The 143,513-nt window shown below is 39.2% G+C and overlaps 11 protein-coding genes, 1 long non-coding RNA gene and 11 pseudogenes across 15 annotated transcripts in view; 13 read left to right on the top strand and 10 right to left on the bottom strand.

Moving 5' to 3' along the window:
* Positions 1-108: 108 nt before the first annotated feature.
* LOC149117021 (uncharacterized) lies at positions 109-2,915 on the bottom strand (annotated as a pseudogene). Its single transcript, XR_016204432.1, has 3 exons — positions 1,242-2,915; positions 785-1,104; positions 109-439 (listed from the first exon to the last, which is right to left on the bottom strand). The product of XR_016204432.1 is annotated as an uncharacterized LOC149117021 (transcript).
* A 66-nt stretch (positions 2,916-2,981) lies between these two features.
* Positions 2,982-4,783, bottom strand: LOC149117020 (uncharacterized). The gene is made up of 3 exons (XM_089282702.1): positions 4,661-4,783; positions 4,238-4,362; positions 2,982-3,783 (listed from the first exon to the last, which is right to left on the bottom strand). Exons 1-3 carry the CDS (start codon positions 4,712-4,714, stop codon positions 3,348-3,350), a joined length of 615 nt encoding a protein of 204 aa, XP_089138828.1. The 5' UTR covers positions 4,715-4,783; the 3' UTR covers positions 2,982-3,347.
* Positions 4,747-9,768, bottom strand: LOC149117019 (uncharacterized). Its single transcript, XM_089282703.1, has 4 exons — positions 7,274-9,768; positions 6,713-6,821; positions 5,169-6,379; positions 4,747-4,864 (listed from the first exon to the last, which is right to left on the bottom strand). The coding sequence occupies exons 1-4, from the start codon at positions 8,161-8,163 to the stop codon at positions 4,747-4,749; spliced, it is 2,328 nt and encodes a 775-aa protein (XP_089138829.1). The 5' UTR covers positions 8,164-9,768.
* An 11,695-nt stretch (positions 9,769-21,463) lies between these two features.
* LOC149117018 (uncharacterized) lies at positions 21,464-22,578 on the top strand. The gene is made up of 2 exons (XM_089280712.1): positions 21,464-22,418; positions 22,541-22,578. Exons 1-2 carry the CDS (start codon positions 21,464-21,466, stop codon positions 22,576-22,578), a joined length of 993 nt encoding a protein of 330 aa, XP_089136838.1.
* A 10,401-nt stretch (positions 22,579-32,979) lies between these two features.
* LOC149117017 (uncharacterized) lies at positions 32,980-35,570 on the top strand. Its single transcript, XM_089280698.1, has 5 exons — positions 32,980-33,175; positions 33,389-33,834; positions 34,219-34,356; positions 34,590-34,941; positions 35,318-35,570. The coding sequence occupies exons 1-5, from the start codon at positions 32,980-32,982 to the stop codon at positions 35,479-35,481; spliced, it is 1,296 nt and encodes a 431-aa protein (XP_089136824.1). The 3' UTR covers positions 35,482-35,570.
* Positions 35,571-36,869: 1,299 nt separating this feature from the next.
* On the top strand, positions 36,870-38,071 carry LOC149117016 (uncharacterized). The gene has a single exon (XM_089282701.1). The coding sequence runs from the start codon at positions 36,885-36,887 to the stop codon at positions 37,956-37,958; it is 1,074 nt and encodes a 357-aa protein (XP_089138827.1). The 5' UTR covers positions 36,870-36,884; the 3' UTR covers positions 37,959-38,071.
* A 6,025-nt stretch (positions 38,072-44,096) lies between these two features.
* Positions 44,097-45,192, top strand: LOC149117015 (uncharacterized; annotated as a pseudogene).
* A 287-nt stretch (positions 45,193-45,479) lies between these two features.
* On the top strand, positions 45,480-47,921 carry LOC149117014 (uncharacterized; the record flags this gene model as incomplete). Its single annotated transcript, XM_089280678.1, has 7 exons — positions 45,480-45,669; positions 45,788-45,951; positions 46,026-46,105; positions 46,261-46,471; positions 46,627-46,866; positions 47,015-47,089; positions 47,174-47,921. Coding segments are annotated over 7 exons (1,485 nt in total), but the record flags the coding sequence as incomplete, so codon positions are not given.
* A 1,566-nt stretch (positions 47,922-49,487) lies between these two features.
* LOC149117013 (uncharacterized) lies at positions 49,488-49,834 on the top strand. Its single transcript, XR_016205526.1, has 2 exons — positions 49,488-49,574; positions 49,744-49,834. It is a non-coding gene; the product is annotated as an uncharacterized LOC149117013 (long non-coding RNA).
* A 4,612-nt stretch (positions 49,835-54,446) lies between these two features.
* Positions 54,447-66,771, bottom strand: LOC110058644 (uncharacterized; annotated as a pseudogene).
* Positions 56,760-58,106, top strand: LOC149117012 (uncharacterized; annotated as a pseudogene).
* Positions 59,651-61,076, top strand: LOC149117011 (uncharacterized; annotated as a pseudogene).
* Positions 66,772-67,115: 344 nt separating the features above from the next.
* LOC149117010 (uncharacterized) lies at positions 67,116-70,940 on the bottom strand (annotated as a pseudogene).
* Positions 70,941-71,141: 201 nt separating this feature from the next.
* On the bottom strand, positions 71,142-77,898 carry LOC149117009 (uncharacterized). Its single transcript, XM_089282713.1, has one exon. The coding sequence runs from the start codon at positions 77,337-77,339 to the stop codon at positions 76,758-76,760; it is 582 nt and encodes a 193-aa protein (XP_089138839.1). The 5' UTR covers positions 77,340-77,898; the 3' UTR covers positions 71,142-76,757.
* A 143-nt stretch (positions 77,899-78,041) lies between these two features.
* LOC149117008 (uncharacterized) lies at positions 78,042-79,427 on the bottom strand (annotated as a pseudogene).
* Positions 79,428-86,345: 6,918 nt separating this feature from the next.
* LOC110059597 (uncharacterized) lies at positions 86,346-104,429 on the bottom strand (annotated as a pseudogene). The gene is made up of 2 exons (XR_016205528.1): positions 95,084-104,429; positions 86,346-94,890 (listed from the first exon to the last, which is right to left on the bottom strand). The product of XR_016205528.1 is annotated as an uncharacterized LOC110059597 (transcript).
* Positions 104,430-113,926: 9,497 nt separating this feature from the next.
* LOC149117007 (uncharacterized) lies at positions 113,927-116,118 on the top strand (annotated as a pseudogene). Its single transcript, XR_016205527.1, has 2 exons — positions 113,927-114,314; positions 114,545-116,118. The product of XR_016205527.1 is annotated as an uncharacterized LOC149117007 (transcript).
* Positions 116,119-125,377: 9,259 nt separating this feature from the next.
* LOC110059599 (uncharacterized) lies at positions 125,378-127,407 on the top strand (annotated as a pseudogene).
* A 1,913-nt stretch (positions 127,408-129,320) lies between these two features.
* On the top strand, positions 129,321-130,448 carry LOC149117006 (uncharacterized; annotated as a pseudogene).
* A 2,110-nt stretch (positions 130,449-132,558) lies between these two features.
* On the top strand, positions 132,559-136,810 carry LOC149117005 (uncharacterized). The gene is made up of 11 exons (XM_089282708.1): positions 132,559-133,223; positions 133,315-133,418; positions 133,656-133,765; positions 133,884-133,957; positions 134,045-134,154; positions 134,511-134,606; positions 134,741-134,833; positions 135,020-135,120; positions 135,393-135,545; positions 135,771-135,893; positions 136,560-136,810. Exons 1-11 carry the CDS (start codon positions 132,559-132,561, stop codon positions 136,704-136,706), a joined length of 1,776 nt encoding a protein of 591 aa, XP_089138834.1. The 3' UTR covers positions 136,707-136,810.
* Positions 134,031-138,290, bottom strand: LOC149117004 (uncharacterized). Its single transcript, XM_089280627.1, has 3 exons — positions 138,246-138,290; positions 138,034-138,145; positions 134,031-137,404 (listed from the first exon to the last, which is right to left on the bottom strand). Exons 1-3 carry the CDS (start codon positions 138,288-138,290, stop codon positions 136,962-136,964), a joined length of 600 nt encoding a protein of 199 aa, XP_089136753.1. The 3' UTR covers positions 134,031-136,961.
* Positions 138,291-138,338: 48 nt separating this feature from the next.
* LOC110059591 (uncharacterized) overlaps positions 138,339-143,513 on the bottom strand; it is a 10,232-nt gene continuing 5,057 nt past the window's right edge. Inside the window, exon 2 of the mRNA XM_089282709.1 lies at positions 138,339-143,513. This exon is cut by the window's right edge and continues 4,612 nt beyond it. The gene's annotated coding sequence lies outside the window, so the exon portion shown is untranslated.
* Positions 139,063-143,513, top strand: part of LOC110059589 (uncharacterized) — a 5,869-nt gene continuing 1,418 nt past the window's right edge. The window contains exons 1-7 of the mRNA XM_089282707.1: positions 139,063-139,515; positions 139,931-140,210; positions 140,502-140,768; positions 141,243-141,365; positions 141,896-142,389; positions 142,739-142,837; positions 143,261-143,513. The exon at positions 143,261-143,513 is cut by the window's right edge and continues 30 nt beyond it. Of these exons, the coding sequence (XP_089138833.1) occupies positions 139,063-139,515; positions 139,931-140,210; positions 140,502-140,768; positions 141,243-141,365; positions 141,896-142,389; positions 142,739-142,837; positions 143,261-143,513 (1,969 nt within the window). The remainder of the gene's footprint in view (positions 139,516-139,930; positions 140,211-140,501; positions 140,769-141,242; positions 141,366-141,895; positions 142,390-142,738; positions 142,838-143,260) is intronic.

Here is a 143,513-nt window from a genome sequence, read left to right as displayed (position 1 = left end):
TACAAACACGTATGAAACCAGCAATGAATTTCTGTAACCCATAGCCCAAACAGTGAAATATAATACAAGGGCAGGTATTTTTGTTTTAAGAAAATCCCACAAAGAATATTCAAGTAATTCAAAGATACGAATTTATTGAACACCAAAACGGGTACACTTTTCTATGTTTATGTTTCAACTTTTATGTCATTCAACTTTTATGTTCCACAGATATTCAAAACCATGCAATAAATTTGTAGTCGATTCAGTATTAAAATTATTTACTGCGACCAAAAATATATATAAAAAATGTGCACTGATAAACAACACCACTTCATTCTTTATATCACTACTTATTAAAACGAGAAACAGGAACAAAAACAAGTCATCCGTCCTTGCTCTCTTCTCTTTGTCCTTCATCTCTCTTCACTTCTTTGGCTTTTTTGTCTCACTGTGTTAACTGAAAATAAGAAACTTTTGATCACAACTAGAAAACATGTAAGGGTAGATGTTTTCAGTTTTCATTGATTGATAATCCAGCCTTTCACTAAATGGCTTTCTTATGATTGCTTTAACTGATTTTCATATGTTCTGTGATGAAAAAAACTACAAATAATAAATAAGCAAGGAAATACATTGAATGTGTACAGACAAGTCTCTTTGTTTTTCTCAGGATGAATCAGTCACAACTTACTGTAGTGTAGAAAGACTATTGGATAATAACAAAGAGGGGCAGGAGTAGTAATTGATGAAAGCAACCAACTCATATCATTACAAGAATTACTTATAAGTACTAATTGGAAACCTGCACTTCCATCGTCTCAAGGCCCTCAACATCTGGCAGATGAGACCTTACGATGCCTTCAACCCTATCTGCAAATTCCTTTGTCACTTTTAAAACCCACATACATGGGATTACAGCCCCTCCACCAGTCTGTTTGTTTTTTTCCACTTCTGGGTGGTGGGCGGTTTTTTACTGACTGTTGGTTTACCAGTGACATGACTGTAACAAAGAAACACAAGCTCATTAACCACGGAACAAGACTTGAAGATTTCCAGGGAAATATCAATTTTGATGTATGCCAATGTCAGTAAAAAATAGGTTTTCAAAAGAAAGATGACTGGCTAAAAATATTGAATAATGATGCAGAACTAAAGAAGAGATCACCTCTTGGCAAGATCATCAGCGACTGAGGATTTTCCCATCCATATACAACAAAAAACTGTTCTCAGCATACTAACCCGTGAACTGATTTGATTCATCTCTCCTTGAGTAGCTGGACGAAAGTTTTATTAAGAAAATATTGGACACGGCCGAGAGGCTTTCCCACTACTTCTCTCACTTTGTATTCCATTCGCCTTGATTTACTTTTCATGACCGTGTCCAATATTTCATCATCCAAAGCATGTGGCACTTTGCAGAGAAGTGCATAGGAATCTCTGGCCGTGTCTGCATCTTCCTGTTCCACTGTCACTGTGCAGCCAACAGGCAGCTTAATTCCAAACTTGTGGTACCTAAAATAGAATAGTCGTGGCTTACTATTGCAATTCTATTTTCAGAAAACATGAGTTTTAACCGAAAGATAACATCTGAAGTCTATGAAAGAGTGGTGCCTTACCCTTTAATCACACCATTCGTAATTTGTATCTCCACATCGCTGAATTCCTCGCCTTCTTCAAGGACACTGTGATCTAGTAGTACATGGAAACATGCAAAGATCTATGCATTCAGTAGCACTGAATATTAACAAACAGGGAATAATTGTTTCTTACCTCGTTTCGCCATATTGTACCAAAATACTAAATAATTTAGCACGAATGCTACTGTGGCAATCCAGCAAGATGGCAAGATGCAACCTGAGTTCCCGCAACATTTTCCCGGCAGCAAATTTGGCCTTCTCATTGGCTTACAAACTAAGCTGTTGTCACGTCTGGAATTGTGATTGGTTGAAATAACCGTATGTTTACATGCTGCGATAAGCGACATGCTGAAGTAGCCACATTTGAAAATGGATTCAGAGGTAAATTATGCTGCCAACAACAAGAGCAATGCTTCAGACCAAGCGCACAAATCCAAGTAAGGATAAAAAGCTATAACTCATATTGCTTAACTACAACATCTAATTAGAGCGTAGCCCAATTGTACCACAGGAAAACTCAATTCAACACTCATACCCCACGCGTCCTGCATCCAACACATCATTTCATTTCTGTCTATTTCACAGGCAAGACATAAATCAAGATAAAGGTCTAAAAAGGTCAAAAAAGAGAAAGGAGAACGTTACACTTAAACAAGACCCTCACCAACATTCTAAAGTTTTGTACCAGCGACGCAAAGGCTTATTTCAATCGGGGTTTAAGCTAAACAAAATGATTGGGGTAGAGGGTACTCATTGTAGTTCAAAACCAAAGAGAAAGGAGGTTTTTTGGAACAGGATCCTTACAAGAGGAATATTTGTCTGGCAAATTACACGGCAGTGGTAAAGAAGAAATGCAAGGTAGATGTGGAGAAAATTGCGCAAACAGTGCAGTAGTTTGTCCACTAGAACAGACACCTAGTCCAACTGCTGGCCAAAGTACAGGTAGACTTTCAGCCATAGTTGGTAGAGCCAGATCTAAAAGATTTCTCGACATGCCCACCACAGGTCCAGTAAAAAAAGTATTGTTGGATAAACCAATACCAGTTGTTCTGAGTCAGGATAAGGGCTGAGTACAGGAAAAATAATTTCCATAGCTACAAGCCCCCTCCCCCCTTCCCCTTACCACCACCCCCTAAAACCTTAAAATTCCAGGCAGAGTTAATGTCATGGGCACTGCTTAAAATTATTTCATCCCCATAGTCATCTGCATATAATGTTTTTGTTATTGTTTCCTGAAACCTTGAAATAAGAAACCATAAATGGAACTTACTGGACTTTTGGTTTGGCTTGAGACGGCAAAGTAGTGAGAGTGGTTTAGTTTTGCTGCCCCCCAGTTCAATCCCACACACATTAAACTCATCCTTTGCTATATCTGTTTTGTTATTTCGCATTGCAGTTAAAAATAGATTACACATGTTCTCTTGCACAATCGACTTTTCTTGTTGAATTCCAGAAAACGTATCAGAAAACCAGATAGTGGCAAATTGTTCACAAGTTTATATAATGATTTACATTAATTTACTTGAGTGTTCTTTCATTATTTACATAAATGTACATTGCTAAACAGTGACAAAATACCTTCAATTTTCAAAGATCTTTCAAATAAAGTGTACAATCTTAGAATTGATAACTTATATTCATGGCCCTCATTTAGAGAAGGAAAAATAGACTTTGTATTTGAAAGATCATTACTGTTCACTGTTAAATATAAATAAAGGACACGACCATTCAAATGTCATTCATCTGTTTTGTGTTTTCCTGATTCTGCACGTTGAGTAGTTCTTCTTGCTGCTCAATCTCTTCACAGAGAGCAATAATGATTTCTTTCTTGGTGGATGCCAACTTCTTTTGGATGTTACCTAACTGCTCCGTATAAAATCTGATTGCTGACTCATCTGAAAATTTGGATACAAGGTTTTCAATCCTTTTGACTAAATCAGCTTTCTTCATGTTCTTTAGTTGAGATGCTACCTCCCTCTCTCCTTTAGTTACATGTAAAGGAGTCAAGGGCAGGTCTTCTCTTTGCTTTCCATTAAAGAGCACTTCCTTGAATACCACTTCTCGGTTGGCAGAGGCTACTTCCGTGACATCCACAAGACTCGGGTCAAGAACCTTGCCATCAACAGATGCATGCGATTTCTCATCGAATGGTCTGCTCAAATACCTGTGGGTATATTGGGAGGGGAGTCAATGGAAGTTTATAGATTGACGACATAATAAGAAAGATGTAATGGATGACAGCAACTATTTTGAAACGAGCCCTTTTCTATAGCACTGCAGGAAACACAAGGCAAACTTACTGTACTACAAAAGTTCCACTTCACTCTTCAAAATACACAGAATCCAATTTTGCAAAACAGGTTATTTACCTGACTTACTTACCACGTTAGTTAATTTTTTTTGAGCTGATGAATTGCTTTTTAAATTTTCATTTTGTCTTGGAGATAAGGGTAGGGGTAACCATGTGAAACAAAGAAACAATATTTTCTTTTGGCAGCAAACCCCGCATAACTGATAGGCTTGATCAATAACTATTCCAATTACTGGCTATGTGTGATGCAGATTGTCTGTAATACATGTCGTTATTAATATCTACAATCCAGGAACAACAAGGTCACCTTTTGCGTCGCAGTGTTACTCGCCAAGCCACAATTTCTTTACTGAGATCCTCCCTCCTCCTGGATAACTGGGCCTCATCTTTGGGATCGTTCATGCCAAACCATGAGAATGTTGTACCACGCAGCTGAAGTATAAATCAATTGAAATAATGACCCTTAAGGAATAAAATTCTACAGAAATGTGTTTATTGACTGTGTTGTAATGTCATGCCCATTATGATTACAAACATTCACCTAGTCCTGCATCTCCATCATGAAAATCCACTTGACAGGGGATTATCTATAATGGACCGGGGCTACAACCACAACCACAAAAAAATTTTAAAATATGTCATTTTACCTGATAGAAATGTTTGACATATTCCTGCAACAAGCTGCTGTGAATTAATACAATTTTATCACCATTATATTTAGAAAAAATACCTTAGTAAGTTGGTCATGATTCCTAAATATTGCTAACCACTCTCTTGCAGTCATTGCTCTATTTTCCCAGCATTTTGAAGATTTGTTCACTTCCTCAAGTTGAGCATCAAGGCCTTCACCTTTAGATTGGTTTCCACTACTGCCACAGATTCGTGTTTCTCAATGAAATTCTTGAGGTCCACAGGGTACAGGGTACGATCACATCTACATGAGGGCAATAAGAAAGAAAATTTTGTAAAACAGTTATTTAATTATTGGATTGAGCACCCTGATGATTTGTAAATCACTATGTTGTTGAAATAATTGTTCTTTTGTTTTAAAAAAATTAAAGCAGTTATATTTATATGAACTTGATTTAAACGTACAGAAACCCAGACAGCAAACTCAGTAATGTTCTTTTCCGTGGGCGACATGAAGATTACAACTATTGAATGAAAATTTTTAGGCCAAAGAAAACTCATATCAACAGCTATCAACATAGCAAGAGACTATCTTGTATCACATTTACCTATCATGTAACTCAATCAGCTGGTATTTGGAAGTGAAGGGCTTGAAACTGAACAGAGGAGCAAATCCTGACTGACCAGTGTTAACATAGGCACTGTTGTTTCTTCTGATGCCAACATGGTACATTCTAATTAATCCAATGTAGCGCCAAGTTTGCTCAAACAAGTAGTGGTAGTTGTGGCATTTGACACCTGGTAACCACTCATATAGGTAATCATTCACTGACAGAGGCAACTTCTTTCCCATTCTGTCCCGTACATATGGCAACAGCAATTTGCACCAGTTTCCTTTCTCCATGACATTAAGCATGGTCATAGAATAATGGTGATTCTTGGCTCCCCTTGCATAGTTGAGGGCACTTTCAGATGTAAAACCAAGTTCTTTTGCCAAGCTGCTAATGAAGACATCCCAGTTGATATCAAAGAATACCCTCACCATGTTCATCTCCACATGGAGAGGCCCGATACACAAAACAACCCAGTCAAACTCTCTAACACAAGCAACACTTTCTTCACTATTGTGGCATGCATTCGAGTGCTCATTCCATTCTTTTCCATAGAAGGAAACATTTTCAGCACCAGAGCCCTCCTTCTGGCCGCACTCAATACAAATCAATGTGTCCTCTAAAATACTGACTGCAATAAGATAAGGAAGACCATCCATTGTAACTGTTAACCACTCCCAGGAATTAGGTCCATGAAATCCATACCGAGTTACACGTGCAGTCTGACCAACCCGGCGCAGCACTTCAGTAACTGTCTTATGTGAGTTAGGATTCACAAAAACAGGATCAGAAACAGAAATTCTCACAGCACCAGGTTGGTGGTTGGATGGGACGTGGCTCCATTCAATCAAACTCTCTTCATGCACTTTTTTTAGCTCAGGTTGCACATCGAAATCGCCAACACTCATGACAACCTCATTTTCTTTGAATCTATACAAATACTTTTTTACTGGCTCCAGAAGTGCCATACCTAGGACATCTTCACCAGTTAGCTTTCTCTCTGCTGCTTTTAGATCCACCCTGCATTCTTTGTTTACACACTTCCGTTTCTGTTTTGGCAAAACCGTTTTACAGTTTGGACACACCCGGCTATTTTCTCTGATGTTAATTTCCTCCACTCGCAAATCAACATCATCCTTGAATCTCCCCCCTTCGGTCATCTGCTCTGAGACAACATCCTTCAAACATTCCTGAATCATGAGTTTGTTCTGAAATAAAACAAATAGACAATCATAATCCAAATAAGTTTGGAAATGTTTTTGCGTTCCAAAGAAATCATTCAGATCTGAGTGGACTGGAAGCTTCTGAAAACAATTTTTGTTTTTATTTTTTCTGTGTGTTGTGATTGCCCACAGGGAAATGAACATTGCATAAATAATTCTTACTGTTTTTTTGTTTATCATAGTAAATGCACAGTACATGAAGCATGTTTTTTTGGACAATAACATGTGATCCACAAGAATCACACAACAACCAGTTTTAAAATGGCACTTAACGTTACATCTATGGTAGTGATATGTTCTGATGATAATAAATCATACCTCTCTTCTGAGAAGCTCCTGCATCTCATCTGAGAATTGGAGTCCCAGCTGAAGCTTGTCGTGTAACATCTTGTCATCTTTGGCTTTGTTCAGATTGTCCTGCCAGCACCTAAAATTAAATTGTTTTTGGAATAATATTTTTAATGAAAAAACCTTTTCAGTCAGCATTCAAAATTCAATATCTGCATGGAGATAAAAGGCCATACTTTAAAGGAGACAAAAGGCTTACAATCTGCACTGTCACAGCTAAGAGCTAAGAGCTTGTCCATGTTAAATAAAATAATAATTTTAAACTCATAATAACCACAACAACTGTTGTTGTTGTTGTTATTATGAGTTTGCTTTTTTCCTATGAGCATAGAGGTAAGGGAAAAGAAATGGACTGCATGAAAAATAAAAAAAAATGTAATGCTTATTTGCTTCTCTTATGGTCAAAGGTGCCATTTAACACTATCTACCAGAAAATAAAAGGAGCTTTTCTTTTGTAAGCTAGTGGACCATACCCTAGCCCACAGTCAGTGATATAATTTATTATGAATGAAAATTGTCATTACAATGAACCTGGGAGCCAGATCACTTCTAATTTGTAGCGAACCCAGGGAGTTGACTTCAGCCTGGCATACACTGGTCACTACGCTCACCCTTGACTTCTGACCCACTTTCACTTTCCATTTATGCTGGACAATCTGGTCATTGTCAATTGCCACCATGCAGTCCCCAGGAGGAAATTCTTTTTGGTCTGATGCAAGGTCTCTGGTCCACAACTTCAAAGTAGAGTAGGACCCACCAGGAAGGGCCTTTCCAAACATGTTAACTACCAGCTTTGAATTGCTGACAGCAAGAAGGCTAATGTTAGTCATAAAACTAGGTGGTCCAACAAATGTCATACCATGGATATGGTATAAGTGTTCCAGGGCTAAACAACGTTGAAAATAGTTCTTCTCTTTTGAAGCTAGTCCCTCTATGACTGATTTAATGATAGGGTTGCACCGTGAAAACCACTCTTCTGCATCAAAATTCTGCAACATTTCCAGCGCTTTGTACGTCTGGGCAAAGGGGTGGCAGTCCACCTGCAGCTTTCGTTTCTGCTCATGAATAATTCGCTGAACAATATTGGCCTGCATATCCTCGGGTACCTTAGCTATGCAGTCACCCAGCTCATCCTCCTGAAGAACATAAACTCCCTTGAGGCTGTTCTGCAGAAGTTCCAACAGCTGTGCCTTAGGAATAACAGAGCATAGCTCCTGAAAACTAGCACACTGGTCTGTGTAGGGTACCTTGGTGATACAGTCGCTAATTGTAACCATAGACATGCAGTAAACTCTAGGAGGCATTTGGTCATCCTCATGTTCTGAGGCCGAGTCTGTGTCACTGCCATGTAAATGTTTGCCTTCCTTTTCGCCAACTCTACTCTTCTTCTCTTTGAGGGCCTGCCTCGAGCCACTTGGCATTTACAGGTGGCGCAGTCACCACTGTGTGGAGACCACAATTTCGCTTCTTGTGAAGACTTGAACTTTCCCGCCAAATAGTCCTTGTTGCTGCATTTAACTCTGCATTTCATGCAAATAAATCTGGGGTGCACATTAGGTGAATCCACCAACACAGAGACATTCCAAATTTGTTTAACTTCGTCGGCGTACTTAGTGACGTCCTCTTTCCTCTCATTTCCCTTTGTTTTTTCTCCACAAATGCAGCAAAGTGCCTCAAGCATTCGAATATGCTCTTCCATGTACTTACGAGAGAAAAATTGAAAACAACTGTCATAAATATGAAGGAACGATGCATTATTCACGCCTTATAACAACAGCGGTTCAGGTACACTTGTAAGGCCTCAAATTCAAAAAGAGTTTACAAAATTTCGGCGTTGTTTACAACCGTGGAATTTGGCATGATGAAACTTTAACACCACTAGAACCAGTAAAAAATATACACAGCTCAATGAAAAATACGCAAATACTAGAAATAACGCATACTCTTTACTAACCTTAATATTTCACCACAAAATCGCGTCTACATTGTTGCTTAACACCAAAAATACTCAATGATTGGAGGGCAGTTCAGGTTCTCACTCTACCAAAATGGCCGTTTATTCTCCTTCTCAACGTTGGGTCACAAAAAGTCCCGGATAATGCTGGCTAGGCTCTATGCGAGACTGGAAACAACATAGCTTCTTCATCCCCATGAAAGGTCCGCCATTTTCCCTGATATCAATAGCTTCGTGACGTCACAGCTGTCCTAATATACTGGGATATTCCGGACTGGTTAGGGGGTAATTAGTTTGCCTTGTTTCCCAGGAATATTACTGGAAAACACTAATGAAGGATGTAGTGGATGAATGCTTTCTCTTGAAAAAGATGTGAGTGAGATCTGAGGATGTCCCTTACATGACTGCATTGTGGAAAAATGCTATAAGGGCAAAAAGAAGAGCCACTTCAAAGTATTACAAAGATAAATCTGCACACAACTGGGAGGTTAAACAAAGGTGGCCTACGAAATTAATATAAACCTTTCTATGTACGCAGATGACCATCAGATTTATGAAGCAGGAAAGGATCTCGCAAATGTAAAGTCATCACTTAGCAGGAATGCAGAAAGAGCATCTAAATGGTATTGAGACAACATGCTCAAAGGTAACTATAGTAAATACAAAACCATGGCAATGCAGAACAAAAGAGGGATAACAAATTCGACCACGAGTATTCAAGGCAACAGAATTGAGTCGACAGAGAAGCTTAACCTTTTAGGAGTGACGATAGATAGTAAGCTGAACTTAAGCCATCATATCAACGTGTGTAAAAAAGCAAGCCAAAAGGATCGGAGTCCTCATGAGACTGAAAAACCTGATACCAACAGAAGCAAAGCTGCAATCTTACCACACCTTACTTATTGCCACCTCACCTGGCACTTCTGCAAGGCTAGTGATAAGAGAAAGCTTGAGTGCATACAAGAGAGAGGACTCAGGGCAGTATTTAAGGATAAACATTCTAGCTACAAGAAACTAATGGCAAAAGTAGACATACCATCGTTGTACAACAGACGATTACAGTATATTGCTATCTTTATGTATAAGATTAAGAATAAATTACTACCAAAGAGACTTTGGAATCTTTTCCAATTAGACGGTAGTTCATATTACTTAAGGAAACGAGAATTTGTTCTACCACAATTCTCCTCAGCGACATATAGAAAACACTCACTTCGTTACCAGGGGCCCAAACTGTGGAATGATCTCACTCCTAGAAAAAGAAATCTACCCTCTTTGAAGCAATTTAAAAGCGTCATACGTAATGAGGATCTTACTGCTTTAACTGCTAATGTTAGTGACTGTCAAGGCTGCAACCTATGCCGAGAATGACTCTTCGTTTACATAAGTTTTACGATTAATATATGTAATTTTAATATTTTAATAGGGTTTAAGATATATAATTTTAATATATTTGTAGTCTTTTTAGCTAAGTTAACGGTTGTAATTAGGTTTCTATATAGTGTATAAGTGCCCACAAATATTTTGTAATTCAGAGTTGAATGAATGATTTTAATTAGGTTACTTGGTGGGTGTCCACGATTAGTAGAGGGGACTTCTCCCCTCGGCTACTGCCTTTTGACACAATAATAAAGTTATTCTTATTCTTCTTCTTCTTCTTCTTCTTCTTATTATTATTATTATTATAGGGAGAGTAGCATGAAAATAAAACAATAATTATTATAACTATCCATGTAATCTTTAATAATTCCGTCAACAAATAGTCTGATTTCTAATAAGTAAAAATTTGACTATTTCAATTCTTGTTATTTCAAATATTGCTATTTCAACAAACTTTTATGATATGGGTAATTTTGTATAAGACAGGAAATAGCTGTGGACCATTATTTTAATACAAAACATATTTCCATTGTTTACCTTATAACAGCTTTTTTTGAGACAACTTAATTTTTTGATTTTGTTTAAAAGGTGATATTTTGTGACCATAAATTTCCAAGATAGTGTTTCTTCTAATAAAAAACTGAATTTACTAATCAAGGAAAAAATAGAGATCCACTGTTTTCCTTGACACAATAATTTGAATGGCTTCGTGGCTTATGAGGTAGGAAATTTTGATTAGGTTGTTTAGTGTATAGCAGCCCTCCTGGAATTATTATATAGCAATATAAGTCATTTGGCATGTTTATTTAACTTTTATAATAAAAATTATTTATTTATTTATTATTTATTTATTTATAAAAATCAGTCAATTTCAGCAGCCACACTCCTCCCCCCTCTTATCAGGGCAATGACATGTACAGTGCACCTGCTCATCTTGCCAGTCTCAGGAATCTGGTATTAGTTGACCTGGAGCATTTGATGGCCTCTTGGTTTTTACATCACTGAATAAAACATGGTGACCAGCTTACTCTGGCAAATTCACAGAAATATTTATCGGAATACTGAGAAGTTCCACTTCTCTGCCTTATTTTGCTTAGACAGCTCATTGGTCTCTACCATTGAAAATTCTGTAAAAAAAAGTGCTCAGGGGTTTGCTCACAGGGAGAGGGGATCAACAGTTTGAAATTCACTGATTCATAATTACGACTTTCCAATAATTTAGCACAATTTCTTATAAGTTATGTGTGTAAAAATATAATAACTGTTGGGCTCTAGCTATCTAAATGTATCTTTGTCTTCTGTGCTGGCCACTTTGCAGCAGCTAGGTCTCCGATAGTTACCTTGTAAACCTTAAAACAACAAAAAGCCAATGAACATTTATACATTTTTCCTTACACTACTTTATATTGAATAACCAAGGAGACAAAGAACTTTGTGGGAGAGTGGAAGTCATTACACAAGAATGATTTTGGATAGCTGGTGTTTCGGGGAACTGTATAAAAACCGGAATACAGAAAGTATGTCATCTACCCCAAGGAGTCAGCTCCTACAAGTCGGCATCTCCAATTCATCTACTCATTTTCCTTCAGCCACATCCATACACATAAAATGATAACAACAATAGACTATTCATACATCCATAGCATAAGAGAACTGAGGCTTTCAAGGCAAACATTCAGGAAAGGTTTATCTCCATTTTCAAGCTGTCTTTTGACTCTTCAATTGAAAAACCTTTGATATGACAATAAGTAATATTTGCAAATAAATGAAACTCATTTTCATAGTAAAAATTTTGCACTTCACCTCGCTTTGGAAAAGAGACCACAGGCAATTCGGAAATGGCCTATTGATGAATCTTTATTCCAAAAAAACAACTAAACCAAGACATTGAACTTACCGTTGAATGGATTGGATCTGGTTTCTCCAGATTACCTGGTATGATTGCCCTCATCACCCTTTTCAGGGTGGCAGGGAATACATAGGTCAGCCTTCCACAGACCATTGACCCAAGAGTCATATTGCTTCCAAACTAAATGAAAATGAGAAAACTTACATTTCAGTTACAGATTTAGAAATTGAGAATTCTCTTCCCAGTGTGTCATATTTTCCATACACCCTCTATTACCCCACTGGCCCCTCTATACATGGGTCGTGAAATTATACAAATCCTGCACTCACTCACTGAAGGGACATTTGAACTTTGGGTAAAACTATTCATTCAGATGAAACCGCTTTTGGTGCATTATAATTATAGAGAGCTTCAAGATATTGAAAGTTCATAAATAATTCAATAAATCTATGTTTAGCCAAAAGACTGCCAGTTTTATTTCATGACAGCAGTAAAGACAGCTGTGAAAATAATAGGAATATGAACAAGATAAGAATCCTCTGCTTGCAGGGAAGGATAGTGCACATGTAGAGTATCATGATCATATTCAAGCACTGTTCAAATGTAGTAGACGAAACCATCAAAAAAACTAAGAAGAATTTTGCAAATAAGCAACTTACCCATAGAAATCTCCAAAGCGATTTATATAATCTGGCATGGCCTTTGTCAGGCGTTTCATTTGACTTCAGTTCATAATTTTGCAACATTTTTAAATCTATCACAAATACAAGAACACCCAATAAGATGACAGGAAAAAAAATGCACACAACACAAAATCATGTGGACTTACCCATTTTTTGGAAATTCAGCACAGAAGGCTTTGAATGAAGCCTCTCCGGATGCAGTTAGTATACTGCAACTCTCCGCTATCGCCGCCATCTTTGTTGGTTCTTATGCTGCAGGACTCTGAGGTGAAAACCGCTGCCTATAAATTTGCATGCTCAACTGCATGCCTAGTAACTGACCCAGATCCTTTCTCGGTCAATGGAAGTGACTTCCGCTAAAAAGGCGTAACTTTGACAACAGTAAGAACGTTTTTGGCACTAGAGATTGCAATAAAAATGTACTTTTTGAATATTAGATAACATCAACTATAAATGGGCCAAAAATCAATCGCATCTGAGAACATGAAAAATTGCCTGGGCAGGTACCTTAAGAATTATATAACAAAGGAAAAGAAAAGAGTGGAGGGCATGTATTGTATCCAACTGAACTTTTATTTTCCTTTCATTTAAGAATAGACTTGTCATATCAATTGTTTGATTAAATGTTTCTTATTTGAAGACAAATTCCATTGTTTCTTGTCGATGATGAATAAACGTAGGATAACTAAAATGTTTAGCAATAAAACTAACGATAAAAAATCATGACTTTTCAACCTTTATTAATCATTAATCTTTGCTGTAAAATCAAACTCTAAGAAATTACTCATCAAGAACCACAATATTGTGAAAACAATAACATGAACATTTAAGCTGCAAATGGAAGAAAATTTCATATTTACTACATAAGGTTCAGGTCATTTTTCAACCAAAATGTGTCATCATAACTTTTTTCCATATATATCGTACAATCATAACATCAAGAATAAACTTAAGAAACAATAACCTGCATTAGATTCTGAAATATGCTCAGATATTTGTCTGCTGGCATTATCTGTTCGAGAAGCACACAGTTTTCCGAGAGTGTACCTTGAGGAAAACTGTGGCTTTGAGGAAGAGATAATGTCAAGGACAAATATCCCAGCACATTTTCCGGCCAAATGGAGACTATTGTGTTTGTCATCCTTCAAATACTGGCAAAATAAAAACTTTTCCAAAAAAAGAGGTGGCATTTCAAATATGGTGTGTAGAGGAGAATCTTTTGGGGAGATCGCCCAAAAATTCCAAGTGGCAGAAGCAACAGCTGAAATATACACCATTGACATGATTCCTTACAGGCAAGGAGACAGTGCAATGTGCAATCGTCTCCTAAAGGAAATGGTAGTATCTGAAGGGCAATTTATCCGTGTGGTAGAATGTTTAACTAGTCCTGGGGTAACCCTTCAAGAGATCTTGGATGAAACCGATCTGCGATGTCATCAGATACATGCAGTGGTTGTTGCACTTTTGCACGAGTTTCATTTTTAGAAATTTAAAATGACACAATCTTGTTCAAGCCATACAGGAGAACCTAAGGGTGTGCAGCCCAGCTAATTTTTCATGCGCACAACTCGCCTAATTGCGCACTTGAGCAAATAACGGCACAATTTCTTATAAAAGGGCATTTTCACCTGCTGTCTTAATTACTTGTGAGCAAAGGAAGTCCACAATTCATCCTATAGATCTCAAAACTTAATAAAATGTTGAGGGTTTCACTAAAATATATTTGAATTACTTTGTAGATGCTAGCTTATTTTCAGACTCAATCTTGAGCCATTCTCATGAGCATATATAAACAATAGCCTCCATTTGGCACGAAAATATGCTAAGAAAATATGCTCATGGAAATTATCTACAGTATTGTGTAAAAGTAATGCAAATGAATTTTGACGAAATTCCTGCTTTTCAGGGCTTTTCGAAGAAATTTCGCTTGAAACGATATTTCCAGGAAATTTCCCCGCATTTTCGTGGCACCTATTGTTTTGATCCGCGCGGTTTTTTGAACGCTAATTCGCTTTGCACAATGATTAACCGCAAATTTTCAAGTAATAATTCGCTCCTCTCAAAAAGTCGCTGCGATTTTTCGAATGATAATGTGCTCTTCCCGAAAATTCGATCTATTGTTTATCAATAGGCCAAGAACGTTTCCAAAACACAATTCGCTAAGTGGAATATAGAAATGACCTTTCCAATCATTGCATACGAAAGAAACCATTAATCTGCCAAAATAGCATCACAGCTCGACGAAATGTTAGCTATGAAACTCACTGGTTATTTCAGAATGCTAAATTGTTGACTTGATCCAAAACCCCAAAACACCACAGTTCAGATAAATAAATGCAATTGTACTTAATCACTATGTTATACACTTGCCAAAACGCCATTTTCGCAGCATGTAGAACCACACGATTTTTCTCGGCCAGACCCCTGTCTCTGTGCCAGTTTGCTGCCATAGTGACTGCTTGTGTTTATATAACTTAGACCTGAAATCATTTGCTCATTTGCTTTACATTTAATATTTAAAGCACCTCAATCGTCAGTCATCATGCCTTAAGTTTCAAATTAAACGAGAACTCGAATCAAGCTCCTTCACAAGCAAGATCTTCACCCAGCTGGAATATTCAGGTCATCGAAGAACAAAGGTTTAATAGCAAGCAGTAGTAAGCCACACTAGTGTCTCTCGAATCATCAAGAAACTAAAAATTACTGGCTCCATGGTGAATCTAGCGCGCTTGAGAAGACCAACAAAGTTGTCTGTGGATGCAGAAGCATTTATAGATCAACAGATGCAAAAAATGATGAGACTATAAGCCAACAGATTCAGAAGATGCTAGCAAAATGTGGGATTGTCGTGAGTTCATCCACTGTATGAAGATCTCGCCAACAGCAAGCCTGGACTCTGCAGCAGACCGCTTGTCAGTTCATCCGAGATCTCGCAATATTAGAAGGTCACACATCAGTTCTCTAGTTTTTCTGTGATATATGTAATATTTTCGTTATGCCGCAATATTTGAATTTTCATATTAAATGTTAAAACTCGTAATAAATTTTGGAAACAGATCATTGGCGCAATCATCCATACCTGTTTATCCCTATAAGTTAGTCCCAATGATTTTTATTAAGGCGATGAAAACAGAGCGAAATAATTGTGAACTGTTTGAAGACTTAACGCAACACCCAGTGACCTCAGTTCAGGGTTGTTCGAAAAGTGGATAACATTATCCAGCCTTCAAACAACTTCGGCCAGGGCCCCGTTTCTCGAAGGGCTGAGAAGTTTTTGCACTCTGCTGGAAAGCCATAGCAAACTCTCAAACCCTATGATTACAGCACTGTTTTATTTGCATATTCTTAATATGCATAGAGGTTCTCTTCATACGAGAAGTTTTAGGCATATACACCTCTCACTCAGGTACATTAAGGACTGGCTCTTTGTAAAAAAATTAAATAAAATCAAAAAAATAATATATTAAATCAATTCCACCAGCTAAAAACATTCAATGTTGACCATTAAACAGAACGTGAAAAGAGGTTCTTTTGACAGGTGTCACTGTCGTGGTAACTTATGACGTCATCAGACACGAGGTGTTTAAAAAGCGACTAGATTGTAAGCCCTAGCAGCCCTACTAAACAAGCGAACATCTGCGGTTGTGGTTTTTCATATAAATGCACAATAGTGGCAATTAATTAAACAAACTGGAAATCATGTCCTTGAAGGTGCCTTCAGGAGTCAAAGCCTTCACCAAACGATAACACACTCGAAATGCAACTATCGAACTGTTTAAAGAAATATTACTGACAGAAGGCCATGATTTCCAGTTTGAAATGCAAGGTGCTACTTGTGAAGTTTATCATTACACATGAACTACGTAAAAAGGTGACTTTCACGGGGTCTGCAAGCCAGTGGTTTAGTGCAAACATCGGAAAGATCTTTAGCGCATTTTGTTTTCATAACGGCGTAACTTTTGAACAGCGGTGACCGACTTTATAAGGGTTGTCATAGCAACACAATGTCAACGATGGAGAAATAAAAAAGGTGGCCGAAGTAAACAATTTCTCTAAAGCGTTATTTTTCTATTTTTCAAAGAATATAATGCGTTAACAGTGACAATAACCTTTAACAATGTAAAAGAAAACAGGAGTCAAGAAGAGGTATTTCCAATGAATAAAAACGAAAAAAGAAGTGAAAGTAGTCATTTTATAAGACCGCATGTCTGTAATAAACAAGAATTTTAGAGCTGCATCTTGTTTTGCTTTACTCTTAACTGCCAGTGGATGTACCGTAAAGGCGGGCCTTTGTAATTATGATGAAATCCAACACTAGGATTGAAGGAATAACGTAGTAAATTTCTACAAAAGCACGCTCATTTTCAAAAAAAGGGCGCTCCAACCACACGAAGATGCCAAGTGCTAGCTGCAGTGAAAAGGTTGCTGCCACCTTTCTACGTCCGCATTCTTGTGGATTTGCAAGAGTTGCTGCTCTTCTATTAGGAAGACAAGTCTCTGCTGAGCTATTGAAAGAAGAAAAAGAGGGTGAGGCAAAATTTTGTGCGTGTAAAGTTGAGGAGCACTACAAACGATACACTGAACTCTTCAAAGATCAAGAAGACGCGTTTCCAATCGACTTCACCAAATTTCGTAACAAACTCCCCCAACTAAGGGATTTTTTCAAATCCTGGAACCCACGGCAGAAGGTGGAAAAAGAGAAATATGTGAACCATTTTTCACCTGAAAGTTGGAGTCAATTGCTGCCAGAAAGGAAGAAGGAACATCATCTTGCTGATTGCAAGGGATGTCAGAGACGAGATGCAGAATTCCAGGCCTTATTTCCAGTGAGATCCAAGCAGTTCAAGGGAAAAGCAAATGTAGAGAATATCTTTTCCAAAAGCAACAACATCAAAATCCCATCAGTTCCACTTAAGTGTCGGCAGCCATACCCACAGACCGAAATCAAGAAAATTGTAAAGGGTCTTTACGACAGGGTTAACTTGGCATTTGAAAAGATTTGCGAAGTTTCGTTTGCTACAGCCATGACAAAGGTTCCTGAAATTGAGCTTCAAAAGAAGAAATCCCCCAATGAACTGCGCAAGGCTCGTCGTGACAGATATAGGAAAGTAAAATCTCACATTGAAGATGCTTGGAAAACAGATTCTCTGGAAAGGTAAGTTTGGACTAAAACTGGCATCTGTTTACATAATATGCAATCTCCCCTACCCCAAGGCCCAAGCCTACCCAATAGCTCTGAGGTTATAGGGAAAGGGTACAGGGGAGGGGAGGGAGGAGGAAATAACATAAGTAGAAGGTTTAAAATTTGAGTGCCCAGCAGGGGCGATCGGCAAACAGAGTCTCCATTGATCTTGCGGGAAAAAAAATCAAGAACTTTTACTTACAGGAAATAAAACAATTTGCCCTGTCAAGAACATAGCTCTAGAGCTCTGAAATGTATTGCAGAAAATGTGTCAAGTTACTGACTAGGCTGTACACAAATTAAATGTATTGTAAATAGGCAAGAAACTCCACAAACAAAAACTAAATGAGATTCATAACTAATACACTCTTCACACAAAGTTTATATCATAAAGGGGTCCCACATAAACATCATTGAAGGTAGGAGATGAGGGGAAGTTCTCTGAAATTAGCATATGCATTAAGGTGCATACAGTCTCAGACTGTGCACAGACACGTAATTTATAACAATAAACCATACATGGTTCACATTTTCCTCTCTTATAGTCTGAAAAGGAAATTAGGCTTAAGTTTGGACTCTGAGCTGAACATTCCTAGCCTATTGATGTACATGTAATTCCAATGAGAACCTTCCCAACCTCCAGCAAAAAGTACTCAATAAATACTACTATAAATCCATCAAAAATATATTTTCTTGTCATTTGCACAGATGTTTGGGAGAACGACAGTCGTTTGCAGCAAGGCAACAGGAAAGGCTTGCATCATCCTTTGAATCTGTGAAGGCTGCAAGAAAAAGACGGAATTGTGAAATTGAGAAAAAAAGATCAGGGAAAAGGCAAAAGAAAACTCACTCTGGAAATTTTGACAGAACGGCATGGGACAAGGAAACACTAAAGAAAGAAATTGAAAGCAAAAAGGATGGCGAGAAAATCAATTGGTCAGAGGTTGCTCGCTGATACCATGTAACCAACAACAGGGGGGAAATTGCTAGGAATGGTGGGCAAATAGTCCAGGAATGGCTGGTGAATCAGGGAGTAAATATTCACCGTTTCAACCCTCAAGGATTGCCAAACAAGTTAAGGGCAAGAAGAAGAAAGAAGAGAGGACAAGGTGGTGAAATAAGCATTCCTGTCCCAGAGACAAATGATGAGCTCAAGGAAAAACTAAAAATGAAGATAACCTCTGGTGAATATACCTTGGGAGAGCTTATTGTGCCAAGGAAGGTAATCTCACTGCTTACTTGACCATTATTTGAGAAGCAAGAATGCTGAAATTGTTCAAATAAAAAACATAAGCTTTGCTAATTACTTGTTCATTATTTTCTATATTTTGCAGTATGAAAAACTGGTCCTTGATAAAGATGGCAATATCAAAAAGACAGAGTTTGTGGTTGAAGAAAGAAAACAACCATGGGAAGAAATTCGAAAGAAGACATTAACGCTCCATGAAAAATTCATGAGAGTTAAGCCAGATGAATTCTATGAGGAGATGCCCAGAGAACAAGTGGTCTCCAGATTAAAGGAGTTGAATGAGTATGATGAAAATGATGGTCTGACAAAAATGAGGAAAAAACTGAAAAAAATGGAACGGACACGTCACCTGCAAATATGGCATCACCATTCAACACTAGCTAATCATGGGCACATCCTTTTCATGGTGTCCTGCCTTTATGACCCAGCTGTGCATCTTACAAACCTGGAGTATAAATTGGAAACAGGGGAGGAGGTTGATGTTCAGACAGAAGTGGAGAAACCAGAAATTTACATTGTTGGGAGATGCCATAGCAGTGATACAGAACAACTTGCCTATGTAGAAAGCAGGTCGTGCTGCCTCCAGCACCTTCAAAGAAACCTCACAACTGAGAAAGAAGGATGCACGGTAGAAATAAACAACAAGATGAGATTCTTCCATGGTGACTCGCCAGCCCAGAACTTTAAAAGTGGTCAGCAGAAGGGAGGTCATTATTATTGCTCTGGATGTGGTGTTCATGCAAGCCGTGTATTTGAGCTGGACCACACTTTCAAATGCAAGTTTGTATCATTGAAGGATCACCAAGACTGTGTATTAAAGGGTCTCATCGGCAGGAACTCTGTCAATAAAAAATCAAAGCCACTAAGCAATTTAAAGAAACAACATCTGATTCGTGAGCTAGGGTCAAGAGAAATCTTTCAAGGAGACACAAAAAAGGAGTTGGAAGATAATCTTACTAATGAACTGCAAGGTGTTCAACGTGTACCAGCTTTACTGTTTGAAAACCCAACAGAAGATCTTATAGCTATAAACATTGAAGATTACGAAATTCTTGTGTGTGAGCCAATGCATGATGTTTCAAACCATATTGAGTGTCCTCACGGAACTGCCAAGTCACATAGCAAATGCTGAACACAAAAAGCTCATTGAAGAAACAATTGCATTAACTATTGGTGGCAAAGAAACCAAGCAAGCATTTGACTACCGATGTGCCATAATAAATGTTTCAAATCAAATCAAAGGAGTTGTTGATGGCAAAGTTCAGGCCTTAGTTGACACTCTTGTTGACATTCAAGAAGTTCTGTACAAAGGTGATGACCAGAGATGTCCAAGAAATGTTCTCCGCCTACACAACAGCACGTGGTATCATGCCATCTTATGTCGAGAAGTTCTTGGGTTCAAATTAAATGAGATAACAAGGAAATTCTATGGCACATACTTCCATGACTTGACAGCTCATGCTCCTCTACAGCTGAGGCTTGTCAGTGGGAAAACAGCAAATACAGAAGAGGAAGAATGCATGTTCAACACAGTCAAATCCATTACATCAGCAACTTCAAATGGGCACCCTGACCACATCGTCGGAAATTTGTTCATTCGCCTTCAGGCTGAAGAACAGCTTGGAAAGTCTAGAACAACAGTGGCAAAGCAGGAGTCACAGTTATCAAAGCTAGCAAAATCTCTTGGTCTTCGCACTAACACTATGATCCCTATACTAGTCATCAAGAAACATGCCAGGTCCTGGCAAGCCCATCTTCAAAGAATAGCTGATTTTCTTCTCCCAGGAAAAGGTATTTGGTGGTGTCAGAAAGAAGGGGGAATTGAGTTCTTTGATTCACAGTGTGCTTTAAAGGACAGGTCAGAAGGTCCTATTCTTCATTACTACCGTTCAAGCAATCACAAAATTGAAGAGTCTTACCTTCAGACGTGTTGGAATGAATGCCTTGAGAAGTTGTGCATTCCTAGTCATGTCATCTGGACTGAAGATAACCATGGTAAAGTTACAAAAGAGGCCACTGGTTTCTTGAATGATGAGGGCATTGGTAGCCATGAAGAAGTAGACATCCCAGTATTAACTGCAGCAGCCAACCTTCTTATTCCAGATGATCTGCAAGAGGAAGAGGATGAGTGTGACGTGACAAGCGTGACCACATCATGTGATCAGGCACTCTCGTGACGAGCAGAACCTCGTGCAACGGATATACTTTGGTAGTGTGCGAGTGCCAACTCGGCATTAAAAGTTTCTTATCACTATTTAGCCTGAGCTGTGATTTATTCCCTTTATAACTTGACATGGTGTCAGGAGTGGCTCTCACGCTTCGTTACTGGATGATGTGATGAACATTCGTCGCCACACTGGTGAGTAAACCGTCGACCGAAATTGGAAGCTTGTTCTGCGTGGCCGCCATCTTGGATTTGGCGAGATGACTGATTCTGCTGAAGGAGGCGCTGAAGGAACGTCAGCCGTAGCTCCATTGATATTGCCTCCAATGAACCTGCCGCCACCTAAACCGCTCGTCGTAGATGATAATCTGGCTAGTAATTGGAAGCAATGGAAAAAAGTATGGCAAAGGTACGAAATCGCGACTGGAATTTACAAGCAGGAGAATCTTGTTCGAGTGTCAACATTGCTTTCGGTTATCGGCGAAGAAGCTGTCAAAGCCTTTGATACGTTCGCTTGGGGCGAAGGCCAGAGTGAAAACAGTATTACAGACGTCTTAGCTAAATTTGACGAATATTGCGAACCTCGCACTCAAGTCATTTACGAACGCTACCGTTTTAATAATCGTAAACAGGAGCCAGGCGAAAGCATTAGTGCGTACGTGACCGAGCTGCGTGTGATTGCGAAGAACTGTGCTCACGACGAAATCACACCGGACGAGATTTTACGCGACCGCTTGGTCCTTGGAGTCCGAGATGAGAAAGTACGCGAACGCCTTCTACAAGTAAACGACCTGACCTTGTCTAAAGCCATCGACATTTGTAAAGCGGCAGAACAGACTAGTCAGCAATTAAAGCTGCTTGCCAGTGGAACAGAGGAGTCAGTTGGTGCAGTTAGAACACAACAAAGAAATGAGCCACCTCAGAACACACGAAGGCCACGTGACCCACCCATCCAGCAAACAGAATGTAGATTTTGTGGATATCAGCATGGAAATTGCCAGTGCCCTGCAAAAGGCCAAACTTGCCACAAGTGTGGACAAAAGAACCACTTTCAGTCAAGGTGCCGAGCAACCAACCCAAAGGTAAACACCGTAGAAGAAGTACCTGAAGAAGTTTTTCGTATAAGTAAAGTTGGAAGTAGATCACGTGCTTTGATTACTATGGAAGTCGGCATGCAAGGCAACCAAAGTCAGGTGACATTCCAACTAGACACAGGTGCAGAGTGCAATCTCATTTCATTGAAAGATTATCAGCGTGCCACCGGTGATGTGGATTTGGCACAAGTCAAGCGCTGCTCACACAAGTTTATTAAAACTTACACCAATGAACGATACAAGATACTGGGGTCAACAGAGCTCCCTACATGGCGCCATGAGAAAAGAAATGTGTTGCCATTCAACATTACAAAAGATGACCTTGGCCCACTGTTATCATACAGCACATGTATTGGACTGGGACTCATCACAATTAATGACTGTGATAGCCCATCAAACGTCAGTAGTCTCGAGGATACCCCCAGCGTTGGCATTGCCGTAACAGTAGGGATTGCCGACATTCTAGAGGAATACAAAGATGTCTTTGAAGGCTTGGGTGACCTCCCAGGCGAGCACCACATCGTCACTGATGACACAGTTCCACCTGTAGTACATCCTCCGCGTCGTGTACCAGTTGCTTTACGAAACCAGATCAAGGAGAAACTTGATGAGATGGTAACTAGTGGTATTCTTGCACCTGTAACTGAACCAACCGAGTGGGTTTCCAGTATGTTGGTCATTGTCAAGCCCAACAAGCTGCACATGTCTTGACCCGCGTGATTTAAATAAAGCCATCCGTCGAGAGCATTACCAAATGCCAACAGTGGAGGAGGTCGCGACCCGGCTTTCGCAAGCAAAGAAGTTCACGGTTGTCGATGCCAAGGACGGCTTTTGGCAGAAACGTCTTGACACTGAGTCTAGTTACAAGACCACCTTTAACACACCGTTTGGGCGCTACAGATGGAATAGGATGCCGTTTGGCATCTCATCAGCGCCAGAAGTCTGGCAACGTACAATGCACGAGTTTGTCGAAGACCTGGAAGGAGTGGAAGTGATTGCAGACGACTTCCTGATTGCCGGATTTGGCAATACAGAACATGAAGTAAACCAGAGTCTTGCAAGAAATGAGCGCGCCTTTCTCGAGAAATGCCGTTTGTGGAACTTGAAGTTGAATCGTGCAAAAGTGAAATGGCACCAATCAAGCGTGAAATTCATGGGTCATCTACTCACTTCTCAGGGGCTAATGCCTGACCCAGAGAAGATTCAGGCTATATTGCAGATGCCTGAACCTGAAGATGTCACTTCATTGAAGCGATTCCTGGGGATGGTGACCTATCTTGCTAAGTTCATGCCCCACTTGTCAGAGATGACAGAGCCACTTAGACGTTTGGAGGACAAGAATGTAGAGTTCCAGTGGTTAGAACAGCACTCCCTTGCCATGAAGACAATCAAGAAATTCCTGACAGAGGCACCTGTCCTCCGTTATTACGATATAAACAAGCCGGTCACTGTACAATGCGATGCAAGCCAGTCTGGCTTAGGAGCAGTACTGCTGCAAGATGGTCAGCCTGTCTGTTATGCCTCCCGTGCCCTCACTGACACTGAGTCTCGATATGCGCAGATCGAGAAAGAAATGCTTGCCATCACTTGGGCATGTGACAAGTTCGACCAATACCTCTATGGGCGAGACAAAATCACTGTCGAGACTGACCATGAGCCATTGAAGTCTGTGTTCAAGAAGGAAATTCACAAATCACCCAAGCGCCTGCAGCGAATGCGCCTGGCCCTACAAAAGTACAATCTAGAAGTTCAATACAAGAAAGGAACACTCATGCACATTGTAGATGCCTTGAGTCGTGCATATCTGGAGACCACTGATGGGGCTCAGACCGAGTTTTGTGAGATTCGTGCACTCGAGATGGTGAATCACGAAGAGTATATTCGAGTTGAACCTCCGAAGCGAGATGTCTTCCGACAGCGAGTCGCTGAAGATGCTGATATCCAGGAACTAATCCGAGTGATCAAGCAAGGCTGGCCCGAAAAGAAAAATTGCCCTCCTGCTGCTCAGCCATACTATGACGAGCGAGGCGAGCTGATAGAGTCACAAGGTCTGGTGTTCCGTGGAGAACAGCTTGTAGTGCCTGTTTCACTTCGAAAGGAAATGTTAAACCAGCTCCACAGCAGCCACATCGGCATTGGAGGATGTGTTCGCCGTGCCCGTGAAATATTGTATTGGCCACGAATGAGTGCTGAAATCAGAGACTTTGTGTCTCGTTGTACAATCTGCCAAACATACCGACCAGAACAGGCCCACGAAGGGCTTCAGCCACATGAGCTGCCTTCACGCCCTTGGCAGAAAATTGGTGCTGATCTGTTTGTTCTTGGACAGCAGACATTCCTAATCATGGTTGATTACTGGTCCAATTTCTTTGAAGTGGTTGAGATCCACAAGAAGACAGCACAAGCTGTTATTACTCAACTCAAGGTGCAATTTGCTCGCCATGGTATTCCAGAAGTACTGATTACAGATAATGGTTCAGAATTTGACAATCGGGAGTTCCAGAGTTTCTCCTCTGAGTGGAATTTTGATCACCGAACCTCTAGTCAAAGATATCCACAGTCAAATGGAAAAGTGGAAAATGCTGTGAAAACCTGCAAAGGACTTCTTATGAAAGCGAAGGACGACAAGAAAGACCCACTATTAGCAATCCTCGATTGGCGCAACACCCCAAGTGAGGGGTTCAGTACCTCGCCAGTTCAGAGGCTAATGGGTCGACGCACTCGTACTTTGCTACCAACAGCTGCAGTGCTCCTCAGGCCAAACAGTGACATTAAGACGACGACGAGTAACCTAGCAGCTAGGAAAAGATTGCAGTGCAAGCAGTACAACAGAGGCATCAAGAACCTTGCCCCCTTAAAGGCAGGTGATTCAATCCGCATGAAGTTGCCTGGGGAGAAGAAATGGAGCTTAGGCCACTGCACGCGCCCTCTTGCCCGACGGTCGTACGAAGTTGAGGTGGAAGGACGGCGCTTCCGTAGAAACCGCCACCAGCTGCGGTCTACTATGGAGCCGTCACCAGAACCATGCAGCCCCATCGATGAGCCTCATCAAGCTGAGAATGAAAGCAAGCCACCAGATTTACCAGAGTTCCTGCCAGGACAGATCCACACCCAGACCCCTGAGATTGAAGTGAATGATTCAATCCCCGCCACAGAATCTGTCCCGGTCAACGAAGATCCCATACCTGCTTTCCAGCCCAGACGCTCAGAGAGAGCCAGACGTGCCCCAGCATGGCTTGAAGATTATGACTTATCTTGAAACACTTGAAATAGCTTTAGTTTATTGTTGGACCCTATTGTTTTTGTTCTTGCTAATTTTGTAAGGGAAGGGGATGTGACGTGACAAGCGTGACCACATCATGTGATCAGGCACTCTCGTGACGAGCAGAACCTCGTGCAACGGATATACTTTGGTAGTGTGCGAGTGCCAACTCGGCATTAAAAGTTTCTTATCACTATTTAGCCTGAGCTGTGATTTATTCCCTTTATAACTTGACAATGAGACTGTTATCATGTTTAATCTTGTTCCAGATGATGAATCCATTCTATGTCCAAAGGGTAATGATAATCAGAATTGCTACAACTACAATGATCAGGAAGTGGAAGCTGATGTCTGTACAACACTGGAACCAGACATAGTAGATCAAGGATCACAACCCACCAATGAAGTTCAGAAAGACTCCCTCATGACAGGTAAACACTTTATTTGACACAAAATTAGACTTTCAGGTGACTTTAAAGTCACAAATAATATTACTTGTATATCAGAAAGCAAGAAGTAATTAGGAACACAGTACCCAAACCTGTTCTAAATGCCACCAAAGATAAAGTCACTAGCATGTATGTAGCAGGTTCTAAACCTCTACCTTTTACAATAAGGGAGATCAAAATGGACCTCTATAAATGTGATCACCATTCACTTCATATCACGTGTATCATTATAAAAAATATTACTGTTGAATAGAAGACATGTGCCAGTAGTTGTCCAGTGTTCAGCTACGGCCTCAAGACCTCAAATAAATTTCTAATTATAATGAGTTTAATTTAATCCAAGGTCCGCAGAAGAGAGTAGAAAACAACGAAACCCTAGCAACTCCATGTGCCAACCCATCTATAAGAAATCTCTCACAAGAGAGTGACAAGACTGTGACAATGAAGTCTTCAGAGAGAAGTGCAGTAAATTACATTGGAAATAATGGCCTTGATTATCTTCATTTATAATTAGCTGTTCATACTCGCAGTTGTACCATTTACATAGAAAGTATCTTGTACCAACAAAATATCACGACATGTACTGACCCATTAAGTTTTAGAGTGCAAATACATTTCAAAGCACCAAAATTAGTGCAAGCATGAAACCATGTTACCATCCTCTTCCAAAGAGAACAATGGAAATACTATTAAATACAAACTTTTTTATCATCAGTTTTTACAGCTGTGTATTTTGTTGACATAATATAACCAACCACTGAAATTATTTACTTCAGTGCAATTCAGTGAAGCAATGCCTGAAGTGAATTAGTGGCACAGGGAAACTTCCATTTTGCCATACACGTTTTTTCTTTCCTTTTCTCCACAAAACTCTCATGAATTTATTGTGCAATTTTCTTTCAAGGGAGGCAGCAATGACCGTCAACTTCAGACTACACTGGGAAAGAGTGTTGCAGTTGTCCTTGGAGTTACTCCAGATGTAGTTCTTTTTGACAAGATGAGAAGTGAATATGAGAAACATCCAAAAGACATACTGTTATGAAAGGTTTATGGATGAACTGGTAAAGATTCAGACTGGCATTCTGAAAAAGCTAAGGGAGTTAAATATAGCACACAGGGAATGGGATAAAGACTATTTTCTGAAAAATAACCATTTACCAACCTATGCTCATGTGAACCAAGATGAGGAGGGTAAGCAGCTAACAAGGAAAATTAAATATGCAAGAGTCCTTCTGAGGGAGTGGAAAATGGACTTCACTTCCTAACCCCTGACTATCTTAACCCTGGACTAATCTCAGCCATTTAAACTACAGTGTACATGTAAGGCCAAGCTTTATTTAGTATAATTTCATATATAATTTGATATGTAAGATATTTACAACACCCACATGTAAGGCAGAGTTCATTATTAGGATAAATAAATAAGCTTACAGGCTCCGGAGAGGAGATTTTAATGCTACAGCAATGTATACAAGGAGCTGTGTTTTTCCGAGAGGTGTGACTTAACTGTGAAACAGATATTAAACTGAGCTTACGAGATTTAATATTGTAATGCACGCAGCTAAGTTTCTTACCTTCCTGATCGATAAATCAGGACCATATTTGTCCAGCTTGCAATAAACAGAATTTACACTTCGCAACTCATGCTGTTGTTTGTGAATGAGTAAGTAATGTCCTTTGTACCAACCCTGTTTGTTGACGAACAACTGGAAAATTCGAAAGGAAACTAAGTATTTCGTGCATCGTTGCTAGGCAATTCCGGGCTTCGCATCTGGAAATTGCTCCATCCGCTAAGGATTTGAACCGTGGACTCAGGTTTTTTAGTGAACTGCAGGAATTGTGCACAGCGGTTGTACAAACACAAACACATATTTTCGTGCACCGATTTCACGGGAAAGGCTCACTTGCAACGATTTTGTCGTTTCCAGAGAGAATCATGCCACAGTTTACCCATGAAAATACAATTGAAGAAAAACGAAGGATGAGAAACAAACGCAACAAAAGGAAACTCTTACGGACTGCAAAGAAAAGGGAGGCCATGGGAATTCTTAGACAAAAGGAAAGAGCTGCGTACTCATGAGCGAAAGAAATGGCGTGCACTAATTACTTAAAGTGGAGACTAGTGGTTGATCAAAACAAAACCAGGACCTTGGACAGAACCAAAGTAAGCTTGTATTCAGACACGTCAAAAACGCATAACCAGCACAGTGTTAAACCGCCTGGTGGTGTTTATACCAATGCAAAACATTGTGGTAGCATGATCCTTAGCTATTTTGCATTCTGGTGTTCAGATAATTCAAATGTTCAGAGGTACAAGTCCTCTGCCTCAACTTCTAGTAGACAAAAAGGGAATGTGCGAGGGTGGGCCCATCACTTGAGGCTATACATGCACTTGTCTAATTTTTGTTTACTGTTTCACTTTTTAGGCAATGTCACTCTATGTTTTTAAAATCACCAAATACTGTCATCCACTCTGGTATACGTACATTGATGACACTTTCACCATGTTTGACAGCAAAGACACCGCTAATGAGTTCCTACGATATTTAAACAGTCATCACGAGAGCATCAAATTTACTATTGATTTTGAACAAGACAATGAAATTCGTTTTTAGACATCCTCATCAAACACTGCCCAAACAACACTTTTGCCACATCCATCTACTGGAAAAAGACATTCACTGGCCTTTATACTAAATGGGATTCCTTCTCTCCACGCAAGTACAAAATAAATCTCATTTGTACACTTACTTATTGCTGTTACCGAATTTGCTCCTCTGCTTTCCTGCTTAAATCTGCCCTTGATGACCTTCGCAAACTCCTGCTTCAAAATGGCCACCCACAAGGTATTATCACTTACAGCATTAATGACGTCCTAAACAGAAACAGAAACAAGCCAAGTAGCCCCGTCCCTACAGTTCTGAAGAAAGATATTATCATCTTATTACCTTACTTAGGTGTACAAAGTGACCAAATCTCTAAGCATCTGAAATCATGTGTATACAATTTCCATTCATTTGTCAATCTTAAGATAATTTTTCAAAGCACTCGCCGAATCAAATCTTTCTTTCAATACAAGGACCATCTAAATCGTTCACAAAAATCTAAGGTCATTTATAAAGTTGCTTGCTGGGACTGCAGTGACTTTTACATAGGCAAAACAAAACGACGGCTTTATGATAGGAAAACGGAACATTTCAGGGCTCTCACTAAGAATGACCCCACACCAGCCATTGCCGACCATATAAAAGCCACAGGTCACAACATCAAGTGGGATCATTTTGATATTCTAGCTTCTGGTAAAACAGATTATCATTGTAAAATTAAAGAAACTGCTTATCCAAGAACTTAAGCCAGCTCTTAATGTAAACGTCAGCAGTGAGAAGCTGATACTTTATTAATAAGCTTAGGCTTTTATCGTTTTACTGTTAAGAAACAGATGTTTCTTAATCTCGTTTCCAGACCCCTTATTTACATTTCATATATAGTTTTCAAAAATTGTAACAGTCTTTATTCCACTTTTGAAAATGTACGTTGCGTAGCATACGAAACGTCAAGTTATTCAAATGCATAAGTTTAATATGTTTATCACCACTACTTGTGTTTTATTCCTCGTTAAACTACGATGGCCCAAGAACAAAAGCCTTTATGATACTGGCATCCAATCGAGGGGGGTGGGGGAGGGGGGTGGGGGAGGGGGGTGGAGGCGAGTATAATACTCCCAAAAATGTCTTCCCTAGTTAGCATGAGAAACCAACGAGCCACTTGATTCTCTAAATTGAGATTAAACTACAATTTTTCTCTATTTTGTTTGTATATTTATTTATTTATTTGTTTGTTTTTTCTCCAACGTACACTGTAACTAGAATTATAGTGATAACATAATTTCAGCTATATTGCAAACTGGGGACCTAAAGTAATAATAATACAAATTTAATGTAGTTAGGCGCCCCAATGATACAATCTAGCATTTGCAATTTATGAGAGTATTTCACTTCATTTTCTAGGTTATTGACAGGAATGCCAAATCAGTACCTTCCTGTACCAAACATTCAAACGTTAATTTAATTGATCCCACTGAACTTTGTCCAGTCAATGGAAAGAACGTAATACTGGGAGAAGGATCATATGGTCAATGCCTTCTGAAACACTCGCCCGGCTAGAAATACAGGTGGTTGAAAAGCAGTCTCTCAACCATAATACCAGTGAGATGCTGAAGGAAGCTCAAATTATGCAGGCACTGACACAAAAATGTGACCCTCCATAGGAAAACACGTCTTATCGAACATTTCAATTTGGGCCAAACGGTGTTTCAAACGCCCTCAAACGGCGTTTGCAAGGCGTTTGCAAAGGGTTTGCAAAACATTTGCAAAGGGTTTGGAAAAAGTTTGAAACGCTTTTAAAAGGGTTTGTAAAGCATTTGAAAGGGTTTGGAAGGAGTTTGTAAAGCGTTTGAAAGCGTTTTAAAGGAGTTTGTAAAGCGTTTGAAAGGAGTTTGTAAACTTTTTGAAAGGAGTTTGTAAAGCGTTTGAAAAGAGTTTGCAAAGGGTTTGCAAAGCGTGTGCATGGGCTTTGCGAAGGGTTTGCAAAGAGTTTGAAATCGTTTGCCTAAGGGTTTGTATGCTAATAAAAGCCATCTTAGTTATAATTTTCATAAAACCTCAGTACGTTAAACCCTTCGGAGCGTTTTTATTCGGCTTCGGTGGTTTTGACAATCGGTCGTTTGCTTCTAATAGTGATCCCGTACGAAACTTCTGAGCGAGACACGGTCGAGATTCTGGCCCTAAAAATGTCTCGCTAATGAGCGAGACAGAACCTGACAATAGTCAGGCTGACAGGAGCGATAAAAATTGAACGATAAGGTCATTCATACATGCAACAATTCGTATGTTAATCAAACTTTCGGTGTGTTGATCTACTTAATTGTGACAATCATCTAGCTAAAGTTACAAGCTCACCTCAATGATCAAGCCTTAACTACTTCCATTTCTTGTGGTACTAAGATTACACTAGCTGCATATTAACACGAAATCCCTTCATTTTAAAATTATCTCTTCAAGAACATCGAAACCCTTTCGGCACAAACACACCGCCGTTACACATTCCATTCCAAATCACAGACACGGAAGAAGATTTTCTTCCTCCAGCAAAGAATGAGTTGATGTTTTCCCGACACAAACACAGCACGAAAAGAAGACACGATGAGATTTTCCCGCTTTCAAAGAATCGGTCGAGTTCTGCAACAGGCGCAGAACTTGATATGTTTATTCAGCGTGGACCAATCAATTGAACTCTCGTATTATCCCAAATGACTTCAAGGTCAGATTTCAAGTTGCGTTGTCACGAAGTGGCCAAACAGTTTTTACCCTTTTACTGTTCTTCACGTGTATCAACACCCAAATCAGTTTAGAATAGTAGAAACTACCTAGACGAAAATGCCAAGGAGTTCTTTGGGGTACATTACGGGAAATTTGAAGCATATTGTATGGTACGTAGGAGCAGACGCAGACTTGTGGTGCGGCATGACATACCTTGGAGTTTTTCGTCGCACGCAATGTGAACACTGCAAGGCCTCTAGCGAAATCTGAACACTGAACAAAAATGCAACCTGGGCGAGAATAACCGTGTTGAAATGAATCTTTTGATGCAAAAGAGCGATCCTGTTATATTTTAGTTTTCGCATTTAGCGCATACTTTTATGGTATGAGGTGTCACGCCGATCGGCAAGATTATGGCCGATAACCAGACCTGACAAAAGTCATGTCCGAATTTTACGTACTTGTAAAATGAATTTAGCCAGAATTACAACGATAACGCACCCTGAAAAATGTTTCGGTAGTGCGCTGTAAGCGAATAAATTCGGTTTGTACTCTATCACGCTAGTTAACGCCATATGATCGGCGATAAACACGCCAGACAAATGTCTCGACCAGTAGTACTGGAGAGACAAAATCCTCTTGTCTCGCTCAGTTTTTGCCACAAAAATAGCATTATGGTCCGAATCGGGCCATAATCTCGCTCAGTCAGGCCACAAATTTTGGTACGGGGACAACATGTTTGATCATAAAATAAAGCTGTCATTCTAAATAGCGTCTTTTGTTCTCTTTCACGAAAAAATAAACGCTAATGAAGCAACACGCGCGGCACATAAAACAGCAGTCAAAGCATTTTCAAAAAAATTCCACTAACATGAAACTAGTTTGACTTCTGTTGCCAAATTTCCTTTTTCCTTTAAAAAAAGAAGAGAAAGAAAACATGCGCGTGCGACTTGAAAAAAATACAAAGTGGAAAGATCACTCCATGTATGTCTTGTGTTTGCAAGTTGAATCACTCCCGCCTTGTTTTCTTTCACGAAAAAAAAACGCTAATGAAGTAACACGCCCGGCACATGAAACAGCAGGAAATCCATAACCAAAAAACATGCCGTTAATATAAAACTAGCAACATAAGACATTTTCTTAAGAGGTTGACTTGTTCCTTCTTTTTTCCTTAAATAAAACACACACGCACGCGCGCGCCTTAAAAATAGTGGTGAAAGGATTACTTGTGTTTAGAAGTTGAATCACTCCCGCCTTGTTTTCTTTCACACATTCTTTGTTTTCTTTTATGAAACACCCTAATGAAGTAACACGCATCGCACACGAATCACAAATTGTATATTAAACAATGGCCTTGTTTTCAATAGCTACGGGTGTTGTTTATGCAATCTTCTATCAAACTCTATTTGAGTGAATAACATAATTGTGAAGTAGCTTTGTTGTATGTTATAAAAATTCAATTTTTTGTTTTGGCTTCTATTATACTGGAAAGTAATTTAAAAGCAATCACACAACTTTTGAATGAAAACAATAACTGTTTGTCCGCAATGCTAAACGTTTAAGTGGGCTATCACTATAAATTAGACCAGTAACCTGCATGTGCACAGTTAGAATACGCTTGTACTCGAAACACGAATATTCGCGATCATCAACATGGGAAAAAACGACCAGATTCTGATACAGTGGGTGACAAAAGATAAGTGGAATGGAGTTAAGCAAAATGCCAAAAGAAAGGATATTAAGCCTGAAGAAGGAGCGTTGCGTTCTGGACAAGAAGTAAAGCTGAAGTGGAGCAGCCGCTGGTACAATGTTATTGTTTGCAAAGATTGGAGTCCCAAGAAGAGAAAAGGTATTTTTTTTATTGACACTAAGTTAATTTCTCTTCCTCAAGGTGAACTCCACTTACGGCAAAATCCGTTTTTGGTTTTCGTGTTTTTCTTAAAATCCAAATCTGAATTTCCCAATCGAAAACACCGTGAATCGATCTTGATGTTAATTCAAACTGCACGTAGATCATGGTTGGGTAGGATAACTCAGTAATTTCTTTCTTTTTTTTTCACAGCTAACTCTGATGTTGTTGTCAACAAAGAGAACGTGCCTGCAAGCAATGCGTCGCAGACTACTGGTGAAAGTGAACGGTACCAGCAGTTTCTAGACGAGCAAAACACGCAAGTGAATGGCTGGGGAGAGGAAAGGAGAAAGAGACTTGCCACTGAACAAACCACTGCACCTAACGTCCGACCGCTCCAAACAGCAGTATCACCTTCCGCTTCGCCGATTACCAACCCTGCACCACCTGCACCAAAAGAGGTACCGATTGCAGTTGTCCCTCCATCCCCGTTGAAGCCCAAAAGAGAACTTAACAGTGCACTACACGCAGCCAAAAAACTAAAAGAAGAGCTTGAGCAGGAGAGAGCCACCTTGAGAGAGGGATTTAAGCGGAAAGATGCGGAGTTAAAGCGCCGAGAGGAGCAGATCCAAGCAAACGTCAGCGATGATGTGCGGAAGGTAAGCGTATACAATTATTAGATACCGTTCTCGGACAAGTTTATGTTTCTCTTTCACGCTGTGTAGCGTAAAAACAGGAAAGACGAGTCAATTCTCTAAAGAAAAATATCTTTGTAGATATGACTTTTCCTTGTTTCGATGATAATCTTCACCTGTGAATTCGTTTATAAGTTCGGTTTGAATGTATACAAGCAGTGGCGTTAAAACGTGATACCATTTAAAATTTACGTGCAATTTTAAAACAAACAACAGTTGGTTCTTTGAGAATATGCAGTTCTTATTAGCTTAACTACGCTAGCAACGCTTATAGTTCTCAGAAACGAAAACCCTCTGGCATAAATGCGAAATGATTTGAGTTGCAACAAATATCGATTCTCTTGTTAGGTACTGGTTAGCATGCAGGACAGTTTGCTGACATTGACAGCCCAAGTAAACGCGCAATTCCAGTCCCTGACATCGAGTGTCGATGAAATCCAAAAGAGATTATCTTCCATGGAGGAAAGCATGGCACTTAGTTCCATGGTAAGTAAATTTAAAAAGTTCTATTAAATTATACTGTGGGTTGGGCTGTATTGCATAACGGAGAGTACTTTTTTTCCTTTTTGAATGTAATCAAGCGAGTTGAAGTAGGTCGAAGTAACGAAAATACCCCTGCATACAGAGTTTTTGCTTATCCTGCAAGCTGAATTATTCTGATGTTTTGATATAGTTGACTGCTTGGTTTTCAGTAAAAGTGCATTTTCTCTTTATTTTAGTTGTCTTTGACTGAAAGTGCTGAGAGTCTTCGCTCAGAGCTTCCGCCAGAACAATCTGTGTATTCTCCAACACTGGAACGTTCGTTGCAGACTTCCACACCTCAGCCGCAGCGACCAAATGTCGAGGAAAGAACGACTGAAGTCATGACACCGGACTTGCTGTTAAGTTACGGCGTGCCACATCACTTGATTGGCGAGACGATTGAGGCCATCCAGCAATGCAATAAACGACACCTTCTGGCGCTCAAGTTGGTACAGCATCTGTTCTCAAAAGAAGAGTTGTCTTCATCTAACTGTGGAGGGAACCATGGAAATGGTCAGCTTGACGGAAGACGCTTGGATCTCATAAAGCGTGAGTTTCATTTTTAATTACTTTAGGTCAGGGTTAACATAGACAAAAGCAGTCCCTTTTTGTCATTGCCCGTCAAGCATGTGTTAATCATGAATGTACGATTTTTTCTCCATTTTTCTGAAGCATTTATTTAAGAATTTGATAAAGAGATAACAAAATGAAAGGCAAGGTCACGTTTGTCGTATAACGTCAAGCTTAATCTCTCCTAATAATGAGAACGCGTGCCGTCTAAAAGAATTTACACAGCACGCGTACTTATTAATTTTAATTTTCGTCGAGTGTCACGCATCTCAAGGACGTTTTTCTTACATATATTAACATCGTAAAGCAATCGGTCAAATTAGTCCGGATTTTAATCTGTCTTCATTTCTTCTAGGGTTGGTATTCTTTGTGTATCCTGTTGAGGTCAGCGAAGTATCAAAGACATGGAGTGACATTAAAAACAAAATTAACAACAAATGTCGGTACCTCAAAAAACAAACTGTTACTCCTCTCAGCTCGGCAGATTCCATGGTTGAAAATGTAACCGTTTCTCAATAAAAACTCGTTCGTTAATCCATTGTCATATCAGCTCATAAGCAGATTCCATGGTTGAAAATGTAACTGTTTTTTAATAAAGACTCATTATTCGTTAATTCATTGTCTGGTTGATTTCTGTCTACACATCACCGCAAGCACAAGAATCAGTGGAACATCGTTAAACATACAGTCACATAGTCAAAACGTTTTGATCCTTATTCTCGTACTCGATTTTTTTCGTGTTTTCACGCGTGAATTCTTGTGCTTGCGCTTCATTTTACATGAAGAGTGTTATTCCGCCTTGCCGAATACTCGCTGCAGACCCGTGAGGAAACAGGAGGTCTTATGAAACCCCTTGTTATTGGTTACTTTCGATCCTAAATTTAATTACTTTCGATTCTCATCAGTCGAAGTGGCTATAAATTGGCAAGAAAAAGTGAAAACATGCTTTTTCTCCTGGACCTCTCTCCGCGGCGGATTTAAATCAGGTTAGAAGAATTTAGTGCTTGTTTTTATTTCATTGTATAACGGCTTTTTTAGAAGCCATGGACTCAGTGGGTTTAGACACCTGTATATTAGCAAATCAGGAGTCTATTCAAGCTGATCTGAATGCGGTAGTTGACGAGTACTTCCATTGGACAAGTTCAGCTGAAGTACAAGGTCAAGTTGACTACGATGCCGATTCTTATTCGTCAGATTCTGATAGCACTTGCTCAGAGCATGACACTTCTTCTGTAGGCCAAGATGATTGCTCACCGGGAGACAATTGCCTTGATCTCAGAGACAGTGACAGCGATGAGCTACAGACAATCAGAAACTTTCTGAGTAATGGATGCGGTTGTCAGTTTGGGCCGAAGATGCAACATTGCAGTTCAGAGTTCTCTTTCAGCGATGTTCTCGAAAGCCGTGCAAACTGTTTACAGTTGAGTAAGAAAAAATTAGATTTAATTGTTCTTTTTCATTTACATTGCCACTTGCGTAGGGACGAAGTTAAAGGTAGAAAGCGAAAGCGGACTGCTTGTAACTTTTATTTCATGGGCCGCCAAATCTGTAAAAAAACGTACTTATTTTTGCATGCAGTTGGTAGGGAGCGCTACTCAAATCTGTGTGAACATTATAGGGCCTTTGGTCTTACTTTACGTGTTCACGGAAACAAAGGTAGGCTGCCTAAAAAGACCTGCTCTTTTGAGGCTACTAAACAAGTTTCGACGTTCATCAGCAACTATGCTGAAGAACATGCGCTTGTTTTGCCCGGCCGTGTTCCTGGCTTCAAGCGTACTGATGTGTGACTTTTGCCTTCTCACATGTCAAAAGCTTCTGTTTAGCGTGTTTATTCAACTGCAATGGAGGCACAAAGTCAAACACCTACTGGGTACTCAAAGTTCATGGAACTTTGGAATCAGCTAACTCCACATGTAGTTATCATGCGGCCAATGAGTGATTTATGTTTTACTTGTCAACATAATAACACTCAAATTGTCCGATCAGCAAATCTTCCTGAGCACGCGAAATCAGCAGTCGTACGCGCTCAGGAAGAACATTTGTTTAGGTCAAGTAGTGAGCGAAGCTTCTACAGAACTACTGTAAAAGCCGTAGAGCCTACCGCACACCAGGTTCTGACTGCAAACAAAGGGATCGTTCCAAAGAACAACCCTCCTTGTTCTTTGAAGGGCAAGATGCATTATTCGTACGATTATGCACAAGTCCACTATCCAAGTAATCCCTTGCAGCCAGGACCCATTTATTTCAAAACACCACGGAAATGTGCTATTTTTGGTGTCTGCTGCGAAGCGATTCCTCGTCAAGTAAATTTCTTAGTTGACGAGTCAGTTCTCACAGGTAAGGGAGCCAACAGTACTATCAGCTTGGTTCATTACTATTTTGGGAAATTCGGGCTTGGCGAAACAGATGCCTACATTCACCCGGACAACTGTTCTGGTCAAAATAAAAACAATTATTTTCTTTGGTACTATGCCTGGAGAATAATTGTTGGTTTGCACTGGAACATTCTGTATTCATTTCTGGTTGCTGGTCACACCAAGTTCTCTCCAGACTGGTGTTTTGGCTTGGCTAAGCAGGCGGTCCGAAAAACTTTTATTTCGGACCTATTCGAGTTGGCCCGTACGATCGACAACTCGACTGTCACAGGCGTGAATGTCACACAACTCTGTGGACTTCATGACGGTTCAGTTATAGTTCCTACTTACGACTGGGTAAGTTTTCTTGATCCCTACTTCAAGAAATTGGCAGGAGTAAAGGGCTATCATCATTTTCGCTTCAGTAAAGACGCGCCAGGGCGGGTTTACTGTAAGCGTTATGCTGACTCTGAAGAAGTAGAGTTTGACTTACTAAAAGATCAAGCAAAACTTCCACCTTATACGCTTCCTCCTGTCATAAAACCATTAGGCCTGGATTTAGAAAGGGAGAATTATCTGTATAAGGAAATTAGACAATTTTGTAAACCAGATTCTGCGAATCTAGTCGCACCAAAACCTTGATGCGTCTTAGTGAAAGAATTGGAGCTTTTAATTGCAACTCTACATGAATGGCAACATGTAGTGTCAATCATACATTTCAGGTTGTTCGAATCAATGAACGTCGAAACTGAACATGCGGGATAGTTTACAATAGATAAGCTTAGTAAACTTTCCAGGTAAATTCCGCAGCCATACTTTTGACAATTTCAGCAAGGCACAAGCTTATTTCCGAATTTGTAAACATATTTATGTAGTACATTTTAAAAATAACACCCGGTTGTTTGATGTAGCGAATTCGTGACAAGGTTCATTCGCGAAATCTGTCAAGCGTAAACAATCACGACCGTCGAGCTATTACGCAAATTTCGGCTTGTCGGTTGTTTGTTTTCGCCGCGCAATGTTTGGATCGAAATTTCGACAAAATAATGCTCAAATAATATTTAAGATGTAAAATTTAAAATTCATCTTTTACCTTTCTCTTTGTGTCTGCGAGAAAACTACGGTGAACATTTGCTTGTATGACCGGCGAAAGGTTTTCATTCACGTCAAATCAGCTGATAAATCGTAAACACAGGCGACCAAAACACAAACCGACATCGCACGCTCGTGCATTTTACATACATTTCTGCACTTTCCCATCATACTGAATAACTATATGTAAATCTCTTTATCTTGCTACTTATGTTAAAAGAACAGTTAATTACTGACGGTAAGGTATTGAAAACTAATCATTGCTAAGCGCGTTTTATTCCTTGCGGACTAGTTCCGCCGGTGCTCAAGAGAAGCGTTTGCCAAGGGTTTGCGAAGCGTTTGCAAAGGGTTTGCGAAAAGTTAGCAAAGGGTTTGTGAGGCGTTTGAAAAGGGTTTGAGAAGCATTTGCAAAGGGTTTGAGAAGCGTTTGACACGCTTTGCAAACCATTTGACAGGCGTTTGCAAAGGGTTTGAAAAGCGTTTGAAATGCTTTCCAAGCGTTTGTAAGGAGCTTGCGAAGGGTTTGCAAAGCGTTTGAAAAGAGTTTGCGAAGCGTTTGAAACGCTGTCAAACCCCGTTTGTGAGGCGTTTCAAACACCCTAAAAACACTGTTTTCAATAAGACGTGTTTTCCTATGGAAGGTCACAAATATTCTTGCCATAATAGGTGTGCAACTTCAAAAGGAGCCCATCTCCTTAATTATCGAGTTCAAAGGGGAATGCGACACATCTGTAACAATAAGTAAACTGTCATCATCTGACTGTGACAATGAAACAATACAGAATGTAAAAACTTCACTGACAAATAATGATTGGTTAAGGTATTCCTGGAGGTAATTTGCATATTTCTCCCATATTTACATGCATCAAATCGGTCAAAACACTGTCCCAAAGTTAGTCACATTTTCACATCTAAAACGTTATTGTATGTATTTTCTTCAAAAAACAATATCATTCTGTAAGAATTGAATTTGGCCCTGAAATTTGATATTTGAATGGGCGTGGTCGAAATCCCCTCGGTTTTCTTCTTTCTATATACCGTAAAAACTCGTGTATAAGCCGCACCTTTTTGCTGAAATTTTGGGCTCAAAATGGCAGGTGCGGCTTTTATACGAGACCATTGCTTTCAGAGGGGGCTAATTGCCTAGTTAGGGGTCAGATATAGCACCTAAAAACGTAAGTAAATAAACATTCAACATTTTGAAACCTGTTGCTGTTGTTGATCATTGCTTTTGATAGAAGTAGTGGCTCCCAAAGGAGCGTTTGTCTCTTCAGGTTTTAAACCTGAATCTTCTTCGCGAGTAGTTCTTTCAAGCGATTCATTTGTACTTCCTTTGCGCAGCTAAACTCTAACTGGCATGGAATCTCCATTCCTCCACAAAGCTGCTTACAATGCCTTCTGCGACCGATCACTTCAATACTGATCTCTCCGCCATGTGCAAGAAAATACCACGCTATTCATGAGAACTCACGGGGCAAATGACCGACTGTTTCGGTGTTCTTCACAACTTGCACCGCGTGTTTATCCATAGGATTGTTAAACTCGCGTCAAGCAACAAGTTTTTCACCAATTGAAGGCTTCCATACATGTTTATAAACATGGTATCCACACACAGCTGATGTGAAATGGAACTTTTCCATGTTGTTTATTGTTCGTTCGATCATTCAATTTGATCAATCTACGTGACTCGGCCCAGGCTTCTTATCGGTTTTTAGCTAGCCAATCAAAGTGTATTTCTCGTGTCCAGACTCTTAAATGACTGCGTGGTTACTAAGCAATCATTTTGCATCGATCGGTCAGAGATTGTTTTGCTCGGATTTCCATTTGAATTTCATCGTTTTCCACTATCACCTTTAGCAATAAAGGCAACATCTTGTCTAAAGAGCCTCTCTTTAGGAGGATATCGCAAATTCCATTGAAGAATAGCTTGTAAAAGGTATTTCAAGAGTTATTTAGCTCGCAGCAAATACACAGCATCAGATTTGACCAAGGTTACAATGTACAAGTAATCACTTTCTTTTGCTCAGCGCTTTTTAAAGAGTTTTCTTTTTTTCAAAATCAAGCTCAAAAGTTGGGGGTGCGGCTTATATACGAGTGTGGCTTATACATGAGTTTTTACGGTAACTCAAAGAATATTCCTTCCACGTTAGAAAGGTTTGGCCAATTGATGCACAACATTGAAAACTAAAATTTTGTGGGAGTACGTCAAGGAAATGTAAAACAGAAAAAATATGTCTAGAAATGTGATTATGTGTACTTATGAAATTGGCGACACTACTACGAGTCTTGAATTCGAAGGCATTTGACGTACTCCCACAAAAAACTTCGTTCACATGCGTAGTTTATGTCTGCCAAGTTTTAAGTCCTTCCATTTAATCTACGAAAAGAAAATGAAATGAAAAATCCCCACATTTGAAGCACCGTCTGTTTTGACACACAAAATCAAGCTTAATTTGAAAAATATCAGTCCGAAAGCTCTCCTTCGATCGTTTTCAATGGCAGCCATCTTGTCAAGGCCTACAATAACAGTTTCCAGCGGTATATCGTCCAAAACGGCCCTGTTTTTTACCCCTCTTTCCTTTTACGGGGTGCTATTTTTCCCACGAAACCAATCATAAAAAGCGATTACAAACAATGACGCCTTTGCATAGCAACGGCACCCGCAACGGCATCCAACTATTAGTGTTGACAGATGAACGCGACTAGAGCTAAGCGAAATTGAAGCAAGCGAGAAATTGAACGTGCTAGAAAATCTCATAGACTAAAACCAAAAGAAAAGAGAACAAATTGGAGTGATGCCACCGAAAAAACGACCGAAACAAACGAACGAGAAGTCGGCAAAAGCTAACGAGGCTCAGGGTTCTGGTTCACATCGAGAATCGCACTCGATTTTGAAAAGTTGAGGGAAGCTGGCTGGACGATCAAACAAGAGGAGAGGGAGTCTTCTTCGGGAGTTAAGGTTTACTTTCGCTACTCAAACCCAGGTGGAAAGACATTGAAAAGTGCTAAGGACGTAGAGCGTCAACTGAAATCAGAAGGAATCTACGAAAGATTCACGACTGAAAAAGCTGACCGAGCGTCCCAAATCTGTCAAACTCAAGGATCTTCTTCATCAGACCCTGATTATGAAGCCCATGTGATTCACGAGGTAAAGGAGGAGAAATGGTGAGTTTTTGGTTGTGTGTGCAATGTGTTATCTTGATTATGAATATGCTTGTAAACTACTGATTTATGCGATTTTCATAAGTTCTGTGAACTTCTATTTATTCAACTGCTCATGTATGTGAGAACTGACATTAGCATTCTTTTGCCATATTGTGTTGTTTTCATCCCAGCCTATTTATTCACACTGACAAAGATACCCCTGATAGAAGCATTTGGTTTTTGATATTTTTAGTGGTAGGACTGATGTTCCAGAAGGTTTGTTCGTGGCCACAACTTCGAGCATTGTCTCTTTTGTTCAAGATTTCAACCAATTTTTTAAATGTTCATCAAACAACAGAAAATGTAAAGGTATGTTTTCTCTTTTTACGAGTTTATTCTTGTAATGATGTCTGATTAGCGAAGGCCGCAAGTAAACCCTTTGTTTTCGATACGGTCTACAAAGTGTATCTAACTTGTCTACAGTGTATAAATTTTATTTTATGACCCAACATGAAATTTAATTTCTCCTTACACTCTGAGTATTACTTTGCTGCGCATTGAGGCTAAAATTCAGAAAACTTGCACCTGACAGCTCTAGTTGTAGAAGACTAGGGAAATTTAAATTAATTTAGTTTTGGTTCTGTGTCAAACAAAACTTGTCTAAATATGATAAAACCCTATTTCTTACCTCTTCTAAGAAGTCAGTTTTCTGATGTTGAACATTTCCTAGGTAACTTTGACCTGCTGAGTTTTTCTAAATGTTTGCAGTAATTCTCAGTTTTATAGCATGTTTTTGTCCCCTAAAATCTCATGCACGTTTTAAACTTTGCAGAATTTTCTTTGCTTGTATTTATTAACCGATAAAAGCTTCACAAAATAGTAGCTAAAGAAACTTTTGAAACAACGCCACATCGGCGATTTTCAAACTTATTTCAACCCTAAAATCCTTTTGGTCCAACAATTCCTTCAAGGCATTATATTTAAAATGCATTTGTTACTAAACCAAAACATCTTTTGAAATCTCAATGGTATCATTGCAATCTAATTACATGATATTAAATGCACCAGCATTTTGAGCCAGAGAGGTTTAATTCTTTTAAAATATTTTGGTGGAAAGATGGGTCAAAACATGGTTATTTTTTGGCCTAAAACAGATCATGAACACATATACCGCAATAGCTCTTAGACGTTAAAGAACTTTGCTATAATATTTTACCCACTGCATTATCACCTTATTATGTAACCCTACAAATGAAAGGGTTTGTGTGATCCTACAAAGGCCTTTCTTATGAATAAGTTGTTGACAGCCTTGGGTCATCAGGGTTCAAGCTCCACAAGCTCATGGGATCACTCACTCATACCAACTCTTTGGCTTTTCAACATACTCTATTCTCTGTGATGTTCTCACTAGCCTTTTATGGTTTTTTCGAATCAGGGAGCTAGTGGCCAAGAGCACGACTTCTGGCAGTGCAGTAGTTCAATGCAGTAATTTGCGCTTTCTCACACAACAAGGTAGTATTCGCATGATTACAATAACGGTAACAAACTTCAAGCACAACACCACAATACCGACCGTCATCCATTTGATATCTCAATAGCATGAGAGGATCTCTTGCTTATGCCCAGTTCAAGCCATCACAGAATTTTGTAAGTTTAGGGGCACTCACGTGCACCCACTTTTCTGCCATAGTGACACAAGCCCAATCACGTTGATCAGTTTAATGCCACACCTCATAGCTGCTTGAGTTTTCGTGGTCTAGATACAAGCAGGTACAAAGGTCATAGCCATCAAACTGGGCTGCCAGTCATGTGGCCGACAAAGGTTTCTCTCATATGGAAGACAGATTATCGATCCTTTTATTAAATGTCGAACAAAATAATTGATTACATACGTTTGCTTTATCCTCTGGAGTTAATGCATGCATTCTGTCATATATGATACAACCGGGTGTGCTCTGTTTCTTTGTACATGATTTCACAAAAGACCAAAAGCGTTTCAGACTGGTGTTTAATGAAACTGTGAGGTCTTTGACATATGCAAAATAGGCTTGTTTCTATTGTTTTTCACCAAGTTGCTAAATTTTTTAATAGTTGGCTCATTTTGCTTGATCCCCAGAGAATTTCGCCTTCTTCCAGAGTCTTTGCTTCTTGTGCAAAAATTTCTTCAAGTCTGAGTTAAGTCAAGGCATATGGCGTCAACATTTAATCAACTTCTTCTGAATATTATGTTCTACAGCTTGGGAAACTAATGTCCTCCATGCTTACCACACATCATCCACAGAGCTCATTTAATAGATCGCATCCCATGGAATCTTAACAAGATCCTCCCTAAGACCTTTCCAATCTGCTGTGCGAAAGCTGTAAACAAACAATTGGTATATATAATGCAGTCACATGGGGCACGTCCTGTGCGAATTTGAGCCAAATCGATGAAAACCTTGCAATTTGTACGTGGTTAAAGTTTCATGGGGCAGAATGCATGGACATCATTAAATATTCATTATCAGCGAAGTGGCAAATTTGAATGCAAGAACGCTCGCAATAAGAGAAGAAAGGGCTAAAATTGGCTCAGTAGCGTTGATTAAACTTGCTTTTCTGGTTTCAAGAAGTATAAATCTACCAACCCACGCGCGGCTTTTTGAAGAATGCTATATCTACATTTAAAGGCTAAAACAAACAAAATTGAACAAGTGTAAGGACTGTTCTTTTGCACTTGAAAATACAGCAAAATTGGCCTTTTTTTGTATGGAGGCTGTTTTCAAAACGACATTTCTAAAAAGTTCTACTGATTTTCGCCAACCCACGAACGGCAAATGAAAAATTTATCTTTTTTCTACCAAAATATGTTTGAAGATTAAAAATCGGTCAACGGGAACCACTGTTCTTTCCGGTTTGAAAACTGCTAGTTGTAGTTGTGTTTGAAAATGGCGCGTCTCGAGCAAGTGGGCTATTGTTTCAAGCCTACGACCGAATAACAATGGTAACCAAGACTAAAACAAAACCCATTCAAAAAAGCCACTCGTGTGTAAAATGGTTCACAATTGCCGCGAATTTTAAAACTGAGGTTACTGTTCCGGCTGACTTATTCGAATAGCCGACCAGATCGCGCAATGAATATAAACATGGAAAACGTCAGTGATCAGGAGCTCTTTTCAGAGCTCTTCGAAAACCCGATCAATCCGTTACTCCTTCATATGGTACCTCCATTTGTTGACGTAAACAGTCCGATGTATTATCTTCAACTTAACGGCGAAGTAATATATAACTGGCGACAAGTTCACGGGCGTCCCCAAACAGTCTTTGACTTGCTCCAACGAAGCATCTTGCCTCTTGGATACCAGCTGAAGGCATCGGGTCAAGAGCGTATTGGGAATGCACTTGCTGAGAGCATTAGAAGATTCTGGAGAAAAGTTCAAGGAACAAAGGACGGAAAAAAACGAAAAAGATTAAAGCAGAGACTTGGGTCAAGCTGGCCATAAAACCGGAGGAGATTGAGTGGACACCTTTCGACGTGTTGGCCGAGACCAGAAATGTAGAGGAGAGAGCGGCTTCTCTGTATGAGGAGATGCGGCAAGAACTTGCACACCGTGGCAAGGACTTCACTGATGTTGGCAAGAAATTGTACTACAAATTTAACTGACTTAGGGAGATACAGTAAAAACCCACATGCAAGAACCTAGAGATTTAAGAACCTTCTGGCAGAAATTTGCTTTCTTAATACCCTAAAATTTAAGAACCTGTTTAGCCAAGCAAGTTCCAACAGGTTCTTATATGTGGGGTTTAACTATTTAATTTATATGTTTTTTTTACCAAAATACAGTTCTTGATGGAAAGATACATTTTATATACAGTACTGTTTATATTTTTAACCATTTTTTATACTATTTTCTGATAATCAACAACAATGTATAACATTTATATATAATTTGTAATAATAAACAATTATGTACTTTTAACTTTATTAAATTTTCATTGCAGTTAAGCAACACACTTGATGAAGAACCAACAGTAAAGGTCAAGATATCAGGGGATGGGGCCAGGATGTCGCACTCAAGCTCGCTGTTTGTTTGCTCATTTTCGCTGCTTGAAGAGGGCCAAAATATTCTGTCCAGTTCAGGTAAACGATAAATAAAAAATAAAACATCCAGGGCAGAGTCCCTTTAACGACTAAATCTGTTGCTGGAAGCATAAAACTGTTTGAGATGTGATCCCAATTTTTCTGTTCTTTGTTTTAGGGAACCACACAATTGCTGTAGTCAAGGGACCTGAAGACTACAGCACACTGTCAGATGGTCTCAAGAATGTCATTGATGCAGTCAACACCTTAATAGATTATGGCTGCTTGTACATTGATGGTAAAAGAGTGAATCTTCATTTTCATTTGGGAGGTGATTACAAGGTATGTGATCCTACTGGTAGTTACTGCTAAGACAGTTGAGCTTTTTAAAACATAAAATGTTTTTTTCCAAACAGTTCCTGTTACTTGCAATGGGCATGAAAGGGGCAACCTCAAACAATTCTTGCATCTGGTGTTTGATACACAAAAATGACAGGTATGTGTTAGCATTATTCTTTAAATGATCACTGTGCACAAAACAGTTTTAGGAAGTATATTTTAACCAATTAATAAATAAATGGAATGTAGTTGAGATTAATATAATTTAGTTGATATTTGATGTTTAATAGCCATTATAATCTCAATTCATAGGTGCAAGATGTCAGTGGGTTCCACACACTACAATTCAGATGGCATGAAAAGACACTTTGGACCAAGATGGCATAAAGATCCAGGATGTGAACACCAGCCCCTATTTAAAATTGCCCTTGAGGACATTGTCATAGATGAGCTTCATCTAATGCTCAGAGTAACAGACCGACTGGAGAAAGGCATCATATTCGAGGTCATTGACTGGGATGAGGTACGTATAATGAAGAAATAGTAAGTCCAGACCATTCATGCTCACTCGTCCCGCCTGTAGTTTGGTTTGGAAATAATTGTTGTTCTACGCTGGAACAGGTCAGATTATAGACAATCAAGGTAACTAATTAATTTCCATCCTCTGTTTCACAATAGGCTGAAAACAAAGGTAAGCCAGCATCCCAAAGAAAGCAAACCCACCTGAATACTCTGCTCTCAACCGTGCGGTCACTGGGTGTCTCCCTTGATGTGTGGAAATCAGCTGACCCCAAAAAGAAATATGAATGGACATCTCTGATGGGTGGAGAAAAGCGCAAACTCCTGAAGAAGCTGCCAGAGCAATTCCACAAGATCTTGCCTCAAGACAAAGCACCGGCTGTCCAGAAACTATGGAATATAACATGATATTTAATAATTAAAATTTATCAGCAAAATTTATCATGTAAAATCAACAATATTGTAAGCAAAACCATACTTACATATATATTTTTATTTATATATTATTATATATGAACTTATATAAAAAGCACTGCTTGTATTTTAGGAGTTTAGAGAGCTGCTAGAAATGATCAACAGCCCAGATCCCACTGGAGAGGACATCAATCATATTGAAGTAAAGGTAAGGATGATTGACTACTATTTTAATGTGTCCATGGTTCATTTGCATTTATTTTGAGCAACATATCAATTTTCTGACCAACAGGCAAGAGACTGGGGAAAGCTGATGGTAAGCATGTCTGGCAGTGGTGCGGGGTACTTGGCAGAAACTATTATTACCCCCTATATGCACATCCTTGTGTTTCACGTTCCCACCATGATGAGAATACACGGATCCTTAAAGAACTTTAGTGGCCAAGGTAATGTGTGTGTTGGTTTTTTTTTTGTTATTTTGGTTAAGAGAACAATTAAAAACAATATTGCTCCAGTCCAGGGCTTTGTCCCACTGACTGAACAAATAAGTAACAGTTACCAAATCTTTTACTTACCAGGTGTAGAAAAGAAAAACGATGACATTCGACGTTTCTTTCACCGCAAGATAAATAGGTGGGATGCCAGCACAAGTGTCCTCCTTGTCAAGAAGCGTCAAGAAGACTTGGGAGGATATGAGAGGCAGCCTAGAAAGTATATGAAAAAAAATGAAGCTTTCTGGTGCAATGGTGGCAAACAACAAATAGCCAGAGACTACCCACGCATTTCCACGCAAACAACACAGCCCAGAGAAGATTAATGAACATTCCATAATATGATGTGATTAGCTAATTAACATTATCAAGCGAAAATATAAAAACACATGACAGTAGAATTATACATATATAATTATCTACAAGACAACCAAACTTTCATTTTCAGAATTCATTTATAAACTTTACAAACACTGGAGATTCATATTCTAAACATTTTTATATCTATAAAATATGTCACATTAAATAAAGTATTTATTAACTGACAAATTTTGAGTGGTTTTATTTCTTAAGCCCTGATCAAATGGGGATGATAGTTGACGGTAGCTGGAACTCATCTTCTTGTCTGACCACCAACTCTCCTGCGCTATCTTTGACTATCATAAGCTTTTTGACCGGGGCTAAACTTTATTAAGGTTTGGTGGGATCCGAGAACGAGTTAAACCAGAAACCCACGGTTTCAACATTTGCGAAGTTGAGTTTTCATAGCAATGCTAAGTTTTGAATGCAGAACCTTAATCATTTGAGGTCAAATAGAGTCCAAAGTTATTATAACATGGTTGAACTGTTCAGCCTGTCAGCAACATAATTTGGCAATTAAATCAATCTGTGAGCTTATAAAAAGCAAATACTTCAGTGTTGTCAAGGAAAGGTTGTAAAAATATGGAAGGCAGTCACAAAAGTACTTCAAAAAAGATAATGCCTTCTGGTGTCAAGGTGGAAAAGAAACACCCAAGGATTTTATATATACCACAACCTCAAGAACCTGACACAGTCATTCAGCATACTGAAAAATATTAAAACAATCAAATCTACTATGATTTATGACTCTGTTTGATTTTAAATGATTAAGTTCTGCTTTTAAAGTAAAACCCGTTAGGTTTAAGGAAAAATTTGCGTGTGACTTCAAAAACTCATGCGAACAACCATGATTTTGCAAAATTCGATTAGAAAACAATCGACTTATAAAACAGAAACAGACAACGCAGTAGGGCAAAAATGTGAAATATTTTTATCATTATTATTTAGTAGCAGACTTACCTCTAAGACAAGTTTAGCAGCCTTTAAACTCCCATTCAAGACATTGAACATTCAAACCGGGCAGCCGAGACGGGCAGCCATGGACGCAGCCATTATTTTGAAAACGCACGCAAAGTTGCTGTATAATAACCGCTTGCCAAAGGTATGCAGCCGTTTCTAGATCCCAGTGCCCACAACTGTGTTTCAGTCACACATCTCGTAACTCACCACTCGCGCTCCAGTATTAAGGTTAAAAGAGGTTTTCCCCGGTATGGCTGAACAGCAAAGATCGCGATCGGTAAGAAGTTTTTTTTCATCAGTGTCGTGTTTCTGGTGTTACAAACCGATCCGTTAATTCTCGCTTTAAAGCTTTTCAAACTTTCATTGTACATGTAGCCTACATTCAATGACAGCGATGTCTTCGACTTCATGGAGGAGTTGCAGGCTTACTTAGAGGGAAATCTTGGGTTGTTAGATGAAGTAAGTAAATTCCTGCATACCATAGGGCAATGAATATCGATATATTAAATTGAGAAAGAGGCAAACAACAGCTGAAAAAAATGACAGCATTACTGAAAGTTAAGTTTAAATTTGTATACTATTAGTGGGCAAATTTCCAGAACTTGTGAATTTAAGCTCACCCATGCTACAGAGCAAGCTCTTACACTAAGCATTTACATTTGCACCGATTTTCAGGCGAGGCCACCGGTGGATTATCTTGCTCGATGGTAGGTAGCAATTTCTCTTTTTTAAAGCTGAAGTTTTTAGAAAAACTTTAGTTGGTTTATAAGCCGTTCCTTGCTAATAGTGTGATATGTCACCTTCGTAGGGACCGAATGGTGTTGCTGGCCGCCCGCTTCATTAGCGAGCAGCCTACAATCAGAGATTTGTTGCAAAATCAAGGTAAATATTTAATTCATCTTAAAGGAATAGTTAATCACATACATGCAATCTCATTTGACTTTTGAATTGAATTTTTTCTCCGAGTATTTTGTGCGCTGACTGAATGACACCTTTCTCGTGTATTCAATTTAATACAGTTTATCTAACTTAGTGGATACGTCTCTCGTAGGTACGCAACAGACTTCAAATAAAAGGAAACCGGATGAAGATGAAGACTTTGGGGACAAAAGCAAAAGAAGACAAACTGAAAAGAAAAATAAGTTGTGATTTTTTTCCTGTGTTTGTAAAAGACATCACACCTTCCTTTCCTGTTGCACGCTGTATTAAACGAACAAACAGAAACATCTTTAGGTCTGCGCTCTAAGAAAACCGTTTTCTTAGAGCGCAGACTTAAAGAAGTTTCTGTTTGACGTTTCAGCCAATCATGTAAAAAAACTCTCAGCTTTGAAAAAATATCAGAATTGTAAGTTACTATTTCCTTAACATTAAAAAATTATTTTAATTGGTCATTGCTTTATTTCATTTGATGGCTTCTAAAGAAGCCGTTTGTTTGATTGTCCTGCTTGAACTCCATCAGATGGGTCCAGCAAGGTATTTCTTTCTGAAGACAATGCGAACGCATTCCACTGGACGCGAAACTTTCTTCTCGCCGTGGTAAAAGGAAGGTGACTTCGACAGCAGCAGGCGGAAAGTCAGCTGTATGATCCGGCAACGGCTCCCATTTGCGTTAATTGTCCGTTCCACGTACGGACCCAGTCCAGCATCTTCTAATTCTAGATCGCTGATTTCTGCTGGTTTCAACTGAATTTGGGCTGGCATGTTCGGGAACAGGAAACGGACCACGTCATGACGAATCTCGATCGATTCCTCGTGTTGCAAGGGAACCTTCATTCCCCGCTCAAACACAAGAGCACTCCTTTCACGGGCAGCTTCCACACGTACTGGATCAGGGTCCGGACTTTTGAAGGCTTCTATAAGCTCCGGCGGTAGGTGAGCTTTGGGTTCCCATGTGTTTTCGCTGGCGCAGTATCCTAACCACTTGACCATAAAGAGTGGTTTGCCATTTCGGAACTTCTTGGCAACTATGCGTTCAGCTTGATAAACACCAAGAACGTCAGGTTTTTTGTCGCACATAATGCCGGCTCGTGAGATCGCGAAAGAGTCTAGGCTCTTGTAAAAGCCCTGAGGTGGACGGCAACGTTTCTCCATGTTGAAAAAAATTCGAATGGTTGAAAACTGAATGAAGCTGGAAATTTATACTGTCCTATTCGCGGCAAAGACTTGCCGACGGGTCGAAATGCACCAATGGCTATCAAGTATTTGACAAAAGATTTTTTTCCAGCCAACCGTTAACAACAATCGTGAATACATTAACTTATACAATCTTTGCAAGGAAAAACCAAAACACTTCGCGATCTCTCTTATCAAGACTGGCGTATGCTTGTAATTCAGTTTAAACGCGCAGAGACAGAACATCGTTTCAACCATGATACTGATCGTTGCGATTTGATCAGTGGTCAGACCACTTTTTTTGCCCGCGCGTTTTAAGCATTCATGCATTTGGCAACCATTATTTAAATTCACTCACCGGCTGTTCTGGATACGCGAAAGTTAAAAAGCATCCTAAGACGGAACAAATAGTTTGTTTATAGCTCGTTTTCGCTTCCGCGTGCAAACTGCACAGAGTGAAAGAATTGTTTTATTTACGACACAATTGTCTTGCTCGCACAGACACAATGAAGATAAATGAAGTGAGCTTTGATTCCAGTGTTACAAACTCCACACGAAACCTCCTTAAAGCAAGTGCAAATCCATTACGCGAAAATGAGTTAATGCGTGGATGTTTGACTTTTGCAAAACGCACAAAAAACACGCGTGCGGTGAGTTGTTTCGATATTTAAATAACAAAAGCACGTTGAGTTCATTGAAACAAAGAAAGAAACAATAGGCGGAGAGTTCATTGTTTAGTTTACCGCCTCATCATGAGGTAATGAGTATTGTCGCGCATTCATAGCAACCAATGAAAACAGCTCGTTCGGAGCATCGATGAATATTAATAAGCGTCATGACATACCTATACACTTTTTCGAACTGTAAGTAAATGTCCCGAGAACAATAGGCATTCTACGCCATGTATACAAAATGGTAGACACGAGTTTGTTGGTACCATGCCTGCAGCGGTTTTTTAACACAAAAATGAGGAGAAACTTTAACTTCCTATAACTCTTAGAGGATATTGCGCCAGTGTTTCAAATTCACAGGCATTATAAAATGGTCCAAGGGCTCCTCCTTCAAGTTGTTGGTTTAACTCTGCACTAGAATATCTGCAAGTACCATAAGCTCAAAAACTGTTGAAGTGTTGATAACATACCTCTTAGAGGATTTAATTATTTGACTTGATATTTGGAGGTTACGTTTTTACAAAAAAAACTGACTGAGAAATCCTCCCGTTCAAGGCTGTTTTTGATGAGAAAAAATGGCAGACCGGTGAGAAAATGTTGAATTAAGAATTAATTCAATTCTAGACAACTCTATGTACAAGGACTTCATATGTTTTGTAGAAAACGAACCTTGGCATCAACATCAGTGGGTGAAGACAGTCATTCTGATGACTCCAAGAAAGCGAAACTCATAACATCAGTAAGCAAAAAATCCTTTGAAAGAGTTGACATCCAATCAAAAGAGAGTACAGCTATGACCATCAAATATTTAGCAATTGTTGTATTGCATTTGTTCTTACATAAAAGCATTCTTAGCGTCTCTTGTAACCGCCTGGCTGTGTTTATGTTTTGTTAAAAGCCTGTCTAATTCACTTGTATGGCAAGGACGTGCAGTCAAATGGAAAGATAAGGACAGTGTGGCACTTCAGAAGCAGCAAAGACTTCAAAACTATTGCCAAAATTTTGAAGGTTGCTGAAGCTACGGCTGAGGTCTATGGAATTGATGCTTTTGCCACGAAAGTGTCTATGGACCACATGGAACTGGCAGAAGTTCTTCAGGTGACTGAAGAAAAGTTTAAAAGAATCAAGTGCTGCATTGAGAAAGGCAGAGACCCCAAGTTGCACGCAATATGGGACAAACTGAATGAGTTGTTCTCGTACAACCAAATACGTTTTGTTTCAGCCTGTAGGATCAGGGACCTTAGTTTCTAAGGCTCAATGTAGGCCGGAAGTCATCTTGTAACAGAATGTCAGACCACAACTTTAGGGTGGGTGGGAGGAACGGGGGGGGGGGGGTGATTTGGTACAGTCACGATTTGACTTAACCTTTTTATACAACAGGAAATGTTTTTCTAGGGACGTTTTCTTTAGGTAGAGGTCATGTGTATGAATTTTGTTTGATAGAAGTATGCATGCACAGCAGGATCCTTTTTCTCAAAATTACCCCCTCCCTCTCCCACCTTTGAAAGTCAAACGGACTACCCCAAACTGCAGCTAGAGAATGACAATGACAAAATTCTGCAGATAAAACCTTAACAGCTGCAAGCAAAGTAATCACTAAAATATATATTTTCAGTCTAATTCTTAAAAATGTTGATTAGTGGATATGACTTCCGGTTATATGCATTTTGTTAGAATAAATTTAGCTATGACAAAAAACAAAGGTTATTTTATACTGGCAATATTCCCTTTTGGAAATCTTAGTTAGGATCATAAATATGTGGAGTAATGAGGATTTATATATATTATAAAATGTGCTTAAAAGATGTATACCGATGTGTTTGACGATCATGCACCCATCAGAATGAGAAAGCGTAAGGTGGCTTCAGGCCAATCCAAATTTATTACACCGGAGATAAGAAAGGCCATTCGGAAGTAAAGCAGTCTAAAATGAAAATTTAACAAAACAAGGAAAACAGACGACTGGGAAGTATACTGAGTGTTAAGAAATTGCGTGGTCTCCATGAGACGAAAGTCTCTTGTTAAACATTTGATCATCTGTGCTGCTCACATGCTGGAAACTAGAGGGCTTTTTGGCGGTCACTACGTCCTCTTTTACACACAAACAAACGTGCGCAAAGCGATTTGATCATTTTAAAAGAAAATAGCAGAACAATTATCAATCAAGCTCAAGTAGCAGAGATTTTTAATGACTATTTTACAAATATCACCGATAGGTTAACAATTGATTCATACACTCCGTTCCAACATCAGTCACATGCCTCTTGCTTACCTATGAACAGTATAGCCAGTAAAAGCTTTACTTTTCATTTTACAAATCACCACGAAGTAGGGCAAATACTCAACGACATCAAGGCAAACAAAGCCCAGGGATATGACTTAATTCCGCCACGCGCAGTCAAAGCAGCGGCACCATCAGTGTCTGAACCACTAAGTGATCTTATAAATACTATTATTGCAATGGCAGAAGTTCCTGAAGGGTGTAAGTATGGTCCGATTACACCTTTACACAAAAGGACAGCGTGTTGGACAAAGCAAACTTTAGACCTGTCACCGTGCTGCCTGCATTCGACAAAGTGTTTGAACGCATTGTCCATACTCAGATGAGTAGTTATTTTGATACCATTTTCCACGATTATATGTTCGCGTGTTGGAAATTGCATGGCTGCTCTGCGGCGTTATTGACGCTCACCGAAGAGTGGAAAGAAAAACTTGATAAAAGCCACGTTACTGGTGCTGCTACACTGGACCTTAGCAAGGCATTCAACTGTATCTCTCACGATCTTCTGTTGGAAAAGCTTAGATTTTACGGACTGGATGAAAGATCATGGTCCCTCCTTCAGAGTTACCTCTCACATCGCTACCAACGAGTCAAACTGGGAAACAGTTTTTCATTGTGGAATGTTGTTCGTAGTGGTGTACCCCAGCAGTCAATATTAGGACCACTTCTTTTTAATATTTTTATAAACGATTTGGCCTATGCTATAAACGAGAGCAGCTTATTAAACTTTGCAGACGACACCAATTTACATGCTTCAAAAGATTTCCCCACGCAGTAGAAAACATGATTAACCAAGATCTGTTCAATGCCACCTCTTGGTTTAAACAAAACGGAATGATCGCCAACCCGACAAAATATAACGCCATGGTGTTAGGAAATGCTACTCAGTGTGGCATTAGCATCGAATATGCGGGTAAAGAGATTCCAGTATCCAAGGAGATAAAACTACTGGGCATAACTTTAGACGAAAAACTAAAATTTGATTCACACATTGCGGACATTTGTCGCAAGGTGGGGAGCCAAATAAATGCTCTAAGCAAGTTAAAGAACATTCTACCTTGCAAAACGAAGGTATCCTTATATCAAGCTTTTATTTTACCATATTTTTCTTATTGTAGTCAGGTTTGGTATCACTGTGGAAGGAATATAGAAAAACTGGAAAGAACAAATGCGAGGGCCTTGAGATTTGTGTACAGCGACAAGATCTTGACGTATGAAGCGCTCTTAGGGTGCCTCTGATCAACATCAACCTTAGAAAATCATCACACTCAAGACATGTTACTGACTGTGAACAATATTATTCAAGGCAGGGCTCCATCCAGCTTCAAAAATCTTATAACTGAGAAGAGAACAGCGTACAATCTTCGCAGAAATTTTAATCTTTCCATACCTAAAGTGAACACTACCAGATATGGTCTTAAGTCATGGCGTTATGCAGCAGCAAAGTACTGGAATATGCTACCTCGTGATATTCGTTCCATGGCAGGTTCAAAAGACTTTTTGAAAAAGATTTGGCAAACTGATTTTCATGTTTAATACACTTTGATTATATTTTATCGCTTTTAGCTCGGTTTTTTTTAGTGATTTTTAAATTAGCTTGATGTAAATGCCTTTTCTTTTTAGCTCCTATAATGTTGTACATTACTTAATTTAAATCGTGGAACACCTGGAAACTAGCGAACAGCTAAGTGTGTACTTGTCCATGTTAAATAAAGTATGTTTATGTCTATGTCTATGTCCACTATCTCAAAATATTGCCAAATTTGTTAGACCCCTCATTTGAAGTGCCCATTGAATTTTGTCAACGCCCTTGGTCACAAGTTCAAATTTGTCTTAATGTGATTGGAGGGATTAGTACCAGGGATTAGTTGCTGCAACAACCTCCATGTGTACACTCAAGGCACAGCCTTGCTACACATCAACCAGTTTCCCTGTGTAATGACTCCACATTGACCTAGCTTTTAACCAAAGTAAATTTACAAGTACAGAAATAATTTGAGCAGTTATTGTTTATTCTGTAATTATTAGTATAAGTCAGAGATGCAACATGAGTTCATTTGACATAATTCATAGAGTGTTCAAAATGTCATGTATTGGCAGTTAGAATAATTTTGTTGTAAATCAAAACAAATATTTTCAGCCATTTGCCTGGATCAAAAGTTATCTTGTTCCAGTGTTTTTCTTTAAGCTAAACAAAAAATTAGAACACATTATACACAAGGCTGGCCCTAAACATGTTCAATCACTGGGTCCTTATAATTACATGGTTGTATTGTCATTACATAAATATCAAAACAAGGAATACTAAAATATACTATTTCTGAAAATTTGAAATACTTTGACATTCCTTGTTGTTACAAGCAATATTTTCCAGACATTTGGTTAGAAAAGTAGTCAAATGCTTGTTATGTTCAGAAAGTCCACTAGACAAGCGTGCTATTCAGATTGTTCAACATGGCACCTTATTAGCTACCATGATTTTGTAGTATATCAGAACAATACATCCTCTGTGATTATATTTTCATACTTATCATTGCCACCGTGTAACTTGCCTGCATCTGCACTGATCAAAATAATCATAAAGCCACATTTACCAGACTCAGTGCATTTCCAATGAAATTAAGAGGAACAATTTGGAAAATCATAGAAACCAAGATAGCACTGACCAGGGTAGCAGCTCTGTTTGCCCCACTGCTCTAAAAATCGTCACATCATCACATTATAGAACATGCAGTAGCAATTGCTCCAATTTTCCTCGATGTCTCACTGTGATTGGTTAGCCTTTCTCACCCTTTTTGCCATTCATCTACATGGGAACCACCAATACAACAATCAGTTGCCCTTGAAAGCTACCTAGAAGACGTGAAGAGTGAACTCGCAGACTTAAAACTCACAAAGCCTAAAAATAATCTATCACCCGCGGAACACGCGGCTCTCAAAGCCTTAAAGCGTGACAGCGGAATTAATATTAAAAAGGCAGACAAAGGAACAACCACTGTTGTGATGAATACAGAAGACAAAAAACAAGAAGGTCAAATCCACCTAGACAACATAAACCACTACAGGCCTCTTGAAACACCCATGGTAATTTATACACAACATGGGGTTGAACAACTCATCAACGAGCTCTACCGTAGAAACCACATAGACGAAATCACTAAAAAATGGCTTTGTGAAACGCCAAAACCGCCTCGCATTCCAGAATTCTACACCCTTACTAAAATACACAAACCGACCCCGGTCGGTAGACCAATAATATCAGGGTGTGAAGGCCCAACAGAGAAATTATCATCATTTGTTGACAAACTACTCCAGCCTATTGCAAAACAACAGAAGTCTTATCTCAAAGATTCAACAGACTTCATTAATTTCATAGAAAAAACGAAAGTCCCAGCAGACGTTATACTTGTTTCAATGGACATAACGAGCCTCTATACGAACATACCACAAGAGGAGGGAATCCAAACAGTATGCAGAGCATACAAAACATTTTACGTAAACAAATCTCCTATCCCAACACCACTACTAGAGCAATCGCTAAGGCTAATTCTACAGGAAAACTCATTCCAGTTTGCTGGAAAAAACTACCTCCAAATACATGGCACAGCCATGGGCACAAAGATGGCAGTAGCATTTGCTAACATCTTCATGAGTAAGGTAGAAACAGAAATCCTAAACCAAAGCGCATTTCAACCGCTCGTCTGGAAATGATATATAGACGACATATTTTCACTCTGGACTATAAACAGGGATGAAATATTACAGTTCATTGAACAAGCAAACAACCACCACCCGACAATAAAATTCACGGCTGAGGTTTCTGCAACGGAAATGACATTCCTGGATACGAACATTTCTAAAGGCAAAAGATTCAAAAAAGACTCAGTTCTTGATGTGCATACCCACTTCAAGCCTACTGAAACGTTCCAATATATACACTTCACTTCATCCCACCCACCGGGAGTTAAAAAAGGTTTCATCAAAGGAGAGGCTTTAAGACTTCTCAGAACAAACTCTTCTAAGAAAATATTTGAAGAGAAAATCAAAGCCTTCAAGCCACACCTTATTGAGAGAGGTTACCCAGAGAATCTTATTGAAGCAACCCTCTCTGAAGTGAACTTTGAAGAGAGAAAACTAGCCCTCCAACCAAAACAGAGAGAAAACAAACAAATCTTGCCTTTTGTCACACAATATCAACCATCAGTGCCAAACCTAAAACAAATCCTAATGAAAAAATGGCATTTAATAGAACAACAACCATTACTGAGCGAAATCTACAAGGATCCGCCCCTCGTTTCATACAAAAGAGGGCGTTCGCTCAAAGATATACTTGTGAGAGCCAAACTATAAAAGGCTAAAACACGCGCTTGAGAGTCATGCAGGCCTGTCAACCCCATTTTACACTGTTGATTTTTACCAGACAGGCCCCGTCACAAGCAGTGAGATCATGTACACATTGTTAATATCATTTGAGCCAAGCACGTACAAAACAAAACAACATTTAATCCGCAAAACCAACCATGTGCAGTCTCCAAAACTAGAGACCTAACAAAACACATAAGCGCATCCTTGCAGAACTGGTTGTTTCTGCAATATATACCAGTACAAGTTCAAAATTCTACATATTAGCCACTACAAGAAACACAGCGTCAAGCTGAGCTCGCAAGGATCAAAACAACATGAATACAATTGGCTAAAACTAAATAGGCAATGACAACACAGAATTTTCGATCCTCCACACGAGTATAAGTAGGATGGGGAACACCCCCTCTCCGGATTGATAACGAGAACTCATCTCTATCAGTCCTTCCAAATAATCGGCAACTGAAGAGATCCACACGATAGGATCAAAACCACGGTCTTGCCTGACCAATACCTGATAATACCATGTCAGAAAACCTACTAACGTCAGAAGGGCTAATAGCAGTCCCTGGCAATTCTAAAGCCATTGAAGAGGAAAACATGGACACCTCAAGCATTCTTGAAGACGATCTTCTTGACCAGTCCGGAGACGACGAACTACCGTCCTTTCAAGTGCCAAACGACACCAGCCCACAAAAACAAACCGCATGCCAGAGCAGGAGGAAAAACCGTGAACCAAAGACAGCTGCCAGAACGAACGAGAACCCTCGAAAACGTCGCCACAGTCCGCAGAAAGCAAAATCTTCCACACGGAATCAGCCATCAAGTCATTGAAAAGGCACACAGACAAAGGAACTTGCCCAGAATCCCTACAATACAGGGCGAGGGCTCGGATAAGAGCAGACAATGAATTTAAAACGGACATTAAGCGTCTCAGAAAGAACGCTGACCAAGAATTCGTCAGAGCACTAACACGTTTTCACTACCGTGAAATCGACCGCGCTAGGGTCGAATTAAACAAATCAAAGAGACCAAAAGTAGTGCAAACGCCAACTGAAAATGAGAATTGTAAAAACAAACCAGCACGCTCGGCGCCAGCTGCATGTAACACTGATGTAACAATCACGAATGTTAAAGAAATTACTGGCAGTATCCAGGCTAGTATTGCCCAGTTCAGCAAAATGATGGAAAAATTAGGAGACATTGAGAATAAACAAGTTCAAAAGTACAAATGTGTATTCTCTGACTCCCACTACAACACAGGGGCCAAAAATAATGCAAAAAACACAAGAGGAAGGAATGCAAAAAGCAATCTAACGAACAAAGAGCGCAGAAAGATCAAACAAAAGAAACAATCACACATACAAATAGAGGCGAACCAAAAACATATAAAAAACCCCTCAAACAAAGGACTCTGAAATGACCAGATCAATTTGCTGGCAAAAGGGCTCAAATTTATCCCAACACCCGTGACAAAACAAACACAAATAAAGCGTCAAATCTTGCGTGACTTTGATCAGTACGCAAGAAGAATGCGCCTCATGTACACATTTCACGGGCAAAACAACGAACCACATCCTTTCCATGTAAAATCTACATGGGAACCACCAATACAACAATCAGTTGCCCTTGAAAGCTACCTAGAAGACGTGAAGAGTGAACTCGCAGACTTAAAACTCACAAAGCCTAAAAATAATCTATCACCCGCGGAACACGCGGCTCTCAAAGCCTTAAAGCGTGACAGCGGAATTAATATTAAAAAGGCAGACAAAGGAACAACCACTGTTGTGATGAATACAGAAGACAAAAAACAAGAAGGTCAAATCCACCTAGACAACATAAACCACTACAGGCCTCTTGAAACACCCATGGTAATTTATACACAACATAGGGTTGAACAACTCATCAACGAGCTCTACCGTAGAAACCACATAGATGAAATCACTAAAAAATGGCTTTGTGAAACGCCAAAACCGCCTCGCATTCCAGAATTCTACACCCTTACTAAAATACACAAACCGACCCCGGTCGGTAGACCAATAATATCAGGGTGTGAAGGCCCAACAGAGAAATTAACATCATTTGTTGACAAACTACTCCAGCCTACTGCAAAACAACAGAAGTCTTATCTCAAAGATTCAACAGACTTCATTAATTTCATAGAAAAAACGAAAGTCCCAGCAGACGTTATACTTGTTTCAATGGACATAACGAGCCTCTATACGAACATACCACAAGAGGAGGGAATCCAAACAGTATGCAGAGCATACGAAACATTCTAAGTAAACAAACCTCCTATCCCAACACCACTACTAGAGCAATCGCTAAGGCTAATTCTACAGGAAAACTCATTCCAGTTCGCTGGAAAAAAACTACCTCCAAATACATGGCACAGCCATGGGCACAAAGATGGCAGTAGCATTTGCTAACATCTTCATGAGTAAGGTAGAAACAGAAATCCTAAACCAAAGCGCATTTCAACCGCTCGTCTGGAAATGATATATAGACGACATATTTTCACTCTGGACTATAAACAGGGATGAAATATTACAGTTCATTGAACAAGCAAACAACCACCACCCGACAATAAAATTCACGGCTGAGGTTTCTGCAACGGAAATGACATTCCTGGATACGAACATTTCTAAAGGCAAAAGATTCAAAAAAGACTCAGTTCTTGATGTGCATACCCACTTCAAGCCTACTGAAACGTTCCAATATATACACTTCACTTCATCCCACCCACCGGGAGTTAAAAAAGGTTTCATCAAAGGAGAGGCTTTAAGACTTCTCAGAACAAACTCTTCTAAGAAAATATTTGAAGAGAAAATCAAAGCCTTCACGTCACACCTTATTGAGAGAGGTTACCCAGAGAATCTTATTGAAGCAACCCTCTCTGAAGTGAACTTTGAAGAGAGAAAACTAGCCCTCCAACCAAAACAGAGAGAAAACAAATGAATCTTGTCTTTTGTCACACAATATCAACCATCAGTGCCAAACCTAAAACAAATCCTAATGAAAAAATGGCATTTAATAGAACAACAACCATTACTGAGCGAAATCTACAAGGATCCGCCCCTCGTTTCATACAAAAGAGGGCGTTCGCTCAAAGATATACTTGTAGAGCCAAACTATAAAAGGCTAAAACACGCGCTTGAGAGTTGTGCAGGCCTGTCAACCCCATTTTACACTGTCAATGTCTGCATGTGTTATGATTGGCCACAGCTAATACTTTGGTTTTGACTCTACAGCAGTCAATTGAAAATACTAAAAATTATGTGACAAGTAAACAACCTATGATGTGATAAAGGAAATTGATGTAACAGAACAAACTCTTTAAGTACATTGCCAAGTCTCTTGCAACATTGCTGTCAGCCATTATGCTAACAAGTTAGCGGAATTTGAAGGGCAGTAAGCTATTACAGCTCCATTATTTTGATGCTTGTGGGAGTCAACAATCATGCATGAACCATCTTGGTTGATGATGAGAAGCATGGTTCTGCCTGTGGTAACAACTGCATTACTCCTTGATTGCAGAGTCGAGGCTAATGTGTCAAAAACTGATGCCAGCTGATCTTCACAGTCCTGGCCAAAAACATCAATGCTCTCGCCTATGGAGTTCACAAAGCATTCCATTCCAGCCATACTTAGAGCATCTTCCACTGACACATCCACTCCCTCTCCTTAAAAAAGTTCATCATCTTTTTTATAACCTCTTTTCATTGCTTTGTACAATGCGTACTTCCTTTCCATTGAGAGAACACTGCCATGTGGTGGTAGGAAGTTGTCCTGAAGATAGAGGTAACCAAAGTACAAAGCTATGAATGTACAGGCATTGCTTCCACATCTTCCTGAGATAGCTGACTGACAAAAGTCAGACAGGAAACTCCACTGAAGAACATCGGTAAGGCCAGTTATTGTTTTGCCAACCATAACATTCTCACAGGGTCCTATCTGAGGCAGGACATAGATTGACTGCTGTTGAAGTACTGGTGACTGCTGCAACACTCAGTTAACAGGAGTAGAACCTTGTGGGTGAAAAGGCTGCTGCTGTGACTGGGTGACAAGAGTAGACACGTGTTACAGTAACAGGTTGCTATTGAGACATGATGACAGGAGTTGTCTGCTGTTGTGACACCATGACAGGAGCAGACGCTTCCGTTACAGGAACACAATGCTGTTGTGACATGGTGACAGGATCAGACACTTGTGTTACAGGAACAGCCTGCTGTTATGACATGGTGACAGGAGCAGGCACTTCTGTTATTGGAATAGGCTGCTGTTGTGACACAGTGATAGGGGAAGACACTTGCGTTACAGGAACAGCCTGCCGTTGTAACATGATGACAGGAGCAGACACTTATGTTACAGGAATAGGCTGCTGTTGTGACAGTGATAGGGGTGGGTACTTGTGTTACAGGAATAGGCTGCTGTTGTGACATGATGACAGGAGCAGACACTTGTGTTACAGGAATAGGCTGCTGTTGTGACACAGTGACAGGGGCAGACACTTGTGTGACAGGAATAGGCTGCTGTTGTGACTGGGTGGCAGGAGCAGACACTTGTGTTACAGGAAAAGGCTGTTGTTGCGACATGACAACTGGTTGCCGTTGCAAAACAAAGTGTTGCGATGGGTGGAGGCCTTGTAATTTAGCTGCTTCTTCCTGCAAGACACCAATAGATCTTTTCCTCTTTTGATGATACATACTCCACCAGCTATGAATTTGTGTCTCTTTAAGGACCTCCAAACCCCCGTTCTCTCATACAAGCAATTACAGCTTTTGGGTCTGCTCTGACACCACTTGATGCTTGTCGGTTGTAAAAGGAGATCATTATCTCCTTTTGAGCAAGTGAGAAAACCACCCTCTTGCCAGAGTTCCTCTTGAGCCCAAACCCCTTTGAAGGCAGATAGGCGTCAGGATCCTATCAGTATCAAGTAGCAATGGGAACTGCATTAGTTCAGGAGCATGATTTATGAACCGTATGCTGTATGCATCACCCTGGCAAGAGGTGCTATAAAGCTGCTCATCACTGCCTTGTGGTAAATCAGCGGACACAGATGCACCTGTTGACCCAGCCAAAGGTGAACACCTTGATGAAATTTTCCTAAGATGTTCTTTGGTCTTTGAAACTTTTCCAGTACCAGCCAATGAATGTGCTATTACTCCTCCTGCATATTCCCCTTCCAAAGGAAATACAAAGTTTCCAAACAAGGAAATTGTTGTGTATTAGGATCCAGATCCCCTCCCGGTTTAATGTATTAGAACCCAGATCCTCTCGGTTGTAGTGTCATGCACGAGCTGTCATCGCAGAATAAAGATATCGTTGTTGTTAGGTTCAATCCGGTTGAATCCTTTCTTAGCACTGACTAGTTCGGGACACAAAAGAAATGTCTTTGAAGGTCCCCATTTTCTTGGGAGCTTTGCTTCTATCAATGAACAACTGAAAACAGGAAATAATTTTCCATGCTCTGTAGGAGAAAAATACTTATAAAAAGAAATTATTCACTCCTCAGCACTAATTGATCTACTATGTTTACTGTGCAATGACACTGGCACATAGAAATAATTATGGATCACCCTCCCCCTACAAGTTAGCAGTACAGTCTGCCTCTACATTTAGCTCTACTCTATACTACAAAGGTGTAAAGCATTTTGTATAAGATCCTACACTGTCTTGGTCACATGATCAAAGCATATTTCAACATTCATTTCAACTTTTGATGCTAACTGCAAAATGTGTTTACATACAGTTACAGCGTGCAAGATGGAAGCATAGTTAAGATTGTCCTAAAAACTTGAATGTCACGCAAATTGTCCTCAACTCACTTGAGTGTTTACAGCTAGAGTAGGAAACCTGAAATGTGATAATCACCCTGCTTCAAATACATGGTGGGTGCAGTGGCCTCATGGTCAGTACACTCATCTCCAGATCGAGCGGTCCGGGTGCAGGCCCTGGCCAGGGACATGGTGTTGTGTACTTAGGCAAGACACTTCACTCTCACACTGCCTCTCTCTATCCAGGTGTATAAATGGGTACCAGCAAACTTAATGCTGGGGGTAACCCTGAGATGGACTAGCATCCCATCCAGGGGGGAGTAAAAATACTGCTAGTCACTTCATGCTACAGAAACCGCAATAAGCTCTGGCCTGATGGGCCACTTGGCTTGTATACAGACTTTACTTTTTTTGTTTTACTTCAAATACATGCACAAAGTTGTTGATGTTACAAATGTTATTCTTTGTCTTCAACAAATGACTCTCTTCCAGGTCCACTGCCCCAAGTGCTTTTTAAAATCATCACATTATAAAATGATAAACTCTCTTCGTCTACATCTTCATATTCATCATGAATATGAAAACAGCTGTAACATACAAAAGTTAAAATTGAGCAAATACACATTATATATTTACCTGCACAAGCTGCCCCAGCTCCTCACCAGTCTCCAAATCATTGCCAAGACGGACATAACGCACAATCTTGTGGCTTATGTGTGCGAAGTGGGTATCAAGAGCAGTTTTTCCTTCCCCAGCTTCAAAGTTGTTGTATTCTAAAAAATTTAGGTTGAATACCTCATTCACCTCACAAAGGTAGGCCAGAACAGCAGTATTGTGATAATGGAGACCATTGTCTGTAGATAGAAGACAAGTAAGAGAAACATGAAGAAGACAGCATAGAAATATTCATATTATCTTGAACAAGTGACCTCTAGAAAATTCTCATACCCCCACAAGTAGTGTTTGAAGGGTTCGCAACAGCAAATCTTAATTGACATATACAGTAATCATGTTGTGAGATCCCTTCAAGACCAAGGATTTACATTGTGATTCCCCCTAAATATTCTTCAGTGTAAAAACTTGGCCTATTCCTTATAAGTTACCTTTATGAAGTGAGAAGAGCTACAAGTAAGATGAGAATCTAAATTCTCCTTGGTGCCTTTTATACAATCTCTTCAATTCAGTGTGATTTTTGAAAAAATGAGGGATGTAAACAATGTCACCAACCACAGTTTTTGTTAAAAGAGCTTGCCTTGAGCATAATATGTTAACAAAGCGGGATAAAATAGTCCTGTACAACTAGCAACAAGTGTAGTCACTTAATGTTATTACTAGGTACAACAATAACTTGCATTTTGAAAGTGTGTTTCCTTACTCATGATAGCACCCCGGAAATTAATCCCTCCTTGGCAAATGATCACCCCTTTTCCCCCTTTTCTACCCAGTGCCTTTGCTTCAACTAAATTTATACTAGCAGAGTATGGGGACAAGGAATTATAAAATCTTAGACATGCAGTATCAAATTTGTGCAAAATAAAAATATCACCGATACATTGAGCATCATTGAATAAACAGTCCTATTTCCATCATGAAAATAAGCCTGTCCACATTTGAATAAGGATGATTAATTTATCCAGTGGCCTGGATAAGAAGTAATAAGAACGTGTTTATGCATAAAAAGTAAACTTTCAAACCAGAAAAGAGGTACACAGCAAAGCCCCGAAAGGTTCTTTTTAGCCAGGTAAAGCACATATCCAGCATACTCTGGGTAAAAAAGGCACCCTGTTTGGTGTCCTCTGACCACAAGTCAAAAACTTCACTGGTCTTCTCATTATCTGAGACTTTCGCCATTATGTAACATCCATGCAAAGAAATACCTCTCTTCCCATACCAGTCCATCTGGATTTCTCTCCTTCACTTTCCTAGTTCAAGTTTCATTTTGTAGTCAATTATCGTGACACACTCTCCAGGCTTCATATTCTTCACAACAAACTGGTAGTAGTCACCCTCATGTTTTGTTCATAGCAAATGTGACAAATAGTCATAAAGTGCTCCACACAGCTCTGTTAACCTTGGCTTCAGCTCTGTTTTGCTAGCATCTGGAAGCATTTCAATCTCTCTTAATAGAGAGCTGTATGTAGCACAGAAGGGTGAAATATCTGCACACATTGCTTTGTGGTCTTCTGAGCAGGCATCAAATGCATATGACATGCACAGTTCAAGACAGGGTGAATGTTTTTGTGCCAGTTTGAAAACTTGGTTTTCAAAAATGTTTGATAAACACGCACATCTTTTATCATAGATGATGTCTTCAGAACCGGACACATTGAAGATACCTCGTCAATAAGTGAACACAGTTCATCAAAATTACTGTGGCCAAAATCGTCGCAAAGATTACACAAACCTGCCAGCATTGTGTACATACAGAAATTGGTGGGCAAGTGGGTGTAAAGATATGTTCTCTTGACTCCATTGGGGAATTCCAGGAGGTACTGGTCCACAAGTCCCTTGATTGTATCTTGCCAGTACCTGACTGCTGTCTCCTCACCTTCCACCATAACACTACAGCATGATCATGCCCGTGAAACATCATCTCAATAGAGAAATCCAGTTAATTCCTCAAGTACTTACACACTGACATAATGGCGGGTGAACTTGTACTTGTCTGATGGGACACCTCCATGACCAAAAAGTATGCAATGCACCTTTGCCGCTATTATGGTTTTTGAGGAACACTGGAAACATCGCTGCAAGGTGGAATAGGAAAAGTCCATGGCAACAATTGACAGAAGCTGTCTTTTCTCATCAGGATAGCTTTGAATCCTGCCTAGATCTCGTGCTGCCTCAACATGGGACTTGAAGATGTCTGAGGTCATGCCACTGAAGGAGATTCTACTGCCTTTCAAACTGCCCCCAATCAGTACTCTCTGCTTCTGTTTAGTATAATATTTCCCAGGGCTGAATCATCGAGGCAAACAATTGGACTGGCTCTTTCTTCCTAAACAGAACCAACAAGGAGAAAATTAATTTCTCACTATTTCATTTATTGCAGACTGCTAAGCTCAAGGCTGATAACACTGTAATGTATGCTCAAAAATTACTTCAAAATATTTCGACTTCATTTTCAGCAATGTGCAATTATTCGCTTACCTCTAACTTGCTACACTTTTTTTCCAGCACAATTTTTCCTCAGCATGCCAGGCAGATTTTCCTCTTCCTATTTTTGTTTTTAGCAGTCATAATCACAGAAGCGAGCTTTATCTGGAGCCACAACACGAAAGCTGTCTGAAAAAATCTCTCTGTGATGCCATGTGTCGTGTTTGACACACGCATATTTACCCACGAACACCATTCCCAGAAAAAACAACAGCCAGAAGAAAAAACGAAAAATGGAATGAAAACTATATACACTTTTTATACTATATTGAATATCTACACTATTTACAATATCGACAAGCGAGATTTTTTGAGAGAAAGCCATGGATATCATCGATCAAAGATGGCGGTCTAGTTGAACTGACTTCGGTAACTTCCGAAAACCTAACTTCTGCACATTCCAATCTTTCGAAACTTCACCAAGTAGTAGAACAATAGACCCTATACCATAAAAGGAAGATACTTTGGCTAAAATCAACATATTTTTACCCACCAATTTCACTTTCCTGAAACAAACTTCATCGCACCTTAATTTACTTTTGATGCATTCGTTCTTTTTATTTTGATTCTAAATACATCCAAAAATTGCGTGATTTTGGTCATAGTGCACTGGCACCAGCAAGTCACATTGAATCTTTCTTGTTTGTTTTCCTACCTTTTGCCAAGCAAACTAAATAACTAATTAGGTTAAGAAAATCAAAACTTGTTCTCTACTTTTGTCATCTTTAAGCACTGTAGATGTGATTTGTCTTCAAAAATTAGTAACTGTATGCTGCTGGCTTTATTTTTCTTTGTACATGCATAAAGGACATGGAGTGGTCAGACAAACACGATAGAACTTTGTGCAGGGAAGTCTTGGTGAAAGAACCCTATCAGTACCCATACAGGAGCAAAGAAAGAGGGGATGTTTGGAACAACATTGCCATCAACCTAAACGGCCTTGATCATCCAAGATTCGAAGTTAACAAAAGATCAGTAAGAGACAGGTTGACTTTGCTTACTACTAAGTATACGGCAAAAGTATACAAAGAGGAAAATGCCTCTGCCATTTCGTGTGAGCAGTCGGAGCTAGACCAAGCAAAACAAATTCAAACTATTACCCAATGGGTCTTCACTTTTAACATGTTTGTCTCGCTTTTTTTGCAGTGAAGTTCATGAGTTAAACTCCGCAGTTGATGAAAATTAATACTGCAAGGTAACCCACAATTTAGCCTTAAGGCAGGCAATTGGGTGTAGTATGACAAACAATTTTGCTATGTATGGCAGTTGGCCTCAGATTGGTATCCTTGAGATCAAATCCCTTGAATTGTGGTTAAAGGTGTCCAATAATACTTTTCGCAAACAACATCCACCCACCAACAAACCGTGGTTTCGTTTGCAATTCTTACCCAAAGGCTAAACAAACTGATATGATATATCTATAGTTGAAAAAAAGAATTGGGACTTATGAGCAAATATCAATTTTTTTGAGAGCGCCGGCAATAGGTGCTATTTTTCCCATTTCAGCAAGCACGCAACTTGTGTAGAGCAAACCGAGCTTCAATTAATCCTAGAAAAATTCAATTAGAATTTTTAATCAAATAAAACTCATTTTCGTGACTGACCAGGTAAGGGCTTTGAAATCCAGCTTATAAGAAAAATCAAATTTTCAAAGTAAAATCAGTGGTCGGTTTTTACAGAGACAGCCTCTTAACTTTGTTGAGTGGGCGAGACGTGGTGCTGTCCTTGTGGTATAGTGACTCTACGCAGAACGCATTTTTTTCATTTCCAAGATGAGAAAAGGTAACAAAGAGAAAAAAAATCACTGATACTTGCTGGGAAAATAAAAAACGCAAAAAATGAGAGAAATGAAAATGAGTATTATTACTTGCTTTGGCAAGCGGACAAGAAGCGGTACTTTCGTTATAATTGTCTTGGTCTCTCGGACAAGGATAACACAGTCTCTCAGGCCGATAACTTCATGAATGTTTTAAATCTCCTCGTGTATTCTCTTACTGTTGCATTTTGCACTATTTCTTAACAATGCCAGTTGGCTTTAACTTTAACTGAACCTAAGGACTGCAGCCACAAGTACCTGATATGTTCTCATAATTGTGGCCTCTGAATACATCCTACTCATGGCTCTTCTACAGAGCCAGGAATAAAACCTTTCATAGGCATACATCCAAGTCCCATGCACAGGCCCAAATTTCTTAACTCCTTCTAGCAGATGATGCAGGATATGATTTGTTATAACCTTCAAAAACTTAAAGCAGTGCAAGTGAAGTACATGTATTTATATGATACAGTAATAATTGTTGCTATGTGTATGTCATTGTGCTCTCCCGATTCCTAATTTTAAATGCTGAACAAGCTGTGTAGTGTGTAGGGTATATTATATATTAAAGCAAATTACAACAAAGTGTGATGTGCCCAAGTGCACTGTCGAGTTGTGCATGTATATAAAGATATGCATTGAGAAGCATGAGGCAAGTGCTTCCAGTAGTTCTCAAGTGCTCTTAAAAATTCCCAAGTTCATAGATATCTTAGTGCCCCAAGGCAAGTTCTCTATTGCATTTTATAAAATGTTTGAAAGAAATTACACACTACAACTTACAACACAGTCATTTACATAAGCATGAAATATCAGTTCAAGAACTAGGTAGGACTTGATGATCGTTAATATACATGTCACCACGACTTTGATAAAAGTAGTGTTGAAAAACAGGTTGCCATACAGAACGATTTGGAGGGATTCATGTAATCAAAATAAAACAGACCAACTCCATGCTGTCTTTATTGTACCTGCAAGGATAATGGACAGTCTCTCTCCATTTGTACCAGTGAAAAACATCTACTTGTTCTTGCAATTCATCCAGCTTTCCTGCATTCTGTGAAGGAGCACAAAGTGCTGTAATGGCATCCACAAAGAGAATGATTGTTTCATGCTGTTCATCATCAAGCAATTTTTTAAAATACTTACACAGTATTTTAAGATATCACGCACAGCCACCTATGCCATGAAAATAGTGTGTTTAAGTCGACAAATGTTAACATCAACAATTATTGACTGTCCTTCCAGTAACTTAACTAGAAACACCCATGCATGCCACATGTAATACAACATATTTGTGCTGACATTCTTTTTATAAGAACAAAAAATCTTTTGAATTGCTATGAAAATGGTCTTTCTGCTTACCAAAATAATTTTATCAGGAATGTTCTGCAGCAACCTAGCATTTAAGGAGCCACCACTAATAATATTGTCCAATACATAGAAAATTTTTGTTTACTGAAGAAATATTACCATAACAAGCTACTGTACCACTGCCTATTGCTGTATTAGCCTCATTACTACAAGCAATAACTATTATATTTGATTAAGTTTAAAGATCAAGGACAGGAAACAAGATACCTCTTTCCACTCATGAGAGTTCATCCTTGACATTCTTGAAAAGATTGGCTTTGGTGAGTAGGGATCACCAGCTGGGACAGTTATTTGCCTTGCCCTCCTGTCAGCTTCTTTAAGCTGCTGCTTACTCAAACCAAATGGTGCTGGTGGCAATGAAATGGAATCTTTACTCTTCAATTACTTTTTACGCTGGCAATGGGGGTCAGAGGATTTTGAGGTACTCTCTGCAGTTTCTTTGCAGGTTGGCCAACACTCTGGAAATCTATTCAAGGACATTTCCTATTTACTCACTGCTAGGGAATCTTCTGGGGCCCTCCCTACCAGACATCAATGAAAGTGCTTCATCTCAACTGCAACTGTATGCATTGTATCTGGCATGGTTTGTTCCACCGTATCAAATACAGGCATTTTTCTTGCTAGTAGGTACATACCATGGCAGCCAGTACCAGCTCCCACTCGACTACATTGATTTTTGTTCCTTGCATCATCATACACCATATTCATAAATGGCCACCACGTGGAGCGACCTGGACTTGATAGCATGGAAGCGAGGCTGGAAAGGCCTCCGCGTTGTAAACAACAAAGAAAAGATGGCGTCGTCTAGTCAAAGACAGCAATGTTTCTCTCACAGAGAACGACATTCCCAGGGCTTCTTTGGCTGGAAGAAACCCTTCATCCCTAAAAAATGAAGAACTGAAATTTTGGTTGAGGTGTCGTGGGATTCGCTTAAGGGCTCAAGACGAAAGCATGCCTCGTAAAATGGTGAGCGTATGCCATTGTTTTGATATGTGGCCGCAAAATTCTTGCATTAATAATTTCTGTTTTGATCATAGAGTCCAAGAATATATCAAGTCTGGTAGTGATAAAGTGGTGGTCGATCCAGATCCGGATAAGATATACACTAAACGGAAAAATCGGCTTTCAAAACTTCCGACCAATCGTTCCCCTGAATCTCCAGCCCCGAAATATCCAAGTGATGGCTGGGGAAATTCATTGGAAAGGATGCCTCATTTCACAAGGGCGGAGATGAACCAAGATATTGAAAGTTCTCGGAAGAGTTGGGAATGCGGATCATCATTGCATTCCAACAAACTTGAAGAAAGCAAAGACATTTTTAAAGGACGAGCACCTAAAAGACAACGAAGCAAACAGTGAGCAGAGGTATTTCTACCCGAGAGCGAAATGCCAACACAGTTTCAGTAAAAGAGATGCTCCCCATAGTCTGCGGTTTGCATTGTGCATCATTTCAGGGCAAGTTTTGCATGCTGTTCCTGTAAAGCTGGGAAAGTGGGTTACTGCAACCATGTTCTTGCTTTAATGTTTAAAGCCTGCAAGTTTAGCTTGTTTGACAGCCAGAAAACAGACCATTTAAACGATGATGATGATGAACAACCCGACTTAGCATGCACATCACAGCTCCAAAGGTGGGATAGACAGGCCATGGTGACAATATCTCCCCTCTGTAGGATTCCACATGCAAATTTTTATTTAAGCTTGCCATTTATGTATGCAAATTAGGACTATTTAAATGCTACGCTTTCCTAGCGCACCAATCTTTTCAATGTTTTCTCTAGCTTCAAGTTAATATTGTTGCAGAATCTATTCTACCTAGCTTCACTATCATCGCTACAGTTAGGAAACATTTTTAAGTCTTTATATTCTGTCCTGTATTTTTCATATTGCTCGGCTCTTCTTTACACGTATTTTTATTTATTTTTCTAGTCGAACCTCGCTCGCTCTATCTTTCAATTCTCAACGGGCTCCTCGAGTCTCTACAACAGAGCGTGAGTTCGAAATCTCTAGACGTAGCGTCAACAAGAACTGTAAGCTACACCCTCCACCAGTCATGGAAGTGAATGTTTCGAAAACCAAGCTGGATGAGACAAAGACCAGAGAAGGAGTCGAGTCACTGCTATATGAAGCCAGAGTTAACCCTAGTCATGAACTTCAGGCAGAAGAGAATTTGAAGGAGAAACTTCAAGCTATAAACTCACAAATGGATTTATCTCTTCTGGCCCAAGAAAGTTCATTACCCACCTTTGTCGAAACCCGATTTGGCCTAAGCCAGACTGGTTCATTTTGTAGTTACCAGCTGTCTCATACTGAAGCTAATTTTACTCCCACTATTGGCATCTCCTCAATCCCTCGACTAACTAACTCTACACCTACAGAACTGACCTACCCAAGATTTCCTTTGTCTACAATGGACACATTTGTGCTTCCTGACAACTTGGACAATACTGAGAAAGAATTCCTTCAGAAACTTGAAGTTGAGGAAATGATATCGACATCATTGAAGCTGCCACATGGGAGCAGTCCAACTCCGAGCACTGGAAAGAAGAGCGTAAATATCAATTTACAACTTCAAAATTTCACCTTATCAGTAAGACACAACGAAACCATGAAAAGTTTGCAGCTGATCTCATCAACCCAAAACCATTCTCTTCAAGGTGTGTAGAGCATGGACTGAAACATGAACTGATCGCATTAAAGGAATAGGAAAAAATCATGCTGACTCGAAAGACGCCAGTTAAGGTACTTAAGTGTGGTCCTGTTATTTCAAAAAGTGGCAATTCTTGCTGGATTCCCTGATGCGAGGGTTGTGGATTTTGGATGCAAGCGCCATTTTGGACTTGCCGAGGTCAAGAGTCCAGAAACTAAATATCATGTGACCCCCCTTTGGCACGAGCGTTTCGTTACTGGGCCCCTCGATCAAATTCAAGCCCGCGTTGCTAGTAAACAGCAGATAATTTTGAAGGAAATCTGCTGACCAAAATTGTGGGGGCTTCGAAGGAATGTGTAACATGTAAAATTCGATCTTTTCATCCATGTCGCTTGCGTGGTGTTTGTTTTTGTCACTTTTGCGAACAAGGTTGGTAAATGGCACTATTTTCTTTAGGGCAGAATGCATTATCGTTTTGGTTTTTGTTCCTGTAGGGTTTTTTATCTTCTTTCCACCTCCCGAAAGCAAAGTTTTCAATCAGCAAAGTGGCCTTTTCAGCGAGTAGCGACGTGCGTTCGATGAGTGTTTTGGTTTAGTGCCGTGAATGATACCTCTACTTCTAATCAGTTGCCACAGGCCGATTTCGTGTTTCAGAGTTGTCTTGCCTCAGCTAGAGTACATTCGTGGACTTTAAACTTGCTATCCAGCCCTTTTAGTCGAAAGGATGGCTACAAGTGTGGATTCGTTTGAAGAAAGCTTTGGCTATATGCGTTACTTGAACCACTCAAACTACAGCCCCCGATCTCTTCGACAAAGGATGTTTGCCTCCAATTTCTGCTATCTGGTGAAAGAATACATTTTTGTATGGAGTTAACACCCATTTAAAACTTTGTGAATGAAAGCTTATTTTAGTAGCTGGGAAAAGGATGACACCCTATCGCACAAGGTGGTCAGGTTTCCTATGTCAACAACAGGCGCCAGTGAAGCCCCCGAATGTTTGAAATTATAGCGGAGAATTGAGACAGTTGCCACAGGTGAGTTTTGACATTTGTTTTGGTAACTAATCATATTATTTAAATAAATCAAACATGGATCAACAGACGCCCCATGAGTTCACCTGGGTCGACTTAAAGATTGATCAATGTCGAGATTGTGGCGGAAAAGCATGCATTGCCTATTCGAAGAAAGCATACTTCATAACTTCTTTGATTTACCTTCAACGTTCTAATTGCTGTATATATCAATTGTCAAGTAATGCAATGTGTCTAAAGATTCTTCGCGTAATAATTTTTGAATTCTAGAAATAGAATCCATTCGAACTAGACGAACTAATACACGCCATTTTGCAGAAGTGTACAAAAAGCGCAGGAACTTTCCTGTCGCCGCAACGCGCGGGCACTCTTATTTACTGATCCATGTAAACCTCTTCCGGTGTCGAAGATGTCGAAGCGAAGGTATCATTTAAATTTGTTTTTGATTATAAATGAAACTTTTGGTAGTAGGTAACAATTTGTGTTTTCCACCTTCTTAAGAAATCCATACTTTCGCCGACCAGCCAAATTTGGTGAGCCAAAGGGCGTCGTTTTCAACGAAAATGAAGTTGAAAGGTACAAACTTGATCTGCATTTAAATCTTTTGTTTTGTAAGGTTACTGATTGAAACAAAACTTCATTGGTTAAATTTGATTATTTGGTCGTAAAATTTATCTCAGAACCCCAGAGGAAGAGGAGCGTGAACTTCAGGAAGAGTTGCAGAGGAGGGAGGAGCTTAAGGCGAACTGGGGAAAGAGAGAGAAAAAAAAATGTCAAAAAAAGAAAATCAATTTGTAAAAAAGAAAAACTTGTTTTTCTGTGCTTTTTAAACCTTGCGTTAGACCAGAATGTGTACCTTAATTACGTTTTGTTTAAGTTCATTACCATTTTTTTACGTGTGACATATCTTCTAAAACCAGCTTGATGTGTGTTTTCTTGGTTCCAGTTAGCAATGGCAACGATGGATGCTTCATGTATGGCTCAGTTCAAATTTACTTAATATCCACCAAGAATTGTTTATTTTAAAAAACAAAGGCAAATTAAATTTGATCCGAAGGTAAATTGAACGAGAACAGATATACATCTACTTTGTACTTAGTCACTGACCATTTTGTTATTGGCTTCTGATAAAGTTGTGAACTTTTTTATTTGTGAGGAGTGGTTACCTTTTGTTCTTTCCTAGTAAGTTGGCAACTGAGAAAGTTGGCAGCTAAAATAGTTCTGCTTCAAACAGTTAGCCAGGATAGCAAATTCTGCCTGCTTTTCTTACGGTCTTCTAAGGAAATAGTTTGGGGGCTAAACAGGTTATACACAATATAATTGCTATTTATGGGCTAAGGGTCTGTCTGTTTGGTGAAAAACTGTGACTGAGGTCTTGAAATGCTGCAGCACTTTCAAGTCAGAGGTTACAGTGTTTCACTTCACAGACCCACTCTAAGCTGGTAAAAAACAATTTTCGTTTTTTTCCCTTTCTCAATATTGTTGTCCTTTTCAACAAACACATCGGCTGCACGTTACCGTGACCATGGTCAGAAATAGGATAATCCAGACTTTGCTAAGAACCAATATCCGATTGCAGTATCTTTTACCCTACCCTCTTGAAAAAAAAACTTTATTTTACCCATTACAAAAAAAGAATTATTTAAAATATGCAATTGCATTACATGTACCATTAAATTAAACCCCAAATTTTAGTATAATTGTACTCTTAATCAGTTGTACATTGAATGATGTTCTTACTTTTGTTCACATGGGTTGATTAGCAATGAATTTGCCAACGAGTTAACAATACAGTGTACATTAACAAAATTCACTGTTATGGAAATCAACCACATTGGTATGTAGAAAATTAATGTTCTCTACCAGATCTTTAGGCATACAGCCAACATCTTTGTAATAATTGGTTTCACTGAAACCAAATTAAGCCTCCCACTGTAGGTACTTGCTCAATTAATGGAAATCTGTAACTCATGGCCACAAACAAATTGAATTCTATCTGCATAGCATTGACTTTAATAATTTAATGCTTCACAGAAGTTCCTCAATTCAAACTGAAAACTTTCCAGATTACAGGAAGGCAAACCTTCTAGCATGAAACTCGCTGCTCATCACACATGCAAGAATCGTGCTTTTGAAAAGTTGTTCCTAACATGTATATCTGGTGCAACAGTAAATTGATAGCCACATCGACATGTTTACACATACTCCAGCCAGACAAAAACTGCCCTGAAGCCCTTTCCTCCTATATTTTGTCTTTTAGTTCAATTTTAGGTGAAATGTAAATTACCTAACTACAATATTTTTAACCTCAGCAAACCCAAAAACTCTATAGTTGTCTAGTTAAATATCTAAATTTTCTTTTTTTTGACAATTTTGCATTTCTATTAATACGCTTTGTTTGGTACCCTGAAATTTATTTTGGATATTTGTAGTATTGGTTTCTTTCTCTTTCTCATCAAGAACCAATGACAATGCTTATGCAAGATTTTCAGGGGTCAACAAAATTTGTGATAGGAAATGTGAAAGTGGCATATTATTTAACTAATATTTTGTTGACAAAGTGTTTTAAGGGCCCATTTTCTTCCTTTGTGGTGGCATGGTGGTGTCATGTTTAGTGTGCTTGCCTCCACATTGAGCAATCTGGGTTTGAGCTTGGCCAGTGACTATGTGTTTTGTTGGGTTAACTCTCACACAGAGAGATCCTCGCCCACGTGTATAAATAGATACCAGAGAATTTAATGCTTGGAGGTAGTGCAGTTCAAAAGAAAAACATACAACCATGTTACATCAAGGATGAAAATGGGCCTTTAAGTTTTACACTACAAACAGTTGTGATTGTTCTTATTCTTCATGAAGAACTAGCTTGCACTGGTTTCTCTTTCTAGGCTTGTTGAAGTTGGTCAATGTATATTGGCTTTGGAGCCACTGACTTTTAGCCACCAGTGCCAGGCAATCACACGTGTTCTGTGTTGTTGCGTACATCCTGTCGAGCTTGTTGACCACTGGGTGGATGCTTTCTGAGCAGAGCTCCACTTCCATTCCAACAGTACCCATTAAGATGGCTTTCTCAGGAACGTGGAATGTGAGAACGTGGAATTTCCTAAGCAGGTTGGTATTAGGGAAGTTTACTGGAAACCAGTGGCCAAAGCTAGCACATCTTGCTCCCAGAATAGCAACTTCATGGGGGCACAGAGGGGTACTTGCTGAGTAAAGTTTGAAACATTGGGACAATTTGGTGAGCAGAGTTGATATTTTGCTCATAAGTTTGTGGTCGCAAAAGACCTGCTTTTCCCCATGTTTGAGTTTGATTTCAATTGGCTTGAAGATGTGAACAATTTGTTTGATGTGAACAGGCTGCAGAATTTTTGCGACGTCATTGCCAACCAAAGCGCCCTTGTGATAAATCTGGCGCTTCAAGTTCATTTCATCCAAGGTGTTATCAAATTTCGTTTAGAAAGGCCCCTTCATGACGTTGATTTTCTGATTTATGTGTGCCAGTTCATCTTGGGTTGCCTTGAACTGTTGCTGATGTTGTCTACCTTTTTCCTACTGCTTATCCCTGGTTCTTCTAAGTTCCCTTGTCTTTTCCCTAGCCTTCACTGCCTCCACTGTGTGATTTGTAAACCTGTCAAGTTGAAATAAATAAATTTGTAGTTCCTAATTCAGACATTGTTTGACATTCACATACAGTGCATAAGAATGTTATTTTAACAATCATTCATAGCAGAGATCCAGATTTTAAGTTCTTTCTTAAAATACTCTGAGTATAATTTCTAAGAAGTTCAAAGATTGGAACAAAAGTCTTAGTGCATCCTTTTTTGATGCAGTTCTTTTATGAAGCAACCTTATTTTAGTCTCTTATTCAAATGGGGCACATCTGGGTTGATGAGGTAATGGGTTCCTGTACACTCCTGTGCTGAATACTCATTGTGAAGCAGAGATCGTCCAAAAATGATGTAAGAAGGGTATTGAATACATGTAGTGTGCAATGTGAACCTCCCAAGCTACAGGTGTATGAGGTAGTTTTATTGTTTTAGAACTTTATACAACCTACATGTATTTTAACAAATCTAGTTCTCTTGTTCTGGGAAATAGCCCTATCGATTGCAACACCAAAGTCTTTTAGTTTTATTTTCCTTTTTGAAATTCTAGTTAAGCTTTGTACATTCCTTTAAACCTCTTCAGCCAGTCAATTTCTTGAAGTGGATATAGATTTTTGAAACTGCATATTGTTTTTCAGATATCATTTGGTGTGACCTTAGTACCTTCTGCCTTCCTTTTGATGGTATGGTGCTGTTTCATTTAAGAACAACTGAAGAACATCCTCTGCATTACTAATGGCTCCATTAATTTCTTCCAACTGCTGATGCTGTTGAAGGCACTCAAGGTTCAAGGTTTCTCTTCTTTGGAATGCTTCTGCCAGTTCTGGGCATGCCTCTCCATCTGCCTCTTTAATGGTCTTGTCTAAAACAAGAGCTTCATTTTCAACAATTTCTAATGCTTGCTTTCCAAGACCAAGAGATAGATGGAGGGGCATGCATGACACAGACTCAATGACAGGTCCAGAAAAGATTGGAAGATTGGTTTGGACATCGGTTTGCTTTAGCTTTGACTGAACCACCATTTACAAAATCTTTGTTATCAGATGACATTGATTCAAAGCTGCGAGGAGAAAACTGTTGTAAGCGATTGCCATTGGAGGTACTATTCAAAATCCAGGGTGTGTGGCTTGCCCTTCTCGAGATCTTCAATTGTGGCATGACATTAGTTGCAGAAGTACGTGCCATTTGGACCTGTTAGACCTAAAAGCCTTGCAATAAATTCCCAGTCTCCTCCCAAACTCAGCCAGCATTTAGTTATACAGCACTCCATTCTTGTACCATTGTAACTCTGCAAAGTTGATGTTTCACATGTTGAACCAGTTAGTTTCTTGCAATAGAGACAGTGTTCACTACAATGGTCACTCTCGGGATTTTGGATAAGCTGCTGGAGCTCCATTGGCCAATTTTGCATCCCTTTGATTTCAAAAACTTGTTTCTCATTTGCTTTGGTACAGGCACTTGCACATTTTGGCAGATCCACCTTTAAGTTAAGTTCTGAAACGTTAGCCAAGACTTTTTGTGTCACCTCAATAATTGGACCAAAAACCTCTTTAATGCACTCGTAATTGTCTTTGTCCCCTTCAAAAATTGCCTGTAGGCGGGCAGTATGAACTGAGTGTTGCTCCCTGCAGTTGAGAAATTGCAATAACAATTTGGTGGATTTTCCTCCCTTGTCACCAGAGAGAAGTGCCCATAAAACATTTTCAGGAATGTTGCTTTTCTTCATAAGCAGACTGCCTTCATTCAGTTGAGCCACAGTTTTGGCAATTACATCAGAGGTATTTGTCACTCGAACAAAGGACACTTTCTTCCCAGAAGAACTTTCAAAACTTCCACATTCATATTGAAATTCCATGGACTTCAAGTGGCTGCGAATTTTCTTCTCTGAACCAAATATGTCATATCCTACAGATTAATGAAAGGGCAGACCTATGAGAGGGTTTATATGCTTAGGTGAAACTATAGAATCAACAGCACTTTGTCAGTTTGGTGTCTTGAAAGTGTACCGGATTCCTGGTAAAAAGTCTTAACTATTGTTTCTGTGAAAAAGTGCAAATCCAGTTCTAGCCCTTCCACTTCAAGATCTGAACTTGTCCTGAAAATTTGGTGTTATGTCAAGACTATATACCCTGGCTGGTTTTCTTTTTTTCAATTCTCTATACCTGCCTACATGGCATTGTATTAAAATTGTAAAAGAGAATAACTTAACCCATTGACGCCTGTGCCGCCCCTAACCGCCCATGCGAAAAACTCCTCCATTTCCCTGTGCCGCCCGTAACCGCCCGAAAAAAAGCGCATGGGGACAATTGCCTTTCCTACCCTCCCTGAAGATTCTTTGGTTCCCCTATTGTTCTACTGTTCTTGACGACAAATAAACCATTCAGAATGGACTTTCTGAGCATATTTTCAGAGGACTTTAGGGGTCCTAGAAAGACGGTTTTTCTTCTTAAAATCGCACGCTCGAAAAGTGCAGGTAACATGGCACGTTGCGGTCCAAATCTAAAAAACTTCCAAGGTCTTGTTTTCATTCCTAACATGGATAAATTACTGCTTTGGGCTTTAAAATGGAAAGGAAAAATACAAATCAATGTTCAGGTGGCCTCAGAATGGAGGATCAAGGAATACAGAGTCCTCAAAACTTTCTGGTGAAGAAGTTTTTCTTCCTACAACTGCCGAGAAAACATGAAGATCGGAGCGCTTTCAAGTAAGTTTCGATGACAGATCGCAGGTTTAAAGTGGCTTTTCGGATTTCAGAAACAAAAATGGTAATGTACATTATTACTTCGAAGTTGAATTCAACTTTTGGAACGATTGGTAAAGCCACGGGCGTTAAAATGACTGCAAAAGCGGTCGGCAAAAACTCAAGCTTTCGTGTTAGCGTGAAGAATAATTTGAACATGCGGTCATGCAGCGAAGCACGGCTGCGAAATTTTGAACAATTTTTTGCTTTTAAATAGGTTTCTTCATCTCAGCTTGGATGAAAATTTATTGTTATTGAACTTCCTCTCGCATCTCTTTCATTTGGTTCCCTGTATTTGGGAATTTTAGGTTTTAAAAGTGAACAGTAACTTGCACGCTGGATTTCTGCATATTTAATTTACGGCAATCTCTAGGCGCTTTGTATATTTAGTTTATTCGCTTCGTTCAAATATTTTTTGGAGTCTTATTCAGCTACTACAGAACCGCTCAGAAAAGAACTAAATGGCCACTGATTTAACACAGTTGAAATACGACTGATCTCAAAATAATGCGCTTGTTTTTGTTGTCTTTTTGATTTACGACTTTCATCTTTCTTTTGCAGGGCCGTAAGATTTTGTCGCGCGGCGAAGAAATAATTTGATTTCTTGATTTCAGATTGATTTTTACATGAGTTCTTCGCTTTTATTTTTCGTTGTTTTCTCAAATGTTAGCCGTAAGAGTACAAGAAATTCAATTCTGTTGTATTTGGTTTCGTTTTTGTCCTCCAAAGTCAATAATTGACTCATTTTCGCAAAGTCAATTTTCTCAGCTTCTGTGTGACATTTTGTCGCGCGGTAAAGAAATAATATAATTTCTTGTTTTCTCATCAGTTTTACACCTTAGGTTGAGTTCTGTTTGCTAATATTTTTTAATATTTTGACCCTTCATTTATTCAACTTTAAATAAATGTCTTGAAACCTGATCCCGTGTCTGTGGTTACTGGGCATATGGTTTATTTTTGTGCTTTCGCTTGCTCAGAAATTAATTCCAAAAAACGCCAGGGAATTAGGGGTGGGTCGCGGGCAATTTCATTCACGCGTCAATGGGTTAATATACTTATTTCTCATGGGAGTGAAGGATTTAAAGCAAACATAAGTACATGTATATTGGAAAGGCACATTTTTTTCTACTTTCAGGAAACATATTATTTGTACTGTACTTGTGTTTGTTACTATCTTTTTATATGAGTTTTGTACACTACCTGCATTAGGTTTACCTTGACATCCACCAATATTAAACAATTAGATTATGAGCTCGAGATTTCTATCGTGTGATAGTCGACGGGCCAAAGGCCGAGTCAACTATCGCAGAGAAATCGAGCGTGAATACATGTAATCTAATTGTTTTAGTATAAATCTACTAGTTGTTTAAAACTTTATCTAAATCCTCTTCAGAGACACTTCAAAAATGTCAAGAAGCGGCCGTCATTTTGAAAACAAGGGTGCACTGCTACGCTACTCACTATCTATCACAGAATATATAGTGAGTAGCATAGCCAATCCGAGAACAGCATTCATGATAGAACACTCATAGATTTATACTAATAGTTTTTTGGTAGTGTACAATGTGGATTAAGTTACTTTGCTTTTCTCACTTCTGTATTGGCATTGTTGAAATAGCTGTGAATGATGTACATGCCTGTTTAAATGATGTTAGATAAATAAAGTGTGTTGTTTACATACATCTATGCTTACTAAGTGCATCTTTGAAGGTTCTTTTGATCATTTTCAACATTTCCATGGGCATGTGAATCTTAAGTTCTGCAACCTAAAAAATGAAAGCTGCATTTAATTTATTAGTGACATGGCCCTTGTGTATAACAAGTTTTGCTTTTGAAGTCAATGACTTTTGTCTATATTCTGCGGGTGCTGTATTTTATAAACTGGTTGACAGAACTTGTGATTTTCTCATGCACTAGTGCCATATTGTTATTCTATTTTTTATTGATATAATAAATTATTGATTATACATAATGTAAATTTAATCATTGAGAGTGTAGGTTTTACCTGCTTCAAAGTGAATGACTGTGTTGTTTACTCCGCCTTCCTTAAATGAATTGATGAACTGTTGTTGTTTTCGGCGAATAGAAATGGCTGTCTGGTGAATTACATCATCTTCTGTTGTACTTGTACATGTACTTGGTGATGACAAATTTTCTGCAAGTTTTTTGATGACCTGGCTTCTCTTTTTCAATGTACTAGTGGATGCACATGAGCTACCTATTTGTGGCTGACTAACTCTCAGTAACTTCATTGGTTTCCCTCTCTCTTGATGGGCATACACAAAGCCATCTTGACTTTGCCCAGTCTTCTTTTTGAGAATGCTCAAAAATACTTTTCGGAGGTAAACAAGTTTTGGATTAACAATCATAATGATTTTATGTAATAAACACATGTAGCTATACTGGGTTTGTGAGAATTGCCCACTTAATGTTTGATATATATTTTTTTTTTGCTGAAAATATTTTTCAACAGATGGCACAATCCCAAGTCCAATGTTTAGATTTTGTGCAGCTTTTGCCTAGATTCACTTAAATGATTTGCCCTTCCTTACATTATCAGCATGATTTCTTTCTAAGAGTGTATCACTCATTTTTACATAGCTCCTGTTGAATTTTCAACATTTCCTGTACATGTGTATGATGTCAAACAAGAGTGCATTCTGTCCCATGGGATAATTCTTTGTTTTGTTGGGGAAGACTGAAGTTGTGTGGTATGCGGACTGCCAAGGAAACAACAAGAACCAATATTATTCGTGTTTCCATCAATAAGTTCTCATTTCTTTACATAAAAGCTTCAGAAGCTTTTCATGAATCCCGGTTTGGGGATGTGACGTGGATTTCTTTATCAAACATTTGAGTTAAGGCCGATTTTGATAACATTTCGACTTCATTTGTTGATAGACGAATGGTCCGCGTGTGAAACTTCGTGCATATCTTTTTAAACAAGCACTTCTAACAGAAGCTTGACACCCAGATTATTCTCTATGGAGAGTCTAATCAACGGAGTAACAAGGCCAGATGCCTTCCTTCTTTCAGTTTCTCACAAATTTGAGATATCGTATATGTAAGAATTGAAATAATTTGACGGTAGCTATCCGCAACACAGGCGATGACGCATATCCTGTCCACAAATACCTATAAAACAAATTTTTACACCAGCAACTTATCTATTTCAACTGCGAGTTTAGGTATTACAATATCATTCAATTCAACTGCACACTGTTAAAAGGTTGTGTGAGTTATATGTGACCCTATTTTGGACAAGGTGGTTAAAAGTGCATTGTCAAAATGGCGTTTAAACACCTTAAAACAAAAGTGTTTAAACCCATTTAAACGCTTTGGATACGTGTTTAAACACAATTTCTGTGTGTTTAAACACTATTTCTGCACATTTAAACACCAGTGCAAAATTTTCTCTGTTTAATACTCCGATAATTATATTGTGGTTAGTTTACGAAGCTTTTTTCGAATGAAATTTGCTCATAAATTAGAGGTATTGTTGTGTTTGATTGTGACGAGCGATGTTTCCGATTAAATTAAATTTTCCTCAATTGTGGCTGGAAGAAAGTGAACAGATTTGCAACTATATATGGTTCGTGTTTGTGTTGGACAAATTTGATCTGCATTCGAGACGTTGGTTGCAATTGAAAGAGACATTACAAGCTCATTTTCGTCAAGATTTTTAAATGAAGGAAAAGCTAAAGAAAGAGGTAAGCAATAACAAACGTGTTTTAGGCTAAGGTTGCAAATTCCTTGATTCTATTTAGTAAACATACCACTTAAGATGTGTCCTTTTTATCTCAGTTATCCAAAAAGAGAGGTATATATGTATATATGCAGCAAACATTTGTAACGGGCAGACTTCGCCTTCGTCACGTACATGTACATGTGCACTGTAATTTGACGCACACATATCAAGAGTGCGTGCGAACGATCATGAACCCGATTTCTGTCTCAACAATCGCCCATTTTTCAAGGGGAAAATGAAAGTTTCTCAATTCACGTCGAAGTTTTCCAATTCTTTTGCGGAATGCAACCACCTAAAACTGCACATTTTTGAGCAAAAGCTATTGGCAACTGAACAAAAAAGAATGGACGAGGAGAATTGGGGCGATAATTGAATTAATCCCAGCTTTTCTTACATCTTCTGTAGGAAGCTTAAGCGAGAATAATTTTGTGAATATAGGAGAAACTTTTTTCATGGTGCATGAAATGCGTATTTTTATTTCCCTCAAATTGTGAAAGGAACTTTCTAATTTTTGTGAAATGTGATCTAACACCTGTTTACAACCGTCTTTGATGACCACGCCGAAACAATTGGCGATTTTTTTGTTTATTTCATGCTGCTTGCAAACGCGAAGACACATTCTTTTTATGTGAGATATTAACCGTGGGAACAGGCAAATTTCATTGGCTAGTTGATTAATATGACCAATTATTCAATCTGTTGAGTTTGCTTGGAGCAACAGAACAACATAGTAACTGAGAGACAGCAATGCAAGGCAACACGGTTAGCCGATCCAAATCGACCTTGATGGATACAGAGTTTGTTTTCGTGTGCTGACAGCTTGCAACACTGCATGAAATAGTAAATTCTTTCAAATAGAAAACTGTGGTTCTCCTTTGCATTACAAACATTATGCTGCGAATTAGTTTCGGCCCTCTGTTTAACAGGGGAGAAGATTGAAATGTAGTAAATACTTGAAACTCGAGACACTCATCTGTGGCCGCGCATGAATTGAATCGATCACATGGAGAAACGGCTCTCTCCGTGTGATGCAAATACTTCACAAGACAACCAAAGAAAGACACAAACACACAGGTAAATCATTTAGTTTTATGCCATAAATATGAACAGGCTAATTAAAGCACAAAGGTTCCCTGTGATATCGCAAAGTGAAAGTCACACTCGTTCCTGTGTGTTGAAGAGTTGTAGCAGATTGTACCTATGTGCAAATATTTTTGACAAGAAAATTAGCAACACATTTCTTTTCGTAAATTGCATGAAGTTACGTTAGCGTATTCTTGGAAATGGTAATGTAAAGTGTATTATAATAAAGTTTCCATATAACGCGCGCTCTGATTGCCTGAAACAGCGTGCTTTATCAGAGAACAGAACACGGGTTGATGACGGTAAGTTGGCTTCCAAATTTTTGCTTCGGAATTTTGACAAATTGGACCCAAATTAAACATCCCTTGTGACTCAGACAAACGCACTGGAAGCGAGCTATTTTTCTGCAGTAAATATGGCTCACAGAGACCATTGTTAGCAACAGTAGTGTTAAAACTGTACCAAAATAACAAGTTTTGCTAGATTCCTGCTGACAAAACATGTACAGCTGTAGCGAAATGCACAAATTCTCAACCTAAACAGTGCTTCGATAAAGACATTAATTTTGTTACGAAGGCAGAAATTATACTAAGAAGTAAAACAACGACAGAAAACAATTGAACTGTCTCTGTTTAGGATGAGAAGCTTTTTTTGTAAATTTACAATTAAAAATGCTCATTTGCTCAAACAACACTTACATGCAGTGTAGTAACGCTCGTTCTCCAGTCATCTCAGCGAAGTAAACCGACGAGTGGTCAGTGCAAAACTTGCTCTGATATTCTCTTCTGTGCTCGAAGTAGAACCAGTGGGAGCCGTTAAGTCTTTCTGACTTTTACGCTAGTTCGGGCAATCTTGCTTCATGCGGCTACAAGCCATAAATAACTGTAGCTCCTTTCAAATTCAACCCGGCATTTCGCATTTTCATCCACAAGCTTTGAGCTCCGCGTTTCGTAATTTCCACTGGAAAAGTGCTGGTTTTCATGAGCCACAATACGGCCGGATTCCTCTGGACTATAAACCTTTACCGTATTTACCCGTGTATAATGCGCACTTTTTTTCCAAAATTTATAGTTCGAAATTTGCACTGCGCATTATATGCGGAACCTTTTGTTTGTTGATTACACCGCTACACTCATTTGCATGAATACACGAAAGAACAATAAACTTGGTTTTAATAGGCTGTGATTAAGACTTTTGTTATAATAAAAACATAACTAACCAATAACAGCTGTTTAAATATGATAGATTAAAACAAATTGTTTTGAAGCATCTTTATTGGAATAATTGTAAACTTACGGGCAATCATGGCAGCAGAAAACACGAAGCGACAAAGTTACACCACAGCGGAGAAGTTGAAAGTTATACAATTTGCAGAACAGCATGGAAATCGCTCAGCCCAGCGACAGTTTGGAATTGCCGAGAGCAATATCCGCCTTTGGCAAAGAAGCAAGGAAAACCTAGAGAAAATGCCGCGACTTCAACGTGCGAATCGTGGAAGGAAAGCAGCTTGGCCTCGCCTTGAGCAAGATCTGATGGCTTGGATCACACAAAAGCGAAACAACGGACTGGCGATTTTACCGGCCATGATCAGGCTAAAAGCGATGGAACTTTCTAAACATCCGCAGTATGACATCGCTGCTGGCGAGTTTAAGGCTTCCAACCACTGGTGCCAAAGATTCATGAAGAGGAATGGTTTGTCGTTGCGACAGAAAACCACACTCGCCCAACGTCTTCCACGGGACTACGAAGAGAAAATCGTGCAGTTTCACCAGTTTGTTATCAGGCAGCGAAGAGCCCACAACTATCCTCTTCATCTTGTGGCAAACATGGATGAGAGTCCAATTCAATTTGACATGCCATCAAATCGAACTGTCAGCACAATCGGCGATAAAACAGTGAAGATTCGAACCACAGGAAATGAAAAGAACCGCCTGACTGTCGTTTTGGCATGCACAGGAGATGGCTCCAAACTGAAACCGCTGGTCATTTTCAAGCGCAAGACCATGCCAAAGATCCAAAACAAACATGGCGTTGTAGTTGCTGTCCAAGAAAAGGGCTGGATGGACAGCGAAATCATGAAAATTTGGATTGAAAAAGTTTGGCGTTGTCGAATTGGAGGTCTAAGTCGGCGAAGAAGTCTACTTGTGTTGGATTCCTTTGAAGCACACAAGACGGAGCAAGTGAAACGTTTGCTGAAATCGGAGAACACGGATTTGGCCATAATTCCTGGCGGGCTCACCTCAGTACTGCAGCCTCTAGATGTCTGTTTAAACAAACTTTTTAAGGACAGAGTCAGGCAAAGGTGGATGGCATGGATGGCTGAGGGAACCCATGAACTGACAGCAACTGGAAGACAAAAGAAACCATCCGAAGAACTCATGTGCCAGTGGATCGGCGAAGCATGGCGTGATATTCCACGAGAAATGGTCGCGAGATCTTTTTTAAAGTGTGGAATCACAAATGCTCTGGATGGTTCCGAGGATGATTGTGTTTTCGACAGTTCTTCAGATGATGAATCTATTTTAGAAGATGAGGTTGTAGAGGAGCTCTTCGCATCTGACTCAGAGTCAGAGGATTTTTACGGATTTTGAGGTACTGTTAACAATCTTAAAATTATCGCTCACTTCGAAACTGTTGTAAAAAACTGCTTTGTGATTCAGGAAAGTTTACCGGCAGGTCAACACAAATTACCTGAGTATTGTAAGCTTAAAAGTTCATGTTATTAAACTGTTGCAATGGAATATACTCATTGTAATGTTTGTCTTTTGTTGAACAACGATTTTTTTGTTTTTTCAAAAATTGTCCGGAAAATCAGGGTGCGCATTATATACGGGTGCACATTATACACGGGTAAATACGGTACCTGCCTTGAGATCCGTATTTAAAAATTAACTTAAAAGCGAACTTTGAAGGCATCATTCTTCTGGAAAGCCGCTCAAACTTCTCGAAACCGAAAGCTTAGCTGAAGTCCAGTTTGTGATTGACAGCTGTCGCTTCGTTAGCCAATCAAATCATTTGAACAATTCTAACAAGGATTGTGATTGGCTTATTTTAGCGTGCTTTATCAGAGAACAGTGCCCGGTTGACGCCACTTTTGCTCGTTTGGAAAATAAAGTTTGGTTTGAAAATTCAGCCGAATGCGTGGGGAAATTATCTGATTCTTTATCATAACACAAATAAAGAAGCCTCGACTGTGCTCTGTTCTGTTGTAAAGCACTTAGGAAGCGGTAGAGCACTCAAGAAGTAGGGAAAAACACTCGACTACATCTCGTGTTTTCCCCTACACTTCTTTCGTGCTCTACCGCTTCCTGCGTGCTTTACAACAGAACAGAGCACAGTCGGGGCTTCTTTATTTGTTAATTGTGTATTGTCGCTGAAGACTCGTGCATTTGGCTCACTGTATAGACCATAACTTACACTACATTTTTAGTACGATATTAAGAAGCGTTCATATCATTATTTTGTATTTTCACCAAACAATAAGTTTCCACTTTGACCGAGAATGATGGCGAAAATAAGTTTTCCATACCATCCAGTAAACCAGCTTGGCATAATAATTCTAATGCCATGATTTCAAAAGGCGTGGGAATGTTAATGCTGAATAATGTCATAACAGCTTTACTGTTAAATAAATTATTGCGTTTAAACGGTCATTTAAAGAAAACATTCGCCAAAGGAAAAATGCATTAAAACATTTTGTAAATGGGTTTAAACATTTTTTTAGCCCGTTTAAACGGTGTTTAAACGCGTTTTGGTCTGAAACGTGAATAAACACGTTTTTCTCTTTTCACCTTTAACCTCTTTTTCCAAAATAGGGTCACATATCTGGTTACATGCTGTAGCCGCTCTGCATGCTATAGACTGATGAAATTTAATTTACCTGCTCTTGTAGTTTGGTGACTGGCGTTCTTGGATCTTCATCATTCTGGAGTGATTGAAGCTTTGCTTTTAGGTTGCTAAAGCGATGTTGGGCAACTTGGTTTTCCTCCAACAGTTTTATTTCCTTTGAAGCGAGCTCTTTAACACGGTCGGAAATCGCTGCATGATGACCTTCCCATGAGTGTTTAGACTTGAAGAGAACTTTGTAAGAAAGAAAAGAGTTGGAAAGAACTGTTTTGTCGAGATGACTCAGCTGTTCGGGGAAGTCGCGTCTTAACAAGAGTTTCCAGAGGATGTTGACCTGGCAAATTTGATTTGCATAGCTGCAAGTCTGTCACAGCCTTGAAACGTCTGACACGCTGAGAAACCCAGCGATAAACAAAAACAAGTCTTCAGGCAAAGTAACAAGAAGCGATAACTCATGGGAAAGCGAAGTGCTTCGCAGTATCGCAGTCTTGCGATTTTTTCCAGCTACTGTCGATCTGTTAATACAGGGTTGTCCTCTTGAATTGACTGAAACGAAATATTTGCTGGCGTTTGCTGGGCCTTCACACCACCAAGTTAAATTTCGTCTACACAAAGCACATAGGTCTTGCTGGCTTTCAATTTCTTTGACGTTGAAGCATTTCCGTACATCTTCCACGATTTCTTCAGAAATACGGAGCCAACAGGCAGTTGTTTTGCTGTTACAAACGTAACATTTCCGTGAAGACATTTCACCACGCAAATTTCCCAAACAAAACAATTTTAAATGGGCTTTGACGTTAAAAATAACCACTTGATTTTATTTGCAACATTCGTCACACTAACAAATTTCCCGCCAAAAGGCGCGCCTGACATTTTATGCGAGCGCTAACTTTTTACATTTTCATGCTGCCATACAAAAGAACAGACTGCCGTCTTTAAGCTGCCCGTGCGGAACACTCGTGTTGGAAGCTTTCGAAGATCCTTCATTTTGTTGTGAGGCTCTCAATGGACACTGCAAGCTCAAGAGAGATCATGCCTACTTTGTCCAAGTTCAAGGCCAGATGGGAGTAACTGGAGCATCCTGGTGTGATTTCATTATATACACCAAGAAAGGAATTTGTGTGGAAAGGATTGTATTTGAACCTGATTACTGGGCAGAATTAAGGCAAAAGCTTTCATCGTATTATCTTACCCACTTTATTAAGCATGCATCAAAGTCAGTGTAACTGCCAGTTTTCAGGGATTTTTACTCGGGTGTTATTCAGTCTGTAAAGTAAGTATTACTACTAATTGTCAATGTTGTATTTACAATTTAGTTTAGGTTTAGAATTTTGCAAAGCAGTTTGATTTGTCATTTCCTCTGCTTCAATTAGTGAATATGAAAAATGGAAAAGAAAAATTAAACTGGTTTGAAAAATGTTAAATCAAAACTAAATTACGGCACGAAGGCCAAAAGTGTAACCACTTTTAATTAGTTTACATTCTTTCATGCATGCAGACTATCCATTCAGAAGCCTATGATAACATTTTTGGCTTCTTATTGGCTTACACAACTCAATGAAAGTATGTCAGACTCTCGGGTTCCTTGTTGTAAATCACACACAATTAGATCATTTGGAGGCTATTTGCTTTCCTCATTTTTCAGTAAAGGTAAATAATTTTTTAGCAGCTTATGTTCTGGCTTTATGATCATTGAAAGGAAACAGCACAAATCAATTTGTAAATAGCTCATTCATTGCAGGCACATATATTCATTCTAGTTATCTGGGCCTTCATTTTTATGCTTTTCTTTTTTGTCAAGTCAACTCCCATTTTTTGGTATATCTTGGTGTTGTTGAAACTCTACCATACAAAAGTATGTTACTTGGTTAGCTATTGCTCCATGGTTTGGGTATTGTTTATGGTATTGCTTTGCTGTAAATCATTAGTTTTATTTATTGCACAAACCACTCGAACAAAACAATAAAATTTTCCTGTGGGGTTTTCATTGTGTTCCCAATCAAGGTTTCATATCATTTTGCCTCAATAGGCAATAAATATATTGTTGCAATTTCCTTTTTTCTAATTTCTATTGACTTTAATTACAAGTTTAAGATGGGAAAACTCTGTTGTTTTCCAAGTGCATGCGTGAAAATGATGTCGATAATACAATAATGGAATCACGATGCTATATAACTTTTACACTGATAATTATGTCAGAGAAAAAGGTGTGGATTATTTTTAAGTTCAACAAGTGCTTGGCTCTGCATGACCCTGTTACAAGACTTTGTCAATTGTATGAAAGTCTGCAAGTCAAAATTGCCTAAACAGTCATAATGCAATGCAACCAGCTTACAATTTAAATCCATGACAACAGTTTTCTCTGCTTTCCCATTTTGACCTGCCTTCAATCTTTACAATTACATGGTTCTGTGACAGGGTAATACAAAGGGGTTATGATAAACAGCATCTCTTTGCTCAAATAAAATCACTGTCCTGGATGAAAACAACATTGCTACTTTAATATATGGTACTGATTCAATAAAACCACCTTGGAAGTGACCATTCAAATTCCTTTTTTTTCCTGGCATTAATTGTACGTATAAGTTTGCCTGTGCTGCTCAAAATGCAAGCTGTTCAGGTATGTAACTATTATGAAGTACCAAATGTTCACTAAACACTAATGATAGGATCTTGGAAATTACAAAGCATAGCACACACACCACATTTGATTTACTATTCCAAACTGGCTTAATGGCATAACCCCGTCAAATATTAAAAAGTTCTTTACTTTGTTGATGGACCTTTCAACATGGATATGCAAACTTGCAATTTCCTGTGTTTTGATAACATCTTCAGCAGACATTTGATCAGACATTCCAAGGAATGGGGGGATATTAAGGGTCACTCCCAGGGGAAGCACATCTTCAATTGTAAAACCCTTGTCGGCCATTACACAGTCTCCATTTTCAAAGGGTAGTTTCAAAAAACCACTGCGTTCCACTATTTCTTTATCAGATATACTGCCAGTGCATAGCTGTCCAATGAATGTTATTGACCCTTTAGGGGAAATTCCAATTAGTCCTTTCAGAGTGGTGTGACTCTTGTACGAGCTAAATAGCTCACTGTTCAACAAAAGGCTGCTTAGCAGTTGGCAGCACACCTCTGTGCAGTTATTTATCACTCTTGTACTGGGGTACTTCTCTTTAAAGGCCTCAGGCGTAGAATCATCCACAGCTTTTCTGGAGGGCCAGATATTGATCTGGCCAAGTTTCAAATACATAAAATTAATCCAAGAAATAAATATTCTACTTACAGTAGACTGTGATACTTTAAACAAGTGTGCAAGATGAACCTCAGCAAAACCTTGCCTCAGTCTGCACATTGCCAGGAAAAATTCTTCTAGAGGTAACAAAGTCCTTGGCCTTCCTTGCTTAACTAAGTTACCAACTGCAGCCTTTTGGGAATCTTCTTGGCCTGACAACCAGTATTTAATATTTTTTCCATTGACACCTGGATTTAAATACTCATATAGAGCCATCATTGTCTGCACATTTGGAAACCCAGTATAAAATGTTAACAATGAGTCGTCTGTTTTGATGTTCTCAAATGAAAACATGTGTTTTTCGAGTTTATCCCAATTTTTGCTTTAAAGATGACACCTCCAATTCTAATTTTTCTTTTATTTCAATAGTTTCGGCTAACAGTTTCTCCAGTCGTGTAATTTCTTGATTTTCTTTGGACTGCAAATCATTTACAGCTGATGGAAATTCTTCCATTTCCGGAGCGAGGTGACTTTCTGTGCTTGTCGTATGGACATGTAAGTTGGATGATTCCTCCACAATTTCCCTCGAACAGGAAGCCTCAACAACTTCAGCGATAGTTTTGCTTATCTTCCGTGACACAGAAGTGGCCGTACTGGAGATACGAGACGTTGGAGGCGGTCGCTTGCGAGGTGAGCTTCGTTTCCAAGTGAAAACAGAAGGAACAGCCCCTTGTCTTAATGAAATCACACCATCTAAGCTCTTCTTCAAATCATCCGGCTTAAAGTGCCGCAAGCATACCTTTGTTGTACTTGATATCTGAAAATCTTTCCCCTCATCTCTCCAAATAGCATGTATCCACTGCTTTCGTGTTTTTTCTTGGGTTGGAAATTTAAAGTAAGATACCTTCTCTCTGGTCTCTTCTTCACGATATCCTTTCCTAGTGCAAAGTGGAACGCAGCAATGCGTTGGCATTTTAGGGGATGCTGAAAAGCACTTCTGACCAAATACCTGGACTGGCCTCTGGTTTTGTCTAATTTTTCGAGAAAAATACAGAAAACTGAAAATAATTTGAGTTTTTCTTATCTAACCACTCGGCATAAATAGCTCTCCACATCTACTCACTTGGCCTTTCTGGCCTCATTTTCATGCGCTCAAATCTAGGCCGCTCCACGTGGTGGCCATTTATGAATACGGTGTATAGGCTGCATGAAAAGACTTGTCTTGCTGAAAGTTGCCATAACTTGGCTTCTGTCTAGTTTCATTTGACCATACTGGAATGTTGTGGTTCTCCTTCCTTAACTCATGTTCAACAGGTAAGAATCAGCTGTTACCAGTCTACACTGTCTTCTTCAAATACTAGCAATACTCTCCTATTAGCAAACACCATGCACACCCTCTCAAAGAACCAGTACCTGTTAAGAAAAAAACTTTCCACAGTCCTTGATAATCTAGGATGTAGATAACCACTTCAACTTTCAGAGTAAAAGGTGCCCTTTGGTAAGCATCATAAAGCTTACAGCCTGTTAGGTATATAAGTTCATCAACCAGAACCTCCAGGTAAGGGTTCAAATGTTTAGGCTCTGCTCCTTTTACCTGGCTGGGGATGATGCCTACAAGAATAAGATTTTCAAAGTGGTTTCTTATTCTCCTTGGTAGATTAAGTTGACCAAGAACTACAGGCCACATGGAATAATTGGTTTTATTTCTACTCCACAGGTTAAGGCCATTAAGACAGGGATAATGGAACACCTCTTGGGTCACCCTGAAATCTGCCATTTGACCCAAATGCTTCTTTCCACTTTGGAGAATCATGGATATCTTGCATCATTTGCTTGGTTTCCAGGCAGGCTTTTTCCCTGTCGTGGTTTTGGAGTAGATAAAATATGTCCTTTGTTCCAAAGCTTCTAGCCAGTCTCAGGCCAAGGGGCAAGTACCAGAAGATCCTTCATGGAACATTACTGTGTTTAAAGCATGGTTCTTTGCATTTAGGGCATTCCGCATGTACTTTGTACTCTCCTCTGAAGAGAACAGTCATTTACACAAGCATGAAATACCAGTTCAGGAACTAGGTAGGGCTTAATGATCACTTTGGTAGGATGTAGGAAGACAATTCCCTTCGGGAAAAATTGAATGCCATATCTGCAAGTTCCTTGAAAAAGCCTCTTTGCTCATAGAGGGATAGGAAGGAAACCAGTAAAATAGGTGAACTAGAGTCTCTAGCAAGGTCCATGTTGAACTGCTATGAAGAGGATGACTATCAGAGGGCATTTCTGACAAATTATATTGCTCTGGTATTGAAAATGTTTCACGTATGTCCAAAGGTTACGTGGTTTCCTCATCTGAATCCTGAAAGTAACTGTGCATGAATGAATTAAAGAAATGACAGCTAATGGTGAGAGCACTCTCCACCTCCCGTGCTTTGTACTCTCATAAAAGCACAATGTTTAGATTGTCAGTTAAGCATTATCAAAGGTTGGTTTCCCAAACTTTGTATAGAATCATTCAATATTATGATGAATGTTACTGTGATTCACAACTTTTTTGCACACAAGTATCAACACAACAATAAATACAATTAACAAAACTCAAACAATACCTCTTCACTGTCAGAGCCAGGCACATCACTTTCATTGTCATAAGATAAGCCGCTCTCTCGATCACCTTCGACCTCGAGAATTGGACTTTCCATGAATTCTTCAATTGGGATGACCTTTAGAGTTTTTAACACACCACATTAATGACAACAACGATTACCAGTGTATATTTACCACATGTACAGGAGAGAGCTTAGATGAATGAAGTTCTCACTCATAGGTTCATACAGTTGCATAATCATGTTCTTTGCACTCCAACACCTTAAGGTGAATTTCTAGCATGTAGAAAACACTTGAATGTAAAAATACCTCGTTTGATGCAATCTTGTCATGATCACCAGCGCACTCAGTTGGATTATTGACGTTTTCAAGGACTGTGTCTTCCGAACGACCAGACAGGTGCAGAGAAACCTTGAATAAGAAAACCCCGCAATACGTTTTGTAAACAACTCATGATCAGGAGGTGGTCCTGCACTATTCTACCAAGTCATTTTGCTTTTATGTGGACAATGCAACAATTTCAGGACTGAAGCTCTCTTTTTTGATACAGCGACAGGAAGGTAAGAGGATGTTATGTTAAATAAATTGTAGATTGAACTTCAAGTGCGAAACAGTTGAGTTTGTGTGTGCATGTGTACATTTCCCGCCAATTAATGGCACCATCGCACTGGCACATTTTATCCAACTTTCAAATTTGATTAAATCGCTCAGAATCATTTCCGCAAAAACTCCTTTGGAGATCAAAAAGAACTACTTATCGCCTTCCAAAAGCCAGATTTTCAGTCAATTATTCCGTATAGCACACAGTTAAATAGCACATTTTGTTTGACCTATTTTCAGTTTGTTAAAAAGTAGCTTGGATAAATTTAATTACATTTTGTAAATAAATAAACAAGAATTGCTCAAATTGCTGTCAACATATGTTTTGATGTTGGTTTTCAAGATTTGATAGTTTTTACAGTCTAGGTTGTTTGATTTTGTGATGTGAAGCTTTGAGCGTCATCTTAAATTTTGAGCTCCAAAAGGGCCATTTTGATGGAATTCAGTTATTATCTATTTTCTTATAAATAAATCGATATTCAGCCAAATGAAGTAAGTTGTGATTTGTTCACACTAAGGCCTCCCTAACCTGAGAATATGAGCAGAATTTATTTTTTGGCTGTTGCCACCACATTTTGAAAATGTTTGATTTTTGGACACATTCACTCTTAAATAGACAGTGAAATGCTTGTACTGCATTCATTGAATTCCAGAAGAAGAGAATCAGATCGAAGAGCTCTCCGTTTGAAATACAACGGAATTAATGTTTTGAAAATGAACTGATTAAATATTTAACACTGCCAAGCAATATATCCAGATTCAATAACTGTTTCTTTCTAAATATTGTAGCTGGAAATTGATGATGAAACCTGTGAGTCTTGCATGTGGACATTCAGGTTGTATGAAATGCCTCAGGTCAATCGTATCTCTGGGAGATAATGCGACCACTTCAGCAGCTCTTTGTCTGATTTGCCGCGAAATTTTTCATTAAGACCATTTGCAAATAAACATAAACCTAGACAAGCTGTCCAAAACTGTAAAGATGAGCTGTTCCAGCCTGCGTTGTGAGTGGAAAGGAACTCTAGAGCATGCCAGAGGGCATGAAAAGAATTGCCTAAAAGCTCTAGTTAGATGCCCACACAATGGCTGCGATCATTTTGCAGTGCGCATAGAAATCAAAGCCCGCTGCAATAATTACGAGCAGAAGAAGATCACATGTCATGGCTGTAAAAAGGAAATCAAGAAGGGTGGTCTGGTCAAGCAACAAGCGGCGGAATGCTATTATTCCCAAGTCGACAGCCCGATTGGTTGTGGCACCAACGTACCAGGGTACAAGCTTAATCTTATCTCCTGACCATAACAAGGCCTCAAAGGAAATATGCACCATACACATCTTGGCAGTTCTTGACACTATTTAAACAATAGTGTTTCTGTTGAAGAATTGAATAGCCTAGTGCAAGACTGACGTAAGTGACTTTTTTGGGTGAAAAATGATTTTTTCGTTCAAAAGCGCCCAAATTTTTGCATGTGGTCTCCAACGTAATAGGAAAACATTGCCCTGTGTTTGTATTCCTTGTTTTTTCGCCCGATGTACAAAACAAAGTGGAAAGTTTACTCACTCAAAGACGGGATCTGGAAATGAATTTCCTCAACTACGTTGTGACATAAGCTTGTGTTTGCATTATTTTGGCGTGCAAGACAACGTCAAGCTTTTGATCAGACAAGTTGAAACCTCACCTGTTGCATGAAGTCCGCTTATTTGACACATATTTGCGCCCGCCTGGCGGTGAAAGGACGTCATTAAGTCCGGAAACCCGTAAGTCACTAGCATATCTCAAAGAAGCGAGATGTGTTGCTGTTCCAAGATCGCTAAGCAATCGAAGGCACACTGAAGCCAGGCGAGGAGTTTGAAAGCACTTCTCATGCAAAAAAATGAGTCGATGGCGAGAAGTGGCCCATTTGCCAAATGTTGCTGTGCAGAACATTTGGAAATAAAGAAGTGCTTTTAGACTCTAAAAAAATCTGTTTAGTCGGCCCGTAGGCCTTGCCGTGTTGAAGTTGCTCAGGGATATCCCATAATAATCTTTAATGCATCTCGATAGGTCTTGTCAGTCAATCTCAGTCGGCAATGGAAAACGTGACAAACTTACATTTTGCTCAGCCAACGGAATATTAATTGAAACAGAATCAACGGAAAAGATATTTTTTTCACTGAAAAAAGTAATGTATTACTTCATTTAGACAAAAATAGCCCTAAGCTCCGATTCTTTCTAGGAAAAAATGGCCAATGTTTTCATGTAAGAGAAATGATTGATCCAAAGTCGCGATTGTTGACCATTGTTGTGTTACAGTGTGACAGTTGACCTTTCGGGAACTGGGGCAAACAAACGCCAATCATATTATGGACTAGCGGCTTTCGATCACTTGCCTTTATTATCATGGAATCCCAATGGAATGATTCGTTTGTGAGGTTAGAAGATGGTGAGAGAAAGAGACAACAGTGTAAGTCTTTTTTCTTTAAATATGCCATTCCTTTTGCTATATATTTTCCATTTGTTTTCGGTTTTCCCACTTAGATTTAGTTCAGTGTTTTCACAAATATACAGGGTATTTAATTATCGCAGAGACGGAGCAATTTCAGATTGACTCAGCCATTCAAGTACTGTAATTCGGAAAAATTGTCTCTCTTCGAATGTCAAGCATTAATTCCTTGTGGTAACATTTCATGAAATATGTTTTATAGGGTATTTGTTGTTCGTCACGCAGTCAAAGTAATGGCAAGCTGCGCTGTTATAGCTCATTGAATTTCAAAATGTTTTACATCGCAGTAGCACCTATGAAATGCCGCATTTCGCTAGTGAGTTTCACTTCTTTTTTTTTTGAAAGAATGCAAGCCAAACTCTTTTTTGTTCTTAAGGAGTTTCATGTTTTCACAGATTGCAAAACGTTTCACGAAATATGTTTCATAAGGTATTTGTTGTTTGTTACGCAGTCAAAGTGATGGCAAGTTGCGCTGTTATAGCTCATTGCATTTCAAAACGTTTTACATCATCGCAGTAGCACCTATGAAATGCCGCATTTCGCTAGTGATTTTCACTTTTTTTTTTGAAAGAATGCAAAGCAAACTCTTTTTTGTTCTAAACGAGTTTCATGTTTTCACTGATTGCAAAACGTTTCACTCTCAGAAGATAGGTAACCACCGCTAATAGACACTGGTCGTTGACTTTATTTAGATTCACAATCATGCATGCTGTGTTTATGAAATGAAGCGTTTTCTTGTTTTATTATTTTCCCTAGGCTAGCACCAAAATAGAACTAACCCTAGCACAAAGTGTTTAGAGACCCTAAGCCCTAAGCCCTAAGCCCTAGCCCTAGCCTTAACCCTAAACCCTAGCACTAAAACGGTAATCCTAACAGTAAATGCTAACCCTAGGCCAAGGGTTAGGGTTTGCTTTAAGGTCTAACGCTAGCCGTGGGGTTATGTTACCTTTACTGTAACTGTCAAGTTATAGGCTCATTTTTCTTTAAGGCCTATGTTCATCCATTTAGTTTTGCGGCCCTGTATTATTGTTTTGAAGTCACCGTTGTCCTAATGTTTCTTTCTTTTTTTCCAGAGGACAAAGTGCAAACCAGCTAAAAAAAATGTACCGGGCTATGCTCTTCTACTCAATTGAAGACGACACGCAAAAATTCGGGCGCTTTTGAACAAAAAAATCATTTTTCACCCAAAAAAGTCACTTACGTCGGTCTTGCACCAAGCCATTCAATTATCGGCTGATAGTTGCAACATGGAAATTTGATGTTCTTGAAACAAATATTTGCCTGAGAAATGAAGCTATCCATTCAGTATGTATGCTATCCATTCGCAGAATCGTCTCTCTACAGATGAACAATATGGTGTCATGTGACCAATTTAAACAAATACGAATCGCAGAAAATTTAGTGAAGTATAATGCATTTTCTTAACTTATGTTACTCTAAATTCTAGGATTCCTTTAATCAATGAAGGTAATTTTTGCTTAGGGACCTAAGATCTACCTAACCCATTTATAATTAGTAAGCTTTAAATGTGTTTTTCAGAGCTCATGTCAAATACATCAGCACTCAGGCCCAATGAAGGCATCAAAATGCCATGTTCCGGGGTGTAAAACAATGACTCCGAGAAAGGACATGAGGACACTTCTATATGATGCTGCCAAGTCTCACTATGACTTACAGCATGGCGAAAGACAGAGATTGCTGGCAACGATGAAAGCAAAGGTAAGGAGTCAAATTGGCATTAATTAAAAAACATGAGTGACAGTAAAAGTAAGATTACTAAAAAGAAAACACAACAACATACAAACACTTGTGCAGGTACCTGATAAGAAGGATGTGAATGAGAAGGAAGATATAGTAATGTTGTTCTCACAGCAGATCGAAAACTTCCATGCTCATTTCACTGCTTTGATGGAAGAGATTGGATCCACTGACAACCAGACAGTTGAGACAAAATGGATACACCTGGAGAGCAATTTTGACCAAGGACCTGAATTTGTTTCTCCAGCTGGCTAGTGCTACCTTTCCAGTCACAGTGGAGTTATGGTGAGCAGATCTTCCTAAATAGTGTCATTGTAAGCTGCTAGCAGTTAGATTTAGTACTAGACTACAAGTAGTCTCTCTTTTTGCTCAAAAATCCATGGGGAAGAACACAAAACAAGTGAGCATGTGAGCGTGATATATGAGTGCCGAGCAGCACGCTCATGTTATTATGCGTTCTTTCTTGCATTCTTCCCCACGGATTTTCAAGCAAAAGAGAGACTCCTCACAGTCTAGTCTAGTACATGTACATTACACTTGATTTAGCCACATTAGCCAAGAGTACTAGTGGGCAAGTTTCATATCTGTATAAATTTCAAAATAGGGACTTCAAGATAAGCTACGGTGAGCTGTTACTGTGGCTACTTTGGCCGCGAGGGACTAGGCTGACAACGCCGTTTTGTATGCAAAACTCAAACAGATTAAGATTTTGCTGTACAGCAATGACGTGTGTAGCCGCAACGTGCCTTAAAAGAATTGCTCCGTTCAAGGACACCAGGGACTTAATTCTACTTCTGTACGACATAGGCTTGATTATTGACAAGGATTTGCTTCTCCTATATCCATTTTACATCTCCCAGAACTTATATTTGCCTCTCAGCTGCTTTTAGAGCTGCCTGCAAATGCAACCACAAAACAAAATAACACCGTATTTAAAGTTCAATTTCAGCATGGGTAGGTTGTCTGTAAAAGGTGATAAGCTTAAAAAATACAAAAACAATGATTTTATCATTTTGAACATTAATAATTAAATGTGTCGCTCATGGTAGATGTTTACATCGTTCAAATTATCTTAGAACAGATTTTATGATTGAGTACTTTATCTCCTAACTAGACTGTTCAAACACTGAAAAAGCAAGAAAATGCAAAGTGAACAGCAGGCTCAAACTCGTATGATGAAGGGTCACAGCAGAATGCAAGGCCTAACTGGAACATGCACTATGACATCACCAGAAGTGATCTTTACTACTTGCCACCTTACTACAGCCTAGGTGAAGTGTGTAAGACGGTGTGTACAAATTCTCTTACATTTTGGTTGAAAATAGTGATCTGAAAATATTTATGTATATAGTGAAGATATAATGAACTAGTTTTCACACATCATCCACATGGCAAGAACAAAGAGGCATGAAATATAGCAGAAATCAAAAAAAACATTCGTCTCTTGAAAATAATTCTGGAGGTGGGAGTGGTGGGCTTTGTCTTTTAACTACTTATTAAAAGACCTCCTATACCGAAACGTTTCTCTGAGCACGCTCTCAGCCCAAAGTGTAATCTTAGTGTTTCACTGTCTCCTCACTATAAAAAATCTTCCATCAAAGATGTTAAGCATGGACCTGAGGTATTTACCGATTTAAGGCAAGCTTCATCAGTAAGAGTAATAAATTGGCTTAAGAACCGTTCTTTACTGGCAAATCCGCTCCACTGTGGAGGATGCAACCAAGCCATGACAATGATTGAAAGATCAAATGTCCACGTCAACGGATACCAATGGTAAGTATAAAGAGAGGCTATGTTAACTTTAGAGTTGTATAATTTAAACCATAACTAATCAGCAGGGCTGCAAGCACGCTAGAATGCTGGGTGTTTCTAGTGAGAGTATAAACGATGCCTAAAGCACGAGCTACAGAATGATTATTCGGGAAAGAAAAAGTCCATAAGCAGTCTAAAGACATGCAGAATATGTACTTAGTATGTGCAAGCCTGCATGCTTCTTCTTTCCCTGAATGATTTGAACTAGCGAATATACGTTGCCTGTTTGACGAAATGTAAAAAAGATTGCTTGGTAGCCTGCTGCACACATGGCAGTATCATACGCTTCATGTTTGCTCCCCTCAAGCTCTCCTTCTCATTTGTGTCACCTACCAAGCTGGGTGGCATGTCACGCAAGTTGGGTACACATGTATTATATGTTAAACCATCAATATGGGTTTCATTATTCCATTGTCATACGTCATACGTCATTTTCAGCCTCTAGTTTTTGAAATACATACTGCATCTTGTGAAAATCTAACCGAACGCAGATATAAGAAGCATGTAAATGAAGAAAACAAACCATGACTCCACAAAGCAATACAGGCAGAAAGTTTTTGCACGTTTTCTGGAGTTTAAATGGAGTAATAGTGCTGGGACTACTGGAACAATAATTGCGGGAATTGCAATCATTGGGATTTCACTTCCTCTATCCTGAAGATCGTGTTTTGTTCTTGCAGGCTAACCACATTGCTATTATATACCAAACGTCCAGAAAACGATATATCTCTGATATGTCATTGCTAAAAACACAGACTAAGTAACTCTTCCCGGAACCCCATGGATAATCTTTTACCGAAAAATGCATTCTGTTTAAAGCTGAAAAGTGAGCCCTTCCGCTTGGCCATAGGAGATGAGACCGAGAACTAATGATATCCGTTCTAAACCCTTAATAGGGCCTCCAAAGGAATTCTGAAATATGTTTCCAGTTTGACACTAATTCTATTCCTTTAGGAGATGCAGCACTTGCAAGAAACTCAGCATCAGAACCAACAGTTTTTTTGCTAAGTGGCCAAAAATCCCTCTGGGGACCTTTTAATGATGAGTAACTTCTGGTCAATGGACCAGAGTCAAAAATCCACAGCTAACATTATGTCCATAAATAACAACCTAGTCTGAACTGTTTTCTGAAGGGTGGATGCATGTTCAGCAGACATTGCAACAAACCCTTTCATTCTGTTCGGGGGAACAGCTCTCGTGAAGTGCAATAAGAACAAATTTAATCAAACAGCAAAGGTCAGTTAGTATACATGTTTTGGTTACGATATTGTTCCTTTTCAAATTTGGTTGACTTCTTTGACAAATAGTTTCACTGATCAACAATCGTTAACTCTATTAGTGCAACAGAGAATGAAGAGCTCCTGACTTGTGGGTCTTTAGAGTCATTTCAACAGCCATGAGGCCTGCAAGGGGTTATTATGAAGTGGTGGTGAGTTGAGATCATGTGATGCTGTTGCCGATTCTTGAAAAAAGTCTGCAACCGGGCAGTGAAGTGTACACCAATGATTGGGAGCCTACAGAAACCTGGACCAACATCTGTCCAAACACATTGCTTGACATCACATTTTTGTCCACGCAGATAAGTCCCTGGACCCAGTAACTAGGGTTCATACTCAGGAAGCTGAATCTGCCTGGGCAAATTTGAAAGGCCCCCTCAAAGGGCGGCGCAGCTTCTCCCACGATGATCTCCAGGCCTATCTGGAAGACAGGATGTGGAGGCAATGGCAACGACTGGATCGCACCATAGCAAATATTTTACTGGTATTGTCACTCCAGTATAGAGACTATATTGTGTACTATATACTTAATTACTGGTCCTGAGGGAAACAGCTTTGTTTTCCTGAGAATGTTGATGTTTCCCAAGATGAAGTGAGAGGGAGGGTGGAGGGAGAAACAAAACTGTTTCCTAAAGGATCAGTAATTAAGTATTTTGTTATATAGTTGGAGTTAAGTGTAGCCTGTGTCACAGTAGTCTGCATGTATTTACTATTTACTATTTACATCTTGTGTCACAGCCACCCTCCCCTAAAGAAAAAAAAAGCTGAGAAGCGTCTACGATTTTTTTCCTTTCACAAAAAGTGCCTGTGACACAGGCTACATTCAATGTAAAGTAATAAATCAAGTAGAAGAAAAAGTAATCTCTGGTTAGCGGGAAAGCGCGCAATAATTTTGTAATAGCAATTTTTAATTTTGCAATTGTAACTGCAATTGTGATTACGTGACCCTAAATCAACCAATAAGAGTGAGCATTAGATTCAAATTAACTCCAGCTATACAACAAGATAAACAAAGCCAGCAACACCTGGAAGGCACTATGCTGGAACCCTCAGGGCAAGACGAAGAGGGGTTGCCCAAGGAACTCCTGGAGAAGGGGCGTGGAGTCTGAAATGAGGAAGTGGGGCCACACCTGGACCATGCTAGGAAGGCCGGCCCAGGACAGAGGCCGATGGAGACCTAAACTGGACAATGGCCTATGCTTCAGCTGGAGCTAAGAGGCAAATCATCATCATCATCATATAACAAGATGCACTTAATGACTGGCCCCACTGGAAACAGAGTTTTGTTTCCCAAGGTCAGTTATGAAGTATTTTGTTATACCTTTTTCAAAAATAGAATAAATCTAAAATGTATGTCATCCTTATGAGTTTTTTTTTGTTAAGTTCTGAGAACTTCATTTTTCTTAATTCTGTACAATCCATAGGTTGTTTTCAAGTTCTTTTTTTAGGCTGCTTTGCTAGTGGACTAAGAGCTTTTTTGCTTAACTTCTTCTGTTATGATTTGAAAGTGTTTCTCTGCGGTCATTACAACGAGCAAGCTATTAGCTTAACTGACACACAAATTTGCTAGATCTTGATCACATTGGAATTGAAAGTTCGAGTTCTTGTTTTCATAGGGTGAGAAAAATTACATGTGACATATTTGAGTTGAGAGGTATAGCAATGAACTTTGCATTCCAGTCCATCACAGGGTTTAGTTACCCTTAGTTTTAAATTTGTTGGTACCCATTTACCGTATTTACCCGTGTATAATGCGCACTTTTTTTCCAAAATTTATAGTTCGAAATTTGCACTGCGCATTATATGCGGAACCTTTTGTTTGTTGATTACACCACTACACTCATTTGCATGAATACACGAAAGAACAATAAACTTGGTTTTAATAGGCTGTGATTAAGACTTTTGTTATAATAAAAACATAACTAACCAATAACAGCTGTTTAAATATGATAGATTAAAACAAATTGTTTTGAAGCATCTTTATTGGAATAATTGTAAACTTACGGGCAATCATGGCAGCAGAAAACACGAAGCGACAAAGTTACACCACAGCGGAGAAGTTGAAAGTTATACAATTTGCAGAACAGCATGGAAATCGCTCAGCCCAGCGACAGTTTGGAATTGCCGAGAGCAATATCCGCCTTTGGCAAAGAAGCAAGGAAAACCTAGAGAAAATGCCGCGACTTCAACGTGCGAATCGTGGAAGGAAAGCAGCTTGGCCTCGCCTTGAGCAAGATCTGATGGCTTGGATCACACAAAAGCGAAACAACGGACTGGCGATTTTACCGGCCATGATCAGGCTAAAAGCGATGGAACTTTCTAAACATCCGCAGTATGACATCGCTGCTGGCGAGTTTAAGGCTTCCAACCACTGGTGCCAAAGATTCATGAAGAGGAATGGTTTGTCGTTGCGACAGAAAACCACACTCGCCCAACGTCTTCCACGGGACTACGAAGAGAAAATCGTGCAGTTTCACCAGTTTGTTATCAGGCAGCGAAGAGCCCACAACTATCCTCTTCATCTTGTGGCAAACATGGATGAGAGTCCAATTCAATTTGACATGCCATCAAATCGAACTGTCAGCACAATCGGCGATAAAACAGTGAAGATTCGAACCACAGGAAATGAAAAGAACCGCCTGACTGTCGTTTTGGCATGCACAGGAGATGGCTCCAAACTGAAACCGCTGGTCATTTTCAAGCGCAAGACCATGCCAAAGATCCAAAACAAACATGGCGTCGTAGTTGCTGTCCAAGAAAAGGGCTGGATGGACAGCGAAATCATGAAAATTTGGATTGAAAAAGTTTGGCGTTGTCGAATTGGAGGTCTAAGTCGGCGAAGAAGTCTACTTGTGTTGGATTCCTTTGAAGCACACAAGACGGAGCAAGTGAAACGTTTGCTGAAATCGGAGAACACGGATTTGGCCATAATTCCTGGCGGGCTCACCTCAGTACTGCAGCCTCTAGATGTCTGTTTAAACAAACTTTTTAAGGACAGAGTCAGGCAAAGGTGGATGGCATGGATGGCTGAGGGAACCCATGAACTGACAGCAACTGGAAGACAAAAGAAACCATCCGAAGAACTCATGTGCCAGTGGATCGGCGAAGCATGGCGTGATATTCCACGAGAAATGGTCGCGAGATCTTTTTTAAAATGTGGAATCACAAATGCTCTGGATGGTTCCGAGGATGATTGTGTTTTCGACAGTTCTTCAGATGATGAATCTATTTTAGAAGATGAGGTTGTAGAGGAGCTCTTCGCATCTGACTCAGAGTCAGAGGATTTTTACGGATTTTGAGGTACTGTTAACAATCTTAAAATTATCGCTCACTTCGAAACTGTTGTAAAAAACTGCTTTGTGATTCAGGAAAGTTTACCGGCAGGTCAACACAAATTACCTGAGTATTGTAAGCTTAAAAGTTCATGTTATTAAACTGTTGCAATGGAATATACTCATTGTAATGTTTGTCTTTTGTTGAACAACGATTTTTTTGTTTTTTCAAAAATTGTCCGGAAAATCATGGTGCGCATTATATACGGGTGCGCATTATACACGGGTAAATACGGTACACACCTGGGGTGGAGAGAGGCACTGTGAGAGTAAAGCGTCCTGCCCAACAACACAACACCACGTAACACCATGTCCCCGGCCAGGGCTTGAACCTGGACTGATCAATCCGAAGACAATCACTCTAACCAGGAGGCCACTGTGCCTGACTATTGGCATGACAGATCCATAAAGTGCAAGTGAATACATGAAAGATCATATATTTGAACTGCGGACAAAGATAAGAAGAAATGATTGATCATCGCAGTTATGCCCACAACTTAAGCAGCTTTGAATACATACAGTGTTGGGATACATAAAGTGTTGCCAAAGTTTTTGTAGTTCACTAAAATGTAAATCAGTAGAACAGTTTAAAGCGCAGTAGGATAATCAAGAGAAAGTTGGTTTAGGTGGCAAACTAAAAATGAAAAACTACCTAGACTGTTGATGTAATGGCAGAAAAGTTTGTTTTAATTATATATGTTTAGGCAGGTAGGTAGGCAGGTAGGTAGGTAAATTATTGAATAGTTACTTTATTAGTTTTTCAACATATTCTCATTGAGTGATATTTCCTTACTTTTAAATTTTAGTTTGGTTAAAGGAGTTCAAAACTAGTGATTAAGACCACCATATACAGTGGAACCTCGATTTAATGAGCCTCTATTTAACAAAGACCTCGATATAACAAACCTCCATATTACAAATTCTTCGATATAACAAACATAATCCGGAAGCCCAAATGAAGAAGCTAGTCTTAAAAGGGGATAAGTGACGATTTTGGTTGCTTGTCTTTTTTCTTGCTCCAAATTAGCTGAATTTTTGCATGTGGTCTTCAATGTAATAGGAAAACGTGGTTCTGTATTTTTGTCTCTGGTTTTTGCTTTGTTTTCGAGTTAAAACGTAGGCAAAAAACTTGGCTTTTCCTAGCCATGTCTTTCGGAGTTTATTTGTTGAACAGCAAACAGGCAGACTGTTTATAGTGTATGAAGTCAAAACCAAATCCCACAGCATATAGAGCGGAAATCTGGGAACGGATTGTTTACACCGGTTATTGTGACGTGAACACAACACGTGAATCGATCGAGCATCAAACGAAATGCCATCAAACAAAAAAGAGATGTGCCGCATTAGAGCTCTGTCAACTAATATCTTAAGCATTGTTTTAAAGTACCTTGTATGCCTACCTGGTGGTTGAGAGGCATCATAAAGCCTCGATAAACCTGTAAGTCATCAGCACGTTTTAAAGAATCAAAATGTGTTCTGAAACTTCGAAGGCAGCTGATATACCGTAATCGTGTTATCGGCGTTCGAAGTCAGATCGAGCCAGGTAGCAACATCCAAGAGCAGTTCTTGCCCAAGAAAAATACCCTCTGGTGAGTTGTGGCCCATTTGCCAAGCGTTGCTAGCGTCAAAGTTTGGAAAGCGAGAACTGGTTTTAGACTTATAAAATTTGTCTTCTATTGACCGCCATGTTTTCCCGTGCACGAGGTGTAAAGACCCTTCCCGGCATGCACTGCGATTACGTTCTGCGGACGTTTCTCGAACTGGTAACTAGATTTAAACATAATAATGGCCAGCAAGTGGCGATCGATTGTAACAGATCTGTGATCCAGTTTGTGTTGATTTTATTTCAAATCGGCATGATTTGTAGTGTTTTGAGCTTCTGGGATCAGGGGACATGCAGATGTATGGAGACCCGTACGTTGCGCAGAAGGGTTAATCTATTAATCTGTCAGCCCTATTTATAGAGCGTTTTCACGTGGAGTCATCAAATTCTTGAATCCAAAACTAAACAGCCACCAAAGTTGTTATCCTTATCACGCATAAGAGGTACCAGCGCATTTTGAACTTGGAAGTTATGGCGGTGCGTGACATAAAGCTACGATCGCGTTTGTTGAAAGCTATGTTTTATCTCGTGATTTTTTAGCCATTGAAGACGTTGCCGTATCTGGAAAAGTGCTTATTGAAATGTTTATTTGTTTCATTTTATTTTTATTTACACCTTTTTTTGACCTGAAATCAACATTTTTGAGCTTATACGTTGCGTGAAATTACCATTTTCAGGAGCCCATCATGGGCTCCTACCATTTTGCCGTTTTCTAAGTGAAACCAACATCCTTGCCGTCACACATTAACGTCAAGTCAACATTTTAACCTATTTAGACTTGAAATTAACATCATTGAGCTTATGTGCGGCGTAAAATTGACATTTTGCTGGTTTCTAAGTGAAACCAACATCCTTGCCGTCACGCGTCAACGTGAAATCAACATTTAAACCTTTTTTGACCTAAAATCAACATTTTTGAGCTTATACGTTGCGTGGAATTGACATTTTGCTGGTTTCTAAGAGAAATCAACCTCCTTGCCGTCACGCGTTAACGTCAAATCAACATTTTAACCTATTTAGACCTGAAATCAACATCATTGAGCTTATGCGCTGCGTGAAATTGACATTTTGCTGGTTTCTAAGTGAAACCAACATCCTTGCCGTCACGCGTTCACGCGAAATCAACATTTTAACCTATTTAGACCTGAAATCAACATCATTGAGCTTATGCGCTGCGTGAAATTGACATTTTGCTGGTTTTTAAGTGAAACCAACGTCCTTGCCGACACGCGTTAACGTCAAATCAACATTTTAACCTATTTAGACTTGAAATCAACATCATTGAGCTTATGCGCTGCGTAAAATTGACATTTTGCTGGTTTCTAAGTGAAACCAACATCCTTGCCGTCACGCGTTAATGTGAAATCAACATTTAAACCTTTTTTGACCTATAATCAACATTTTTGAGCTTATATGTTGCGTGGAATTGACATTTTGCTGGTTTCTAAGAGAAATCAACCTCCTTGCCGTCACGCGTTAATGTCAAATCAACATTTTAACCTATTTAGACCTGAAATCAACATCATTGAGCTTATGCACTGCGTGAAATTGACATTTTGCTGGTTTTTAAGTGAAACCAACGTCCTTGCCGACACGCGTTAACGTCAAATCAACATTTTAACCTATTTAGACTTGAAATCAACATCATTGAGCTTATGCGTTGCGTGAAATTGACATTTTGCTGGTTTCTAAGTGAAATCAACCTCCTTGTCGTCACGTGTTAACGTGAAATCAACATTTAAACCTTTTTTGACCTAAAATTAACATTTTTGAGCTTGTACGTTGCGTGGAATTGACATTTTGCTGCTTTCTAAGTGAAATCGACCTCCTTGTCGTCACACGTTAACGTGAAATCAACATTTAAACCTTTTTTGACCTAAAATTAACATTTTTGAGCTTATATGTTGCGTGAAATTGACATTTTGCTGCTTTCTAAGTGAGATCAAAGTCCCTGCGGTCGCAGCAGGCCGATCCTTTGTTATGATAAACCGAGGCGAGACTTCAACTTATAACAAAGGCTTGGCTTGGTTATTATAACAAAGGATCGGCTCTCTTGATCATAACAAAGGCCCGGCTTCGTTTATTTGCAGCCTTGGCGGGAAAAGGGCGTTAGGTATTTTAATCAAAAGTGAACTTTGTTGAAAACGCTCCAAATTTCGCATAGAGTTTTGTTTAGGTATGTTTAGCAATGTCCCATAGTTTTTCCGCTAAACTTTGCTTTGTTTTCAGGATATTGCGTATGCAAAAAACCACTCAGTTTTCCTAGCGGCGTCTTTATAAAGCGAAGCAAAAACCAGCGGCAAAAATACAGGAACACGGTTTTCTATTACATTGAAGACCACATGCAAAAATTCAGCTAATTTGGAGCAAGAGAAAAGAAAAGCAACCAAAATCGTCATTTATCCCCTTTTAAGACTAGCTTCTTCAAATATAAAATCTACCTCAATATAACGAATTACAATGTCAACAAGCGACAGAAGATAACCCTGAGCAGATCAACAGTCAACAAATCCTTGTAATCCTTATGGTAAAGAGACGACAAACTTTCAGTCAACGACTTATTATTTGTCATGTCATAGACATTGGCACTATAGTATTTCAACATCAATTAACCTCTGCTCAATCTTCTTTGAAATCCAGAAATGTTGGGTAGTGCAACATAACAGCACTAAAGCCCGTTTCCTTGTTTAAATAGACAATTTTCTGTATAACCTCTATGTTGCAACATTTTTAAATCCCTACTCTGAAAGTGTCGTCCTTTTGTAAACAAAAGCTGCACGTCTGCTCAAAAGTGAAAATAATTGATACTGGAAGCCACCATATCTAAATATGTATAATCGCAAAAATTATATATTAATATTAATTAATAAATAAAACAATCAACAATTATCAAGCATTACTATCATTACTCACTAATATGCCCCAAAAAGACTGGATTGTACCAACGAGACTCGACTGAAGCCTCATTTCTAGAAATGAATCTCCTTTTATATATCAAATGACGTTTTAGAAACGTGTCTTGATTAGTCAATCAAATCTCAATTTTGAAATGCAATCAGTTGAGTCTGGTTTCAAAATCAAGCCCATCATCAGTACTCTTGCAACACCAAAGAATACATAGGAATCCTTTGCTCCAAAATTCCCTAGATTCGATTTAAATTTCTCTTTGCAAATGTGGACGCTGCAGCAAAAAGAATTAAGTCGTCCTTTTTCTCCAAAAAAATCATTTTCAAAGTCATTGTCTGTTAAAACATCTAACAGCACAAGTTTGCTTGCCATCTTTGTTGTCCAGGCCCCCACCTACAGATATCTTGAAACTTAGGATCAAATGGTACGGCTCAACCCAATCCATTTCGTTGGAGGAATAGTGCAGTTCCATTTGTCCAAAAAATTCCACGGGAAAGTCCATTCAAATGGTAAGCACTCAAGGTGTTGTGACATCACCATTCCTGACGGAAATTTATCAATGGCAAGAACCAGATTTTTCCCTCAAAATTGACTTTTTACATCAATAAAACAATTCAGGCATGGGGTAAGCCTCTGTAGTCACCGTATGCTAATAAGGCAAAATTTTGACCCAATATGGTGTTTTCTCTTGTATGCGGCCGATTCCCATAAACGACCATCTAAGCTTGACAGTTTGGGTGGTCACTCACAGGTGGTTCAACTGTATAAAGTTCTCAAAGAGTAACTTTCCTATCACTTATAGAACCAACATCATTCTCCACATGCATAAATGCGAGAAAGCTGTCAAATGTGAAGTGGAAGGGTGTAGTAGAATAGTAAAGCACAGAGACATCAACAAGGACATCATCGAGGCAACAACTTCACATAAACATCTTCAAGCAGACAAAATACAATGGCTGCACCAACTAATTTATGGAAAGGTAAGAAGAAATTAATATTTCACTGTTATTGCATATGAATTTCAAACATATATATAACTTCGCCTTAAGTGATTTCCCTAGGGAGAATCCTATATAAAAATGGCAGGGGTGCTCATCCTACCTTTTAGGGGATAAAAAAGCGGAAATTGACTTCACAGGGTGTTCATATATTAATTATTTCATATAAACTTCACATCATTTCACTCCTCACAAGAAGATATGAACTCAATTAAGTGGCCTCGCTCCCAATGTGTGGCTTCATAGTTCAGTTGGTAGAGCATCACACCGGTATCGCGGAGGTCACAGGTTCGAATCCCGTTGAAACCCTGATTTTTTTCAGGCTTCTTTCCAATTGCTGAAATTGGAAAATTTACTGCGATGATCATTCTTCACTTTCGTGATTTAACTTTATTATATGAGCCTGCAATCCTTGTGGTTGCCTCGTGGTTACAGTTGGCCGCCATGTTTTGTGTTAGTAAGAGATTTGGTAATTAAAGCCTAATATTCTGCGGGCAAACGTCTTCTCTCATTTACAACAAAAAGAACACTCCAAATGCTTCAGCCTTATGTTGGACACTTAGATGAGCCCAACAATTGACAACTGGTCACCCTACTACAAGAAACAGTGTCTGGTATGTGTCCATGGTATCATAGAAATTAGTAAAGCTCACTATCCTGAAATTGAGGCCTTCATGGAAAATGAGGATGATTTGTATTGAATGGAGCTTGATACAAACCCACCTCTCACTGTAGTTACAGTTCAGCCTTTCATTACGGTTACTGTAAACCTTTGGAGGTGTCTCGCGTCCAAGCAATGTACCGCATCCTGTTTAAGCAGTACAAACTTAAACCCTATATAAAATTAAAGATTATACAGTAGGCTATCCAACTATACCAAGATTTTTGCAATAAAATGAATTGTCAAATTTTTCATGACAATTGAATTTAAGTGTCTGAAGCGAATCACCTTTTGACAGCTCTATAAACTTTAACTTGACATATGTGACCTTCCACGGGAAAACGTACATTAACACTCTTCTGTTTAATGGTTCAAAGCATTTGTTAGTCATTTGTTTATCGTTAAAACAATTTAGAAAATCATTAGAAGTGTTATAGCATCTGCTCAAATTGTCACTCTAGCCGTTTATAGCATTGGAAAAGTCGTTAAAAGTGTTTTGACCTTCCATTAAAAGTGTTAGTAAAACCGTTCAAATTTCCCTTCAATGGCGTTAAAAGATCTTGAAATCGTTAAATCAAAACGTAGACTGTTTAAGTTAAACATTCAACTGGTTAAGTGTTGAATTAACGTAAAACAATTGTGTGTAAGCTATGTTTTTCAGTCATGCAGTGTAGTTTATCTTCGAGGCGAGATGTGAAATATCTTTTGAAAGAAGAGTTTCTATAAAATTGATAACATGCAATTCGGAGTTTCAAGTTTCCGGAGTTTCTGTCAATTCGGTTCTGTAAACAATGCACTTGTCATACCGTCTCCGCCCCCTGAGTTTTGCTCACCTTTGAGCTTCGTGAATGGAAGTCATGGTAAGTAATAAAACGCTATTACAACCACATAAAATGTCCTGGTCTCTTAATCGATACAATGTGACTGTTCTACGTAAGTTAACTAAGTACAAACTGTTCCAATCGTACAAGCACTTTGGCCTCATCATTTCCAACTATTATCTCGATACAGGTACAGCGTAAGCTTATATTTACCCAGTTGAAACGTCGTCTGCTTGCTTTTCGAAAATTGAAGGGTTAGATAATTCACTTTAACGTTTTCATTGACGTGCGTTTTCATTAACGTGCTCCATTCAATCGTTTATGTTTGCAAAAATCATTAAGCTACCCATTAAAAGTGTTCGGAAAAAGCGTCGAGAAAATTCAAGCTAGTCGTTTGAACGCTTTTGGAAACTGTTAGAAATTTTCACTTGCCCGTTCAAAGCGTTAACCAAGTCGTTCAAACGCTCTGAAAAGTCATTTGCTCTCCGTTCATTAGGTGTTAGTTATTAGTTATTTAAGGCGGGGCTCTACCTGAAATTTGGTGGAAAAATGGAAAAAAATTTTTCGTTGGAATACACATCTTTTACTATTTACCTTTCCATTGACAAATGAATTTTTTGACTATTTTTAATAATTTAATGTCAGCGAGGCACTTTATTGGACGAGGTGATCTATAAAAATCACGTTACCATGGCAACGGGAATGATAACTTTTGTTTTTCTCTTGTTTACTACCTCTTGAATCCCCAGGAAAGCGCGAAAATCGAACCACTGTCAAATAGGGCATTCTCTGTTACCTCTTACATGAAGTGGGGTATTGCCAATTGCATTATGGTATAGAATTTTAGCTGTGGGAGCATTGGAGGTCAGAGTATAGACATATAGGAATATTTTTGGTTGAATATGGCTGGGAAAAGGCATGAAAGTCGTTTCAGAAAAACACGGAAAGGAAAAGGGTTTAGCGGGGTTCCTTCATACGCAAAATCGGTGGAAAAACCAGTGTTGGAAGAGGATGAAATTGCTCGCTCAAAACCGGAGATGCCCCACGAGAGTCACGAAGAGTTATTGGAAACAAGTGACATGGAAGGCTCAGACACGGAGCTTGATTAACCGGAGAGTGCATCTAGAAAGAAGATGAAGCTGTAAAACTCCGAAGATGACAGTTCTGAAAGCTCAGAAAGCGAAACAGAAACTAAGAAAACTAAATTAGTGGAGGTAGAGGATGGTTACAGACTGGTCCATTTGAAGAACTTATCTTCAGTCCTTTCCAATGTGCACAGATGCGAGGAAGGTGAGTAAAGCAACATGAAACTTGTAGGACAGTTTACTTAACCAAATGTGTTTGAAATTGAAATTATAAATATAAATGTATGTAAGCAAATTTTATATATTTTAAAAATTATTGTGCATTAGTATTGTGGGAGCAGTGGGTATAGGGGGTATATGACAATAAAATTTTTGGTTGCTTTTACATTTTTGAAGAATGTATCTGTTTTTCAAATACACTATAATTGGTTTTAGGGAATCTGACTATTGAAGAGAACACTGGTAGGCGTGCAGGGCTGATGTCTGATCTTTCCATATGCTGTGATGGTTGTGATGAAGACACCACATTACACACCTCAGTCAACATCTCCAAAAGAGGAAAGTCATTTGACGTAAACAGAAGAGCTGTCTACCACTCAATTGAGACTGGTTGTGGTTACGAAGGACTTGCATCATTCTGCAGTATTATGAACATGCCATGTCTGTCTAAGAGGGCCTATTACAAGCAGGTGGAGACTATTTTAGATGTCTTAGAAAGTGTGACCAAAGAAGAACTCTTGAGTGCAGGCCAGAAGCTTCGAAAGCTTATCACGGAGGAGAATGGAGAGTCTGATACTGGAAATGTTATAGATGCGGCAGTAAGTTTTGATGGCACGTGGGCCAAAAGGGGCTTCACCTCATTGACAGGTGTGGTTTTTGTGGTTTCAGTGGACACAGGTGAGGTACTAGATTACCATGTTTTGTCAAAAGCATGTCAAAAGTGTGCATTGAAGAAAAGTCAGTGTGAAGACGACAATGAGCGATTTGAAGAGTGGAGAAGAGAACATTTGGCATCCGGGGAATGCGATATAAATTTTAAAGGGAGTTCACCAGCAATGGAAGCTGAGGGAGCTGAAATTCTGTGGAAGAGATCCATAGAGCTGCATAACATTCGGTACAAATGGATGGTATCAGATGGGGACAGTAAAGCGTTCAATGCTGTTGAGAATTTGTACAGCAGTGATTGCAAAGTTGTAAAGCTTGACTGTGTAGGCCATGTCCAAAAGAGGATGGGAAAACACCTCCTGAACCTAAAATCTCAAACAAAAGGAAAACTTGAGGATGGAAAGCCCATTGGTGGTCATGGCCAGCTGACTGAAGGCAAGATAAAACAACTTCAAAAGTATTATGGCTTGGCTATCCGTCAAAACACTCTCTCAAAGGCAAATCCCTCAGAAAGGGAAGTAGATGTTGCTGTGTATGAAATGAAAAAGAACATTGTTGCCATACTACATCACAGTGTCAAATCAGACAATCCTACAAAGCAACATAGATTCTGTCCAGTGGGAGAGAACTCATGGTGCAAGTGGCAACAGGACCAGGCAACAGGCACAAACACATACAAAGGGGATGACTGTTTGCCAGTGGTGTTTTTGGAACTGTTGAAACCAACATTTCTTACTCTCAGTGACTCCAAGCTTCTTGAGAGATGTGTAAGGGGAACAACCCAAAACCCCAATGAGTGCATTAACTCAATGGTTTGGGTCAGGTGCCCGAAACATAAGCACCATGGAGCCAAAGTGGTGCGCTGTGCAGCTGCATCTGCAGTATGTCACTTCCATAAAGGAGCAGAAAGCAGAAAGAAAATTATGGAAAGACTTTCTATTCCACATGGGTCCTATACAAGCAGCTTAATACACATCAAGGACAAGAAGAGACTTTGTAAGGCTGATAGCCAGGCAACAACAAAAGAGAAGAAGCGTCGCCAGGGCCTATCACTTGTTCGCACAAGGCGGGAAGAAGCCCTCCGTGAGATGGCGGGCATCAATTATGAGGCCGGCAGCTTTTAATTTACTTCCCCAGACTCAAATAATGAGAACATGTACTGTTTGACACTTATTGGGAACACAGTTCGATTGATACTGTCTTTTATTTGTGTTTATTGACTTTAAAGCACTATTTCTTAAAATGTCGATATTCCACCTTTGAGCAAAGATATCTCAAGATGGATTTGAGATATTGAGCTGAAATTTTCAAGGTAAATACTTCTTAGTGTGTTGATGGTAATAAGCGATGGATTTTGTGGTAGGAGTTAAAGTAAAGAAATTGAGCATCAAAAATTCAAATTTTACCTAATTTTGATCTTGTAACTTGATACTATTGCTTTTTTGTGCAAATTTACAACTGAGCAAATCCCATCGCTTATTACCACTAACAGTATGTATTCTGTAAGATAATATGAAAAACACACAGTTTTCTGTAGCCCAGAATGAGATATCTTTGCTCAACTACACATCAGTCATGCACAGCAGGCGGCAGTTTGACCAGCCCGTGTCACGTGATACATGCAAGGGGTGTCACTAAAACAGCAAATTTTATAATCTTTGATTAAATAGCTTTCCAATGATATATAGTTGTCTGTGGTTTGGAATTATATCCTGACTGGTATAAGAGTTCAAAAAAGTTGCATTTTTTCAGGTATACCCCCGCCTTAACGGAAAAGCATTAATGTGTGTTTTCCCGTGGAAGGTCACATATTGGGTTTAGGTATCTACAGTTTAAACTGGACACAAGACACCTCTAAAAGTATACAATGCAAAACCTTAAAACTTGCCAACGCTATAAAACAGTAACTTAAATAGCACAGCGAGTTTCAATAGCTTCCTTTTTTAATTTTTCAGTTTTTGGACTCCATCAAAAAACTCGAGAGTTGCCAATACATTACTGGAGGTTTCAGTTTATAGTAATTCGTGCCAAAGGGTTTTAGTTACAATGTTCTAGTTATTACATATTTAAGGTATCAGCACCAGCAAATAAAGGACATTTTAAAAAATAAAAAGAAATATAATATTCGTGCTGTAAGAATTATTTTTCTATTAGGATGAGTTATCGATGACTTGAAAACACGGGAATGTCAATTTTTTTTTCAAGTTGAAGCATCTGAAGGTGTCAAATTGGTTAATTATTAAACTGGTCAAAATCAAGAAATTTGTCTTTTTCTTGCATGGTATTTTAAAATCTTGCAAAAACCGCTTTGAGATACATTCAGCAGAACAGTTTACACCAATATAGTTTCAGCCCCAGTTGTAAATGAAAGATTTCCAACTAAAATGTGCAATTTTATTAACTTTAATAAGTCATCAGCACTCTTCTTCCTCACCTATTTCAACATGATTTCTTAGCCCCAAAACTTTGAATATTTATAAGTTCAAAGAAACACAACATTAGTGTTCATTGTGATACACCTCGACACATATATAAAGTGGTAGGGTATTATGCAACTACTACAATTGACGTTTTGCCCTGGAGTAATTAAGCTTACCAGTACCTGTTACATTTTCACTGCAACCAAATATAAGTAACCCGGACACGTCGGTTGAGAAGTCAAATGAATGAATATAAAATTGCTTTTCAAAGTCATTGCTTTTCAAAGATTGCTTGATACACTGCACTTGCACGTTTTAAAGAGTTCAAAAAATCAATTTGCTGAAGGAAGTATATACCTTCTGAAAAAGGCTCTGACAGTTAAATTTACTCAGCACCAAAAACAAGTTTAGGGTTAACATGTTTCAGCGACACAATCGTATTTAGTTGTTAGTTTCAAAACATTTTTTGCCAAGTGTGACCAGAAGTAACATGTGAGAATGGCATAGTAACCTCATTAATTTCTTAGTTCTCGAAAGTTTGACACAACATGTTCAGCAGCAAGAATGTTTTCAGTCTTGTTGGTAGCCTTGCTGGGGTTAGGTTTTACCCCCTAAACCAGCTGCATCATGCAACATCGTAATTAACGAGGTGAAAGAGCTACGTGGTTTTTACCAATACACGACTACAAATGCACTCAAACAGAAGCATGCAGCTCAGATCATCACACACTTTGGATCACTCTTCACTTCACAATGCTCTACTGTTTTCAAGGATTTTGGTTTGTTCACGATTTGTTCCATTTTGTTTTCCCGCCTCACCACCATTTACAACCCTGCCGCCAATTGTGCCAAGACGTCAAGTCCTCATGCATTCATCTTTTCAAGAAACTCGGAACTCCATGGCCAGCCGCTATGAACTGCTCAACTCTGCTGTCATTGCCAAATCTCTGTCTTTCTCCCTCACAAACCACACACGTCTCTGCTTCCGTCTCCTATTCAGCCAGTTGGGAAACATGAAAACCCAAGCTAATAACCACACCAGAGAGAAGCCCTTCGTCTCCTCTTACTGCCCGAAGCAATTCACCCAGAACACCTACGTAAAACAGTATGTGAGAGTCCACGCAGAGGAGAGGCCCTTCACCTGTCAATACTCCATCAAGTCATTTACTCAGGCCTTCTACCTGAAACATCAGCTAGTCCACACCGGAAAGGAACCCTTCACTTGCCAACGCTGTGACAAACAATTCACCCAAGGGACTTGCCTAAAAACTCATCTACGCAACCACACCAAAAAAAAAAAACATTCACCCAAAGTGACTACCTAAGAAATCATGTATGCACCCACAGTGAAGAGAAACCCTTTGCCTGCCCCCACTGAAACAAAGAATTCATCCACACAGACTCCCTGTGAACCCATGTCAAAAGTAAACACCGACAGGACAAGTCCTAGTCAAAACATTTTTCAAGTCCAGCACCGCCCCTGGCACCCTATGTGATTTTTATAGGTCGTTTTTTCAAGTCCAGGGCCACCCCTGGCACCTTATGTGATTTATTGGTTCAGTTTTTTCAAGTCCAGCACCACCCCTGGTACTCTTATTGTATCTGTTAGTTTAGTGGTGATATTGAACTTTTTCAGATCATTTAAAACCCCATGCAACATGTAAAGATTTGTGAAAATTGTTATGATTTGCTTATTTTCCCTTTTTGACTCCCATATGGCGAAAAGCCTTACAGATGGGATGTCTCTCACTTACATTTTTTTAATCATTATGTCAAAAACTGTGTAGAACACATTTCATGTAAAACGAAGAATGCCATTAAAACTTGTTTATGAGTCATGTGCACCATCTTGAATTCCCCTTGATCACCAAAGCGATTTCTCACATGACATCAACACTAGGTTCTATGATGTCAGCCCCTAGAAAAGAGGGAGGGGGTAACCCCTCCTTTTACAACGACGCCAGCCAAGAGAGCAGGGGAATCCCCCGTCCTCCTTTTCAACTTCCATACCTTATTTGGTCCCGGATAAGTACTGCATGATGCGTACACCCCCTCTTGGCTGACATTATGAAGGGTATTGTCTTTTCCATTACTTTATTTGGTCAAGAAAGGCTGTGATAGGTCAGATCATCACTCATGCCATGGAAAAGTACTGGACATTGATTGGTTCTTCAATTCTATACCCTGTATGTACCCGTGTATTAGTCAATCCCGTGTATAAGTCAACCCCCTATTTTTGAGGCCAAAACTAGATTTTCTTAATTTCGAGGTAAGAATTTCTTGGAAAACTTATCTTGTATTTCTTAGAATTACAACAGCTACAACAGATATGTAAACAAATCACAGCAAGTTTCAACGCGCAGTTTTAATAAGCTTATTATGGCATGTATACGAGTGTTTAACCCAGTTTATAAACACATGTGCACATGGGCTTTTCGATGATAATTTTTGTCAAATGCTCACAAAATCAAACGATTTCAAACGAACAGTTTTAAGTGCGATTAAAACTGGCTTTGTAAGACAGGCAAAACACCAAAGAAGCTCAAGACTTTCAGAACGACTCCATAAACAAAGTGCAACGCCTGCATTGGGAACTTGGTAGCCAAGCCTTAAAATAGGTCGAGTACTTGTACAGAAGTCCCCACACTTGTATCCTGCTAGGTTACTAAGCAGAGAAGTTCGAAGCACGGAAGATGTTTTCTCCGAGTGGCTTTACTAGAGCTTTATTTATAGGAAAAATATTGGTTCTTGATTGGAGCATACTACACTTATCCAAATATCTTGATGTGACTGAGTGTTAGAAGGGGTGTAGGGTAGAAATCTTTGCGCAGATTTATCCATAATAAATTAAAACTCGATAGAAACATGCTCCATGTTTAAGCTTTATCTCATAAGGCCAAAATTCTATCGATCAACCTCGAACATCATGTGTTCTAATGTGACTCTTTCTTCCCAACTCCGCCCGAATATCATATCACTCTGCTTAGCCTGAATATATATGTATATCACTCCGCTTAGCCTGAATATTACTCCGGTTAGTCTGTATAATAAATGAATTGTTTGCCTCAGCTCAGCTGTTCAGGAAATGGCGACATCTTGAATCACTGCTGGCTGAGTTCAAAACCGCGGGCTCACTTCCAAACACCCTCCTTTTCCACAACTTCGGACCACATTTTCAAACCTTGCCACTGGACAAACTTCAGATTGACTCCAGCGCGAACTCTGTTTCCTCTACAAGGAATCGAACAGTTTGTTAATCTCATCCATTCAAACCCAACCTCTCTATAAGCCTTCAAAGTTGGGCTCTTATGCTACTTCCCAGCCCTCCTCAGTCATAGGCCCCAGACTCCTGTTCAATCAGTCCTTGTTTTTGTTTACTCACATGTCACGGACTGCCACATTGAACCACACATTCCTCTCTCCACCTTTGACCAGCTGCAGTCGGCTTTGCCTCCTCCTCGTACCATGTAATCTAAAGTTTCCTACCGGCTCACTTCATCCGACAAATCAAGCTCGGATGAATCCGAAAACGCAGAATTACTTCAGCTTCCAGCCCCTTCCAAGAAACTCTGCACAAGCCAAGTCCAAATATCCTTCCACGCAGCAGAAACAGACTCCATCCCACGCGGCCTCGATTCACACTTCCAGCAACAACAGTGGCAAGAAGAAGAAGAACAAGAAGAATGAGAAGATCAGCCAGAGAGGAAGAAGGCAAAGAAATGAAAGGCGACAGGAACCACGCAGGATATATTCCCATCAGCAAAGTCCGAAAACAATCATATACCCTGGACTAGAAAGAATTGCTGGGAGAAGTGCAGAACTTTCTCCGGGAAGTCAAACGTTTTTCCACCCATCAAGTCAACCTGGAGAGACAAGCGAAACCACTGGCAATGTCCACATAACAGAAAGCCCAGGAAAGGACGTTATGTGAGTTCAGAGACAATTCTTTTAACGATTTGATTATTGTTGTCTTTATTTGTTCAGACTTGTCCCTTTCATGCCCTCAGGTTTTCTAGTTTTTTGAAGGACTCACCTCCAAGTGGAATTGCAACCAAACGTTTTTCTGCATGCGGCATCATTGGAATCGTATATGGACTATATTAAGGTGACATAATGGATTTTTTTGATGTTTGTGCGGGTACTGGGTCGAATTGAGCAGCCATGTTGGATGTTGTGGGCATGTCAAATCTTTTTGGCTTGCTTATCCATGTTCCTAGTTTTAAAACCCATTTGTAAACTACCATAATTTTGACTGTCATAATCTATTCCAAAATTAATATTCGTAGAATCGGTCCATACCATAAAATCCAACAACCATTACTGCCTGAAATTTGCCCATCAGATATAGTTGTATTTCAGGCTATATCAAGTTATGTTATGTATGAATTCATATCCTTGACTGCAGAATTTGTTTTCCTGAAACTGGTTCAGAATGTCAATTCCAAAAGGTGATATTTAGCACTTGTGTTAATTATTGTTATTGACTGTTTAGTGCTATGTCGTGAATCTTGATAAATAGTGTAATGTTTTTTTTCATTTTTGCAGGACCACAGGAAATTGTCACCAACAACCATATCCAATCACTGCTGTTCGCTATTGAATGTGGTCAAATTCCTTCACTGAGAGAGCGCTCTGGAGTACCTAGACATTCCTGTGATCAAGCAGCTGAGAACTCAGGCCACACTTTTCCAGCGTCAAGGCGATTTGGAACGTCCCCAGACCAAGGAAGAGCTGACAGTTCTGAACCGTTGGCTTGACTGGTTTGGTAAAAATGAATTTCGATCTGTTCCTTGAATAGCATTGCCTTGCAAGTGACCAAAATCTAACCAGGTGGAAATCCTGTACAGTGCAAAAGTTCTTTTAAATTTTATAGTTACTTCAGTACTTCATCTTATTCCAAACACATATGCATATACAGACAAGCGACAATCTGTCAACCCGACTTAACCCACGGATAAAAATCTGAATGCTTTTTCTCAAATCTAACTTATCGGTTGTCAACTGTATTGTGATTTAAGCCGAATAATCAAATGAACCGGGAGTAAACATTGCGGATTGTCATCAGAAGGTTGCACACAAATCTAGTGAATTGAAAATTAACAAACTATAAGATTGTTGAAAAATTTTTGATTCTTTGCCATTTAAGATTGAGAGTCCCCACGTCTCTGTTTTAATCCCCATTCCATTGTTATTGAAGGAAAAGGGTTAAGAACAGGGTTGACTGGTAGGCACAAGTAGTATCATTTTACTGCTTTGCGATGGGTAAAAATCCTCTTCTTATGATCTGTAAATTTTACACGCGTGTAATTACACGTACCTAACACACACTGTCCACGAATACTACACGCAAACTATACGCATTTTACGCGCTGTAGGCGCTGCAATCCCTTTGACCGGTTTGTACATCTGTAAGTGACAAATTTGAATTTTCCAACCCCTAACAATAGTTGTTTCTACGCTTTGTGTATCCATGACTAAAAACTATGGATATGTGCAGGCTAATATCTTGATACAACATTTTGCAAGGAGCAGATTGTCAATGCTTGCAGTGTGCAGAGAGATTATTTTGAGATGGCTGTTAACAAAAGGGACAAAGCACGCGAATGCTGTGACCTGGTGTTTTTGGCCGTGCACGTTTTTATCCCTCCAGGCAGGGGTGTCGAGGTTCGTACCCTGGAGATTCAAAGAAACTGACAGGAGTTTCATCCTAATCAGGCCAAAGATGGAAATGTCCTCTTGATGAAGGATTCAGAAGAGGTCAAGCTTTACTTCCACAACGCTAAAACTGCAAAGTTCTTTGGCCATCAGGAGCTGCCTTCGAAGTGTTACACCATGTAAATGTCACACCTTCGCACCAGCACCTATTCACAGCACGCACATGTACGTAATTAGCATACAGCACAACCACCGCACATTTGTATAAATTAAGCAGTTATTTAAATTAAAACATTCAGTTTACCATATCCGAAAGCGAGTAAATAACAGAAGGTAAGACAAAGTAGCAGAATGACTTAATTAACACTTTTGAATATTTTGATTGGTCTCCTATTTTCCTATTGATCATGGAGGTAAACTAGCTGTAGTTGGATTCTTTTGTGGGATTATCCAATAGTTGTTGCATAATCCTAATGGTCACTTGCCATATTGAGGAATTTCTTCTTGGAGCCAGGCCTTGAATTTGCCAAGAGCTGTGATTATGATACTATATTATGATACGTCCCGAGATGTTGTACTGAAAAGAAACTAATCCACGTCACACCATTTCTTCTGACCACAGGCAGATCATGAACTGTGCAAAATACTTCTCGACTTTGTGAAAAATCACGGTCCACAATTGGTTGGCAAGGAAAGTGGTGACATCTTGCTTCTGGTAAGGACATTATCTTCAAGCTGTAATGCAGTAACTTACTGTCATTCCATTTGGGGTGAAATCAGACACATTTAAAGTTTATTGAGGGTTTTGGTACTTGGATCAAATACAGTAATTACTATGGTAACCCTGTCAGCAGTCATCCGCATTGTAATATATAGCGTGCAGTTTGTCAGCTTGTCAGCAATCGCGTGTCAGTAGCGTTAAGAAAGACCCAGCCCACCCTACCCATGGGTCTCTTTTCCTTAGCGGAACGACATCAATAAAGATTTGTTTGTTTGTTTGTCCAAAGTTCTTTACACTGACTATTATACTAGTCAATTTGGCATACGTATTGCGCCTTCAAGAAGGTCAGACAACAGGGCTGCTTCTTGGCAGCTCAGCATTTTTGTTTATAGAACTGTATTGTTTTTCTGTGCCATTTATGTGGTTCATTCAATGGGCTGCTACTTGGTGGATAATGCTAGTTGCTTTCTGGTTTGTTAGATGTTTATGTCGAGTGTAAGCAATTTCATTCAGACATCAGCTGCTGTGTTGCTGTTACCACAATCTACTTATGATGCACATTGTACTTCTCTGTTTTTCCAAGAGGTTCATTGTTACTGCTGAGATGAAGCAGAATGACTAAGATATGAGTTAATTGAAACAAAAGTTCAATTATGGAGAACAGGAAAGCAACAAACAAAATGCAAAGCAGGTGGAACATGAAATGAATTACGCATGGATGCTTAAGGTGAATTGTTTTTCCAGCTATATGAGTAGTAGACCTCCCAGCAGATTGCAAATTTACTCTCCCATCTTTTAACGTCGCAGTGCAAAACTGTTGGAGACATGATTATGCAAACAAAAAAAATGAACAAACATGAACAATAATTATGTCCATCAAAGAATAAATGCATTTTCCTCAATAAATGGCTTGTGGGTAGGAGTTAAAACCCATAATCTTTTACGATGTCTTAAGATATACATGTAGATGTTGCATAGTTACAACACGTTCTGCCATATTCTTTTGTTTCCTTTCCAATTCCAAAACCCTATGCAATTAAAACAGCATTTCTTTTTGAAAGCCAGAAAACCAGAGGATGTCAAAATAATGAACATTAAGAAAGAGCTCACCATACTAGAGGTAACTGCACCCAAAGGACAGAATTTTACCCAAGAAAATTATGCTGTTCTTTTAGGAAAAGAGCTTTTTGATAAAGGGGAAGTGAAGAGAATAAATGAAGGGAAGGTAATCACCAAGACTAACGTTGTCTTGAGTACCTCAGGGTGTGCCAAAACCTATGTCCGATTGTCCGGGACAAGTAGAAATTTAGTTTGGACATGTAAATCTTAAATATGACTTGTCCGTGGGACACGCACATTTCTGATGTCTAAACAACTACAGAAACGGAGGAAAATCGACTTCAAGTTGCAGTAGAATTGAAATATATCTAACAATAATAACAGCAAACCTTTAACTTGACAAAATAAGTGTAAAGATTCCTATAAATTTTGCTATCCTACAGCCATTTATTTGTTTCAGTGACCTCATCTGGCTTTAGTAACCAGGCCTGTTAAGACTAATCCCCAGGCTCTAAATTCGAGTCTATAATGGCGGAATCTCAAAAGCATCAGTCCACGCCGTTTGCTTTCCTTCCAAACCAGTCAACCAAAGAATCAAGCAAAAAATCAACTGAGTCTTCGAGTAGTTATGGCAAGAAGAAAGGCAAGGTCCTTGCAAAGCAGGATTACGAAAAGAAGAGAAAACGCAACTTTCAAGAGCAATGGAAGTCAGAATTTCCATGGCTTGGCATTGCAGCAGACGAATCTGGAGGGAAAATGCACTGCTTCTACTGCAGAGAAAATGAAGCTTTAGCTGATGAAAGCAGCCCCCTCTTTTACTTGTAATAAAGTCGAAAACTTTCGGTTTTTTTATCTTTAATAACATTTGTACCTTGTAAATAGTTCACAATTAACGTTGCTATAAACTAACATACACCAAAAGTCACATGTTGAATTTATTTTATTTCTAAATACAGTTTGAACAAGTCTTTTTGGACAAGCACTTTTGGGCCTCGGACAACCAAATTCTCTATGATGGTTGTCCGATGGACAAGTGTATTACAAAATTTTTCTCTTACTCTGGTACCTGGGTAAACTTGCTTGTGATGGAGGCTCATATATAGTATCCAGCACTTTCTTTGTTGAAACACAATGGTGTAAGAAGAATAAAGATACCGCAAGTAAAGGAGTTCCAACGGTGAAACTACCTTGTAGCTACTGGCCACACTAAGGTTTATAATATTTTGTCAATTTCTATTAAACTAGTCTTGCACAACTTAGCATCTGTCTTGATCCAGTTCATCCAACTAAATTAAGATTTTAAGAATTTTCATTGAGTTTTTTATTATTACAATAATTATTTATCAATAAGACGTACAGAAGTGGTTAATTGTGTACATGGTTTTATTAAATTGATACTCAATGTACTTCTTTTACATATTTTGGTACGTTTGTTTCAGTTTAACAAAATAATGCAAATCAACATAATATTCATTTGGTCATAAGGATAATTCTATCTCATCATCACTGCCCCAGGATCTCATGAGATTGCCAAGTGCATGTACATAATCAGTGCCTTTAGCGCGCATTATCAGTTCAGCCACGTTATTTTTTACAGCCAGAATATTGTCTTTATTTCGAATTATTTTGGGTTTCTACTATATACGTCGGCGCCAACATCACGTTTAAGATGAGCCACTAGACCAAAGACGCTGACGATCCCTCAGAGACCATTTCAGGCCCTTCGAGCAAAGGACAAGAGAACAATCCAAATGTGAACATGGCGGGAATTCCTCCCAGAATTCTCCAAGGTCTTCAAGCTTCACTCACACAACTCAGAGCTTCGAAGCAATGACATATCAGGCGATAACAATGTTACTGGTGGAAATGCTCTCAATATAGAGTCCGCCGTAGACAAGGTGCTTGGTACAAACAGCACCAATAATGAGAAATAGTGAGAAAACAACTCCTGCAAAAAACCCCTGACCCAGGGTCGCAAACATCACTAATAGACAGCCTGACCCAGACATTTACTTCTAGCAAGATGATCTCGCCAGCTACAGCAGGCAAGATTGCCAAGCTGGTCGATAGCATGCTTGTGGGGGGCTTGTTGACGGAAACGGTCAAAGAACGAGCTAAAAGAGCACTCAATACCAGAAAACTGTAAATATCTATCAGTGACAACAGTGAACAAGGAGATTTGGAACTTGCTGTCCAGGAAAACTCGCTCAGTAGATTTAGCTGTCCAGCGAGTTCAAGAACCCATATTACAGGGATTGTCAGCCTTGACAAATTTGGCAGGCAAACTGGTCAAGGATACAACCAATAGCAAGACACCAGATACTCGCCAGGTGCTCAACCAAGTAATGGATAGTGTTGCATTGTTAGGCAATACTAACTGGAAGCTAAACATGAAGCGCCGAGAGCATATAAAGCCTTATCTAAATCCCCCCTACATACGTCTGTGCAAGGAAGATATTAAACCTTCCACAAAATTGTTTGGAGATGACCTCTCAAAACATCTCAAGGATATGTCTGAGGCAAAAAAGGCAGGGCAACAAATGCAGAAGGCTCCCTAGAACCTCCATGTAAACAGGTAAGCAAATTTGGTCAAGTTGATGAATTTTCAGCTATTGTGGATACAGATTTTTTACCTCATTTGGTCTTGAATTTTCAAGCAGGTTGTGTAAAGGACCATATAGACAACTGGAGATCAGTAACTATTAACCTGGTTATTCTCGATGCCATTACGCATCATCACATTGACCTTGAAGGTGGATGTAGACCTGTTTAGGCTACTAAACCCAGACAAATTACATTTTCTTCTGGGGAAAAAGAAATTATTAGTGCTGAAATAACAAAACTCCTAAGTAAAGGGGTCATAGAATTAACTGACCCTTTAATGGAGGTTTCCTGTCCACAATTTTTGTGAGACCTAAAAAAGATGGGAGTTACAGACTAATTCTTAATCTTGACCCTCTGAATAAATTTGTCTCTTACTACCATTTTAAAATGGATACCATCCAAACTGCCCTCAAACTGATGCGACCAGGATGCTTCATGGCATCAGTCAATCTTAAAGAAGCATATTACTCAATTCCCATTGCCGCAGAGGACTGACAACTCCTTGAATTCTAAGGGAGGGAGGGAAATTATTTCCATTTTACTTGTCTCCCAAATGGGCTTGCATCTGCCCCAAGATAATCCACTAAAGTGCTTTAACCCATTTTTTACCAATCTCAGAGCTCGAGGTCATTTTTGCATGGGATATAGTTATGCAGCCTGTGAGGAAAACATTGTTCAGACAGTCAATATGTTTGTTAAGTTGGGGTTTGTCATCCCACCCCACAAAATCAGTGTTGGTACCCACACAAGAGGTCGGGTTTCTTGGGTTTCTTTTGAATAGCGTATCAATGAAAATAGAACAGGACCAAGCCACTGGTGTACTTGTAGTTTCCATTTGGCAGACTCAACCCTGGTTCACAACTCTCCTTCATCTGCTAGTGGACTATCCCCTCCGTCTTCCAAAGTCAAATCAACTACTAATGCAACCTCACAATAGTGCACTTCACCCTCTTCGGAAACAATTAAAACTGATGGTCTGCAAGCTCTCCGGAACAAGTCTCCAGCATAAACATGTTTCAGACAAAGCTGCTGAAATCATCCTCAAGTCTTGGCCAGCAGGAACACAAAAGCAGTACAAGCCGTACATCACACAATGGATTGACTTTTGTAGTAAACGGGAGAGTGATCCCTATGACCCGCCTTTAACAGCAGTTTTGGATTTTCTTAATTTATATAATATGGTCATGACGTTTTGTTCCATCTTTTACCATTGTTGAGGAGTATATTGCAAGTGGCAGAGACAAATATATTGTAGACCCCGATCCCAACCAAATCTACACCAAAAGAAACAGAAGGGAATGCTCCATCTCAATTCCAAAGTGCTCATCCAAGATTTGGAATGTTACTGGAATAAAGTACCAAACTTCTGGCTGGGGTAAAGGTCTTGAAAAATTGCCTTTGTTTACTAAGGCTGACATGAAAAAGCACATTGAAAATTCTGGCAAAAAGATGGGAAGTGTGGAACATCATTCAGTTCCCACAAGTTTGAAACCTGTGAAAACTATCCTTGAAGATGAATATTTGAAGGATATTGAAACAAATGAAGATGAACATTGCTTCTATTTTAAATGTAGATGTTATCACAGCTATAAGAACCATGAAACTCCTTATACGATAGAAGTTGCTCTTTGCATTATATCAGGAAATGTGATGGATGCCACCTGTATATGTGCTGTGGGTAAAGTTGGCTATTGTAACCATACATTGGCACTCATGTTGAAAATTTGCAAATACTCCTTGTTTGAGAGCAAAACAACTGAAGATCTAAATGATGAATCAGATGAAAATCCAGCTCTCGCATGTACATCAAAGTTACAACGCCGACACAAGAGAGGTCAAAGGTGATTCAATTCATCCCCAGCCAGCGATGGACTTAATTGTCACAAAAATTAGGCCTGATGATAAGAAAACTGACAAAGCTGTCTGCTGTCAACTTTATGAGGCCTGCAAAATAACAAAGCATGATTTAATAGTTGAAGAGAGGTTTAAAAAGTCCATTGCAGCTATCAAACCTAAAATGGGAATTGCTACACTTGCCTCAAACACACCCAGTGAAATAGTGCAAACCAAATTTGGTAGCAGCCTGGTTGGGTCTACAAACAGTTATCAGTTATCATATACTGAGTCCAACTTTCCTGTGTATGTTAATAAAAGTTCCATTCCAAGATGTCCTGATTCAAATTTGAACATAGACAGCTACCCAAGATTTCCCCTTAAAAATGCTGAGCATTGATTATACCCAGACAATCTTACTAGTGAGGAAAGAACATTTTTATCTTCAGTTAAAGTTGATGAGGATGAACTCAACAAAATTGAACAGGAAACAAGGGAACAGGTGAACAGTTAAAGATGGAAGGAAGAAAGAAAGTTCAGGTTCACAACCTCAAGGGTCCATTTGATTTCCAGCAGGCAAAGAAATCATGATAATTTTGCTTAAGAATGATGCATCCAAAGAGGTTTGTAAGTAGACGTAAAGCACATGGAAGAAAATATGAAGGAGCGGCAATTCTTGAGTATCAAAACCTTATGAAAGTAAGCAAAACACCAGTAGTAGTGCTAAAGTGTGGACTTGTGGTTTCAAAAGAAATTCCAGTCTTTGCAGCTACTCCCAATGGGAAAGTTATTGATTGTTTGTAGTCACCCATTTGGTATTTTAGAAGTTAAGTTCCCATCAACAAAATCTGCTGTTACCCCACTTGATGCTTGTGCTGATCCCAAATTTTTTTGTCAGCAAGTGGGTGACCACTGTTGTTTAAAAACTGATCATGAGTACTATGCTCAAGTACAAGACCAAATGGCAGTGACTGGTGCTTCTTGGTGTGACTTTGCTGTGTATACATTTAAAGGAATGTCAATTCAAAGAATTTCATTTGATCAGGAATTCTGGGATAACATTACTCAAAGACTCAAGTTATATTATTTCCAACATTTTCTAGCCTTTGCTATACAAGAATACAAAACCTAGGATAATGATCAAAGGCCAACAAGATTGTAATCCCTAATAGTGGACTGTTCAACTTTCTTTAAGTTACAGTAACTGTTATTAATGTACAGTAGTGTTTACTTTTTATAGCTTGTCAATGCCTTTTCCAGGCGAACTGTAGCATATTTACTTTCTTGCAACTAAGGGTAGTTTAAAATATTGCTAAGGGGGGATGTTAAGAGACACACCAACTGGTGAAAGATCTTGAATGATGACACCTCTTTCAGCCACAATTGAGTCATTGGCTAGAAAAGGAAGGTCTAAGAATCCCCTTCTCTCAGTTATTTCTCAGTCAGATATACTGCCAGTATAGAGCTGACTCATAAATGAAATATGTCCAGCAGGGGAAATGGCAATCAACCCTCTAAGTGTTGTGTGGTTCTTGTAGCTGCTGAAGAGTCTACTGTTTAACGGTAAACTACTCGACATCTGACACTTGATCTCAGCACAATCTATTGTAGCCCTCTGGTATTAGGATATTTGTTTTTTAAGTCTTGAGGCATGTTATCATCCACTACTTTTTGGGATGGCCAGATGTTCAACTCCAAACCTCAGATACATAAAGTTAACCCAGGAAATTATGATCCTGCTGACAGTAGATTGAGATATGTTGTACAAATGTCCCAGATGACGTTCTGCAAATCCCTGCCTTAATGTACACATGACTAGGAAGAATTCCTCCTTAGAGTTCAGTTTTCTAGGCCTGCCTAAAGCTGGTCCAGCACGAGGTTGAGTATCTGTTTCATAATATTCAGGGTCAACATCACTGCTAGCAGAACTCCAAAATCGGATGTTCTCCCCATTTTCTCCCAGATTTAAGTACGTGTATGTCACCATGAAAACTTTATATGAAGGAAAGCCGGTATAAAATACAATGTATTCATTATTCATTGTTGGGGGGGGGGGGGAGTTCATTGAAAGAGTCATTGAAGCAAGCAAGGGGGAAAACAAATGACATCATCGAAAAGCAAGTGCACACAAGACAGTTTAGTTTTTGGTTGTGATTCTGGACTGTTCAGTCAACAATAACGTGGCCTGTTTCGTTGGGATGCCAGATCGCGTGCTACATAACTGGGACAATTAATGTTACCGAACATAACTTTTGAATCGCGTTGGCTTGGAGATGTTTACTGTGGAAACAGCTTTATTTCATTGGCTACATTTGTCCTGGGATTTGTTGACTAGCTCCAGTGGAGACAAATAGTTCAGTTAGCCTTGGCTCTTACACAGATGCTCCCCCCCCCCCCCCCTCATGAAAAGTTCAGTCTGTATCCAGTTGAAATTGTTCCCAAAAGTACTCTAAAGCCATAAGAGTAAGCCTGGACCAAGGAACGGCAATAGAAATGTTGTCTACTTGTTGTCGCTGGTTGCACAGAGTTTGTTTACGATAAATCAGCTCCAATTGAAAATGTCAGCTAATATTAGTGCTTCCAGCTGAGAAAACTGTATGTAAATTATACTTTTAGAAATTAGCTTTTGTGCCTAAACATGACCAGTTAATTTAAAAATGTTTAGCATGAAGTTTGAAGGCAAATGCAATATTTAGTCCTTTTAAACAAGGACCCGCGCTATAAAAGGCATAGCTCCTCCCCCTCTTTGTCACGCAATCTTTGTTCGTAGTCCTAATCAAAGATGGCGGACTCAGTGAGGAAGATGCGGTAAACCCACTCTGCAATGGAACAAATAAAAACCTACACATTAAGAACTTAATGCGAGTGTAGAACCACCCAAATTGTGAATTTAAGTCAGAAATGTACTAAAATCCTGATCCTTCTAGCGCTAATTGAAGAATTTAGCGAAGGAAATTTGAATTTCCCGCCTGTTACCATCCCTGTCAATCCCTGAACATACGCACCCGCTCACAGACTCCTCGCAGACGATTCGTTGCTTTGTTGAGCCTTCAATATGCCTATGTCATCTTCTATGCAATATTTGGCATGCTCAAAAAAAGGGCATGATGTAATATATGCGTTTTTGGGAATGACGGTTCGGTTCATGGCGGAAGCTGTCGTGCTGTGGTGCCACAACTTCCACTTTGAATCGAGCTAGTTTGCACGCATTGTCTTTGCTTCTTAGGCGCTATTTTATCTTATCAACTATTTTTCGGTGCTTTGGATTTTTCATGGCAGAATCTTTCTCCAAGAAGCCCAAACTAATGCCTCCTCGTGCACAACGGATTAGGTACAGCATACAGCTTGAGGTTGAAGCGGGTATGGAGGAGCGTTTGGAGGGATTGAAAGCTAAAATTCAACGTGTTAAAAGTGCCTTACGTATAACCAGTTGTACACCAATGGGTAACCTTTTGATGATGGAACGATTGCTGAGCTCATTCGAAGAGTTCGAACGAAGTCAGATGGTAATCACAGCCAGTCAATCTTTGTTTTTGTCTACGATACAACAGCCTTCGGCACAACCTTCGCCACAACCTTCGCCACAACCTTTTCCTTCGTGTTCGAAAAAAATAGATGCACAAACGCAAATGGATATCTCTGATCCGTATATTTTGGGTTATGGTGAAAATACAACCGGAAAGTTCGATATCCACACCCAAAGTACGGAGAACGAAGACTATTTTCTTTCATCCAACGATGCGGTGCAAAACCTCATATCTACAATGGCACAATATGGCGGAAGGTGTCCCTTATGTGGCTATCCTCTAGAGTTGCCATCGTTCGATGCGATAAAGCATGGACATGTGGCGCTCGTCAGCGTGGGCTGCGTGGCCGGTCATTCCCTTCGATGGAATTCCAGCAGTATCATCGGTGGAAAGTACACAGCCAATTTGAGGTAAAAGTATAAGTAATTTTTTATATTTGAATTTCCGAAAATTTTGAACTTGACATTTGTGTAAGCTAACACTGCTGTCATTTTTGTTTAGGGTTTTACATGGATTTATCAGTTCTGGCCTTACCGAGACCCAGTATGTCAGTGCTTGTAAGGCAGCTCACATCGGAAATGTGGACGAGAGATACATTACTACCGGTATTACAATTTCTCTGAAATACAATAATCCTCTCTGACAATAGCAGTATTGTTATACTTTAGTTGGTGTACTACACAAAAATTCCCTATACTCATCAGTGATCATGCAATTTCTAGAAAAAGTGTCATAGAGTTTATTTCTTTTCATTGCCTTCTTCCTTGCCATGAGGGAACCAGTTATGCAGCTTATTTTTCTCTTGTGAACATACTTCAGTTGTTCTTTTTCCCTCTTTCCAGTATACACTTCTTTAGGATACAAGAATGCTGTGAAAGTCTGGTATGAGATAAAATTACAGGAAGCTAGGTCGAAAGCACAGCAGGATGCTCAATATCTTCTCCAAGGAGATGTATGTTTCCAAGGCATGATGCAGCCTTTCCGGGAATTTCTGCACTTTTTTGTTTTGTTTGTGAACTATTGATTCAATTAAATTTCATGGAATTTTGTTTCCTTCTTCATAAATTTAGATCATCATAACAGATGCTAGACATGATTCCAGCCGAGCTGCGCAACACACCACAGTTTCTGCTTTATCTTATCGGTGGGGACTTTGAACTATAACCATCTCTGCTTGAATACAACCTAACATGTGGCATTGTTGATAATTCTCTTAATTTTTTTTTTTCAGAAACAAGAAAGTTATTTATTGCCTAAATTGGGATAAAGAAGATATGCCGTCTGCAGCATCTCGAGAAGTACCCATGACTAAAGCAGTGATAGATTCTCTAACAGCTCTTGGTAAGTTGTAATGTTGATTTGATAGTGCACTCTTCTCATAAATGATAAGCACTTCATAATTAGATGCAGGATATGTATGGCTTTTCGTAAATGATCACAGTACCTATATTTCTTGCCAGGATTTATCCCAAAAATATTGTGTGGCTCCAAGATGTTGGAAGACTATATTTATTTTGAACAGGTGTTTGTCACACATAGAAAGGAGGGTTTCTCGCACTGGTTTCTTATGAATAATGTTTCATGAATATTATGCAAATACTACTTGTTTCACACATGTATAATCTGTGTGTTTTATGAAGTCTAAAAGCCTATGTTTCTTTGCTAAACTCTTGTATTGACCCTTGCAACACCTGTAGGTCATCGTGTTGGTGAAGTTGCACATGACTATGTGCCGGCATTGAGGCAGTGGCTTGCAACCAAAGGGATTAGGAACTCATATGACAGTTGGCATGGTAGGTCACCAACCAAATTACTAGGTTTCACTAGTAAGGATTAGCTTGTAATCAGCATCAAGCTAGTAGCTATGGTCTGTTTTAGTCTCTGTGATAAGGAATGGTAGTTCTTGTTTTCCTTTTCCTTAATAAAGGTGGGAAGGGTGTCAAGAAGGCCATCAAAAAGGTTGCCAATGGGCTTGTTAGGGACTCAGAGAGATCATGGTTTGCAGAGTTGTCTGACAAAGGTAATTCTCCATTGTAGGATACAAACTGAAACTAACATAAGCTCTGCAAAGGCCCTCTTTGCATTCGAAGTGGCTTGTTTGTATGTCATATTCATCTTTGCTTAAATTGTGTGGTGCAAATCCTATGAATTACAGTACCGTTACTTGAAGTTAAAAAACCTTCTAAAAATGCCATTGTTTTGACAGTGAAGTGCACGAAGACGCATATCTATTATGCAATGAAGAATTGCAATGGTGATGCTGATGAGCTGAGGCGATACATAGTAAACATTGTAGACCATTACCAGGTAAAGGGGTTCACTAGGAACTTGTACATTTGAATTGTTATCTTAATTTTCTGACAACAAGAGATTATTTCCAAGGACACAAGTAGATATGAGTGGTTAGTGGCTGTTGTGACAATGTAAGTTTCTATTACCGTCACCCCACAGGTGACCCCTTTACACCTTGTCATTAGCAAGGTTGTACAAGTTACTGATTCAGAATCCATGACTCTACATACTAAAAATTGTATAGATGATTGAATGGTTCTTCTATTCATTTTATCTGTGTGGTATAGGGGGATCATTCAAATTGCCATCAGGAGTCTCGGTGTCGTCAAGAAGGCTATGTATGCAGCAAAAAACCTCTTGTTACTGAGCAGGCTATTGCAGCATACCGGAAGGCTATAGTGGGTACCAACATCTACAAATTTGCTGAAGATTATGCCTTGGTAATAATAATTCATACATCAATATCTATGGTATGGAATTGTATCTTTACTTCACAGATCTACAAATAACCACTACATTTCATACTGAATGTGGAAAGTCCACGAGTAGGCAGCAACATTACTCCCACCTAAGAAAGAGAGATTGGCTCTATACATGTTTTATTTACAATACAAAAGCTTTCTTCAATGGCATAACTTTGAACTTATTACCTCTATTTACTGTAGTGCCGAGATACTTTCTGGATAGAATCACTGCATATGGTGATGCTTATTTATGCACAGAAGCGCATCCATTTCAGTCGTAAAGACACCTATGAAATGAGAATGCAGCTTGCAGTTCTTGACTGGGTATGTACCACAACACTTTTATTTGTATTCATGTATCTTCACAAAAAGTGGAAAAACATAGACAGAGGATAACGAACGTCCACACAAGGACACTTATTCTTTTCACTGTTATAGAAATTGCACTATAGACCAGTAATTGTTAATTATAACTATTATTCAAATTATTATCATTATCTTTACCATCAACTTTCTGGTGGGGGGGGGGGGGGGAGAATTCCCATATGAAAAGGTCAGGAGTGCTAGCCGAAAATTTTGCATAAAAAGAAACCCTAACAGTTACCAAGACCCTATGTCGTGGGCGTGGCTTGCAATTCTTTTCACCCTCAAGAAGTACCAATTGTAAGACAACACATTGTGTCCTGTCAAATTTTTTTTGGCTCATTAACCTAAAAGGTAGTGCAAAAGTTCCCGATGTGGACCTTTTGAGGCTGAACACCCTAAGATGAACCGAAACTACTATTTTAACCCCAAAAAGGTATGATGAGCACCCCCATCTTTTTACATGGGAGTCCCCCCCCCCCCCACCCCAAGTTAGCTCCCTTTATTGAAAAATAGAAATTAAAGCTAACTGAAGAAAGCAGCAATGGACAGTTGCATATGAAGTACATGACCTGTCCTTGGTTGCTGTGGTATGTATTATTTTCCTGTTCTATTTCAATTTTTTAGAATGAGAATGTGCTGCGTGAAGCCACATCTGAACAGTACTATCAGACCAGTCGCCAACCGGACAGAATTGCCCCACACAGGGTACTGTCAGATAAAACCTACGAGTTCAAGGATGGCATATGGACAACTTTTTATAATTCATTGTAACTCAGTCCGTTGCTTGAAGGCTGACGAGTGTAAAATTAGAATGCTGTAGTTTTAGATGCCGTGCAAAACTGTGTATCAAGAAAAAAAGAAGTACTCTTGCAGAAGTTGTTGACACTGTACTGAAAAACAAAAAAGGTTCACCATGTCAAGTAACTGTTAAACTGCGTTGATTTATTGGGCTGGAAGCGAAAAGTGAGGTCTATCCATGATGAAACTGACGCTCACAAGAAAGAGCTTGCTTGCTAATGTCGCTTCTCACGAGCGACGATGCCCTTGATAGGGGACGTTAAGGGGGTTAGGCCACCTATCACGAACGTCCTTTATCACGCAATGTGGCATAACCTCTCTAACGTCGTCAATAAGGCAACCCAGTTGTTGTTTTTTTTCCAGATACGTTGGGTTGTCCCAAAGCCCGTTGTCCTTGAGGGTCTTCCAATACCACTTATAGTCTTTTCGCCTTTTTGTGTGGTTGGTTATGCGTGCATCACATCTTCCGTTTGGTTTGAATTCAGAAGATGTGATGCACAGAGCTCGGAGACAGAAGTCACAGGTTGACTCTGGAACTTGGGGCGGCGCAGCTACGCCAGACTCATTGTTGGCGAAAATAGCAACGGCCTCGTCGTTTTTTCGAGGAAAGAGACGAACAGGTGATGGCCGTAGTGGTTCTTCATCGATTGGTACGGCAAAGCGCTTCCTCGCTGTAGAAAAAAAAAAAAAAGTTTAGAATAAAAATTCGGATGGAAGTGAACAGGGGCAACTCAAGGGTAAATACAATGAGTCATACACACAACCTCTTATGATAATCCCAAATTGTTACAGGGAAATCAACTTACATGAAGGGAATTGTTCAAGATTGCATATCAGTCCTGGAAATATCCACTTGATCATATGTAGTTTATGTGATACATATCAATGGTACAACTCTATGACAACTGGAGACCATGTCATAATCTTTGGGAAACTAAACCAAAAATTTGGAAGCTGTTCCCTTGCTATAAACAATTCCGCCCGAGCAGAGATTCCCACTACTCTAATAAAAATACATGAACGGATACAAATCCACATTGAATGTTTTAGGTGTCGCCGGAAGCAGGATGATGTAACCTTCGACACCGAGGAACCAAGTTCCATTTGTTATCACTGAGAAAAGGCGCGCAATTCGAAAACTGTTGCTCCATCAAAACAGTCAAATTATTATCAAACAGTTTTTCTGCTTTTTGTCGCTGGCTGAAGTCTTTCCTGCAATCTTCGAGAAGCCGAGTTTGTGAAGGTTGTAAATAATAAGTTATAAGTTGTAAATGGTGCGTTAAAACTGTAGTCTACTAACCGTTTCCACTTTGGATGCTTCGTACGGACACAACTTCGCAGGCCACCTCTGGAATTTCTTGAAGGAGACGAAAAAACTGGTCCTTTTTACTTTCATCAATCTCAAGAGTTACCTACGTATGAAGGTAACAAAGACATTCGCGAAATACAGCTCTAGAGGCTAACAAATGATACAGAGAGAATCGATGTAACAGAAAAAAAATATTTACTTACCTGCACCCGTTTTCCATTGGCATTATTTTCAGCTCCACGCAACATTGTACAGACTCGTTCCACGCGTCAGATATTTCGATTTAAAAAAAATAGTTACGGAATGACAGCCTTTATTAGTCTTGTAAGCACTGTGCGCAGCACTAGTAGCAGATATGAGACCTCCGTGCGTATCGCACGACCCGGAGATGTTGACAGCTCCGTGTCTAGAGTGAAATGATTGACTGCTCGCCCAGTCCAAGGCTCCTTATATAGCGCGGGTCCTTGTTTAAACCTGCGAGTCTACGGAAACTGCACCGTCACGCAACGTATCAAGAAATCATGGTTTATCAGTCAAGAAGGCCTCAACTTGCCAACCACAAATACACAGAAAATACTGGGCTTTGTCATTATTATGCTTGTTAAAAAGGGACAAAACAGCAAGATCATTATTTATATGACAAGACAGTGATATATACATCAAGATTTGTGTATATACATCAAGATCCATATATATATACATTAAGATTTGCATATGTACATCAAGATTCGTGTATATACATCAAGATTCGTATATATACATCAAGATTCATATATACATCAAGATTTGCATATATACATCAAGATTCGACAGCTATTAATCAAGCATTGTATATGTACAGGAACATTAAAATTCGTGTATGTACATTAAGATTTGTGCATATTCATCAAAATCCGGGCATACAATGAAGATCTCTAGATACATTAAGATTTTTGTATATATTAAGATTCGTGCACTTCGGACATAAGGGAAAGCGTAACCGCTGGACCGATTATCGTGTGTTCAAACGGCGACCGAAAAATGGCGGCAAACATGGCGAATTCGTCGCTGCCCAACGAGGAAGACATCTCCTCCTTGGTTCACCGTGTTTACAGAGCCATGACAGAAGAAGTGCCTCGTGAAAGGTCACGAGTCAGTGGAGGTAACTCCAGCAATGTTGAAGAAGAGTTGTCGAGAAATTTTCGAATTCCCCGTGTTGGCGTACAGCAGCCTCCGTTGTACAATCCACGAGTGAATTATGGAAGCAATGGTAATAGTGGAAAGAAGGGGAAATTAAGATCAAGTTCCTGGAAAGGAAAGTCAGCGAAAGAAAGTCCGCACAGTATCTCTTGTAAAGAATTAGTGCTGTTGCCAGCTCCTAATGTTGATGAAGTTCCACGCTTTGGCAAAAAACGAAAGCTTCAGGAAATGGGCCTAATAGTAGATGGCTTCCCCCTTGACAAGAACTGGGACGAGAGCCAACTGAAGCTTAAGGTACCTTTCATCACTGCCATTTTCGTTTTATTTATGCTGTAATTCTACTCCTCTCTTGTGCACCCCTCGCCCTGCCCCCCCCCCTCCCCCTGCCTTCATTGAAACACGAAGCATTTTTTTCAAAATAATTCATTCACCTTGAAACTTTGAATATCTTAAAACAAGAGAAAGTATCGTGTGATATGGTACTATGGGATTAATTGGTAGCTGCTTAGACTGACTAATACAGTGGACTAGGAGGACATAGTGATGGTGTTCTTCCCATTGGCGGCAGGGGTCGGGGGGCGGCTGGGTACCTCTGTTCAGAAAAAAAAATCATATCTGGTACACCATTTAATGCTTATTATTCATGCTAATGGTATCTAGTAGTGATGGGTTAGTTGTTGATTTTTTGTTTTGTTTTTGTTTTGATCAGGTTGGGGGTGCTCTGGTTGATGTCTTACGGGATGAAGAGGGAGGTGTTATCCCATTTGAATTTGTGAAAAGTATTGGAAAAAGTATATGCCCTCTCAATCTATTTAGTGATAAGGAGCTTACAGGTGCCACACTAGCTGGATTATGTCGACAGGGCCCAATATATGTAAGAGCAACAAAGCAACTAAGATTCTGGCCAACGGAGGATGCGAGTGATGATGATGAAGACAATGAAGAGTTCAAGAGAAGGCCAGAACAGGTTCCTGAGAAAAGTGCCAGAGGTACATGTATCTGTTCCTAATATTATTTAACTGATTGTATAATTATGTACATTGTATGCCATGAAGACTGACAGCAGCAGTTGTGAGTAAGGCTCAGTCATGGAGCATTTTTTGCCATGGACTGTCAATGACTGGAAATTAAACATTAGTGGATAAATCACTTGTCTGTCTTTATACAGGGAATAAATCTGTAATGCTGTGATTGAGAAACATTGCACCTGCAAATGTCATCAAAAAAGACACTTCAACAAACTAGTCAAACTAATCCTACTTTGTTGTTCTAAATGTAAGGGAGAATCCAAGTTGGAAACAGCAGCTCACAGTCAAATTGTATACCAAACAACTTGCCAAGGGGTAGCACTCTTGAAGAAGCTATAAATTTACCAGGCCCAAGTGGTGCTCAAGATGTAAACAATCAATTTGAGGAAGCTGACTGCCTTCCACCCAAGGACTGCATTGGGATTGAACCTTCTTGTAGTAATTTTCTGGAAATTGACACCTTGCATGACTCAGACATTCATGAAGTTGAAGATATAACAAACAATGACCAAGCAACAGGTACTAACATTACCAATAGTACATGAAATATACATTATGCCTCTAATACAATACCACTTATCGAATATATTACATTTTGAAGGGACATGAAATTGTCTTGATTCTGTTTTCTGACATTTCACACACCAGGGGTTACAAAAAATTGATTCAATCAATGCCGGTTTTTATGTGAAGAAATTCATACATGTTCTTACATTAGGAGCTATTTAGCCAGGTCATTTGTGATCAGGGCAAAGATTGGTGACTTATTTTGATGACACTGCATTGAAATGTTTAAGTATATAGATGAGAGCCTGTTTTATCACAAGTAACCAGCAATTTTGGGGAACTTGAACTGTGGCATTTGTATAACAATTACCAGAATTGGGTGAATGTGCTTCCATATCAGTGTAAAGTAAACCCTTAAACTGTCCCAACAATAGGCTTCTTATCTTATGGTGATTGTAATGAAATGCTTTATCCACTTTTTTCAAGCATGTGTCAGTCGTTTAAGGGAAATGTTCCCAGATATGTCATCAGAGTACCTCAAGAAAAAACTAGAAGAGAATGGTGATGATTTGGACCTGGCAGTGTCAGATATTCTTAAAGCATGGGACTGTAAGTAAAGAAATTTGAAGTGCCACTCTTAATTCATGCTTATTTAATTTATTTTAATTTATGATATTTATTAATTGTCTATAGTAACCTCCTAAATCCTGAACATTTTAGGTTTTCCAGTCTTGTATTGCAATACAACAAAGAGGCTTAACTCAGTGAATCTACAGATTGCCAGGCACACTTTCAAAAATGTTGACCCTTCAAAAGATTTATATAAAAATATATATCTTTTGTTTTCTTTTGTTTTTCTTAATGCATGTTACATGAATACAAAAGATATATAGTTTGCAAAGGTCAACCTTCCTGAAAACGAGTGTATGGTTCAGGTAGTTATGTGGGTTTTGATAAGACAAACACAGCAAACCTCTTCTATAGTTGCTTAATACAAAAAGTTGTTTTCAATAAATGAAATGTATTATTGGAAAAAAACTTATTGCATTAAGTTTAATAAGTTCACTGAATTTTAATAAACTTAGAAACGATTCAAATAAATTTGTTACGATAAGTTTTGCAATTATGCATTTACACAGATACATCTAGTGTGACATTGGAGAGCCTTCTTGAACAGCTTGGTACAAAAGTGAAAGGTGATGTATTCAAAATCAAAGTTGATCCTGACGATATCCTTGGTGATGCATTGGCCATTTACAAAGATCCTGAGTTTGACCCTGCTTCGCCAGTAAGAGTAACTTACAGAGGACAACCCGCTGTTGATCTTGGGGGCGTTAAACGTCAGTTTTTTACTGATGTCCTTGGTGAAATGGCATCCTCGACACACCTTGCCTTTCTAGAGGGTCCTGATTTACGAAGATTGCCTGCCTACAACAGTGGTGTTATCTCAAGTGGACTGATGAAACTATTTGGCAGTGCAGTAGCTCATGGCATTGTTCATGCTAAAGTTGGGATTCCTTTTCTGTCACAAGCTTTCTACTGGTACATTGCCACAGCTGATGTGAATAAAGCCATTCCCTATGCATCACCCGCTGATATTTGTGACCAAGATATCAGGCATTATGTTGATGCAGTAAGTTAATTTCATGTGTGTACTTTTGAATGGATACATGTATTCTTACCATAACTCGACAGATAAATGTCATCTGAAAAAGTCTGGGTTTACCTTGTATGCATATGTCTTGCACCTTTTATTAATTAATGCATTCAATTCACTCTAATTGAAAATTACTGTAATGAATATTCTGCTTGTGCACTGAAAAGCGGTTAGTATTTTTAAAAACTCTTATGGATCTTCATACCGTGGATTTTTTAGGGTTAGTCCTGGCGCTCTTACTCCTAACTAAAGAGAAGAAAGAAATGCTGATTGTGATAATAATGGTGTTTGGGGGTACATTTCTATTTTTTTGTTGTTTCTTTAGGTTTTGTCATTGACTGATAAGGATGACCTGTTGGGGTTGAATGAAGATGACAAGTTCATTGAAATTTTGAGTGCAAGTGGTGTTACCTCACATCTTTCAGTGAGTCTATTTACAACTTCATTACTACAACCACTCCTCTCGGTAGAGTTCCACACCTTATGTGGAGTTAGTTGCCAAGTGAGAAGAGTGATCACTCTAACTTACATTAACACTTTTTACTGAAAGATGTAAGGGCTTGATTGCCAGTTCTGAAGTTTAAATGCAGACAGGGATGAGTTTTTAATTTTTACTTAATGACAAAATTGAGCCATCGCAAGAATGATAACATAAAAATAGCCATCAGTCAATACTTTTTAAAACATAGTGGATAAAAGAAATTATCACTTTTCGCTTTGCTGTTTACTACGGCTTGTAAGAAATTACGTCACTTTCTGATACCATGGTTATGTCAAATAAAACAAACTGCATATTTTGAAGTAGTTTGTAATTCTTTGCATACAAACTAAAGTGTATTTTTTGCAGGTTCAAAACAGAATGAACATTGTGCAAGCAATTATGCTTCACTATGTCTTGAACACAAGAAAGGTCTGTATGGATCAATTCCGGGAGGGCCTTAGAACCCTAGATGTCTTACAAAGCATTGAAAAGCACCCAAGTGTTTGGGAGCCATTGTTTGTGCATAGGGATAGCTCAATGACAACTGAGGAGTTCAAGTCAGTGTTGAAGCCACCAATCTCCATGAATGAACGTCAGCAAGTTATCTGGGAATATCTTC

Source organism: Orbicella faveolata, unplaced genomic scaffold, assembly GCF_042242905.1.
Source record: "Orbicella faveolata isolate gen_17 unplaced genomic scaffold, um_ofav_v1 contig_12, whole genome shotgun sequence".
Lineage (NCBI taxonomy): Eukaryota > Metazoa > Cnidaria > Anthozoa > Scleractinia > Merulinidae > Orbicella > Orbicella faveolata.
The sequence above is the reverse complement of the archived record's forward strand: the minus strand, read 5'-3'. Positions and strand labels throughout refer to the sequence as shown.

Coding starts and splice junctions, on each gene's coding strand:
- LOC149117020 (XM_089282702.1), bottom strand. CDS start 4,714: ATGACTGCAAGAGAGTGGTTAGCAATATTTAGGAATCATGACCAACTT. Junction 4,363..4,660: donor ATCATGACCAACTTACTAAG/GTATTTTTTCTA, acceptor TTTATACTTCAG/CTGCGTGGTACAACATTCTC. Junction 3,784..4,237: donor GTAACACTGCGACGCAAAAG/GTGACCTTGTTG, acceptor ATATACCCACAG/GTATTTGAGCAGACCATTCG.
- LOC149117019 (XM_089282703.1), bottom strand. CDS start 8,163: ATGCCAAGTGGCTCGAGGCAGGCCCTCAAAGAGAAGAAGAGTAGAGTT. Junction 6,822..7,273: donor AGAAGTGATCTGGCTCCCAG/GTTCATTGTAAT, acceptor ATTTAATTTTAG/GTGCTGGCAGGACAATCTGA. Junction 6,380..6,712: donor AGGAGCTTCTCAGAAGAGAG/GTATGATTTATT, acceptor GTTTTATTTCAG/AACAAACTCATGATTCAGGA.
- LOC149117018 (XM_089280712.1), top strand. CDS start 21,464: ATGACTGATTCTGCTGAAGGAGGCGCTGAAGGAACGTCAGCCGTAGCT. Junction 22,419..22,540: donor GACATTCCAACTAGACACAG/GTGCAGAGTGCA, acceptor GAACGATACAAG/ATACTGGGGTCAACAGAGCT.
- LOC149117017 (XM_089280698.1), top strand. CDS start 32,980: ATGGGAAAAAACGACCAGATTCTGATACAGTGGGTGACAAAAGATAAG. Junction 33,835..34,218: donor TCAGCGATGATGTGCGGAAG/GTAAGCGTATAC, acceptor TTCTCTTGTTAG/GTACTGGTTAGCATGCAGGA. Junction 34,942..35,317: donor ACGCTTGGATCTCATAAAGC/GTGAGTTTCATT, acceptor CATTTCTTCTAG/GGTTGGTATTCTTTGTGTAT.
- LOC149117016 (XM_089282701.1), top strand. CDS start 36,885: ATGCGGCCAATGAGTGATTTATGTTTTACTTGTCAACATAATAACACT.
- LOC149117009 (XM_089282713.1), bottom strand. CDS start 77,339: ATGAACTTGAAGCGCCAGATTTATCACAAGGGCGCTTTGGTTGGCAAT.
- LOC149117005 (XM_089282708.1), top strand. CDS start 132,559: ATGGCAGAATCTTTCTCCAAGAAGCCCAAACTAATGCCTCCTCGTGCA. Junction 133,958..134,044: donor GTTTCTGCTTTATCTTATCG/GTGGGGACTTTG, acceptor TTTTTTTTTCAG/AAACAAGAAAGTTATTTATT. Junction 135,121..135,392: donor ACATTGTAGACCATTACCAG/GTAAAGGGGTTC, acceptor TGTGTGGTATAG/GGGGATCATTCAAATTGCCA.
- LOC149117004 (XM_089280627.1), bottom strand. CDS start 138,290: ATGTTGCGTGGAGCTGAAAATAATGCCAATGGAAAACGGGTGCAG. Junction 138,146..138,245: donor CCAATGGAAAACGGGTGCAG/GTAAGTAAATAT, acceptor CTTCATACGTAG/GTAACTCTTGAGATTGATGA. Junction 137,405..138,033: donor AAGCATCCAAAGTGGAAACG/GTTAGTAGACTA, acceptor TTTTTTCTACAG/CGAGGAAGCGCTTTGCCGTA.